The sequence below is a fragment of the Mycena indigotica genome, assembly GCF_014461135.1.
Source record: "Mycena indigotica strain 171206Taipei chromosome Unknown Mind.scaff0005, whole genome shotgun sequence".
Taxonomy (NCBI): Eukaryota; Fungi; Basidiomycota; class Agaricomycetes; order Agaricales; family Mycenaceae; genus Mycena; species Mycena indigotica.
Window position 1 is genome coordinate 27,524 of NW_023503004.1, and position 141,437 is coordinate 168,960.

Sequence of the window (141,437 nt, forward strand, 5' to 3'; positions counted from 1 at the left end):
TGCCGGCTGCTTGAGCAGCGGAATTGCGTTCCGGAGTTCTTGCTTTCGAAGGTCTGGCGCGAACGTCAACAGGGTCCCCAGGCAGTGGAGAAACCCGATGGAAACAGCAACGCACTTCCTTTGCCCATATGTTGTCGCCTCCAGCACGCCATTTACCTTCTTCTTCTAATGCGCCAACCACGAACAGCTTTTCTCTCTCAGCTTGCTCCTTCAAGTGGGCCGGGGCAACGGCGATGCAGGCTGGAATCGCCACTGGGAGAAGCGGAAGCAATGTTGCCCTGGATCCCATACAGTTGTTGGTCCGTCAGCGTGCTGTGCATTCTGCATCACTACCGGGAAGTCGCACCGCGGTTGAGCGCCTTCCACGCAGATACTCGTCTCCTCGAACATGATTTTCCACTCTTCAAATTTCCTACCAGTACAGCGGCAAACAGAGACGACTTGGCAGGTGGCAAGCGCGAGAGGTAGGATGGGTAACAGACGGAGGCTGAGCGCGTGCGGGAGAGCGAGAAGACAACTTGAGAGGGTGAGGCAGCCAAGGTAAGTGGGAGAAAGGAGAGCGGTGACGTGGAGGCGGGAGATGGCGAGGAGTAGGCCGATTCCTGGTGCGTGCGTTTGTTGGACAGCACGCGCGCGTGTGTGCTACAGGCCAGGAAGACATTGACGCCTGCCAACCCTTTCGCCGTCTTGCCTAGCAAGCCTACCACGGGCCGTGGCCGTTTCGTTCTGCGGGTGACGATTAGTGGAAAGGCTGCGGTGAAGAGGCTCTAGCACGGTGCGCACCTCGAGCCACCCCAATTCCCGTTCGTGACCCTCCCGCCGCGTCCTGCGCGATCTCTCCTCCCCACCCCATCCCGCGTCGGTAATCGCAATGACGGCAAAGAGAGTCAGGCTAGACGGCAACGCAGACCGCACGTGCTTGTATCCGGATCCCGAGCGCAAAAGCGGGGAGGAACATGGAGGGAGAAGACAAGCTGCATGTGCTTACGTGGCACCGGCGATCGGTACCCGGCGGCCGGGGAGTGACATCAATCTCTGCTGTCACCGCCCTTCTCTCTTCTGCTCCACGATGACGACGCACTTGCCAACGCGGTGTCCGCGACGTTGACGCTTGCTATAGCACGGATGGCGGGTGGAGAGTAACCCAGTGGGGGACATGGGCATTCTCGGTGCGCCTTGACATGCCGCGTCTCACATACCGGACAGGGACGCGCGGTCTTACTGTCATGCTGACGACGTATGTGGCTGCCTGAGGCTGTCTGGCTAGTCCTTAACGAGTTGCGGATCTACATGTGCCACCCGACATGTGCAGCTACGGGGGCGGTTGCGGGCACGGGGTGGGCTCATCGAAGGTTCTGGACGTTGGGGAGGAGGCAGAAGAACTCCGCTCGACAAGTCCGCCTTTACTGGCCATCCAACAACGCTCCTTCCGAGGCTCAACACGGCTCCCTCTGGCAAATCCCGATGCGCGCTTGAGCCCTACGGCATCGGTTGGCCGTCTAGGTCTTCGACCACTCGCCAGACATGCAAAACCAAAGGCAGCCGCAATATTCTATCATGATGCCGTCTGTGGCTCATCATCGAACTCCACGGCTACCTATCTTGGCGTCTGGTGGCTCCGCGTTCGACACGCATACCAGCGATATTGTCATGCGCAATTTTGCTGCCATCACCGCACCGCCGAAAGCCCGAGCACCTCCCCCATGAAGCGCTGCCCCTTACGCATTATCAAGCTCCGTCACCGCCTTTTCTTCAACCACAGTGAAGAGGGGTGCCAAGACGGCGCACCGCACACCTCAACGAGCACAGCCATGGAGCTATTCAACACGAGCCGGACACGAGGAGAATGTGCCCACTTCCCGTTGGAACAACTCCGTGGGTTTGGCCTAAGGTCTGGAGCACGAGCCAACGGTCAGCAGAGCAGACGAACAGTGAAGGACAACCACCAGCTTGGTTACCCTTACCAACGCCCGTCCAACCCTTCCACGTCTCCAGCGACAACGGCGGGCGCTTTCATATTCATACGCCACTGCTCTTCCTGCTTTTCCGACCATATGACGCCTCCTGCGCGGCTGACGTGCGCCTAACGACTCGAACTTGTGGGGCACGGCACCTGTCACGGTTCCGGGTTCATTGGCATGGGTGCGGATTTTCCGTGAGATGCCGCCTGACTGGTTCTAATATTTGGCAGGAACCGGACAAGCGGAGGTCCTCCTCAGATAAATTTTTGGGGATGTCCACATCTCGGTCGTCTACCGACGCCACACCCGTTTGCCATATCGTCGCCTCGCTGCTTTATAGCCATTACATGGTCAACAATCCCCCCTTCAAACCTTCAGTGAAGCGCTGTGCGTGCAGCATATACGTCTTGATATAGGCTGCTAAACCTTGCTGTCCTAATCATTAGGCCACAAGCAACAGTGCGATGGGTGCACGTCCTGCGCGTGAATGCCAGCCACGACGACGCCCTCGTGAGCTTTATTGTGAAGAATGACATGGTCCTGACTGGGTTGGTTTCAGCTTGAGTGAACGGGACACATGTGTACTGTGCAGCTCCTGTCACGCGTTTTCATTCAGCGACTAATCCTCTCCCTGGAACAATTAACTCTTGGGCATGCGCGTGTGGCGATTTTAGATGCTTCGGTACTAGTAGTTCACGTCGCTACCGCGTCGAGCTGCATGGCCAATAATCTCCCGCTGGCTCTGTGGCTCTCAGGCGCAGCATACGGCGGGAGATGGAAAGAGTTTGGGGTGGCCCGCTGGGTCGCGCAACACATCCGGTGCGTGGCCACAGTCGTCCTTCCTGCACTGCCACTGACGTCCAGTTTTGCAGGCACACCATTATTAACATCCAGAGAGGGAGGGACTCTAGGCCGGCTGCCGCTGTCATGCCCGCCAACCGCCATCCGGTTGCGTAGACGAAACAGAACTATCCGTCACAAGGGGTGGACGGGAAGGTTGGAAGGAGAATGTCGATGTGCCCGTTCGATTTGCGCGTGAGACAGATACTGGACTCGGTGCGTGACGTCTATCTTCAGCTCATCGCCGCTAACTTTTCAACGCACTTAGGATCCCCCAGTAACCCGACGCTGTTTGGAAGAAACCGAGACGCCAGGCAAGGGATCGCGCACACACACGGCTCTACATCCTGCAGCTTCAGAACAACTCCATCGCGCCTGCAAGCCACACTATCTCGCTATTCCACACGCCGGCGAAACTGAGGAGGTTATACCACAATAGTCGAAGGATTACTGTGCGATTCAGGATGGCTCGCGCCTGGGTTTCAATGGGCCAAACGAAGTGTGTTCCTCCTCTTCCGTGCCGCTAACCTTCGACCAAAGGCCTGCTGATGTGATAGCAAGGCAGCGTGGTGTAGTAGGACAATAAAGTGCGTGTGCCTTTCTGTTACTCGCTGTCCCTCCTGCTAACCCGCGCCCAGAAACACCGATCTTTACGCTGGATCGGTCTGTCAGATGAGATGTCCCCCGGTGAATGTTTGAGTTCCTGTCATTTAGGTTGCGGCCCGTTCAGTCTAAAAGACGCCCCAGAGTGAATTCACCAGACTGAAATGGCCTTCACAAGGATTCGTCTGTCGCTAATGGCAAGACCTATCTTATCTGTGAACTTGCAATATGTATGTACATAGTCTCCAAATACTTTTATTACCGCGTTCTGAACATCGTCATTCCCCTCATTGCTCAATTCTTTCTCCACTCAACCCTCCAGCTCTGCAGTGCATCAAGTGACATTGTCTCCATACCCGAACAACGCTCAAGCAGCTGGGCTTGCAGCACGGCTGGCTGAGGCAAAGAAGACCGATACTCGTCGGTGATCTGCAAAGATCCAGCAGCAAGACAGTTAATCTTGATTGCGACCAGACCAGAGGGTAGTGTAGTTGGAAGCTCAGTGAGGAATGCACCAATCTGCAAATGTTATCAGTGACCCAAGCGCAGACAGAGAGAGGGGGATAACTCAACCTCCAATAAGGGAATGTCTTCCAACCACGCTCTCCAATGGAGCCCCCGCAAAGTGGGAAAGTGGGATAAGATCATGGCCCATGTCTGATGATTGCCGTCATCAATGCTTAGGGAGACTGTAGTGATCGCGCGGGAAATGTTGATGCGTTGGAATGTGGAAAGCAGGGTATTGGCAGCGCAGTGATGGACATGTAATGTGTCGATTGTTGGCAGTGCTGGGAGGAGTGCAATCAAGCTCTCGCAGTATGTTTCTAGTGCGTGAAGTTGAGGGTATCCAACTGCCAATGGTATGCTTTCCTCCGCCGATCGCACAAACAGCCTCTTCACTTCGGGAAATGCTCGTTGGAGATCCACCCAGGTGGCGGAAGTGAAGGCCGGGATCGATACAAAGTTCAGGCGGAGACTGTGCACATTTGGCAGCACAGTTTGGTAATTGTCTGCTGAATCGAATATTTCCAGCCGAGATCGGGAGAAATCTGGGTGCAAATTCACGTCATTGAGGGTAGATGGATTGCAGAGGTACAACCAGCACCAGAGACGAGCTGCTTCGGAGTCCTTCACCTGGGATATTTTCAACATGCCGACACATAAGCGAATATCCAATGCTCGGATGGCGTCGATGAGCACATCTGTGCTCATGTTCCAGTCAAATCGGCATGCAAGGAGATCGAGATTAAGTGGGCCGCGCAACCGTGACAGATTGACGAGTGCAGCAAGGGTGAACATGGTGCCTTGACAGATGACTGTGCGGATGTTCGTGAGTTTGTCGATACGGGCGAAAAGCATATTTGAGAGCTCGTGAGTGTCCGATGCATTGTTGAAGTCGATTCTTTGCATATAACCTGCGTGAATAAGCGCCTGCGGCATCACAAGTTTCAGCACTCGGACATGCGGCGCAATCGCGGTTGACAAAAAGAAGCTAATTTTGACGACAAAAGCTTCCACACGATCTTGCGAGGGGAGGGAGAGTTGTTCCTCGTCATCGTCGTCCTCATCTTCATCATCAGTGTCGTTATCTAGATCGCCATCGATCTCTTCATGTACACGTGTGACGTCGTAGGGCTGCAAGCAAAGCTCGCTGAAGAGGAATGGGCGGACGAGGAGTCGCAGGCGACGCGAGGCAAGAGCGACATTCTTCTGGTCTGTCGCCTGGAGATCTTTGAGGATCTCACTGATAAGCTCGTTGGGAAGCATGGGGTGTGCTGGCGACTGGTCCTTGTGGAGCAAAGTCAAGAAGGGCGATGACGGCATCGACAGAGATTGATGTCACGGCTCCGGTGCCGATCGCCGTGGACACGTAAGCACTCAAGACTTGTCGTTTCCTCTCATGTCCGCGCCGACGCTATCGCGAAGGAGCTTTCTTTTGCTGGCTCGCCGCAGAGCAAGGACGGCTTGAGCCTTGAGGACTCGGACACGAAACAGGTGTGTACCACCCTCCGAGGTATCACGATGTGTTTTGTCTGAAATTCACCAGATATACTTAGCGGCGGACGGCAAGAGATGGGGAAAGTTTGGGGCTGGCGACTGGGTTCCGCAATACATGAGGTGCATGGCCACAGTCTTCCTTTCCGCGCCGTCGCTGACATTTATTTGTAGTATTGTACCGGCGCACCATTTTCAATTGAGGGGGGACTCTCCGGACTCTCAGTGTGTATAGCGCTACGAGCCTACGACCATGTATTTCGCCGTGTTCAAGCCATGACTTTCCCTGTTCTCCCCCCTCTCAGCGTTGCCAATGCCACGGATCCCAGCCCAAATTTGAACATGCCGTACTAGATTTGGACGCAAAACTTCTCCTAGTAATAATACCTCGAACCTTTGGCGTTTCTTGTTATCCCCGATCACCGTTGTCCGGAGGCAAGCGCGGCTGCGCATGCCGCGGACACCTTCTCTCTTCCGCTCCACGACGACGCGTTGGCGCCTGCGCTGGACACCCAGAGAATGGACAGTCCGACGAAAGTCACGACTTACCGCCCCATCTCGTTGTCACCGAATGGTCACTGTAGGGCGGAATCCATCTGGGGATTTCTCAGGGAAGTACAGCCAGTGAATCTGTCGTCCTGTGTGAGGCCGATTTTATTATGTATAGTGAAAAATTGGACGCACCTCTGTTGCAGAATGCGTCTCCTTTCTCCGGATAGCCTTCTCGTCGGCCCTTCCTAGCATGGTTCCTCATCGCCCTCTGCACTCTCCATCCTTCCAGCGCGTCGCGTCTTCAGATTCCAGGCAGAGCACTGGCGGCGTCACGCCCAGGACAATAGCCTCAGTCAGGTACCCCCAGTCTTGGGGATGCCATGTTGTCCCAGCGTGTGTCGCCGCAGAGAGAAGGGCAGCGAGACGGAAAGAAGATGGAAGTCAAGACCAAGAAGCGATTGACGTGGCACGTGCAACACGGCATGGTCCGTGCGCGCCACGTCAATCACGGGCAGATCCCCGTTTCTCTTCCTTCCTTCCGCCCTATCTCCCTTTTGCGGTCTCCTCTGCTCATCGTCTACGATGCCACGCGTGTGCGTCCCCGTCGCCATTGTCGACTATTCCTTGCTGATGACTACTCCCAGGCTCCGACTTGTCGTCCCTCTGGACGGCCCGCTTCGTTTGTTCGATGTTATTGGTTGGCTGGGAGCCTGAGGAGTCCAAAGCAGGGGGAAACGGCTTTGAGATGATGTAGGCGTCCAAACAGGTGCGCTACAGTTTTCCGTTCCGTGCTGTCGCTGATGCTTCGCCAAAGGTTCACGTCGCCACCGCGAGCTGCATGGCCAGTGCTCTCCCGCTTGCTCAGTGGCTCTCAGGCGCAGCATACGGCGAGAGATGGAAAGAGTTTGGGGCCGCCCACTGGGTTGCGCAATACATCCAGTGCGTGGCCACAGTCGCCCTTCCTGCACTGCTGACGTCCAGTTTTGCAGGCGCACCATTACTAACATGCAGAGAGGGAGTCTCGGCCGCGGGTTACACGAGCTGGAACGGCGTGTGGCGCTACCACTCTGTATTTCGCGAATCGCCGCGTTGAATCTATCGTTATTCCCCCCCTGTCCTTTCAGCGTTGTCTCGCTCAACCCAATGCCGATGAACCCGGCCCAATCAGGCTGAGGTATTGCACATGGATTGGCAGCGACCATTCTGCCGTGAAAACATTTGGACACCAGCCATAACTCGAATCGTTCGCATTTGTTCTCATTTCCGACCCCCCGAATCTCGCCGAACGCCTCGTCCTTCAGCAACTTCCGCGCGAAATCAGGATTGCGCATCCGTGCCGTCCGCTATCGACTCTCTCAACTTTCGTCGATTTCCCCTGGCTCAAGACTTGAGCCGCGCCTCGCCCTCTTCGCTGCCCGCTCACCTTCCGGCGGAGGCCGAGTCATAACGCGCGGACCGATCCGGCTGAGTAGAACAGGAGGCTGCGGCCAGTCGCGCCAGTCCCGATCGCGCCGGTTCCGATCGCGCTGCACACGGAGCACGTCCAGCTGCCGCTTGAACACCGGGTTATCGTCCAACTCGCGCGGGGGCGGCCCCAACACAGCATCTTCAGAATTAGATGGCCGGCACCGCCGCACGGGCCTGGCCACACGGTCAGCACGCCTCCGTATCCCTTTGGATCGTTCCTCCGATGCTTCACGCACGCCGGGCCGCGCCCGCACGCTCTTCTGCTATAACCCGTCCTCAGTCAGCAACGGCATTGAAGTCCCTGGATCGACACACCGAAGTCTTTTCATTGGCCAACCGCCGGTGGCGCAGGTACGCATCAGGAAGGGGTACCAGCTGAAGCTTGCCGTCAACAAATTGATACCACAGCCCCTCATCCGAGAGAGTCTTTGACTGGGCTGGGTTTGGATTCACGTTCGCTGGCGCAGCGTTCGGCGCCGCGGAGGCCGGAGCGACAGGATGGATTTTCCGGAACCGGAGGGTGCGCAGGGGCGATACTGGGGTAGCCGGGGCCCCCACGGGTGTTGTCGGAACCACCGCACTGGGATTCGCAGCCGGAGACCGGAGAGGTGGCTCGCCAGGCCGGGGAATAGTCTGAACCGTGGCCTTCATTTCGATGGTTGTTGGCGGTGTCTCCCGCATGCCGGGCGTCGCCTGCTCTTCGTTCGCGCAGGGTTCGTCCAGCCAAGCGAAATGCGCTGCGTGGATGACCGCTTCGATGGGTGGACGCACTGCTGCTGGGGCAATGCGCTGCGGTGCGGGCGCGATGTTGGACGGAGGGCGGGGTGGCTACAGCAATGAGAATACATCGAGTTTCAAGAGCCGCAACGTGCCTCCAGCTGTGCCCCGCGTAACGGTTTTTCGGTGGGGCTTCTGCTTTGAGTCGGCGGGGCAGACTTGACGACGCGCTGGAGTGCCGTTGAATGGATACTGGCAGCACAGCTACTGACCACGGGCATCGTGGTCACCTTCTTCGCTTTCCGCGGCGTTTGAGGAGTTCCAGAACTCCCCATCACGGCGACTGCCGCGGGACTCGCGGCAAGACCAGACGTTTCGGACGCAGCTGAAGGCGGATCGGGACGACGAGACGAGTTTGGTCGCTGAACCTGCAAAGGTAAATAGGTCTATGGATTCGACAGTATTGAAGACGCACTGGAGTATCGCGTCTTGTCGTTTGAGTCCGCACTGTAAGACTCGGAGAGACAGCGCCTGGAAAGTTTCCTCGGGTCGGCGTAGATTTCGCCTTCTTTTTCTTTGTTGCCTCTGCCAATGCTGCCTCCCGTGAGCCCATTACCAGCTATGAGAGTCGGAAATGAGGGCAAGAAGCAAGACAACGGCGGCATACACACCGGCAGCACCTCGCTCCAAACCTCCCGCTCAATCACCAGCCTCTTCTCCCACTCCCCCAGCTCCCCCAGCCGCGCATCCACGTCTACGGCAGAGCACGGGTGCTCCAAGCGACCCTGCAGCTCGTAGTGCTCCTAATCCACAATGTCAGTACAAGTTTTCTTTCAAAAAACAACGCACTGTCTGCAGCTCAGCCTGCTCCGCCAACTGGGCCTGTATTCCCTCAATCGCCTTCAGCGGGTGCGCGCTGAATGAGTCCAGCGTCTTAAAGCATTATAAGAACAGCTCCGAGTCCCAGAGAGTGGACTTACATATCCAATCGCGCGTACATCCGCCTTTGTCGCGTCGATCTCGATCCGCAGGCGCGCCAGCTCAGCGATGATCTTGCCGCTCGCGCTCAGCCTTTGTCATGCGTAGAAGCAGCCCAGAACTCACCTCCGCATCGCCCATCATCGTTATCGAAGGAGTCCACCGTCCACGACGGCGCGTGTCTAGATGCACAAAGAGGGATAAAAGAAGGAGGGATAAGTCATCTGTCACACCATGACACGCTTGATGGCCGCCTCGAAACTTGGCGTAATTGATGTGGAATCAAGCACGTGCAGTGATGGTGGTCCGTGCGCAGATGCCAAGCCGGAGCATCTTCTTCCCCTTCCCCTCACTTCCCCTTCCCCTTCCCTCCGGGCGCCCTGTAGCGCGGCCATGCACGTCGCTCTCGCAACGCCAGAGCTCTTCAACCTTGTCTGTACAACCAGTAACCACCTCCCCAACCTCGCCCGCCTCCCTTACTGCTGGACAGCGCTAACGCTGGAGACGCTCAAGATCCAGGTCAACTCAGCACCGACGTATGATCCCTTCTTGCACCATGTCATTGATGCCTTCTCTGAGCGGTGCAGCGGCCCTCATCTCCGCAACTTCTTGTTCTCCATCAACTACCCCCCCCGAAAGTCAGTGGGAACCGCATCCAGCTGCGCTCATAGACCCACTCCTTCGCTATACTGCGCTGCAGGAAGTGGATATTCGGCTCTCTTGCAACATTGACATCGATGACAACCGGCTTCGGCAGCTTGCCCAGGCATGGCCGTAGATTGCCCGACTGCATCTCGCGACTAACAAGGCACGTGTTGGGCGCCGCCACCGCCAACCGACCCGAGCAACGCTGCGGGGTTTGCTGGCCCTCGCGCAACACTGTGCATTTCTGGAAGAGCTCACGCTGAATATTGACGCGACGGTGCCCGATACTGCGACATTGGGTCTGATAGCGCGGCCCACGGACTGCCCCTGAGGACGCTCAACACCGCCGACTCGCCGATTCCCAAGGGGCGCCTCGCCGTGCCCGTTGTGTGCTTGCTCGTAGTCACCTTTCCTCGTCTGTCGCTCATCACCACCCCCTACCCCGATCCGACCCACAGCGCCAGGAAGTCTGCGGAGGACGGAAGGGCCTGCACGGCGCTCAACTTGGCATTGGCAAGGCTGGCCGCTGAATAAGCTCGTGGGCAGGGCCGGCGGCGAGTTGGAACCGTTTGCGGAGCTTGTGCAGCAGGCCGAAGGCATTGTGGTACCTTAGTAAAGTGGTTTATCATATGAAGAGCAGCCAAAAATAGATCAACCATAGGGCAAACAGCGTAATGTCAGAATATGTATTGAACAATCAAATCGGAAGCTGATAGAAACTATCACTCCCCTCCGGGAGGACGTTCCTGTCCTTCGACAACCTTTCAAAGTCCTGCAAATCGATAACACGCTCGCCACCAGGAGCCAGGAGGTTTCTTGCAACATCACGGATAAGCATGGGTGGCTCATTCCAGCGCAGCGGAAGGATGATAGATTGTAATTCCGCACCAACGGAGAGTTGCACGATGTGTATGTCCATCATACCTTGGCTTCTGCGTGCGCGATCGAGCCACTCCTTCAGCATCGCCGCAGTTTGCGGGTGTTTGTTGAGAGTAGTCATCTGGTCGGAGTCATTGGTAGCGAAAGCCATCACTATTGGCCCCCAGTTGGCCCATTGAGTATAATCAACGATGACAGCATACGATCCGGGCGCCGTGCAGTGGCCGGCGAGAGACGCAATGGCGTAGTGATACTGGTTAGCATTGTGCTTGTAGTGCTCGTACGCAATGACGGCTATATCCCGTAGGTCGCGCGAAGAAAAGACATCATAGATTTCTGGCAAGGTGTGAACTTCTCGGAAATACACACACTGGGGCTTGACCTTGAGCGGTAGAATGCAGGGTTGAACACTGCATTCGATGGTTCCCTGCCCTCCAATCCGCCCGTTGGCAGCGGACAGAGCAATAGAATCGCACTCTACAGCCGGCGCATTTTTTGAATGACATTAGCACTCCAATCATTTAGTTTTCATTTGTCACAATCCCAAATCAAATGAAAACTATTAATAAACGTTTAAAAATGATTTAAATCATTTATAAATAATTCTTTGGAAGGAAATTTTCTGAGCAGATACAAAGGACAAATAATTTGAGTAATTCTTCCAAAGCCACACCACATTGCCAAACAATATTCATTCTTAATATAATATCCTCTAAAATAGCTACATTACTAACAGTAGGCAATAATATTATCTTGGAATTCAAAATATTCTGATAGTGAGTTTGCTATCTATATAAAACCGTCATATACATGTTGTTGCAATAACAACTCAGATGTTATAATGAGATATTGGCCACTTTGTTTCACAACAGGGTTATATCACTAATGACTGATATCCACCTGCTAGAGTCTTCTTAGCGAATACAGGCATTGTACAGAGTTTAATGAGCAAGATACTGACTGCGTAGAGTTACTAGAAGTCTCAGAGTTTTACATTTAGACTGTTAGGGAGCCCCAACCCGAGCAAAGAAACTCAAAGTCAGTACACTCACACTGACTCACAGAGTTAATGTTTGAATCATTTATTTTCATTTGTTTATTGTTTGCCAGTCAGCCAAACAAAATGATTATTTAAACATTTATTATCGTTTACAAACAATTTCAAACTAAAATGATTGGAGTCCTAAATGACATCTTTAAGCCAACCTGGCCGCACTAGCAGGTACGATGCGATAAGTATAGACTATAAAGCCATGCCAAAAACCGGCACAAACCTGCGTCGAATCACAAGATAGCCGCATGGAGTCGATAGTTCTCGCCTTCTTGTGAATATCCCTGTGAACTTTGACCATTTCGAGCAAGTTTGCCATAGGTTGACGACACGGAGATTGGCGGAACGCGGGAGAGATCAGAACCTTGCCAGCCATCTCGATGCTGCGGAAAATGAGGTGATTAATGGAAGAAAGTAGGGTCGCCGGCATGAGTATCTCGCGGATGATGGCAAAAACCCTCTCGGAGACAATCTTCCTTTGTACATAACGTTCCTTGGTAACCGCAATAAGTAACGGGGTCAATGTACCCTGCCGAAGGAGGGAACACATATCGGCCCGCTTGCGTATCATGGCGAGAGCCACGGTCGTGATGAGGCCGCCGAGAGCGATTTCCCATTGGCCAAAGCGTTCGACAGTGAAAGCAGCGGTGTCGACGAGGCATAAATGGGTGACCAGCTTGACGATGGTTTCAATGCTGAGGTGGCGGAGAAACGCGCTGAAGAGTGGGCCCGGGTGAGCCAAACTGGACCGCCGTTGATATGTGTGTCTGAGAGCATCGCTGATTCTGCCAAGAGATTCGACAATCCACACGAACAACTAGGGCTCCAACTATTTTATTTCTGTTTGTGAAATTTTCAAATAAAATAGAAACACAAATACAAACAGTAATAAATGTTTAAAACTATTTGTAAATGGTTTCTTCCCATCAAGTAAAATTGAGCTGTCTGTTTACAAATTTTGCCATATATCATGTCAATTTTCATGTCCTATATGCATCTACCAATGAGAAATATGTTCATTCAAGCTGCAATAGTCCCTTTCAATGCAAAGTATATTTCCTATTGATTATATCACCAAATTATCAAAGATCAAATGCAGCTCAGTGCTAAGGAGGAGTTGTAATATAAACTTCGTAGTGATGGAATGTTGGTTCTAAAATGAGTGTAAATGTTTCTAAGGTTCAAAGATACTTAAACCACACTATTGAGATCGATTTGGGTGTGTTTGGAGTGAAAACCATTTGAACTATTTATTTGTATTTAATTTATGTTTGCCCATGTTCACAAATAAATGGGTGTTTAAATGTTTATTACCATTTGTAAATATTTACAAATGGAAATGGTTGGAGCCCTACGAACAACGAGAGACCGACGACCGTGCCGACGGCCTCGATGGGAGGTCCTGAGTTGAGGTAATCGGCATATGCTCGAAGATGAGCGGCATAGAGAGCAGCCACATCGTCTAGACCACCCCCGGCACCCTCGAGGCTCTCCTCAATTTGAGCAGCAGAGATTTCACGGGGTAAGAAGGAGTAGATACTCCAGACGGCATCAGGAAGGCCAATGGCAGTCTTTAACGTCGAATTTCCGGACAGCACGATGACCCATACGCGGTAAAGCAGCCGTACAAAACCGGGTACCACAGCGAGGTCTTTAGAACTTGGGTGTTCGGAGAACGCGGTACTGGTATACCGAAGGAAAGCATGGAGCGCGGTTGTCTCGTTGAGTTTGTGAATGTGTCGATATATTGGGAGGATAGCATCGAAGGTCATTTGAAGGAACGAGACCCAGGGCATGATGCGGTACCACGCTTCTCGGAACGGAGCACCGTCCGCGCCGAGTTGGGCTTCTATGCGCGTTCCTCTGGTCTCATCTAGCGCTGCTAACAAGCCACGAATGGACATCATGGCAGTGTGCAGCGTGTAGTCGACGCGGGGCGAGGGATTGTCAAGGGCAGTTGGAGGTGGGATTCGTTCTGAGTCAAGAAGCACCCAGTATAAAGGCAGCAGGAAAGGCGTCCATCGCCTTTCGACGTTCACTAGATCGGCGAAGTGTGAAAGGTCCCGAGGCTCAGTTGCCCGAGCAAGGGCCACGGCAACGGCGGTCTAGATACTTTCTGTAACAGAATGGACGGCGAAGCAGTGGAACTCACGCCGAAGTCGAAGTGGCAGACGTTCAAGCACCCGCAGATCGAATGCAGGGTGCATGATGGGCGGAGGCAACCTGTCGTCAGAGTGTCACGAATCATGACGTGGCGTCACTGCGTCACATCGGATCACCGATAATTTCCTCTCTTCTTCTCCGTCGACCACGACGCGTGTCGCGCAGTGTCTAGCGCGTAGAAACATCTCAAAACACTGTGAAAATGCTCAGCGCAACTCGTGTACGAGCGCCACATTGCCCTGCGCATGGGGGGTGGAGCGCCGTGCGAAAGACTTTGTCAGGCGAGGACCACAGAGGCGGTCCCTGTGGGTTGCGGAATCAGCTCTAGGTCTGGCGCGGGGACCGGCAAGGTGCGTGGTCCGCAGTTTTCTGGACATCGCCGCTGAGACAGGTCCACGGACTATCGCGGTGGCCGATTTAGAGTTTAGACACAAAAAACACCTACGAAGTGGAGAAGATAGTTGGATGAGGTGCGTGCCACGCGTGTCGCGCAGAACCGGGGATCTGACCTTTGAAAGTTGAATGTAGTCATTGCAACCTCATGGCCCCGACACATATCGGCTTGGATGACACACGCAGCGTCGGCTCGCCGGGCTCGAGCGTCAGCAGTTGCCTTCCCACTCCGTTATCAAACAGCACTCACCCACTGCAAACACTCCTTCCGCACACTGCCCCCGCCTAATGCATTCCAAGCTCCGCAATCCTCTGTGGCCTCCCGGCCAGACAACCTGTTCCTCTGAGAGTCTCCCGCCTCCGACTCCTTCTGCTCAGGATACCCGGCCCATCTGGCTGCCAATGCTGAGCATAACATCGAGCTCCTGGCACCATCTTCCTCCGCTGTCCGACTCCTTACGCTCGAATTCTCAGCGTTTTTCTGGAGCGACGAGCAACTCTTTCACGACGTCGCCCTACCTGACGCTCGGCTCCCGGCTGGTGAGCGTTGTTGAAAAAGGGTGTGAATTTTAAACGCATATACACTGGGGACGTTATGTGTGCTATACACCAGCACACGAACATGCTAGTCCTGCAACATTGTGAATTGGGGAAGATGAGAAAAGCAGACCAAACACGCACTGATTTGTTCTTCCCCTCACCCGCACTAGCTTCTCCCAGTCCCACACCTAACAGAAACGCCATCCGCGTAGATGCCCGCATACACGAACCCAACACTCCCCCAGCACATCGCGTTCCACTCCCACGCGCGCCAGAAAACATCTGTCCCGAGCGGCGCCATGCTGACAAGGTGGCCAAAGTCGGCCACGAGAAGGACGAAGAGCAGCCGGCGCCACGTCTTGAGCGACAATGTTGAAGAGAGCACGAGATGCTCGTTGAGCGCGAATAGGAGGTACAAGTTGGCCAGCTGAAGCAGCACCATCGTGGACTGCGTGCTCAGCGGCGTTGCCAGCGGGCGGGGAGAGGGGGAGGGAGAGGTCGTGAATGTAGGCGGCGGGTTGGAAGGCTGCGTAGTAGGCTCCCGCAAGTGCCGAGATGGGTTCGATGTAGAGAAAGAAGAGGCGGTAGGGCAGCGGGATGCTCGTCGTCATGGTCGAGAGGAAGCTGCGGCAGTGTGGGAAGATTTTTCGCTCGGATCACACCGCCATCGTAAGCGGGTGACCTGTGACCGTGACGCGACGTCACACGTCTATCTTCTCGACAACCATGACGGACGACCACGCCGTGGCGCACGCTCGCCGAGCTACGCATCCGCATTGACGCGATGGCATCAGATACGCAGGCTATCCAGCACGTACGTATCCTGCTCTTCCGCGGCTCCCTGGCGCTGAGTCAGCGCCGCTGACCTCATTTTTTCTTTTCGTTTTTTTCTCATCATGTAGACCCTCGACAATGCGATGACCGTCAAAAACCGGTACCCCCTTCCGCTGATCAACCCCTCATCAACCGGCTCAAAGGCGCTCGTTACTTTACCAAACTCGATGTCCGTTGGGGCTTCAACAACGTCCGGATCAAGGAAGGTGATGAGTGGAAGTCGATTCTGACAACTCCGATGTTGTCCTTGTGCGGCCTGAACTCCTCCATGTCCGCGCACTCGAGGGCATTTCCGTTTCCGGTCCTGGCTCTGAACTCCTCCACGATATCCGCGATGCCCTCTCCGGTGAGCCTGACCTGGAGGAGCCCGTCGCACTAGCGGCCCGGCAACTTCTTAAGGTTCAAGGTCAAGCTCGAGGCCCCCGCTCCTCACGGTCTGACGAGTGGGCCGTCTCCGGCGGTCTTCTCCATTTCCGAGGAAAGATCGTTGTACCAAAGGACAAGGACCTTCGGAGACGCATCATTGAGCTCTGCCATGACACTCGAGTCGCCGGACACGCAGGTCGCTTCAAGACCTTGGAGTTGGTCTCCCGGAATTACTGGTGGCCCCAAATGTCTTGCCATATTGGCAGGTATGTTGCAACCTGTCACTTGTGCTGTCGCACCAAGGGACTCTGGAGACTGCCCCACGGAGAGCTGCACCCCACGGAGAGCTGCACCCCACGGAAACACCCCCGGAACGCTGGCATACCATTTCCATTTACTTCATCGTAGAGCTCCCCGAAGCCCATGGGTACGATGCGATCATGGTCATCGTTGACACCCTCGGAAAGCACGCCCACTTCTCAGAGTGTCATACGACGGTCGATGCCGTAGGGGCAGCCCGCCTCTACTACCAGAACGTCTGGCAGCACCATGGGACTCCGGAAAAGTACGTCTCCGACCGCGGCTCGCAGTTCATCGCGGACTTCACCCAAGAACTCTGGCGCCTAATCGGCATCAAGCCTGCCACGTCCACCGCGTACCACCCGCAGACAGACGGTCAGACAGAGCGCGTCAACCAGGAGTTGGAGCAGTACTTGCGGATCTTTACCAACTATCAGCAGGACGACTGGGATGAGCTGATTCCGGCCGCGGAGTTCGCCTACAACAACCATGTTCACTCCTCCACGCAGCAGGTCCCCTTTATGACGGACACGGGACGGCTCCCGCGCATGGGCTTTGAACCCGGAGTCCGCTCCGCTATGAAGTCGGTGAACGAGTTCCGCGACCGGATCGCCACCGGTGTTGCTGAAGCCAAGGCTGCGCTCACAAAGGCCAAAGAGGAGTACAAACGCTACTACGACCGGAGACAGAGTGCGTCTCCGGAGTTTAAGGTTGGCGACCGTGTTGGGCTGGATGCCTCTGACATCAAGACAACTCGCCCCTCGGAAAAGTTCTCCTACCACTGCCTCGGACCGTTCAAGATAGTTGCGGAGATTAGCAAAGGTGCCTACAAGCTCAACCTCCCTCCGCACTACTCAAAGCTCCACCCAGTCTTCCCCGTCGTCAAGCTCGAGCTTGCCCAGGACGACCCCCTTCGATGGACGCCCCGGCTACGACCAGCCCCCTCCAGACCTCGAGGACAGAGTCCCGGAGTGGCAAGTAGAGGAAATCTTGGACGCAAGGGTGAGGTGTAAACGGCTGAACTACTTCATCAGATGGAAAGGCTACGACGCATCGCACGACCAGTGGGTCCGCTTCGACCGCGTCTTCGCCCCGGAGAAAATTGCGGAGTTCTATCGTAAGTACCCTGGCAAGCCACGACACATCGCCTCCGCGACCTTCGACTCGATTCCGTTCTGGTCTATGCGTCGAGACGCCGCATTCAAAGGGGGGGGTGATGTCAGGGGAACCTCCCTTTCGGCCCCGAGACGCGCCCGATTCCGGTCCGATTCCTGTTCCGACTCCGGTCCGGCCCTCCATCTCGCCCGCACAATCACCAATCCGTCAACGCCCTCCCGACAGTCGCCCTGGGACCTCGCCTGTGACGCCGCCCAAGCCTTCTGTGCCCGACAGCAGCAGCTACGGACAAGCAGTATATAGTCAGCTACCTAGCAGGCGGACCCTTGCAGTTTCTTCTCTTTGGATCCCCCCCTGCTAGGACCTTGATCTCAGTCCTCTGGGGTTGCCCTTACACTTTCCCTCATCTTGTGCCTTTCCCTCCCTGTGAGTACCGCTTTCTCTCGAGAGGGAGAAGAGCTAAGGTCTCAACAGCTTCTCCCTCATTCACCACAGCCCTACAGCCCCTGGCCATTTAGCTGCTGGTCCTTGGAACTGCCACGCATGAGTCCACCATAGAGCTGAAGGTGTGTGATCGCTTCTGTTTAATTTCCTGGCCGCTAACTCATTTTAGGACTCCCCCCCCCACACCTGCCCGCCGCTAACACACTGGGAAAGTGAACTAATAGAGGAGTTCAATCAAGACCTCAACCCTATTAATCTACTAATCCACTAATTGTTTGTGTGTGTGTGTGTGTGTGTGTTCGGGGGTTCGAGTTGCAGGAAACAACTAACAGATTCAGAATATCCAAATATAGCAATAGAATCTGCTTATTAACAACTTCCTACAGATCACTTTGTACTGTTGTTATGAAACACAGAGGAAGGAACAATTAAGCTCAACCTTCAAGGTGATTCACAAAATGAACAAGAGAATATATCTGTTCTTGTCACAAGATACTAACTCAAATATGCAAACAAACTTGCTTCCTGGCCACTTGTTTCCTAAGAGGAAGGAACAGTTAAGCTCAACCTTCAAAGTGCTTCACAAAATGAACAAGAGAATATATCTATTCTTGTCACAAGATACTAACTCAAATATGCAAACAAACTTGCTTCCTGGCCACTTGTTTCCTATAAACAAGATCCCTTGCTTCCCTGTTCTTGCAATTGCACTTAACCTGACCTAACTTGAACTGCTACCTTGCTACCTGTGAATGGGTATGCCTCGATACACCGTAGTTTCCATACATAGTAATTTGACTGCTTGCTTTCCGCGTCCATCTGTGTCCGTGTCCGTGTCTGAGTCGAGCCGACATATCGGTCTCTCCGCGTTCCCCTCCTTCCTCCTTTAACAGGTTATGGGCCCCGCGTAACCCTTGCCTCATTCCCTTCCCTTTCGGCGCATCACATTCGAAAATTTTCATTCACATTCACCATCACCCTTTGCTCTTCGCCATCTTCCCTATGCCCATTTCTGCTGCACACCTCTCTGGCCTCGCCAAGCTTGCAGACCTTGATGACACCAACTGGGGTCAATGGAGCAAGACAATGGTCATGTTCTTCCGGGGTACCGGTGCAACGTGGATTGCAAACAATTCGGCGGCTGTGCCAGCTGAAGGAGCAGCTGCGCTCGATGGAGAGATTGTCTGGACAATCTATTCCCATGTCCATGACGACTACAAGACCCTCATCGAGGACGAAAAATCTGGGCTTAGTGCCTGGAAAATCCTCAAGGAACGCTTCGAGAAGTCCAGCATGGCACGCCGACTCAAAGCTCGTACCGAGTTCTACCAGGCGGTCCACGACCCTTCCCTACCTGTCGACATCTTCATTCGTAAAATCACAGATGCCCGCAAATTACTCAAGGGCTTGAACTGCGAACCCGGCGATCTCGAAACAGCTGATATAATACTGCTTAACCTTCATCGCTCTTGGTCCACCGTCCGCACCGCCATCACGACACAAAAGGACGAACCCACCCTGGAAGCTGTCATCTCAACACTCAACGGATCGACTGTTGATATCCCTGTCAAACAAGAGGACGACATACCGACTTTTGCAATGGCTGCGTTTAACGGACATCATCCGAGTATGGGTTCGGGTGGGAGACGTGGTGGTTCTGGCGCTGGTGGTTATAGCCGCTCGACTGTCTTACCTGCGAACCGTGATGCTGGCAATTCAAGCAACACAAGCACGACAAGTCATTCACCCATTGACGACAAGGGCTTCCGATGGTGTGACCCCTCCAACGAGAATCATTGCCATAGATGTGGACGACCTGGGCATATTGCTGCGCGCTGCATTCACGACATGCCCCAACACATCAAGGACTTCGTCATGAACGGCGCCCCTTGTCATCACTCAGCCAAATTTGCATTCAGTTACGAAAGTTATCCTAACGACGAGGCTTTCAGACATGCTGTACATACAGAAATGGATGCTCCTCCTGATTCCGATGTATACAGGGCGCAACTTGCTGCAATGAGGGCCTCTTTTGACAATGACATCGATGAAGAAGGACAATACACTGGCAGTGGGGCAGTCCAAGCACCTCTTCGCATTTAGCTGGCATTTGGGTGGGAGTTTTGTTTATCTTTTTGTTTGCGGTGCATCTCATCAGGTGGGAGTGTGAATGGGTATGCCTCGATACACCGTAGTTTCCATACATAGTAATTTGACTGCTTGCTTTCCGCGTCCATCTGTGTCCGTGTCCGTGTCTGAGTCGAGCCGACATATCGGTCTCTCCGCGTTCCCCCTCCTTCCTCCTTTAACACTACCTTCTTACCTGGTTGTCACACTTGTGACCTAGCTACCTTACTTCCTTGCCAAATATGGTAATAGTATAAGGCTGGCTTATATCATGGGCTTATAGATCACATGTTCTCCAGAGTCTTTACCTTGTACCATCGCTATCGTCTTCGAATACAGCACACTCTTGCTGTATTTCGGCCGTCTCCTCAGTGTTTCCTGGCTGGGCCGCCAGGTTTCCAAATAGGTGGGGTGGGATTCTCCTTTTTTATCCACTATAATCGAGCTCCTTATATATACTACTCAGAAATTAATTACAGCATGTTATACACAAACCCGACAATGAGGGATCTTATTACTTATAATGTTGATTAAATTTAATATTGTTGTATGCTTGCTTTGCCCTTTCAAATGCTCTGTGAATGCAACTTAAGGCAATGTAACTTAGATTAGTAGAAGGGTATTTTCGGAAATTTCGGAAAATTTTGACAAATGTCATAATGATAGAAAATTTAGCAAAACCTTGGAATATTAAGCTGATTTAGAGGGAAGTTTGGGTGAGTGATTTTCATTGATGTAGGGAGAAAACTGACAATTAAAAATGGCCCAGCAGAGCATACACTAACGGCTAAGCGAGAGGGTCTGCCAACAATTGGCAGAGCATTAACTACAATCTTAAACTAGTAATTAGGATCCAGGCTATTAGGGGAGTTCACGCTAGGCTGGGCAAGCTGTTGGGCAAGAAATAAGAAATTAAATGGATATAGTTTTTGAGACTTGCCCAACCTGAACACCGAAATTCGGTGTGCAGCTTTTTATTCGGGTTTTGGGCAAGAATTATATTAAATGCTTGCCCAACATCCAAAATACTAATAACCACTGATTTCTTCGGTGGGGCCACCGTGAACACCCTGGGCAAGATTTTGGGCAAGAAATAAAATATTATTTACTCAAAAACTTGCCCAGCATCTTGCCCAGAGTTTTGCCCGCCTACCGTGAACTCCCCTATTGATTTGCCTTCAGCACATCTAAAAATTCAATCTATATGGAACTATGGTTTGTAGATACCACAAAGGAAGGCAATGTAATACTATAAAGATGTTAACACATATATTTATGTAAGCACCACATATTACTCTTTTTCACCTCAATGGCAGCTAGCAATCCTTACTACTTTTCCTCAGCCTACTATGGCCAATCCTACCTTTCTATCTGGGTTGGTGAGGCCTTCTCAGCAAGAAAGTTGAAGATGTTGCTGGAAAAGTTGTCTGCTCCTTATAAGTTGTCAACAGTCAGGAAAGTTGCACTTGCAGAAGTTGAACATGTCTCTAGGAAAGTTGTCATCAAGTATAACCATGTTATGGAAGGTATATTGTATCAAAAGTTTTACAACAACTTGCTGTAAAAACAGTCAAAATTTAGGTACAACTTTGGTTTTACCTGAATTTAATAATACAATTTGTTTTTTTGGTGCAACTTGCAACTTTTCATGCACAACTTCATGGCTAACAACTATTCCTCTCTCATCAGCAAGCTTACAGGAACATGCTGCAACCTGGACATACTTATTGCAACTTTTAACATGCAACTTGCAATGTGTAACTTAGCATATACAACTTGTAACTTGACATCTGCAACTTGTAACTTTCTTTTAGTAACTTATGATCTTGTAGTCAACATATTCGAAGTTGTAGTTACAGTAGACAAAAGTTGCTAGCCAAGAAAAGTTGAAGTTGCAGTGATAAAAATAAAAGATGCAGCTAACAACTCACAAAAATCGGTAGGTTGCAAGTGTACTAAGAAAGTTGTTTTCATTACTCTGGAAGTTGTTCTTTATTGAAACATGTTGAGAGTGATAAATCAAAGTTGTATTCAAAAAAGGGCAGAAAAAAAGTTGAAAGTTGTGAAATACTTATGATACAGTATACTGCCCATACCATGTCACCAGTGACGAGCCTCGTCACGGTTCTCACGTGATCGTGGCGCTTAGTCAGCATCCATATCCGGTAGTGGGCTTAGTTGAGTATTTCATTGTGATCTCTCTCCCTGTGTTCCTGCTCCTTTCTGTACATCAGGAAGCACGGATTTGGCAACAGAAACACATGCCAATGATATGTCCTGTTTCATAGCTCTCGTAGCACACCCATAACCATGACATATGATCTCATAGTATTTCATAGCACTACGACTGTCGCAGTAAGAAATATGTGTTGGTACATACCGGAATACTTAGCTATCCTTACTATCATTCCAGTTAGAGCAATCAGAGATGAAATGGATGAAAGGGTATTAAAGATTAATAATTGATTCGGTTGGCCCCCCGTGCAAGCGTAGCAGCAAGCTCTGCATCCTTGCGCTTGTGATACTCAGATATAAGGTACATGCTGTAGCGAAAGAAGAAAAAGTCACGGTGCCGCAAGTAAGGATTGAGATAAAAGACAGTGGCTTGATTCAGAATGTCGGATGAGTTCCAGTCTGGATTGGTAGCATTGGAGAACCGCGGGAATAAATGGCATGTCTGAACAACGTCTGCCAGAGAGATGATGGATGCGCGACGTTGACCAACGGTGGTAGAGTGGGAGATGCGAGAAAGGCCCGATGCTGTGTCAAAGTCGTTTAGAGGGTTACGGAATTGAGTGAACCAGTGGACATAAACCAGCGGATGCTCGTATTTTGAAATGCTTGGGGGAAGACGGAATATAAGCTTCACCTGAGCTGCCTGGAGACCTGGATGTAGGAAAACTTAGTTTAGTAACTTAATATTTTCCCGGACAACTTGGACGCACCGCTCAAAGGACCCTCTGTCCAGTCCCTGGGCTTCACACGCACAAGGAAAGTGCTGAACTTGGCTGCACTGCCACGCTTAATGCCCTTGTTCGATATTGAGCCTTGGACTGGGAGGATTGCCTGCACGACATCGGGATTCTCGCAATCTGTCTCCGCCCGCACGAATGAGCGGCAGCTGGAGAGCAACTCTCTTGAATGCACCAAAGCGAGTTGCAGAGGTGATAGGACCCTCAACGATGATGTTCTCGTCACCGAGAAACTTCTGGAGATAAAACACGAAGTCGCGGACATGAAAACGTGTCTCGACTTCGGCAGCGGACAGATTCGGATAGCCGGGCCGAGCAGCAATGTTGTAAGTAATAGTTTCCGGACTGTCTTCCTCATCTCCGTCATCAGCATCGCGATCTATTTCATCGGCTTTTTCCAGGTCATCCTAGTCTACATCTGTCGGCGGTCCGTAGCCATGTCCCGGAGTATAGCCAGGACAAGCCCACTGTAGATACAGCGAGAAACGGTGCGCCGCCTCTTGTCGCGTGAGCCAGCGCGTCATTTGCTGGATGTAATCCCATCGATTTGATGCGCGGTAGCCATTCTTTGCAAGATCGATATGGAGGCGCTCGGTATTTTCCGTGTTGTAGCCGTCTGCCATTCCAAGCAAGCGAATAGAGTCCACATAATGACGAATGTTGTGCAATTTCGGGATGTTGAAGTCGTTGCGCTCCGGTCCGAGCTCGCGAAAGACTGGGAGATTGTGGTGCATCTTCTCCCATGCCGCTTGCATAGCGACAAGCGATTCATCCGTGTGGACCTGGAAATGTGCATATCCCATGAAATCAAGAAGGTGCCGCGTGACGGAAGTCACTCTATCGTCGACCGCCTCATGGACAGCACCCAGAAACGTCTTTGCCAACCCTCGATACTCGGATCCCGTCCACTGCTTGATCACGGAGGTGCCGTTAGCAAAGTGACGGAGCGTGGGATGCCGCGGCATCGCCTTGAAACGCGCGTCCAGCTTCTTCTTCCTCTCTTCCTCCGTCACCTCCATCGACTCTGCTGCCCAACTTGAGACATGGTCCGCAAACACACCCTTGTGAAGCTGGTGGAGAAGGTCCGGGGTTATGCATGAGTGAATGTCGCAGTGGGGTAAGTCAGCCCAAAACGGATCGATTGGTCGTAAATTCAAGTCGCTGAACTCCTTGGGCTTCAGACCTGTCGCCTGTTCCTCCAGAACCTTCAAGGTCTCGACCTGACTTCGCATGGGGAAGTTCGTTGTTGATCCACGCTCCTTTGGAGGGCAGGAGCAGCGTGGGCACGAGTTCTCCTGGCAGCAGACAACCAGACACTGCTCCGGGTAGTCTGCGATGTATGCGGCAGGGAGCGGGAAACACCAACGAGCCCAGCCATCTGCACAGACAATATCGACGCCATCTCGACCCGCCTCCACCAGCTTATCAAGCATCTTGCACATGCAATCATGGAAGACCTGATATGCGGCCATCTTGCGAGCGCCTTTGGAGTAGCAATCGAGTTTTGGCACTGGTATGTACCCCAGAAGCACTGTCGCTCGCGAATTAGGCTGACGACGAATAGATTTGCTGATGTTCCCAATCGAAATGTACACCGGCCATGCTTGCTTGTCGCCCGCGAAGGACGAAAGCTGGGTCTTGTCTGAAGAGAGGATTACGGGCACAATAGTTGCGCCATCATCGAGAAGATCCTATATCCCGGGTGAGTCTCGTCGTCTTTCTTGTGGGTTGTTACTCACCTGTGTATCCCACCACCAAGTTCCCGTCCACATTTCGTCATACTCCCGATTGCCCAACTCTCCCGTCGACTGGTCCCGCGTCCGAAATAGACGCATGGGCTTGAATGTCTGCTCCTTTTTGAAATTTGGGTTCCCCAGCAATTCTGCGATACATTCTAGCGGGTCCCGATGCCAAAGCTCTAACACCTCAACCTTCGCTCTTCCATCGCCATCCAACTCGTCTCCCTTGACTGTCATTGGCGTACACATTCAAGCTGGGCCCACGGGCAGCGAATCAACATGTTTCAAGAATGCTCGACTCGTCCCAAAAGGCAGGGCAAGCTTGTCGCGGACCTGACACGGTCAGAATCTTTATATTCCATTGGGACGATTATTCACTTGCTTTTTTCAAGTGCAGAAACTCGTCAATACTGCCTTGCGATAGGCCGGACCGAATCAGCCAACGACCAATGTCCCAATCTTCAAGAGATGGAAATGGTGAGCAGGCCTGCTCACCAGAACTCAGCTTCCCCTCATACCATTCTTCAAACGGTGTCCCCTCGTACCATTGACCTCTGCCTGCCTTGTGCTCGGATGGGTACTGTTGGCGGTGAAGATATCGTGGGTCGTAACTCGATATTGGATCATTTGTAGTGTCATCTGGCACGTCTTCCATTCGAGGACGGCGTAGTGGAGGCTCCTCCCTGTCGGAAAGGGACTCCTGCTCCGGGATGGAGTCGACATCCATCGGTTCCTCGATATTGGGATCCAGCCCAGGTAAGTCGTCAAAACCATGGTTTTTGTCCTGCTGAAAATGTCGTTCTTGAATCGACAGACATCGCTTGTTTTGCGTCTGGTGCAAAGCCAGGCCGGGCTTCGTTGCAATTTGTGCCTTGCAGAAACCACACCTGGGCATCGCTGGGGGGAAGGAATGGACAACGGGACGATACACCGAAGTCTTGGCCACATCCATATGAAGATCGTCATCGCATCCATGGCGACTGGATGATTCACATGGTACGGTCACAGCCTTCCTCTTTTTTTCCCTTACCCCACGATGTCGACGCAGGCTCCCCGAACCCAACGCCCAACGAAGGTGACGGCCAAGCGCGCTCAGCAAAGTAGGTTTGTTTTTCGCCGGGCTCGATGCGCATCTCGTTGATCGGCGCGCCGAACGCGTCGCGCGCTGGGCACGCGTACGAGCAGCTGCCGTCAGGCCCGTGCTCCCCGGGAGGCGGGCCGGGGCGCGCCGCCGGGTAGTCCCGGGCGCAGGAGGCGGTGGAGTCTTCTGCGATGAGCGCACCGCCGGCCTGGGAAAGAAATAAGTGGGCAGTTCAAGCGCAGGGAGGGACGTATGAGCTCGTACACGCACTGCGGCGTGCCGTCGGGGTGCGTGCAGTACAGCGTGCCAGCGGTTCTGTCGTCTGGGACGATGTTTGCCCAGAGGTGGAACTCGACCTGGGCTGGGCAGTGGAAGCGCGGGGTGTATGCCGGGACTGGGTCGGCCGGGCCAGGAGAGGCGCGCGGGGCGAACGCGCGGGCAGCAGCGCTGCGCTCGGAGCAAGACAGAGCGAGGAGGACGAGGGAGACACGCATCGCGGCAAGGGCTCGGGCGACAGGCACCAGCGTTATTAGTAGTTTGGAGGCGTCGATCGCGAAGATTAGGCCCCGCTTTGACGGACCTCGAGGAGGAGGAGTCGTGTCTCCCCTGAAGGAGAATTGAGATGGTGGGAGTGACTGCAGGCGAATCAGGAGAGACGTGGATCAGCCCGAGGGGCCGGAATATACCGGGACCTACCACCTTGAAGTTTGAACACGACACACACAATATCAGATTGAACACATTGTCATAACATGAACACAATCCCCAAACCTTGAACACAAAGCTGCATAGATTGAACACAACTAAGTACACCTTAGACACTACTTTGTGTAACCATTGAATCAAGTGCGACACATTTGATCGCAGATCACTCCATCAAAATGAGACCATTGCGTGTATTTCTTCTAAGTACCTATGTATCTATCGGGATTTTCTCGTGGCTGCCTTACCCTTCTTTGACTTGGGCTTTGGAGAAGCCCAGTCAGCATCCGCGCGGGCCGGAGCATTCCGTGTCCGGTCTGGCCGCACTCGCTTCCCCGTCGGCATCTCTTCAGTGCTCGGCGCCTCTTGCCCATCGTCCACCGAGTCCTTAAGAGCCTTGCGCTTCTGGCCGTGCGTCGGAGAGTCGGGATCACCCATGACAGGGGGGCTTGGACTGGGGTAGCTGGGTAGACGATAGTCGACAGGCTGTGGGTGTGGTTGATAGAAGTCAAGCGGAGCGTATTGGGGTTGGTTAAAATTGGCGTTAGAGTAACCCGCGGTGAATGTTTCCGTTGCAGTAGGCATAGGTACGTTATCTTCTGCTGCCGATGATGATTGTAGGCCGATATTGCCAAGGAACGCGTCCCACTCAGCATCGCTCAGTGGAGCAACAGAGCGAGGCTGGAATACGTTGGTGGTAGATTCGGATTGGGGAATGAAATAGTCTTGCTGAAACAGTGTTGGGCTTTCGACGAAAGGGAGAAAATGGGGCCCGGGAGACAGTGTCGCTGGCATCATGGGCCCAGAGTACACGTCTGGAAACATGTCGGCAGATGGGAACGGCTCTGTCGAGGGACTTGAGAAGCCAGCGAATGACGAGTGTGTGTGTCAGGGGAACCTCCCTTTCGAGCCTGGGACCACGCCATTGAACTCGTCCCCGACGCTAAGCCCACCAACTGCAAGGTGTACCCCATCTCGCCCCTCGAGCAACGCGAGCTCGACGCGTTCATCGAGGAAGGGCTTTCGACGGGCCGGATTCGCCCCTCCAAGTCTCCGATGGCGTCTCCGGTCTTCTTCGTCAAGAAGAAGGACGGCGGACTCCGCTTCGTCCAGGACTACCGTGCTCTCAATGCGATGACTGTCAAAAACCGGTACCCCCTTCCGCTGATCAACGACCTCATCAACCGGCTCAAAGGCGCTCGTTACTTCACCAAACTCGACGTCCGTTGGGGCTTCAACAACGTCCGGATCAAGGAAGGTGACGAGTGGAAAGCGGCTTTCCGGACTAACCGAGGCCTGTTTGAGCCCTTGGTGATGTATTTCGGCCTGACAAACTCTCCCGCGACGTTCCAAACGATGATGAATGACATTTTCCAGGACCTCATCCTCTCCGGAGACGTCATGATCTACCTTGACGACATCCTGATCGCCCATTCCGACCTCCGGAAACACCGGCAGATCGTTCAGGAGGTCTTGCGGCGACTCCGAGAGCACAAGTTGTACCTCCGAGCGGAGAAGTGCGACTTTGAAAAATCGTCAATCGAGTACCTCGGAGTCATCATCTCCCACAACCACGTCGAAATGGACCCCGTCAAAGTCGCAGGCGTCTCCGCTTGGCCGACTCCGGAAAACAAGAAGGACATTCAGCAGTTCCTTGGGTTCGCTAATTTCTACCGCAGGTTCATTCGGGACTTCTCGACCCTCGCGCGCCCTCTCTTCGTGCTCACTAAGAAGGACCAGCAGTGGACTTGGGGCGACGCGGAGGCCTCCGCGTTCCAAGCGATCAAGGACGCAGTCACCTCGGAACCGGTCCTGGCGATTCCGAACGACGCACGGCCTTTCCGACTTGAGGCGGACAGCTCTGATTATGCGACGGGGCGGTTCTTTCACAATCCGCCCCGGACGGGAAGTGGCACCCTGTAGCATTCTATTCCAAAAGCTTAAATGATGTCCAGCGCAACTACGAAATCCACGACAAGGGAGATGCTCGCGATCATCCGCGCACTCGAGGAGTATAGACACTTCCTCGGGGCGCCGCGCATCCCGTCGAGATTTGGACTGACCATAAGAATCTGGAGTACTTCAGGAAGACGCAGCACCTCAACCGGAGACAGGCCCGCTGGTCCCTCTACCTCTCCCGGTTCGACTTCACGCTGCACCACAAGCCCGGCCGCGACATGGGCCGACCTGACGCCCTCTCTCGGAGACCAGACCACGGAATCGATTCCGACAGCTCCGACGTCGTCCTTCTGCGGCCCGAACTCTTCCATGTCCGCGCCTCGAAGGCGTTTCCGTTTCCGGCCCTGGTTCTGAACTCCTTCGCGACATCCGCGATGCCCTCTCCGGTGAGCCTGACCTGGAGGAGCCCGTCGCACTAGCGGCCCGGCAACTCCTAAAGGTCCAAGGTCAAGCTCGAGGCCCCCGCTCCTCGCGCTCCGACGAGTGGGCTGTCTCCGGTGGTCTTCTTCACTTTCGTGGGAAGATTGTCGTACCTAAGGATAAGGACCTCCGGAGACGCATCATCGAGCTCTGCCACGACACTCGAGTTGCCGGACACGCTGGTCGCTTCAAGACCTTGGAGTTGGTCTCCCGGAACTACTGGTGGCCTCAGATGTCTCGCCATATTGGCCGGTACGTCGCGACCTGTGACTTGTGCTGTCGCACCAAAGCACTCCGGAGACTGCCCCACGGAGAGCTGCACCCGACGGAAACCGCCCCAGAGCGTTGGCATACCGTCTCCGTCGACTTCATCGTCGAGCTTCCGGAGGCCCATGGGTACGACGCGATCATGGTCGTCGTCGACACCCTTGGGAAGCGTGCCCACTTCTCGGAGTGTCACACCACGGTCGACGCAGTAGGGGCGGCTCGCCTCTACTACCGGAATGTCTGGCGCCATCACGGGATTCCGGAGAAGTACGTCTCCGACCGCGGCTCGCAGTTCATCGCGGACTTCACCCGAGAACTCTGGCGTCTAATCGGCATCAAGCCTGCCACGTCCACCGCGTACCACCCGGCAGACAGACGGTCAAACAGAGCGCGTCAACCAGGAGCTGGAGCAGTACCTGCGGATCTTTACCAACTATCAGCAGGACGACTGGGATGAGCTGATTCCGGCCGCGGAGTTCGCCGTACAACAACCATGTTCACTCCTCCATGCAGCAGGTCCCCTTTATGACGGACACGGGATGGCTCCCGCGCATGGGCTTTGAACCCGGAGTCCGCTCCGCTATGAAGTCGGTGAACGAGTTCCGCGACCGGATCGCCACTGGTGTTGCCGAAGCCAAGGCCGTGCTCACTAAGGCCAAAGAGGAGTACAAGCGCTACTACGACCGGAGACACACTCCGTCTCCGGAGTTTAAGGTTGGCAACCGTGTTTGGCTGGATGCCTCTGACATCAGGACGACTCGCCCCTCGGAGAAGTTCTCCCACCGCCGCCTCGGACCGTTCAAGATAGTCGCGGAGATCAGCAAAGGTGCCTACAAGCTCGACCTCCCTCCGCGCTACTCGAAGCTCCACCCGGTCTTCCCCGTCGTCAAGCTCGAGCTCGCCCAAGACGACCCCCTTCGACGGACGCCCCGGCTACGACCAGCCCCTCCGGACCTCGAGGACGGAGTCCCGGAGTGGGAAGTAGAGGAAATCCTGGACGCAAGGGTGAGGTATAAACGGCTGAATTACTTCGTCAGATGGAAAGGCTACGACGCGTCGCATGACCAGTGGGTCCGCTTCGACCGCGTCTTCGCCCCGGAGAAAATCGTGGAGTTCTATCGTAAGTACCCTGGCAAACCACGGCACATCGCCTCTGCAACCTTCGACTCGATTCCATTCCGGTCTCTGCGTCGGGACGCCGCATTCAAAGGGGGGGGTGATGTCAGGGGAACCTCCCTTTCGGCCCCTCGGAGACGATTCCGATTCCGGTCCGACTCCGGCTCCGACTCCGGTGATCGCATCACCGCCTCCGTCAGGCGCATCGCCGTCCCCGCCTGGCGATCCCCCTGGGACCTGGCCTGCGACATGGCGCAGGCATACTGCACGGAGCAACGATCAACCTTGGCGCGTCAAGAGCGCAGTATATAGTTCCGCTACCTAGCAGGCGGACCCTTAGAGTTTCTTCTCTTTGGATCCTCCCCTGCTAGGTCAGCCTCACTTGTATTTGCTTACTTCTATTCTCTTTGGATCCTCCCCTGCTAGGTCAGCCTCACTTGTATTTGCTTACTTCTATTCACTCTTTGGATCCTCCCCTGCTAGGACCTTGATCTCAGGCCTCCGGGGTTGCCCTTACAGTGTGTGTGAGCGATTCCAGCTCATAGTTGACCTCTTCCCGTAATGGCGAGCTCGAAATACTGTACTATTTCAATCAATTAGTCCTGTCACGGTCACATTGACTTTTTTGGCCGAAAATTTTCTGCCTGTCACAGGTCACAGCGAGTTTCTTTGGCCCTAAACCGTCCCAAAATGGTAATTTCTTAAAAATTTCCGCACCTACGGGCGCGCAGAACTTCCGTATAAGGCAGGAGGTCACACCGAATTCACCCCTTGGCTGAATTGCACATTTCTGCCTCATGTATCACAGGTCACAGGCCCGCAGAATTGAATGAAATAGTACAGTAGCTGGTTTATTGCGTCGTCAGCGGTGTCAGTGGACAAGATAATGAGACATACCTGCGCGACGAGCTTTGACACGGCCGCAAGAGCTGTCGTTTGCAGCTCCGTGCTTGGTCCGGCTTACTCGGCTACCCTTTACTTCCTTCTTCTGCGCTTTCAACTCCTTCGCTTGTTCAGCAAGCTCCTTTTGCTGTCTCTTCAGCTCAGCCAGCTCGTCCTCCAGACGACCCGCCTCAGGCGACCCGCCTCAGCCTCCCGCTCTCGGGTCTCTCGTCGTCTCGTCGTTTTTGCGGTATCTCGCTAGAGAGCACAAGATTTTCGGTGGAAAGAAGTGTTATTAGGGTTTGAAAGAGCACCAGTGGTGTTCGCAACTTGTACATCCGCCCAAACACGGAGATCTAGAATCTTTGCGCTAATGGAAGTAGGAAAATAAGGTCATTGCGGGTAGGGAGGAGCACATGAACTGACCGATGTATCGCCTCAACGGGTGATAACTTGATTCCCGTGTGGGTATTTGTCCAGTGGTGCTGGGATTCGCCAGCGTTTGTGGTGTCTGGAGTCGACTTCCATTCGTCTGAGGTCAGCGGCGACAAGGACTCGACGAGACATGGTAAAATCCACGCGCTCATCTCCTTGTGGTCCCACCAGTCTGCGCGGCATAAGCATTGAATGATTCGAGCAACAGACAAGCGAACCTTGGATTTTCTCTACCCCGAGCTCCTGTACAAAGTTGGTGAAGTCGCAAGTAGTCGTGCTCCGATACGAGCTTTCAATAGTCTATAAATCGTTATCGATACAATAGACTTGAGTTATACTTGACGACTCACCTTCCGAAAGCTCCATTAGATATCGAGAATCCAATGGAAGCGTCGCTTGACGGTTCTCATCTTCGTCGTCGTCTATTTCCATCACTGTTGGGCGGGGGCGAAGGTGTAGACCGAGTGCTTTTGGGCAAGGGAGCAGTGTCTGAGGCAACAAGAATGAGCATGGACTCCAACGGAGAACTGAGCAAGACTCACCGTCATCCGAGTCCGACTCAATCTCAAGAACCTCCTTATCTCCTTCTCTCGTCACCCGAAACAGCGAGCGCGGCTGCTGAAGACAATCCTCCATCTGATTCTCGACAGGCTCGGTCTTGACCTGGTGCTCGGAAGCCGGTCCGGGCAGAGTCGAATCTGGCTTTTCGAGCCAAGCGCGAAGGTGGGAAGGGTTTATCCAGTCGTTGTTTGCGTCAAAGAGAGCTGTATTTGTCGAAATATACTCGTCTTGGTAGACCTGACTTTATATTGAGTCTTAAGCAAATGAAATAAGGACAACGACGCACACTAGCACGAAACAGCTCCAATGTGCGCTTTGGCAAGTATTTGATGAGGAGATCATCCTCCGTGGACCGTATGAGTGGTGTTTGGATGCATGGAGCACTGCTTGCTGGCCCGCGGTCCTCAAGGCGAGCGCGAAGAGCTTCCGGGGAGACCCAGTCTCGGTTGGCATGGAAGTCGCCGGTGTGAGCGAGTACGTATGCTTCTCGATAGATCTGTCCAATGTCATTAGCATGAGCCACTAAAAACGCGTCGAAGCCACGGCGAAGACGCGTCGCGGTCCGAGGTGGGAGAAAACTCACGCTGTCGCGAAGATGGTCGAGTGTTACGGCTGGCAGATATGCGATGAGCGCGTTGTCTTCTGGGGATCGCGTTGGCGGCATTGAGCCGGGGGACGAGTGAGGCGGGTGCATCGACGGCGCGTCGTGGTGGGGGTTTGCGGAAAAGAAAAGCGCAGCCGAGGGTGGTGACGGCAGCCTCACATTCCGTCACCTTCATCCCAATATGGTAACTCCGTTGTCGCACACATTGGACACAAATGTTGGCAGCCCCGCACAACTGTTGTGCTTGATGCCAAGCTTGTGTTCAGCTTGTAAAGGTGTGTTCAATTTGTTTTTGTGTGTGTTGTGTTCAATATACATAGTACTCGGAATATACTACGTCAGCTGTAAACAACCGTCCGTGTCAATAGACCTTAAGTGATTCAGACGCACCTCCAATCCTCTGGCCCGACCAAGCGCCCGACCACCTGCGCTGTCCAACGTGCAGTGCTCCCACAGCGTTTCGACGCTCTGCATCAAGTTGCAGGGTTATTCCCAGACCACAGGACCACTGGTCGAAGGGGCACCGGCATATCGTCATGTCGTCATCAACGGCCTCGACGCTATGGAAATGAGCGGCACAAAGGGCTGAAGTGGCCACGTCTTTGGGAGCATCATCGGGGTGCGGACAAGACCAGATCAGTATGTGGGCTCCCACGAATACTACTGATAACAACCCACCTGCATCGCCAAGTCGGTATACGTCGCCGCCGCCGTGGCGGCTTTCACCGCACCATAACGCTGCTTCAGCCCGAGATCAACCCAGTCAATGCTGCTGCCCCTCCCCCGCACCAAGCACCGAGTAGACATGCGCTGGCTCGCCGGCCACAGCAGCATTGTTATCGATGCCCTCGGCCGTGGGGTCGCGGCTGCCGAACACGGTAAAAAAATCCCGGGGAGAGCACGAGGAAGTTCAGGCGGGGGAGGTGTGCTGCCGCGCAAGCAGTGTAGAGCACGCGTGACGAACGTTGCCCATGAGCAACAAGTCGTAGGGGAGGAACTCGTGATGGTGGTTGGCGACTTTGGGGAACGAGTCGATAGTGACTCGCGCAGCGTCAGCGTTGCGCCTGCGAGGAGGATATGGGCATTGCACTGAGTATGGTGGGCAAGCCGCTCGGCCAGCGCTTGGCCGATGGCAGAGGTGCCCCCGACAAAGAGCGCGCTGGGTTTGAGGCGAGCGGGCTTGGATGCAAATGCAGCGTTGAGTTTGAGCGCTTGTGCGAGAGTGGGCATGACGGGAGGAGCCAAATGTAGCACCTGTTGAGTAAGCGAGACAGGTGCGCTGTCTTGGGCGGAGTGGAGTGATGTGGCTGTGCGACACGACTTGTCTCTTGCCAGCCACATCACCTCCCACGACACGACTTGGAGACGCTCAGCAGAGACGCTCAGTTGCAATGGCGATCATTCCAACCTTCGACAAAACCTTGAAGTCACTTGATAAACCTCAGCTTCTCGTCGCTGCTCAATATTTCGACCTAAATCCTCCGCCAAATGCCTCTCGAGACATCCTCCGTCGCCTCTTTGGGGATTTCATCGACTCTAACGAAGACCTCATTCTCTCTCGTCCCCAATGGGCCCGACTCATCCCTCAGAGAGAGCGAGAGGCAATGTTCGCTGCACTGCTTGAAGAAAACAGCCCGGATTCTGACTCAGATGAGGAATTGGAGTCCCCGCCTCCGCCTCCGCGACGACGAGCACCAAACCATCGCACAGCAACCCCAGAAGACGACGAACAGGATGGCACAATAGCTCTCCTAGCAAGTTTGCCCAAGGCCAGTACCCAACCTGGGGTTTCGATGCATCAATGGCTGTCACCAGAGACATGGAATGATGAATGAAGGCCTCTAGCTCTGACCTGGCTTTTATGCATCAATGTGTCTCTGCCTCCGTCGGTGAGTCCAATCACATCAGCATGTCATGATAGCGTGACGTGCTGGTTGCCGCTTCACTGACGACGTCCATCACAGCAATCAATGCTTCTTGTCGTCATCCTCGACAGCGAGCAGAGGCATTCTCAAATAATTCCCAAGAAATCTGAAAATATTAGGGTACGTCGGGCCAATGGCGCTGATGAACGAATGCCACTTATTTTTTCAAAACATGTGCTCAAAACCGTGTCTTCTGGCATTTTTTCGACTTGTAGCATAGCTAAAGCAACCCACAGGCAACCATCCAGCAGGCGAATTGATGCTGAATTGGACATACAAGACGTCCTCAATTATATGGGTGGGACCTCCGACTTTCACAGCAATCGGGCAGCTGGATTCCAGCCAGTATATCCAGCAGTCTCCCGGGTTCTGCTCCAAAATGGCGCCGGGCTGCCCTCGGTGCTCCCACCTGTAAGCCCCTGCATACTCGTCAGCGGGCGCTTCAGGCTGCTCGGAGAGAAGCTGCAGCTCCGTTTCCCTTCCTGGGGCTCAGGCTTCCATAACCCGCCGTTATATATATCCAACCCCCCCGGCTCGGGCGCCCGCTGCTCAGCGTCCGTGGCCCAGCGGATCAACTGCAGGTCTATCCTCCTCACCCGCATACCCCACAGCCAATTGCGTGCCACCCCAGCGTTTCTGCGCACCTTCGGGGACCATCCGGCGTGCTCCGGCGAGCTGCCGGCGTGCTCCCGGGCCCTCCGCCTTGCGTCTTGCCTCAATGTAGACCTGTACCGTCCTGTGGCTCGCCCCCCCGCTCGTCCCAGCCTCTCAATCTTGTCCACCACTCATATACCTGCTACACACTTGCCGCCGGGCCGGAACGCCGGTCGCCTGGCAAATCAGCGAGAGGGTCGCGCAGAGCCAGCCGCTGGCCCATTCCGCCTGGGAATTTTAAGGAGGGGAGCGGCACACGTCCCGTTGTATCCCTGGAAATCCCAGGCGAAACGGGCAAGGATTCAGCCTCGTGGCCCCGGGCCTCGCCGACACCTGCCCTGGCAGTTTCCGTTGCGCGCAGGGGCAACCCCTGGCTCGTTTCTCGGGAGCTCGAGCGCTATGTCAACGCTACCTGCGCTCGAAGTTTCAGCCAGAAAGATCGAGAAATGGGCCCGGCGCTCACCGATTTCGTGGAGAACGCCGTCAACGGTGAGGACGGCCGTTTTGGCCCGCTGCAGAGCGCCGGGAGGCCCCGAGTAGGTTGGTTTACGTCCCCAGAGGTTGTGCAGACGTGGCCGGAGCACGATTAGTGGTAATTGGCAATAATACCATAAAGTTCTAGGATAGTAGTGGAAATTTAGTATAGGTACACACCTATACTTCCGCAATATACAAGTTTTAACAAAACTGTAAGATTTTTCTTCAGAAACTTGTACATAGGCGGGGGCTGACTACGAGACACTGATAGTATAAATATCCTCACACATTTGGGTCACTAGAAGTCATTATTGGCGGTTTGTCGTGCCCCGATATTCTGGTCCCACAATCGATCGACGTCATATACACGCCGATCAACCCCAAGCAGAATAGCCGTTGGCACATTGACAAGCGGCTATGCCCCCGCATCCCGCCCCGCATGTCCGCCCGCATCCCACCCTGCGTCCCACCCCGACCCATGCAATATTGTGCCTAATCAGCTACTGATAAACTGTTAGCCACGAAGAATCATGGTTGGGAGCACACAGCCGAAACAGGCGGCATGAGCGACACGCGGGGCAAATCGTATGAGCGCCGAGCGGGAGGCGGGAAGCAAAGGGCAAGGCGGCGGCGGGCAAGGCGGCGGGCCGCGGGAAGCCTGAGTGCTGAGCCTAGCCGGGCAAAGTGCCAAGCGATCGGGCTGGCGGTCCGATGTGTCACACATAGATGGTCACCAGGGCCACAAGTAATGACGTACGCCTAGTGTAGGGGCGGGAAGCGGGGGCGGGCAGGCGGTAAGGCGGCGGCGTGCGGCTGCAAGAAGACAGTGTGGGGGGCTGCCCCGCTTGCCTGAGAGACTTGTCATGATGCATCTCAGCCGGTCTCTGGTAGAGAGCTTGATTCATCATGGCATGTCTCTCTTGACAACCATTTGATGCATGGGATCCCCAGGTACGCCTGAAGGCCAAGCTCAATTCGCTACTTGGTCAGATGTACAGCAAAGGTGTGTTCTCCCGCTTCTTCTCAAATCTCACTCTCCTCCGCGACCTCATTCGCTTGTCACCGTCCTCCACGATACTCCTCTGCAATCGCATGAGTTCTACACAACCGCGATACCCCTTTGCATTCGCACGGGTCCCTGTCCGAAATCGAGACAGATCGCTCCTCTATCTTGTCGCTCCTCCTCTCCCTTCTCTATCATCTGATTGCGATACCCAGATTGGGGTTCTACTCTCTCTGCGCCACAAGACAAGCCGGAATCCACCACGCTGCCTGTCGAATTCGAAATTGGGACGCAAGTGGGGTCTGTTTCATACCCACCCCCTCCGGCGCTCGTCAAGCGCATCAAGCGCGGTGAAATTCCGCCCCTCTGCTACCTAACGGACGACTATTGTCTGCGCGGCGCTAGTCACGCGGCAAACGACTTGGATCGTCGGCTCATTGTGGAGGGCGACAGTCTCGTCAGTATCAACCGAGAGCTGTCCTTTGAGGCCGACAAACAATTGTCACTCTCGCGCTGGCATCAGGCATACCGTCGTTTGTTTGCACTCATGGCTACCATTCCCATTTGGAGTGAAGTCCTTCCGCGGCTGCGCATCCACTACAACGCTATTCTCGACTACCAGAACCACGAGGAAAATTGGCCCATCCTCGTCGCGTACGATGCCGAGCTTCGCCGGTTGTGGGCAACGGCAAAATTCGACTTTGGCACCTGGCAACGGAAGGTCTGGGACAGCGAGACCGTCAAACACACGGCAAAGGAGGCAAAGAACAGCGTCAAAGGCGAATTTCAAAAGCTCTATGGCGGGGTCCCTGATCGCCGCGGCAGTGCCTTCTCCTCGCAGGGACCTTCGAACGAGTTTCGTTCGTCTGTCGGACGTCCCAGTCGATCTATACGAGGGACAGAGCGTCGCTCGTCCTCTCCGCCTCCCTCATCTTCCTTTCGCCCTCGATTTCGTTGCTTCAAATGCGGATCTCGCGAGCCCGGTCACCGTACAAGTGAATGTACTCAAACGAGAACGCAGCGGGGTGGAGAAACCTTTCTCGGATTCGACCGCCGCTCCGGTAACCGCCTCGACAAGCATGGCCAACGCTATTGCTTCAATTTCAATGGCCAGAAAGGCTGCTCCCCCGGAGTCCAGTCGTGCAATCTCGGTAAACACGCGTGTTCGCTCTGCGGGTCCGAAGACCATTGCGCCCAGAGCTGCCGGGTCGTCTGACTTCCTACCAGTGGTCACGCCTCTGATACCTCATCACTGGGAGGCGGCGCTGCGCGCCGCTAATCTTCTCGATCGTTTCTTCGACATCCCTATCTGCCTGCAAGACGGGTTTCATTTCGGTATTCACACTTCCATTTCCGAATCTTTCTTGCCTCCTAATCGACGCTCCGCTAATGAACATCCCTCTGTAATCGATGAATACATTCATACCGAGCTTTCAGCTCGACGCTACTCTGGCCCATTCGACGCAGGACGTCTTGAGCGCATCATTGGACCGTTTCAATCCTCCCCGCTGGGGGTGGTTCCCAAAGCTGGTGAGACAGATATATGAAAAGTCTTGGACCATCCGCCACTACGATGACGATGATCGCCCTTCGATTAACTCCGGTATCGACTCCGACGATTTTCCGTGCGAATGGGGAACGTTCTCCGAGATGCTGTTGATGGTGATGAACGCCCCGCCCGGTACACAAGCGGCAACACTGGATGTTGATGCCGCGTTCCGCAGAGTGCCCATTCATCCAACTCAGCAGCCATTCTTCGTAATATGGTGGAGAAATAAGGTTTATATTGACCATTGCGCGCCGTTCGGACCTTCAAGTTCCCCGGGCATCTTTGGCCATCTTGCAGATGCTATGGCAGCGCTCCTAGTGCATAACGCATTAGGACCCGTAAAAAAGTGGGTTGATGACTTCTGTTTCTTTCGATACTCCTCTGAGGCTGCACCGCCATACTCCTATTCATACGACATTGCCGACATCTATGCATTTACCGAGCCTTTCGGATGGCCCTGGAAGTTGTCCAAGACTGTCCCTTTTGATGCAACCTTCAAATACATTGGCTTCAGATGGGACTTAATGGCGAAGACGGTCGAAATCCCAGAGTCGAAGAAGTTGCGCTATCTGAACAAACTCACGCCATGGGTTAAAGGTGCAAAGTTCTCGAGGACAGAGGTTGACTCCGTTCATGGAACGCTCGTGCACTGCACCATGGCGGTGCCTGATGGTCGATCCCGACTTCCGGCAATTTCGGCATTCGCCTCATCCTTCTCACATTCGTCATCTGCATTTTCCAGGCGAACACCCAACGCCACAGTTCTAGCCGACATCGAATGGTGGCGAGAGACTCTGCGCCGACAGTTCTCTGGATTGAAACTCATTCGCCCACCTCGGCTGTCAGCGATCCCTTTTTGGGTGGATGCTTCGACGTCTTGGGGCATCGGAGTCGTGTTTGACACTGTTTGGCTCTCTTGGCGATTGCAACGCGGCTGGGACGACAACAACCGGAAGATCGGCTGGGCAGAAATGGTCGCTATCGAGTTCGGGCTACTCCTGGCAATCCATCGAGGGCACCACACTACTCATTTCCTTGTTCGGTCAGATAACGAAGGTGTGATCGGTGCTCTTGACGCCGGTAAGTCTAGGAATTCAGAGCAAAATCGCGTCCTGAGACGGATCGTCTCCCTTCTTCGGACACATTCGATTTGGATGACGACGACTTATGTGCCGTCGGCCGAAAACCTGGCAGATGGCCCCTTCGCGCGGATTACCTCTATCACTACAGGGCTTCACCCGAGCCCGCTCTTCTTTCAAAATTCCTTATTGTCTTTCATCACTTGTTGCTCTGGATTGAATATTACTTATTTGCATAAATTTGTCATTGTTTGCCAATTAGGCTCGGCTCGGAGCATTCCTGCCACCGACACTGATGACTCCACCACGCCGCTCACACAAGATTCCCTCCGCGCTGCGCGAAACACATGCTCTTGTACAACTACTTCTCGCGCAGTCGAAACAGAACACAACGAAACATCAGAGAGGCACAAAACTGCCACCCAAATTGAATTCCGAAGCAGTAGCGGCCTCAGGGAAGGAGGTACCAGAGATCTTCCGTGTGGTACCGGGTGCTCCAATGCAAGCCGATCCGATTCTACTGTCGGGGAAAACTCGAAAAAAGTTGGATCTGGCATTCCAAAGCGGCTGGCAGAGCAAGACACTGGCAAACTATGGCTCAGCTATGAAGAGATTTCTAAAATTTTGTGACACAGAGGCTATCCCACAGCAGCTGCGCCTCCCGACACATGAATTTGTGCTATCGGCTTACGCGGCGTCACATGCTGGGCTCCACGCAGGCTCAACTGCGCGGAATGACATAGCGGCATTAAAGGCTTGGCATGTCGCACAGCAACAACCCTGGAAAGGAGGGTCTCGACTTCACTATGTCCTGTCGGGAGTCGATGCACTCTCCCCCAATACGTCAAACAAGCCTCCAAGGCCGCCAATTACAGCAGACATGCTCTTGGTCTTGCGAAGCGGGCTTGATTTCTCATCGGGCTTCGATGTCGCAGTGTTTGCGGTCGCTTGCACAGCCTTCTGGGGGCAGTGTCGCCTTGGCGAACTCCTCCCTAATTCGCGAAAATCCGCTGATTTGCAATTCAAACCGAAAAGAAAAGATTTCTCTTACTCAGGAATACGGCAGTCGGCAAAGCTTCATTTGCCACGAACCAAAACGAAACGACACGGAGAAGATGTCATATTGACGGATCAGCAAGCGCAGATCAATCCGATTCGCGCAGTCCAGATGCACTTGATTGCAAATTCATTGCCATCCGAATGCCACATCTTTGCTTATGGCACCGCAATTTCCCACTCCCCGTTGACGCGAAATGCCTTCTTGGCTCGATGCAATGAAATCTGGGGCGAAGCGGGCTACCCAAGGCTTACAGGGCACAGCTTTAGGATTGGAGGTACTACAGAGCTTTTGCTTCGAGGAGTACCTCCGCACGTTGTGAAGGCAACAGGTCGGTGGTCTTCAGATGCATTCCTGAAATATTGGCGCTCCTTGGACTTCCTGGCGCCACAGTATACCAAGAATTTACATAAACGGAAATGATAGGCTGCCATTTCTCGGGCTAGCCGCTTCATTTTCGGCTGGGCATCCTGCTTGGGTTCATCCGAAAGCCTAAGCGTCGTGCCCCGGAGCAGGCTGTGCCTGGTCTTTCCTAGCCCACAAGTAGCAAATGTCTATCTTCTCTTTTATGTGACTACTGAGCAGAATGAAATGAAGTGCCCAAGAATGTAGCACCTGTTGAGTAAGCGAGACAGGTGCGCTGTCTTAAGCGTCGTGCCCCGGAGCAGGCTGTGCCTGGTCTTTCCTAGCCCACAAGTAGCAAATGTCTATCTTCTCTTTTATGTGACTACTGAGCAGAATGAAATGAAGTGCCCAAGAAAAAAAGATGACGTGGAACCACGTCATCTCGGATCAATACTACGTTTTTGTGTGATCACGTATCCTGCATTACTCGCAGTCACCGGGCTCCCACGGCGTGACACACCCACGCTTGACCGTCATGTCCACCGCCACGTTTTTCACCGACAACGTGCCCGACGAGCTGTGGCTCGAAATCGCCGCCCATCTTCCGTGTGCACACCTCCAAACACTTCACCAGCTAGACAAGCGGTTGAGCCGGCTCACTCGCCCCTTGCTCTTCGCCGAGCTCACCTTTTCGCGGATGTTTTGCGCGTCGCCGACGCCGCCGATCCTGCCTGCGCGCCCGGCGTTCGAGAGCGGGCAGCAGCGGCTGGGCTTCTGGCTCTCCGATCATATCGCGCCGCTGGTCCAATCGTGCGAGCTGGCCTTCAGTGTGCTGAGCCCGGAGGAGCTTGCGACGCAGATGCCGATCGGTGCGGACTTTGTGCTCCCCACGGCAACCGAACTCCGTATCCTCTCCCTCCGACTCGTCGAAAGCCTTTCGCACTTTACCCGACTGCGGCGGCTGACGGTTGACGATGAAACTCTATCGATGGCCGCGATTATTGGCATACATGGGTTGCCACTGCTGGAGCGCTTGGACCTTACGGGCTGCCGTATTGAAGACGACGCAACTGATCTATCCCTGGCTGTGACACACGCGCCGCGTTCCGTCGTGCAGTTGTCCGCGTTCCAGTCCGTTGCCCCAGAGAAAGAGCGGTTCTGGAGCGCGTTTTTTAACGCCGATAGCCTGCGTGCTGTCACTCTGAACATCCAACTTGCTTTCTGGCTCCAGGATTCGCAAATGGCACCAGTATCCCGGCGCACGACTAAACTCACATTGCTCTATCTTGCGACCGCCCCCGCTGCATCGCTGCCCCACGTTCTCGCGAAATCGTTCCCCGCCCTGCAAGACCTCGGCCTCTTCCCTGCATCCCCCTTGCCTGAAAACGAACTCGACCAGTGGACACGGAATCCCCATGAATCCTTGTGTCCCATTCTACGCACTGCGCTCCTTCCAATTGCTGGCCAACTGGTGCGCCTCCGTGGGTACTACAGCATCCTGCGCCATTTTTCCACGGAACCGTGGCGGGTGAGCCACCTCGGCTTGTCGCCAAACCTATTTCGCGCGCTTTCCGACCTCATCGAGGACCTCGACCCCTGCCCAACGCTCACGCATCTCTCGCTGAGCATATTCGACGTCGACACGCGGAGTCTGAATGTGGTCCTACAGCTATACCCGCGGCTCGAGGTGCTTTACCTGCATGGCCTGAATCTTCCAATGGTACGTAAATCCTCGTCCAAACATGCCCTGCTGATGTTGCCCGACTTCTAGCAAATGTCGATTTGGACAGCACTGTCCTCGGACCTCACTCTGCCGCCGACGCTGCGCTCACTGCTCATCAATACGAAGCGCTGGCGGTCCAACCGTGACCTGCCTGGAGACGTAACAGAGGCCGTTGCCCCGCCGACCGGCGCCGACGCGCTTGTGCTGCTGCGTGCATTTGTCGAGCGCTACCCGCAGCTCCCGCTCCTTTGGATCCGTGGATGGGACTTCTTCATCATGCGCAACTGCGCGGAGCAGGGGGTTGTGGCCGTAGGCGACGATGTTGATGCGGTTAGCGACAAGTACATCGACTTGTGGAATCGGCAGGCCGATTTCATTTAGAGTCCGAAGCAATAGTTCATATGAATACGGAGTACTAGTATCAGAGGGGGCGGACGAGCGCGTCATGGCCGTGGGCGATGATGTTGATGCTGTGAGAGACAGGTACATCGACTTACGGCACACAATAATATATTAGCCGTCTCCGGCGTCTGACCTTGCTTTCTGCCCTAGCAGGGTCTATATAACTACTTTACTTATTAAGCATCACCTAACTCAAATTAAATAAAGTGTTCTATGCAAATGGTCATCCTTTCAATCCTGATACATTCAAGATATCTTGTACAAAATTCCAGGTCACAAACAACAGATGAAGATTTCCATGTTAGAAATTTTGATAGGCATAGTGTAATAGTTGTATGATTTGCTCAATTCTGGTGCTAATCCTTACATGTTTATCAATACTTTTTGAAATAGGCTGAAATGGAATGTAACTGAATTAATTACTGCCTTTGATAATTGTTCTCAAGTCCCATAATGTTAGTGAATTCATTCTCAAATAGCAGTACTATAACAGTCTAACTAGGCAAATGTCCGGCAATTTGCAAAATCAGAATTCAAGTTTAAGTACTGGTATTGCAACTATATTTGAGAGTTGATGAGAAACTATCAAGAAAAGCTGGTGTGAGTAGACTTGAAATATCAAGACGCCAAAAGTTATCTCTCTAATGTCTTAAATGATCATAGCTTCAGATTATTTTGGTTTTTTTTTTGGTGATTGCTTGTTAATCAGTGGAATACACATTAATTAAGGTTAAAACATTCCCTATGTCAATAAATTTAGCAGACGCCTAAACCAACCCCCATTGCAGAGTGCAATCCAAGAGCATATTTCAGGCTAAACATGTAGCAATTTAGTATAGAATCAGAAATGTGACATGATGTCATGAAGAGTTTTGGAGTGCGCTCTGCAAGAGGGCTGGCCCAACTAGCCCGGACCCACCACCGAAGTGGTACACTTAACTCCGGTTGGCGTTACCACTGCTATGTTGAAGATATGAACGCGAGCCTTTACTGAGACAACGATGTCAGCGCCGGCCCAGGCTCCGCCACCATCACCAACATGTGATGCGTCGGGAACTTTCTCCACTGTTCTTTTGACTCACTCAATAGAATTTGCTAGAATATTTGTCATGGTGGTCACTTTGAGGAAATATAATCATATTACCCCCACATATGTCTCCACATTTTTCGTGCTTTGTTTTGTAGTACATGACCACATGTACTACCTTCATAAGATATTTCTAATTTAAAAAGGTTACATGCCTGTAGGCAATGGCCTCATTTAGGTAGTGCCAATAGTTAGGTACTTACTGTCATAGTCTGCTACAGCTTAACCTATACAAAGATACAGAATACAGTGACTATTGTTTTTTTAACTGCTCTTCTAAAAAAGGCAATCACTAATAAATGCCACATAAGGCCTAGTATGTAAGTTTTTTTAGATTGGGAATACCTTATGAAGGTAACATATATAATTTTATGCTATCATAAGGCAAATCCACCGAGGAATACAGTGTAAATATCAATAAAGGTTTGTGAATACCTTGATCAACAGAAATTGGTCATTGGTAGATCTGTTGTAGCTTATATACTTGAGTCCTAGGGTTCCAACAATCAACTATCTATATACACTGAATGGCTATATGATATTGCATAGATAGTGTTGAATTCACCTACTTACTATACTGGAGTATTGTGAATGTGATGCTAAGTTGGCAAGTATAAGATAGATGATCTATTGTTGCATATTATGATTCGATATATTCACATGGCTACTACAGCTCTGTCATATGAGGACAACATTGATGATCTCAGTTAAAGTTATTGAAAAAGATTCACATCGGTGAAGAAGTGGCAATGGGTCCAAGCGGGGACCCTGAGTTCGTCAGAATATTGGTGACAGGTCGTCCAGCCGTGGGGATGATTGGAAAAGAGCAGAGGGAGGAAGTAGGAGTAGGCGAGGAGTAAGAATGTAGTCGAAATGTCGAGTAGGAATGGAAACAGGTACACTGGCACTTGTCCTCGTTGGGACACTCGAAAGCACTGGCGCGGACGCGATGGGGCTCTGGGTAAGGAAGCGTAATTTATTCCTGATTGACAGGCCAACTAAATACTGGGAAGAATAGGAGAGTAAGTGAGTAATCGTGTATTTGTAAGTAACTATGAGCGGGACATTCCACCCTTCCACATCGGGGTTTTAGTGAAAAAAAAGCGGCCGATACAGGCCCCCCGATTTCCTTTCATCCTCATGCACACTCAAGTACAGCATGCATGCAGGCCATTCTCACTATCCCTAATACTTTTCTGTATAAAAGCTGTATGTACCTACGGGATGTAGTCATTGGGCTAATATTGTCTATTCTCTGGGCTAACCACTCATCTCTTCATGCTCCTCAGACCCCCCGTAGTCTTTGAAAACCTTTCCATCTCAGGCCAGTTCGCGACCTCAGAAACTGTGACTGGCACAAAAATTTCAGGCAAAAATGTTAATATAACCATAACAGGATCAATTGATCAAAATAGTACAGTAGATGTTTTACTAAAACCAGGAATGGTCAAATATTTGAGCATAATTGGATATTCTTATAATATATCCATATAATATGCAGGTATATTAATGTTCAAAGTCTGCACTGAGATCATATTATATTCATAATATTTAGAATATATTTAGAAATATATTTATTCATAGCCAGCACTAATATTAGTCACAAGTCCAACAGTCAAATATTGACTAAGATAAAGATTATTTACTCTAGACTACTTATTTTATATATATCAGTGTTTTTTATATGTGCCCAATTAGTCCGAAACAGCAATACTTGAATAATTTGTTTACTGTCTTTAGGGTGTTAGATAATAGAAGGTCATAACAGTTTGGACAAATGTTGATACAAGGAGCCCTAGTGTTCAGTACAGTGCACTGTCGGAAGTCCATGCATGATCAAGGATCCCAAAGTTAAGTTGACACGAAATGATCTATCAATCAAATATAGCAGCTATGGATATCATGATCATACACTTGCATAATAAACATCGATTCAAGTTGTCCTTGTCAGCCTAGATAAGATCTGCACGTCGATTCCAGAAGTGCATGTATTCCTTCCCGACAGATTTGGCAGAGTCCCCAACAGCCGCCATGCGCTTTTCCACGCCCGGTGCCTCGCAACTACGCATGATGAAGAAATCGATACCGCGGATCCAGAGGAGATGCAGCTGCGGGTACCGGGCGATAAAGGCTTCAAGCAAGGCATGCGCGGCGCTGGCTGTGGCCTCAACATGCATAACAATTTCGTGGCCCCACGCGACCGACCATCGCGACGTGCTGATAAGCAGCGAGGAAAGGTTCGGCGGGAGGCGGATGATGTTGTCAGACAATTTCTCCCAGATCACCATATGTTAGCAACGTGGTCAGGCTTAAACTGATGAGCACATCTAATTGAAAAGCTACGAGTGAAGCGTTCAGGCCATGCATGTACAGCACCTCCAGACTCGGGAAGAGCTGCAATGTTGCAGCGAAACTATGTTGCTCCAGGTCGAATACGGTCAGCGCTAGATGGGTGAGGCTGGCACAGCGCGGCAGCTCCCGCCAGAGGAAAGTCAGGTCACAGAAGGCAAACGGCGACAGGCCAAGGTGAGTTATCCGCCACGGGGGTGCCGAGAAGCTGCGCAAGATGTGCTGAAATCCGCGCAACCGGACCAGCTGGCTCGCATGAGGACGGATTACAGTTTCAAGAGCGGCGCATAACGACTCGTGAGGCGCGCGGAGCCACGAATCACTGGCCCGAGGCGCAGGAGACGAAGGAAATAGGCCCAGATCCTGTATGGCGGGGAAGGCTTTTGCAAATACGGCGGAGAACGTAGATGTTGGCGGGGCCGCACTGTGAAAAAGTGTGACCTTCTGTGTGTGCGGGAAAACAGGAGCTACGCTTAGGTCTTGTTGCCAAAATGCCAGGCTGGTGTTCAATGAGAGGGCGACCAGGTGATTGGGATTGATAAAAGAGCTCCAGAACTGCTCTTTCACTGGGTCTGGAGGCTCAAACCATGAGAGAGCGAGATGGGATAGTGGTGCTTGCGTAGGGAACAGCGATAGATCGGCAACTCCGGCCTCAATCTCGCAGCTTTGGATGTTCAGCTGCTCCAAGAGCGGCAGCCCGTGTAGCGCCGCGATCACCGCTTTCGAAAGGTTTTCGTCATCGATCTTGAGATGGCGTATGTGTGAAAAGCGCGCAATATTTCCGATTAGACGACCGGAAAGCAGGCGGAGCTCTGCCGATGTGGGCAGAATGAAGTCCGGGCCAACTGGGAGCCGCACCGCCAGGTCCTCCGCGGTAAGGCTTCTCCTGCCGATGTGACACGATTTGACCAGCGGCGCAATCGTATCCGACAGCCAAAAGTCGACCCGGGACTGCCCAATGTGGAATGCAGGACGCGATGGTATATCCGGTCGTATGGAAAACGTGCGGGAAAATGCGAGGTGGGCAAAGAGCAGAGGGCGGATAAGCTGGTTGAGCCGACAGTCCAGGCGAAGAAGCTTTTGGAGGTGTTCAGGCGGGAGATGAGAGGCGATTTCGAGCCATAGCTCGTCCGAATGTGGTGGTCGACATGATGGTTGTTAAGTGGAAGAGTCACGGACTGTGACTACAAGATTGATCCGAAATGACGTGGTCCCACGTCACGTCATTTTTTTTGCCTTCAGCCGTCATGCCCACTCTCGCACAAGCTCTCAAACTCAACGCTGCATTTGCATCCAAGCACGCTCGCCTCAAACCCAGCGCGCTCTTTGTCGGGGGCACCTCTGGCATCGGACAAGCGCTGGCCCAGCGGCTCGCCCACCACACTCAGGGCAACGCCCATATCCTCCTCGCAGGGCGCAACGCTGACGCTGCGCGAGTCAGCATCGATTCGTTCCCCAAAGTCGCCAACCACCATCACGAGTTCCTCCCCTGCGACGTGTCGCTCATGGGCAACGTTCGCTATGTGTGCTCCACACTGCTTGCGCGGCAGCACACGGACCTTCCCCGCCTCAACTTCCTCGTGCTCTCCCCGGGATTCTTCACTGTGTTCAGCAACTGTGACCCCACGGACGAGGGCATCGACAAGAAACTCGCTGTGCTCTACTATGCACGCTGGCTGTTCATCCATTCGCTCCTCCCTCTCCTACAGAATGCGGCTGCGGCGGGCGAGCCAGCGCATGTCTACTCGGTGCTTGGTGCGGGGACGGGCAGCAGCATTGACTGGGACGATCTCGGGCTGAAGAAGCGCTATGGGGCGGTGAAAGCCGCCACGGTGGCGGCGACGTATACGGATTTAGCGATGCAGGTGAGCTGTCATGGTACTTTTGCGAGCTCGCACACTTATTTGGTCTGCGACAGAGGTTTGCTGCACATAATCGTACCGTTCAGTTCACGCATGCCTTCCCCGGCCTTGTCCGCACCCCGATGATGCTCCCGAAGTCGTGGCCGCTTAAGCCGTTCGGGCCACTCATTTCCATGGCGTCGATGCCGTTCACGGTGGCTCCAGAGGTGAAATATTGCACTTCAGTGACCGCTTATCGGGGGGGGCTTATCTCATATCAACAGACATGCGCTGAATACCACCTTTCTGCGCTCTTCTCTCCAACGGACACGACCGCCAATTTCGTTCGACGCGGCGCAAAAGGAGACGATATTGGGTACTGGCCTGCGGATGAAGAGCACGTGGAGATGTTGTGGGAGCACACTGTACGCGAAACTGGGGCCATTTGAGTGTACCCAAACCGCGTGTGGCTGATTGCTCGTTTCTCAATTTCGAGTTCTTCTCAGAGGATTCTATTATCAGTACGTGTTGTTACTCTTGTAATGCATGGTTATTCATAATCCATTGAGAGATTTCCTCGCCGCATGGTCCTGTCAATGAAAACGATCATGGGACATTTACCGCCGCCTTTACTCCACCGTCCTGCTCCTGCTTACGTCCCGGAGCCTGCGATGACGTGTCGCCCCACCTTCCCAGCGCCGGCTCTTGCTCCTCCTTCATCCTCCCACCGTACACTACCCTTTACAATGGCAGCCCAGCACCAGCACCCACTCAAGTTCAACCTCACCATCGACGACTTCGACTCGCTGATCACATATCCCAACCAGTCGCACTGGGCGACGCCGGACCCGTCTGCGGGCCCGAACGCCACGCTGGCCGGGTGGTTTGACGAGACGTACCACCGCACGAACATTACTGGGGCAGTGTTCGAGTTCAAATTCAAAGGTGTGTGCTGAAAACGCTGGCGGAGCCCATGGACAAACTTGCCAGGGTCCGAGTTCTTCATCTTTGGGGCGGCGGGCCCGAAATATGGCGCGTATGAGGTGGATATCGATGCATCCAAACATGTCCGGAGCGCCCACGCATTGCGAAACATCGGACAATATCTGCTGTTCCACCAACGGGGGCTTGAGTATAAGGAGCATTTGGTCAAGGTCACGAATCTGGGGCGAAGGCCCAAATGGGACGGGACAGATCTGTTGGTCGATTTCGTGAAGACGACGGTGGATGTTGCGCCAGCCGGGTACGCGCCAGCCTGCGACCGTCTTCTCATCTCATGCTCATATTATCTTCGTAGTGCGATCCTGACAAACACGACGCTGGAGGAAACGGATGCGCGCCTTGTTTACACCGGAGATTGGACCGAGAACGTGTACAACCCGCTGTTCTCGGGCGGGTACTCCCCGCTATACGAACGGCGATGGCGCCTCTGTGTCCCTGACGTTCAACGGTGAGTCGTTTGCCGGTTTCGGTGGACTACGCATGGGGCTGACGCACGACAGCGACGGCGATCTTCATTTTCGGCGATAAGACGGACCGGCATGGGCTCTATAGCGTTTCTCTCGATGGTGGCCCACCTACTCTGTACAACGGGGTGTCCGGCTGCGGCGGGGCGTTTGCGCATGCATGCGAAAAGGACAACACGTTGGCGTATTTCGCAGCAAATCTGGACGACCGCGAACACACCGTTACGGTAACCAACATTCCGGGCGAGCTCGGCGCGTATTTTGGTTTGTGATCTTCTTCTCAGTATAGCTGCTATAGTGCTAACGGTGCATCAGACTTAGATGCGATCGTTCTGACTTCCGCATCCGTCAACAAGCCCATGCATTCCTTTGAGATGCGTGAATCTAACGGCACTCAGGTCCAGCTCACTGCCAACATCTTCTGCATCTTTGTACTGTGGCTCATCCTGTTCGTTTTGCGCCCGTCGATCTGTGCATAAACACTGAGGACCGAAATCATGTATATTGCTCCCCGTCCGCCCTAAGACAAACAGGCAACCAGTTCCAAGTCTTGACTGCGAAAAGAGTCTGTATCGATCGTCGCTTACCATGTCCTTTAAATGAAATCTTCTCGCCGATTCCAAAGGTCGATGTACTTCTTGCTAACAGCATCAACATCGTATCCCACGGCTGCAACACGCTCGTCCATGCCTTCGGCCGTGCAGCTGCGCATGAGGAAGAAGTCCCGGCCGTGAATCCAGAGGATCGTGAGCTGCGGATATGCGTCAGCGAGATCGTTCAACAAGAGGCGTGCATCGGCGTCAGCAGCTGGTGCGCTGGCCTGCGTCTCCAGCCGGTCGGTGGAGTATATACAAGAATAGTAGGACTGGGACTCGCACAGTAGGACTCAGTCCTACTTTGATGGTCCCAGTCCTACTCCGGGCTAAGACAGTGGGACTCACGGTGATCAACACAACCGCCAATTTGTTGGACTGTGATAATGTTTACTTGTTCACTCGCTCATTAATATACATTGCATAGCCCGGAAATGCCTCCCCGAATCTCTCCGGGATCTGCCTCGCCGCCTCACGAGCCGATGGGTATGTGACTCCGTCGATCTCACAGCCCCAGTTGATCAATGGATCCTTCGTGCCGGTCTTGGCTCGCTTGGGTACAGCCACACTCGGGGGCAAATCATCGTCAGCCCTGCGTTTGGCTCGGGGATTTGCCCTTGTACGTCGACTGTCAGACTGGATCACTGTCTGGACTCTATGAATATACACGTATAGTGGAGAGGGGTTTGCATACAGGGTTAATCGGTGCGCTGACCGCGGCCGGCCCGGCGCCCGGCTGGGCGGGAACCACAGGTAACTGAGAAATAGTGTTGCTTCCGGACAGCGGAGTAGCCTGAGGTGGAGCAACGGCCTAGGTTGACATGAGTCAAGCTGCACTGAAGCATACAATCCACGTACCATGGCATCTAATGCAGACGGCCCGTTGGCCACTAAATCTGGTCGGATCATCGGCGGATCGAATGGTGCCATTGCTAGGTCAATCTCCGCGCTGCTGAAGTCGAATATATCAGCGCCATTCAGAACTAAAACAGGTGAGATAGAAAAAACAGATGACACAAGCTTACCTCCGGGCGGAGGTGGCTCGAGCGCAGGGTCGAGAGGAACCGGCGCCGGCAGCGTTGACACAAAGTCTTCGGGCATATTTAGCCGGGGCATAAAGTCGGCGTTGAAGTCATGTCCGTCGTCAGTATCAGGCGCCGGGCCAGCCATCTCGGAAAGGAATTCTGCTCCAATAGAATCACTCGGAGTGGCTATCACGATGAGGGTGTCAGCGACCACTCAGACACAAGGTTTCAAAACGAGACACACCACTGGAGTTGCTTGTGACCGCCCGACGACCACCAATTTGAACTCCTTTGAGTGGCACTGCCCGGAGATCCTTCAATTCCGCGTCGATAACAAGCCTACGCGCCGTCCAATCCCGTCGGGCCTGCTTCTCGGCCGCAATTTCGCTCCGCAGAACCTTGATCTCATGTTTCAAATCGTCTCGCCGCTTGTCCACCGCAATCTGCTCCTGAAGCTCTGCAATATCCTGCTGCAGCTGCCGCTCCCGTGCTATCGATAGCTTCGACTCCTCCTGCCCATCCTTGCGCTCTTCCGTTAAGTCGTCAAAAGCACGGAGGTGCTCGTTTCGGTCGTACGCTTGATGTGCTCCCCATTCGCGCCTCTGAGCAGCCAACTTCTCGCGCTCCGCGGGGCCATTCCAGCGTTTGCGCATGACACCATCCCGAGCAATTTGTCGGAGCCGATCGACTTGCGCGTTGTCGCGAGCCTTCTTCCTGGTCAAATATTAGCATTGCTTCAATGTTAAATCATAATCACATACTTTAGGATGCCTGGTAAGAGCGCTAAGCGAATTGACGTCTCAGCGTTCATGCCCGCATGCACACTTTCTGCCAGATTGGTTGTACTCGGAGTGATGCGGTGGTCATCTAGCGATATCTTCGACAGAAAAGAGTTGATCGAAGGCAGATACCATGGGTTTGCCACTTTTTGTGCATACCAGTCTTTGAATTTGTGAGTACCCTATCTGTTAGTTGACATAGAACACAATATCACATACTTTTCACCGCTGGAATCGTTTGCGCACGACAAAACTGATGCCATTCATCAATTTCATCGTCCGAGGCAAGACCAAGGATGGACTTGAGCCGAGAAATGATATCATGCGGGACATTTGCACGCGAAAGCTCGTTGATATGGCTGATTGGGGCCATTTGAGCATGAAAGTGTCAATAGTAGAATGATACGCACTGCTGAAAATGTATTGTACACGTCTTGAGGCAGTAAAGAATGAGTTTAAGTGGATCTGCCTCGTTGATACCACTAATGGAGGGTGCGTTGTACCGAGTTAAGAAGTCGCCAAGGCCCTGTGCTTGAGCCACCTCACCGTCCATGATGATCACTCGACACGCAGCATCGGGAAAAAATGGACGTGAGACGAAAAGGCCGGGCCGTGACACGAGAGATTGTGTCGAAGAACTCGGAGAAAAGTTGGGCATATGAAGGGCGGGTCTTGCGGTCACAGTAGAGAGTCGCAAAGACGATGCCTTGGTACCAGTCAGACCTTGTGACGAAACCCAAGGGACTTGATGCACTCACGGCACTTGTACCGATCGGAAAATCCAACAACCTCCCATTCGTCGAAGCCTCCACGCGCTTGAATGTATAATCGATGGCAATGGCCAAAACACTATGGATATAGTGGGCGAGCTGGGGATGCATTGTTACCACAATATTGTAGTCGGCCCTTGAAATCGCCGCATGAACGTAGCGCTCTGAAATGGGGACCTCGCGTTCTTTTGTAGATATATAATGAAGCACGCCTGAATACAATCAGAGGCAGTTGAGCGAGATCAACAAAGAACCGCCTACCTTCCCACCCAGTTCCACGCGGAAACTCCTCTTTACGGCGCTCCGCAATTCGATCCCGGACTTTCCGGACATCGGCAAATGCCGGACTAACCTCGCTGACTTGCTTTCCCCCATACAATGCGACGGTCGATTGTGCTTTCACGAAGATCAATGATTGTAAACTGAAGGGCCGAAGTGACAAACCATTCAGCAATGTTTGAACTGTTAGATTCTCGACACCGATTTGCGTCGATTGCGGCGTCAAGCCGTCGAGTGTCGTCAGCACTTGGTTTCGTCTCGGGGTGCACTGGATGGCTATGCGCGATTTTGACCTGCACAATAGCCATGTATTCGTATTCATCTCGCCATTCGTACCAGTCCCGATGGCGGCGGTCGAGGGGCGGACGAACAGGGACAAAGACAAGCATTGTGGTGTCACACTTATGGGGAACCATCCGTGCGTCATGGATCTGCCCATTAAGAACATGGCTAAATACTGTGCTAGATTAGCTATGACAAAACATCAGGCTTTGAACGTACCACAATGAGCTAAGCCGACACGTGGGTGCACCGAAAGCACACAGTGACGGTTGAAGTCGGATGTAGCTGGGCCGGGTAGACGGCCTTCATTTTCCAGCACATATCTGAACACATCCTCATCAACATTGGATGGCACCGCAAAATAGCGATGCAGCCACCGCTCGCTCGGATGCCAGCATGAACAACCAATAAAGTAAATCTTCCCATATTGATTTGGGCCCTATTGGGTTTGTGAGTGCGGGAGAGCTCGTCATTGACTACCCACATTTCGCAGTGGAATAAGGATAGGAATGCCCGGGCATCCCGCCTTTTTACATTTCGAGCGACTAACCCGTATATAGAAACTGAAATACAAGTTAGAAGTAAGAGGCGCGCGGAAAACGGAAATGCATACCGCGAGATAATAGCGGACACTGAGCCGGCTTCTCTCTCGTTGGCGTCAAGCTCGTGACTCCAGAGTTCCTGCATGTCAGAGTCATCCCGTTCGTACCGCTCGCAGTCTCGGAACAGCTCATCGGATGCATGCTCGCATGTCAAAACCCCTTTACAACCTAGTTGCACTCGACGTGCACGTACCCTACTGCCACCGAACGCATAGACCCATACATCACCCTCCTTTCGACCCGTGGAGCCATCCCACGCGTCTTGGTCCTGTAGACACGATAAGCACTGAATATATAGCTATGTAGCGGTCCGCTGACCTCTGCCCGTAGATAAGCGTCGACTGTACGCTTCTTCCTGTGTTTGTCGAGGAGGACATGCGGAGTCGCCGACAGGTCAAGAATGTACGCACTCCCGTCACGTGGAATATCCCAAGATTTCGGAGCCGCAGTCAGTGGGATGAGATTGTCGACAGAGAGCTCCCGGGTGATCTTCACCCCTGCCTTCCCTTTCCCCTTGCCACGAGCTAAAACAAGTCAGAACACAAGATAGTATGAAATCAGGACATACGAACACTTAACGGGCTTTACAGCCTGGTGAGGCGATGGAGAACGCGACGACGGTAGCGAGATAGCGCCCCGCTCAACGCGCTGGTGCGAGAGGCCGCGTGTCGCCTGAGGCGATGGAGAGCGCGACACGGGGAGTGACAAAGCGCCACGAGAAGAAATTGATTGTGAGCGATGCACGGAAATGCTGGGGGAAAAGGGTGCGGTTTCAGGTGTTGGAGAACGTGATGTGGGCCGTGAAAAGGCACCGCGTGACGAAACAGAGCGCGAACGAAAGTCAGACATCGCAGCAATCGACTGAGCGCGACTGCTCGACGAGAACGGTGGGCTGGTGCCTCGAGACGAAGGGAAACGGGCCGAAGATGGGCTGGAACGAGACAATGACCGTCCTCTGTCTTTGGGCTGCGGTTGGAGTCGCATCCAAGCATCGAAAGGGGCTTGCGCAACCCACTCCCGTGTACGGCCAAGATCAAAGAACGGGTTCTTGATGTACAGCGGAGAAATCACCTACATTGGACAAATATTAGTCAGGGTTCCTAGGCAGTATAATCGGCACATACAGCTTCTCGGTATGCCTGCAAGTGCTTCAACTTCGCATTCTCGGGCAGGAAGTAGGCAGGTCTGCTGGCGTCGCAGTCTTGCCAGAGAACGAAGCCCTGGCCGGTCATCCATTCGGCTGCTGACTCCACGGAGAAGTAGGGTATGTGGTGCGGATCGGCCAGTGCAGCAGGGAACATCTTCACCAACATGAGAGCAAGAAGAAATAAAGAGATAGAGCACCCACCTCGCTTGGTAGGCTTCAATGTCTGAGACCGTGAGGTCGCCGGCCCCTTCGAATAGACTGTCGACATCTAGGACAAATGCTTGAGTACAGCCGACATAGGAAGGAGGCAACCAACCGTCAGCAAAAGTGGACATTGATGTGCGGCGCCTGCTCCGAGTCCACAAGAACTTAGAAGACTACAAACGAGTGAGTTTCCGAGAAAATGGACAGATTTTATACCTGTTAGAGCGGTGTTCCGCGAAGATGACGAGTTGCAAGCCAGTCCAATATATGGCCAGCTGAGCATGCCTCATTGTCGGAAAGAGAGCACAAGTAGCGCCGCAGTGCTGGTGAATGCCTTAATGGGAGCCATTCGGCGCCGTTTTAGGCATGGCTTGCCGACAAGATCACGCCAAGATGTGGTGAGACAATCAGCAGCTCGGTGGTGGTGCTGCATGTTGCGTCTAGAACAAGCGATAAGAGGAAGATGGTGGTCTGGATAAGAGATGCGGCGATGCGCTGGCAGGCTGATGGCTGATCGGACTTGACAGGTGATCTATTGAATTACGGCTATCGATGCACATGACAACACAGATCCGGCACGTTGCGATGCCACGAAAGTAGGACTGAGCCCAGCGATGAAATGTAGGACTCGGGGACATCAAAGTGGGACTCAGTCCTACTTTGGGAGCCCCACTCCTACTATTTTCGTTACTCCTCCGGTCGGTGGCCTGTGTCGCCCGCCAGTCGGGTGTATTGAAGAGCAGGCCCCGGAGGGTGGAAGGTATTTCGATACCGAGCGCAAGTTCAGCCCAGAGGGGAGCTTGCTACCACTAGTTAGGCCTTTGCAAAGATTCTGCGAGGGAGATAGCTTACCATTGTGAAATCCAGTCCATACACGTACAGAACCTCGAGCCGGGGGTACAGGCGCAGCATGTCAGCCAAGTCCTCTCCATCAGCGTCATAGACCGTCAACGACAGATGCGTAAGGGTAGGACATGAGGTTAATTCAGAGACTGTGAGTGAGAAGTGACAAGCTTTCTCACAACAGTGAGAAAAGACAAGAAAATGCTAGAGTCCTTCAAAGGGCTCCAACAGCAAGCAGAGCTAACAGCTCAAGAGAAAGAGAAGCAGAAGGAATGTGATAATCAAAACTACTCTACTACATGCCTTTTATACTAAAGCATACAGGAGACGCGGTGGGCTCCAAAATGACAAGCTTTCTCACAACAGTGAGAAAAGACAAGAAAATGCTAGAGTCCTTCAAAGGGCTCCAACAGCAAGCAGAGCTAACAGCTCAAGAGAAAGAGAAGCAGAAGGAATGTGATAATCAAAACTACTCTACTACATGCCTTTTATACTAAAGCATACAGGAGACAACTCAATAAGAGGAACAGGAACCAGGAACTGAGGAACATAACTGCAAGAGGAGTCCGGAAAGACGGCATATCCGGATCAATGCTGACTAAGCACAGCTGATGAGCCTCGGCGGCTGGTCAGAAGTCGAGATCGATGAAGATCTTAGTGTCCAGACCGCAGTGAGTTATGCGCCAAGGGTCTGCAGCAAAGATACCGAGGATGCTTTGGACTCCACGCAGGCGTACCAGTGTCCCCTGGCCAGCGAGCGGAGACATGGCACTTCGGAGTGCATCAATCAAGGATGCATCGTACCACCTCGCTGAGTCGGGAGTACTAGTCTCTTCGGGCCGCGACACGGCGTGAAGTGCAGCAAATAAGCCGAAATCTTGAACGGCGGGGAACGCCTTCGCAAGTACGCCGGCAAAGGATCTAGGGACTTCCCACTCGGCATACAGCACTGTGAGCTTTGTTGTATAGGCGAAAACTGGCACATATTGCGCTTCTTGCCGCCAAAACGCGAGGGTCGTGTTCAAAGAAATAGTGTGCAGGCATCTGGGATTGAAGAACGAGCTCCAGAACCGCTCCTTCTGTGGGTTGGGAGAGAGGAGGGACGGTAAGTGGATGTAGGAGAGCGGAGCACAGGTTGACGGCAGGAAAAGATCAACAGCATCGTGATGTAGCCTACAGCCGTCTATGTCGAGCCGCTCCAGGCGCGGCAGGCCGTGGATCGCCGCGATCGCGGCTGAAAAAAGAATTTCATCAGCGATTAGGAGGTCCTGCAACCCAGTGAAGCATCCGATGCCTTCAACCAGACGTGCTGAGACGACACGAAGCTCTTCCTCGGTGGGCAGGACAAACTCCGGACCGACGGGCATCTGCGTTTCGAGCTGCTCCGCGGTGAGGACCCGCCTGGAGACCCGCCAAGAGCGAGCGAGCGGCGCGACAGGATCCGAGAGCAAGAAATCGACCCGTTGCCGTCCATTGTAGAGTGCCGGCCGCGAAGGCACAGGGAGCAGTGCCGTTGACGATGAGCAATATGTGCGCGAAAACGTGAGGTCGGTGAAGAGCAATGGGCGGATGAGTTGACTGAGGCGCCGGTCTGTCTGAAAGAGGGCGGATAGGTGCTCTCGAGGGAGGTGGGAGGCGACTTCGAGCCACAGCTCGTCCGGCACATCGTCCGTAAAAAACGTGGCTGTCATGATGACGGTCGAGTGTGGGAGAGTCACGGGCGTGATGATTGATGAATATGATGAATTACCTTGGCGTCACACGTCACCGACTGACTCAGCACGTCAAAATTTTTTCTTCACGACATCGACGATGAGCCCATCCTGTACTATGATAGGCGTTGTAATGAAAAATGGCACCTGTAATGAAAAATCCGCGATAAACTTCGCGTCCAGCCTGGAAACACAACTATTACATGCCTATGCTAGAGCCGGGAAGATTTTGTGGCGAATCTGGGCCGCGATAGTTGTGTTTCCAGGCTGGACAGCTGGTGTGATGGAGCGGATACCAGAGCTCAACGAGTTCTGAACCAAAATTAAATATTTTTTTTGCACAATACGATGCCGCATGCGCAATAGCGGGAGCCGTAGGTGGAGTTTTTTGACAAGTGTAGCTAGCTATTGCTAGTGAACAACTTGTCAAATCTGGTAGCTTTGCTCAGAGGCTGAAAGTGTCACTTTTGTGACTATATTTTTAATACTTTATTTAATTACTATTGACCTTGTTAGGTAGCTTATCATGATGTAATTGATGGCAGTAAGGCAAAGTCATCCATGTGGAACGATTTTTGATTGCCATCAATGAGTTCAATCACTACATCAAGTTACATCATTTTAGTCCTAATTGGGTTTTAGCCTTATTCACTATATACCGGGTCATCGGCTTGAAGAAAAGGAGTTAAAAGTATCATATATAGTGCCTATTAGTTACATTATTAATATTAATATTCAGTTAAGTCATTATTTCAAAATTAAGTGCTAGCATTTGTCAAATGTCACTAACTATTGCTATCCTGCTTATAGCTGGCTTTTTTGACAAGTTTTCTGCTAGCTTTAGCTAGACATTTGTCAAATTGCCCCCTCTACGGGTGATAGCGGTCGGTACAGAATCCGCCACCTCTGACTCTTATCCATTGAGAAATGCGAATTTTATCGCGGATTTTTCATTACAGGTGCCATTTTTCATTACAACGCCTATCATAGTATGGGATTATCCACAATCGTCGCCTTCTTCTGGTCCTCTCTCGGGCCAACACCTTTCAAGGTGACGTCTGCCGATCGATGCATCCATGACGCTGTGCTCTTTGTAGTAGTGCTGGCCAAATATGATTATATTATTTTATGGGCATAATATATTATAATCATATCATATTCAGAGCTCCAACCCAATAATATATTTGTAGTATAATATAATCATATTCAGCTGCAAAATATGAATATGTTATGAATATATTCAACTATAATCTAGTATGCATATATGCTGCTAGAAAAAAATACATAAGATACATGCTGGATTGTCAGGGCAAATTCCTTTTGGGCCTCTCTAATCCCGGCATTGGATACATGGGACTCTGTCAGGGGAACCCCCGCTTCGGCCTCCTTCGGACCCTCCGAACACATCCGAGGCACATCCGACCGGCGCCCCCTCGGACGCTCCGACCCACCCCGACCATCGTCCACAGCCTCCTTCGCCCGCACAATCACCGATCCGTCAAGACCCTCCCAACGATCACCTTGGGACAGAGCCTGCGACGCCGCTCAGGCCTTCTGCACTCTACGTCGGCAGTTACGGACGACCAGTATATAGTTGGCGCCCTAGCAGGCAGACCCTTAGAGTTTCTTCTCTTTGGATCCTCCCCTGCTAGGTCAGTCCCTCCGTGTATTTCCCGTAGCTTTTATTCACGCTTTGGATCCTCCCCTGCTAGGCTTTCGTCGGAGTCTCCAGGGTTGCCCTTACAGCAGAAGAAACTCTCTACGGGATTAACCGGTCAAGATTGCCAGGTTTGGCGCTGATTCAGGCTCGGAGTACGAGTCCGTACCCCCCTCGTCACCACCCCTGCCACTTGACCCCTCCTCCTCTGCTCTTGTCGTCTTTACGCCGGCTATGTCTACCGGAGCTGCTCCGGACGCTGACGCGCGCATAAACGCACTTGAGGCGAAACTAGACAACCTCACCAATATCCTCACCCACCTTGCTTCCCAGGCTTCCGCTGCCGCACCACCTTCGGCAGCTCCCGAACCGCCTTCGGCATCTCCGAATGCCCCCGACGCGGATGCGTTATTTGGTGACATTACTGTCGCCTCAAAACTGGTCCTACGGCCAAACCCCCCGTTTGCGTTTAACGGAGATCGCAAACGTGGCCGCGCCTTCCTATACGCGATCAAGACTTACGCCCGGCTTGCCCCGGAGGCCTTCGTGGTCAACGGAGAGCCGAGCGAAGAAAAGGCCGTCCGCTACGCCATGTCCTATATGGCGGAGGGACCTGCCCAGCAGTGGGCAGAGCGTCATGGAAGTAAAACCCCGTTCCCCTTCCCTCGGTGGAACCTATTCCTCTCCGAGTTTCGCCTTCGGTTCGTTGAGGAGAACGAGCAAGACCTCGCGCTCGCCAAGTTGGAAAGTGCGGGTTATCACATGGGAACGCGGGACGTCTACGGATACACCGACGACTTCGAGGACCTAATGGACCTCACCGGATTCGAAGACGCGTTGGTTACATCACGTCCTCGAACGACCCCCCAGACCTCCGTGACTACCTGGGCTGGCGCACTCGGGCTTTCCGCCAATACGAAGCCTTGGTACGGGCGAAGCTCATCAAAGGGACCACCCCGCAGACGCCTTCGGGGGCTCCGCGTGGCGCATTCCATATCGCCCGTTCGGCAACTCCGTTCCCCATCCGCCCGGTGGCCGCACCTGCGCCACCCGCGGCCTGCGCCCCCGTCTCGGTACCTCCGGCTCCCGTCCCTATGAAGTTGGATCGTGCTAGGGCTCGGGGCGCCCCTCGTCGAGCCTGCTTCAGATGTGGCGACCCCAACCACTTGGCTCGGGATTGTCCGCTCCCCGCCAATGTTCGCCATGTGGACATCCTTGACGAGGTAATCCAGCAACTTGGCGACGAGATGCTGGGAGAGCTGCTGGCGCGGCTGTCCGACACCGCGGCCTTAGCGGAGGCGCATTCGGAGGCTCCGGCAGAGGATTTTGTCCCCCGCGACGAGTGACTGGTGTGCCCTTGTTCGCGTCCATAAATCGTTTCACTTGTTTGTATGATGAATCAACTCCCTTGCCTTACAACGAGCCTGAAACGAAAGACGCACCCCCTGCCCCCTCCGAAGCCCCCCGTTCGGATTCGCCGACTTGCCTGGGAGAAAAAGTTACCTGGCAGCTATACCATCTCTGCCGCTCCTGGGGTTAACTTGCTCCACCTTCCTCTCGAACTTGAGTCCACTGCGAACGCGCTCAAGCTCTCCCTGTCAGGTCTGGTCGACTGCGGAGCCACTTCGGACTTTATCGACACAGAATACGTCAACCGAAACAACGTGCCAGTCCGAAATCTCTCAGTACCCATACCAATCTACAATGTCGACGGTACTCCCAATGATGCTGGATCTATTCGCCAAATCACGGACCTCGTTCTACGGTACAACGGACACTCCGAACGCGTTCAGCTGGCTGTAACCCACCTTGGGAAACAGGACTTGATACTCGAATACTCCTGGCTCAAGAAACACAACCCTAAGATCAACTGGGAAACGAAAGAGGTGAAAATGAGTCGATGCCCCCGAAGTTGCTCCACTTGCCGCGACGAGGAACGGACCGAACGCGCTGAGGTTCAGCGCCTCCGACTCCTCAAATCGTGTTTGCTCTCGGGGCGCCTTCCCCACCGTTTGCGCTATCGATATTGCCGGTCCAGACGATGCTGACGACGAACTCGGAGATACTTCGGACCCTCCGAGTCCCTCGCCAGACCTCGACGACGACGAGCATCTTGAAGACGGCGACCACATCTTCTACACCTCCTTAGGCAATGGCACGGGTAGGCCATACCCGCGCGGGTACGCGGGTTACCCGTGCGGGTACGGGTACAGGTCAGTGCAGCCCCTACCCGTTGCTTCCTGACTCAGCTGGTTCCCCTCGCGGTTGGTGGTCAAGAGGTTCTCCATTTGATTCTGGATTTGTGTTCCATTTTTACCGGACATTTCTGGCGTACTTTGGACACTAATCACAGTCTCATCACCATGCCTTCTTGACTCCCTGCGCCACCCGTGGGTAAACCCATACCCGTACCCGCGGGTATGGGTACTGTGGCTGTGCGGGTAAGGGTACGGGTAGGCCCTCGGATACCCGTGGGTATACCCGTGCCATTCCCTACACCTCCTTTCGCCCAATCGAGGAGATTCGCGCTGGGAGCACCATATCCCAACGCCTTGCAGAGGCCTTCGCTCGTAACTCGGCCCCCCCGCCTTCGGAAATTCCGGACTGGGCCAAGGAGTTCCAAGACGTCTTTAACAAGGAGTCCTTCGACACGTTACCAGAGCGGAGGGCTTGGGACCACGCTATCGAACTTGTTCCCGACGCGAAGCCCGCTAATTGCAAGGTGTATCCGATCTTCCCCCTTGAACAGCGCGAACTTGACGAGTTCATCGAGGAGGGACTTGCTACCGGCCGTATCCGCCCTTCGAAATCTCCGATGGCTTCCCCCGTCTTCTTCGTTAAGAAAAAGGACGGAGGACTTCGGTTTGTCCAGGACTACCGCGCCCTCAACGCAATGACGATTAAGAACCAGTACCTCCTCCCGTTGATTAATGACCTTATCAACAGGCTCAAGGGTGCCCGTTATTTCACTAAACTCGATGTTCGTTGGGGCTTCAATAACGTCCGGATTAAAGAAGGAGACGAGTGGAAGGCGGCCTTTCGGACTAACCGAGGGTTGTTCGAACCTTTGGTGATGTATTTTGGCCTGACGAACTCCCCCGCGACTTTCCAAACGATGATGAATGACATTTTCCAGGATCTCATTCTTTCAGGAGACGTTATGATCTACCTCGACGATATCCTTATCGCACATTCGGACCTCCGTAAGCACCGCGAGATCGTCCGCGAAGTCCTTCGGAGACTCCGAATGCACAAGCTGTACCTTCGCAAGGAGAAGTGCGACTTCGAGAAATCGTCGATCGAGTACCTGGGGGTTATCATCTCTCACAACCACGTCGAAATGGATCCCGTTAAGGTCGCCGGAGTCTCCGCATGGCCTCCGCCCGAAAACAAGAAGGACGTCCAGCAGTTTCTGGGGTTTGCTAATTTCTACCGCAGGTTCATTCGGGATTTCTCGGCCCTCGCGCAGCCTCTCTTTGCGCTCACCAAGAAAGACCAGAAATGGACCTGGGGAGACGCCGAAGCCGCCGCCTTTCAAGCTATCACAGACGCGGTCGTCTCAGAGCCCGTCTTAGCGATCCCGGACGACTCCCGGCCTTTCCGACTTGAAGCAGACAGCTCAGATTATGCGACGGGGGCGGTTCTTTCACAACAATCCGAGCCATAGGCGTTATATTTTTACAAATGCAACTAGCTGCAGCTAGCATAACAGTTGTCAAATACACTGAGCAGGGCTTTTTGTCACATATGTCACATTCCTTTAAAGGCTTATTCTATTTATTTAAGACTACTATTATGGTAATTGATGATGTAACTGATGGCATATATATAATGTCATCAATGTGGAAACATTTTTGATGGCCATCACAAGTTTTGATGATTGTAACCAGCTACATCATTTCTGTCCAAATTGGGACTATTAATTATTTTCTATATATATAGTCTTCCAAATTATATAACGGGTCTTCGGCCTGAAGAAAAGGAACTTAACATTCATTTATTAAGTATAATAATTATTAATACTGATGTTATATCAAAGTTTGATCAGTCTTATAGGGGAACAGAAGACAAATGCACTAACTGCACTCAGGCCTCAGTGGAGCGAGTGGATTTGACACCAGGTTGACTCAGTGCACTCAGTGCAGTTGTCAAATGTGCACAACTACAGGTGACAATCCGCCCCGAACGGGAAGTGGCACCCTGTAGCGTTCGATTCCAAAAGCTTAAATGATGTCCAGCACAACTACGAGATTCACGACAAGGAGATGCTCGCGATCATCCGCGCACTCGAGGAGTATCGGCATTTCCTCGAGGGCGCCGCGCATCCGGTCGAGATCTGGACGGACCATAAGAATTTGGAGTATTTCCGAAAGGCACAGCACCTTAACCGTCGGCAAGCCCGATGGTCGTTGTACCTCTCTAGGTTTGACTTCACGCTGCACCATGTCCCAGGTCGCCAGATGGGCCGCCCAGATGCTCTCTCCTGCCGGCCTGACCACGGCATCTCCGAAGACAACTCGGACGTCACCCTCTTGCGCCCCGAGCTTTTCCACGTTCGCGCGCTCGAGGCCGTCACTGTCTCTGGGCCGGGGTCCGAACTCGTCCGCAATATCAAGGAAGCGCTATCCGGTGAGCCTGACCTAGAGGAGCCCGTCGCGCTTGCGGCCCGGCAACTCTTGAAGGTCCGAGGTCAAGTTCGGGGCCCCCGCTAATCACGTTCGGACGAGTGGGCCGTCTCGGGCAATCTCTTGTACTTCTGCGGCAAGGTCGTAGTCCCCAAAGACAAGGACCTAAGGAGGCGCATCATCGAGCTCTGCCACGACATGCGGGTTGCCGGACATGCCGGTCGGTTCAAAACCCTAGAGCTGGTTTCGCGCAACTACTGGTGGCCACAGATGTCCCGCCATATCGGACGCTACGTCGCGACCTGCGACTTGTGCTGCCGCACGAAGGCCCTCCGAAGGCTCCCGCACGGAGAGCTACACCCGACCAAAGTCCCCCCCGAACGCTGGCACACCGTCACGGTGGACTTCATTGTCGAGCTCCCCGAAGCTCATGGGTACGACGCGGTCATGGTAGTCGTCGACGCTCTTGGCAAACGCGCCCACTTCACCGAGTGCCATACGACAATAGACGCGGTCGGAGCCGCCCGGTTGTACTATCGGAATGTCTGGAGGCACCACGGAACCCCCGAGAAGTACATTTCGGACCGTGGTTCGCAGTTCATCGCTGACTTCACGCGCGAACTCTGGCGCTTAATTGGCGTCAAACCGGCCACCTCTACAGCTTACCACCCGCAAACCGACGGACAAACCGAACGCGTTAACCAAGAGCTCGAGCAGTACATCCGGATCTTCACCAACTACCAACAAGACGACTGGGACGAGCTTATCCCTGCCGCTGAGTTCGCCTATAACAACCACGTTCACTCCTCCACTCAACAGGTACCCTTTATGACGGACACTGGTCGGCTCCCCCGAATGGGTTTAGAGCCAGGCGCCCGCTCAGAGTTGGAGTCGGTGAACGAGTTTCACGATCGGATAGCTAACGGCGTCTCCGAGGCAAAGGCCGCGCTCGTTAAAGCCAAAGACGAGTATAAACGGTACTACGATCGGAAACGTTCGGACGCTCCGAACATTCAAGTTGGTGATAAGGTTTGGTTGGACGCCTCTGACATTAGAACGACTCGGCCCTCCGAGAAGTTCTCCCACAAGCGCCTCGGACCGTTCAAGGTGCTCGCAGAGGTTAGCAAAGGTGCCTACAAGCTCGACCTCCCCCCGCGTTACTCCAAGCTCCACCCCGTCTTCCCCGTTGTTAAGCTCGAGCCCGCTCAGGACGACCCCCTTCAATGGACGACCCGGCCTACGACGAACCGCCCCCGAGCTAGAGGACGGAGTCCCCGAATGGGAAGTCGAGGAAATCTTGGATGCCAGGATAAGGTATAAGCGTCTTAACTATTTCGTCAGGTGGAAAGGCTACGACGCTTCACACGACTTGTGGGTTCGGTTCGACCGTGTCTTTGCGCCAGACAAGATTGCGGACTTCTATCGGAGGTACCCGGGTAAACCACGGCACATCGCCTCAGCGACCTTCGACTCCTTGCCCTTTCGAACTATGTGTCGGGACGCCGCATTCAAAGGGGGGGTGATGTCAGGGAACCCCCGCCGGCCTCCTTCGGACCCTCCGAACACATCCGAGGCGCATCCGACCGGCACCCCCTCGGACGCTCCGACCCACCCCGACCATCGTCCACGGCCTCCTTCGCCCGCACAATCACCGATCCGTCAAGACCCTCCCAACGATCACCTTGGGACAGAGCCTGCGACGCCTCTCAGGCCTTCTGCGCTCTACGTCGGCAGTTACGGACGACCAGTATATAGTTGGCGCCCTAGCAGGCAGACCCTTAGAGTTTCTTCTCTTTGGATCCTCCCCTGCTAGGTCGGTCCCTCCGTGTATTTCCGTAGCTTTTATTCACGCTTTCGATCCTCCCCTGCTAGGCTTTCGTCGGAGTAATAAAATGCATAATAATTATTTTCTCCTAAACCCAGATTTTTGACCAGGCGGTCCAACAGAGCGGGCATCATGAGACAAGTATCAATATCACAGGAGCATAAATTTCCTTTTGGGGGACGCGTGACCCTGTGGAAAAAATCCTGCCTTGCACTGGCACCCTAGGCCATTTCTTTATGAAAAAAAGGATTAATATTCCACATGGCACACAAGGAAAGAGAAAAAACATTCTACAGCACTATGCCCTGCTGTGAGCATGGCAAAGCAGCAAGAACTCAGAGGCTGGCACGGACTACCGTCCATATGCATAAGAAAAAGGTTAATCCTTTTGTTTCACCCAAGATGCCTGCACAGTTCGACCGAGGACCCTGAACAGTGAAGATGGGTTGCACCAGAAGGCTAGAGGCTGGGACAACTCTAAAAGTGGATGCAGGATGTATGGATCTAGGCTATACTTTACTGACGAGTGTATCTGTGGTGGGGACCCAGCAACCCATGGGCATACTTATCATTCTATTGGGGGGGAAGCAGCAAGGACTCAGAGGCAGGCACGGACTACCGTCCATATGCATGAAAAAATTAATCCTTGGTTCCGCCCAAGATGCTTGCCCCGGTCAACCGGGGACCCTTCGCACTATAACCCTAAAACAGTGAGGATAGGCTGGTCCTGGCTGGACCAGAAGGCCAGGATGTTTGGATCTGGGACATACTTCAGTGACGAGTATATCTGTTAAAGTATGGCACAGCGAGCCATATAGCTGATGTGTCTCTATCAAGATGCGTGCAGACACCGTTAATCCCCCTTTTCAGTTGCTCTTGCTAGCCAAGTTCGCTCTGGGGTAAGACAGCAGCAGTGCATAAGATTTTGGGTGAGAGGTCTGAAGGCTCGCCGTCGGCGATGCTTTGAGACTCTGTGAGTGAACCATTTGGATGCCGACTCTCCCAAGAAAGTGAGCATCAGAAAGGTAAGGCGAGATGATGATGTAATCATCTCGATCGATCACACAGTCCCGGACTCGTTGGCTAGCCCTCACACTTGCAAGCTCGCTTTGAGCTCAAGCAAATAACAATCAACCTATATCTACTTGCACTACTCAGGAACATGCCTCAGTCATCTCACTATTGTGCCTGACTGAGGTATGTCTCCTTATATCCTTCTCTTCTATCTTACTTACAACACTGCCGTAGCTATATTCTCTATAGGGACAATATATCAGTCATCTCAACATCATGCCCGACTGAGCTATATTCTCTGCAATATATGTAGTGGCAACCCGGCAACCCAGGAGCATACTTATTGTTCTGCTGCCTCTACAGTAGGCACACCCATTCTACCCTCCTCTGAGTTCTATTGTCATGCCTGCCTGCCACTATGTTGATGGCAAGGAGGGCACATTTGATTTTTACTGGAATCCCCTTGCACCGGCACGGGATGTTGGTTTAAGCCTCCCAAAACAGTGCAAAAATATCTCAATTATGTTTCTGATTATGCAATCCATTATAGCGCGGGTCGACCGTGCGCCTGGCCCCAGGATCACAGCCACAATGCATGGAGGCATGAGTAGAATGGCACAGCCGCCTGTCACATCAATGACCACACAACATTTACATCAAATATGATCTTATTATTGGAACTCATTACTGACTATCAGTGGAGGGCCTGGGGGGTAGGGTTGGTTCCCTAGTTGGATTGGTCCTCAGATTTAGAAAAGGATGGACAATGGAACACAAACCAAAAGGAAAAACTTCTGCATTCCAAATCCATACTCCCTGGCCCGGTGCGACCAGGCATCCTCAACGCTTGCAATCGCTAACTGTTTGCCAGTGGGTGTGCTTGCATGCATGCATGAGTACCTCTGAACATTTAAATTTGCATGTTTGGTTAGTTTTCACCCATGAGTTTTCACTCATGTTATCCTGTTATGAATGATATACTGTAGCATTTTATTCAATTCGGCGGTCACGCGTCACACCGGCCTTAAAATGCCGAAATTTTTTTCGGCGGTCACACTCGACAGCCTAGACGCCGAATTTCCTCGGCTGATGTACCATTTTTGGCTGGCGCGGCCCTGCCCAAAATTTTCGGCAGTCACACTTGGAGCTGCCGGACGCCGAAAATTTCATTTCGGCGCCGAATTGAATAAGATGCTACAGTATTTCCCCTTTTGAAAATCTGCCCCCTGACTTTTCCCACACACCCTTGCTGTTTCAAAACAGGTGTGTTTGCCTCTAGAAACCAAAGCAGTGTTTTGAAACAGCGGTTTTGAAATGGGGATTCGATCCAGAGTTAAATCCTGCACCCTAGTCGGCTGGAGGTCAGCCGAGTTCCCAGGTTACTGTTGTATTTTATTCAATTCAACTGCCAAAAGTAGTGTGATATTCCATACTAAAGATATGAATTCAAATTATTTTCTAATGAGGAAATGCACCACCGGAAATGTCAACAATTGCTTTTTTGGGAGAGGATTTTGAGGAAAATGGTGTGACATGAAAAAAAAAAAAATCCGATTTTTATCACTGGTGTGACATGTGGGTATACGAACTGGATAAAAAATGCTACAGTATGGTCCTTCTGGACCCTCCCTGGACTTTCCCTGGCACAAGGCCCAAAAGTCAAATTTCCACTTGATGTAAAAACCAAAAAAACCTGACCCACAAAAACAATACCATCCACGTGCATCATCTCAGGATATGGCCCTGCCCCGGGCCGACCGGGCGTGCGCAGGGCGCAGGGCGCACGACAACCAGCTGTGCTGCGTTCCATCTCAGCTGCAGGCTGGGACACCTAGCAGACCGTGACGTTTGCCAAGTACATGCGGCCACGGCGGATCCCCGGGCCCGGGCCGCCGTCTCGCAAAAATATCAAAATGCCAGCACCAATACGACGCGGGCGCGGGTCGACCGACGACCGCGCGGGGCGACATGGGCTCCCAAACAGCACACATACGAATGAAAAATGCTTCGCTCCCACACAGCACACCATACCACACGGGTTAGCGCGGCTGGCGCGGCGAGGACAGGCAACGAGAGAAAAACGTCACAAACAAAGTATCCCACAGACCAGTCCGGTGCCGGCGCGGAGCGACTTCCTTTTCCTTTGCCCCGCACTGAGCGGAACACGACGCATCGACAAACGCTCACGACACCAAACATGAGAACTAAGTATAACAGTCAACTAAAAATCTACACACGCAACACCTCATCACCATCAAACATAATAAAGGAAAGCAAAACCAATTAAATCCAGCGCAGCCTACATCCCGCCATACGCATCATCGTTCTCGGCCCCATACCCGGCATACTGGCGGTGAGGACTCTGCTGCGCGGGCGGGTATTGTTGCTGCTGCGCCTGCGCCTGGGGGGTATACGCGCGCGTCACCGGGACATACTGCACGGGATGCTGCATCTGGGGCGCATACGTCGGCGTCTGCCCCGGCGACGGCACCCCGGCCCCGCCATAGCCATAGTACTCTTGGGGCGGGGGCGGGGGCGCGCCGATGTAGCTCCCGTGCGAGCCGGCGTGGGTATCGAGGGTATACGGCGCGACGGCCACGGGCGCCGTCACAGGCGGCGCCGCGGCGTACGCGTACGGGGCCGGGGACGCATATCGGGGCACCGCTGCAGACGCGGCGCCGTAGTTCGCCGGCGGGCCGCCGACGCTGGGCACGCTCCGCACACTGCCCGCACTCCCAAACTCCGGCGGGAGCGCGCGCTCGTGGACGACGGCGGAGCGGCGGTGCGCGTCGAAGTGGGCCGCCATGGACTCGCGCACGCGGCTCCCGCGGCGGCGGTTGAAGCGGCGGAGCACGAACGCCACCAACAAGCCCGCGAGCGCGAGCCCGACGATGGAGGCCACGATCGCGGCCGCGATGGTGGACACGCTCGCGGCGCCGGACGGCGCGGGGGTGCCCGACGGCGACGGGGAGGCGGACGCGGGGTGCGAGGCGGCGGCCTTGGGCGTGCTCGGCGGGCGCGGGGCAGTGCTGGAGGGCGATGCCGACGGGGACGGGGTTGGGGAGGGCGACGGGGACAGGGTCGGGGACGCGGTCGGGGGCGTGCTGCTGGTGGGCAGTATCTGTGCCTTGCTCAGCTTCTGTACGCAGGAAAGGGAAGACCGGCACGCACGGAGGGCAACGAGCTGGCGGGCGGCGCGATGGGCGGGATGACAGGCGGCACGACGGGCGGGACGACGGGCTTGGTGGGGAGCACGGGCGTCTTCGGCGTCGTCGTCGGCTTCACGGGCGCCTTCGGCGTCGTCTTCACGGGCGTCACTGGCTCTGTCGTCGTCGTCAGCGTCAGCCGCCACGGCGCTGTCTGGGCGGGTATGGTAACGCACTCTTCGTGTCCTCGTCCTTCTCCTTCTCCGCTGCAGCGGGTATCCGGGCGCGCAAGCGCTTGTGCTGCTCTATCTGCCCCGCCATATCCATCTCTTCTTCTTCTCTTCTCTTCTCTCCTTTCTTCCTTTCGTGGGTGGGGTAACGAGTGTGCAAACGAGCGTGGGCCGCAGCCGTCGGGGCTGGTCGCGGGGGACGGGAAGCGGACGAGGGGGACGGACGGGGGAGGGGGCGATGTGAGAGGAGGGAGGAAAGAAGGGGGAAACGAAAGAAGGGTTCCCAGGGGCCAAATGAAAAAACGCCACGCACGTCGCGACCGTCACCGCCTGACGTGATGCATGATCTGATCCCTGTCGCCACGGCACGCGGTCATCTCCATCGCCCTGTGCCCTGTGCGCCTGCGGTCCACCGCCCCGGGCGAGCGTGAGCACTCGGCGCAGGGAGCCAGCGGCGGGGCCCCGTTAAACGCCGCACACCCGTGTGGCGCCCTGCGTGCGAACGCCCAGGATCCGCACCGCACCGCACCGCACCGTGACACGCTCCACCACCCGAGGACCCGAAACACTCCCACGCCTGACATCTCTGCCGACGCCAAGCCTTCTCGCCTCCGCCAAAAACGATCGTCGTCCTGCGCCGCGCGGGGTCGAACCCGCGTCTCGCGCAGACCAGCGTCCTGCGGTGCGGCGCGCAGGTCCGTTGCACGCCGCGGTAGTGGCACAGGCCTCAGCCAAATGGACCCCAGCCGCGCCAAAAATACTTATGTGTCTTTATCGTACGCCGTGCGCGCCGGGGGTCGAACTGGCGCCGCGGCCTGCGGCTTCGATCGTGGTCGCGAGAAGTACTGTGTCCGGGGCCGCTCTGCCGCCGGCGCACAATCCCCCGCCGGCCTCCCACGCGCCCGACCTCCCGCGCGTGCGACCTGCACAATGCACCGCACCCTGACACGCACGCGCGGCCCGAGCACCCGCATGCCCACGCCTGCCCAAAAAAGCCTTGTATTCGTAGATCACATCGCGCCGCGCGGGGTCGAACCCGCGTCTCGCGCAGACCCGCGCCGTGCGGTGCGGTGCGGTGCGCAGGCCCCCCGCCAGTGGCCGGCCGACATACATGCGCACCGGCCCTCCGACTATTTCAATGAGCAGTTCTCATCGGTGCGAATTCAGCCGAGATGGCAGGGCGGATCTCTATATCGTCCCCTGGCCAGACCGCGGGAAATGCCAGCTAGAATTCCGAGGAACTCGACTGACAGAATAGGAGTCAACTGCCGGAGAGTAACTCGAAAGCGGCGGGGGCACTGACTCAGCGAGATGATCACGATGTTACGGCAGAAGCTTGGTCGACGGGGAGCAGTCAAACGACCGCAAAAGAGTGCAGCGTCACAGATCCATCGATCGGCAGACGTCACCTAGGTGATAGCCAGAAGAAGGTGACGATTGTGCATAAGCTGCGGCCCCCGCAGGGCCGCAAAGGACTGGCGAAGCTGTTGAAGATGCGTCCAGGACTGCTTGGCCCAGCATCGGGTCGACGCTCATCGTCGATGTCGTGGGGAAGAAGAAAAATTTTTGACGTGCTGAGTCAGTGTGAAGTCGCCAAGGTATCCATCAAGTGATAGTCACGCCAGTGACTCTCCCACACTCGACGGCCATCATGTCGACCGCGACGTTTTTCACCGACGACGTGCCCGACGAGCTGTGGCTCGAAGTTGCCTCCCATCTCGCCCCAGAGCACCTGTCCGCCCTCTTCCAGACAGACCGGCGCCTCAGTCAACTTACCCGGCCCTTTCTCTTCGCCGACCTGACGTTTTCTCGCACGTATTGCTCGTCGCCCACGGCTCCTTTGCGTGTGCCGGCGCGTCCGGCGTTCTCTGATGGACAAGAACGGGTGGAATTCTGGCTCTCCGATTCGATCGCGCCGCTGGTTCGCTCTTGCGGCGTCGTCAGGCGGGTGCTCACTGCGGAGGAGGTCGCCACCCAAATGCCCGTTGGTCCGGGGTTCGTCCTGCCCACCGCACAAGAGCTTCGGGTCGTTTCAGCACGTGTGGTTGGACACATTGGATGCTTCACTGGCTTGCAGGACCTCCGAATCGCTGACGAAACTCTGTATACAGCCGCGATCGCGGCGATCCACGGCCTGCCGCGCTTGGAGCGGCTTGATATAAACGGCTGCAGGCTCCCTCCCTCCAACCTCTGCTCCCCTGTCCTACATCAAATTACCCTCCTTCCTCTCTCCCAACCCAGAGAAGGAGCGGTTCTGGAGCGCGTTCTTCGATCCCAGATGCCTGCACACTTTGTCTTTGAACACAATCCTTGCATTTTGGCGGCGAGAGGCGCAAGACGTACCCGTTTTCGCATATACCACGAAGCTCACACTGCTGTATGAGGAGGGGGAACCGCCGGCATCCTTTGCCGACGTGCTTGCGAAGGCGTTCCCGGCCGTTCAAGATTTCGGCTTATTTGCTGCACTCCGCCTGGCGCCGCGCCCCGAAGAGCCGCCCGAATCAGCCAGCCCTCATGATGTATCCTTAGCTGATGCGCTCCGGACCGCAATGTCTCCGCTCGCTGGGCGACTGGTCCGGCTGCGTGGCTTCCGGGGCGTCCTCCGCATCTTCGCTGCAGGTCCTTGGTGCATAACTCACTGTGGTCTGGACACCAACAACTTCAGCGACCTCCGCTTCCTGCTTGCCCTGCTCCCCCCATGTGCCACCCTCACTCATCTGTCGCTGACGCTCTATCATGCTGACGGGTTGGATTTGGCTTCCACCCTGAGTCAATACCCACGGCTTGAGGCTCTGTACGTGTATGGACTGGATTTCACCATGGTAAGCAACTTGAATCTCCCGCACCGTACCTTCGCAAAGGCCTGACGTCAACTCCAGAAAGTGCCCTTCTGGGACGAAATTTCGTCCGGCATCGATATGCCATCCACCCTCCGCGAACTGTTATTTCATACACCCAAGTGGCCACAGCCAGCTCGCCATGGCGCGACACAGGCTCGCGCCCCGCCCGCCGATGCCGATGCGCGTGCCCTGCTGGACGCGTTCGTTGACCACTATGCGCAGCTCACGCTTCTCTGGATCCAGGGCAGGGACTTCTTCCTCATGCGCAACTGCACGGCAGAAGGGGTGGACGAGCGCGTTGCAGCCGTGGGAGACGATCTGAATGCGATGAGCGAAAAGCATATCGAGTTTTGGAATCGGCGCGAAGAGTTCATTTAAAGGCCATAGTAAGCACCGATTAATACAGACTGTTAAGAAACGGTTGCCTGTTTGTCTTACTGCCGAGGAGCAATGTACATGATTTCAGCCATCGGTGTCTACGCGCGGACCGATGGGCGCAAGACGAACAGGGCGAGCCAGAGCACAAACATGCAGAGGACGTTGGCAGCCAGTTGGACCTGCGTGCCGCTCGATTCCCGGATCTCCACGGAACGCACGTGCACGGGCGCCGAGTCGTTAACGACCGCGGACTCGGACGTCAGGACGATTGCATCCAAGTCTGACGCGCCATGAGCACTACCGGCCGCTATACCGATCTTATCACACACCGAAATACGCGCCAAGCTCGCCCGGGATGTTGGTTACTGTAACGGTGTGCTCGCGGTTGTCCAGATTTGCTGCGAAATACGCCAGTGTGTTGTCTTTTTCGCAGGCATGCGCAAATGCTCCGCCGCAACCTGACACCCCGTTGTACAGCGTGGGCGGGCCGCCGTCGAGGGAGACGCTATAGAGCCCATGCCGGTCCGTCTTGTCGCCGAAGATGAAGATCGCCGTCGCTGTAATGCGTAAGCTTGAGTCCACCGCCACCTGCAAACGACTCACCGTTGAACGTCAGGGACACGGAGGCGCCATCGCCGTTCGTATAGCGGGAGTATCCGCCCGAGAACAGCGGGTTGTACACGTTCTCGGTCCAATCTCCGGTGTAAACCAGGCGCGAGTCCGTTTCTTCCAGCGTCGTGTTTGTCAGGAGCGCACTGTAAAGACAAGGTCATTTGGGATGAGAGGATCGTCTTGGAATTGCGCGTACCCCTGTGGTGCAACATCCACCGTTGTCTTCACAAAATCGAGCAACAGATCTGTCCCATCCCATTTGCGCCTTCGTCCCAGATTCGTGACCTTGACCAGATGCTCCTTATACTCAAGCCCCCGTTGGTGGAACAGCAGATATTGTTCGATGTTTCGCCATGCGTGGGCGCTCCGGACATGTTTGGATGCATCGATATCCACCTCATATGCGCCATATTTCGGGCCCGCCGCCCCAAAGATGAAGAACTCGGACCCTGGCAAGTTTGTCCATGGGCTCCGCCAGCGTTTTCAGCACACACCTTTGAATTTGAACTCGAACACTGCCCCAGTAATGTTCGTGCGGTGGTACGTCTCGTCAAACCACCCGGCCAGCGTGGCGTTCGGGCCCGCAGATGGATCCGGCGTCGCCCAGTGCGACTGGTTGGGATACGTGACGAGCGAGTCGAAGTCGTCGATGGTAAGGTTGAACTTGAGCGGGCGCTGGTGCAGGGCTGTCGGCATTGTACGCGGTACTAGTAGTGTACGAGGGGAAGATGAAGGAGGGGCACAAGGTGGGGCGACGCGTCATCGCAGGCCGCCGGGACGTAAGCAGGCTGCCAGGAAGCAGGACAGTGGAGCAAAGGCGGCGGTAAACGTCCCATGATCGTTTTCGTTGACAGGACCATGCGGTGAGGAATGAATAAGTATTAACCATGCATTACTTGTACAAGAGTAGACAACACGTACTGAAGAAGGAGAACTCGGACCCGTGGTTTACGGAGACTCCACGGCCCCAATTTCACGGACAGTGTGCTCCCACAAAGTCTCCACGTGGTCTTCATCCGCAGGCCCGTACCCGATATCGTCTCCTTTTGCGCCGCGTCGAACGAAATTGGCGGTCGTGTCCGTTGGAGAGAAGAGCGCAGAAAGGTGGTATTCAGCGCATGTCTGTTGTTATGAGATAAGCCCCCATGATAAGCAGTCCCTGAAGTGTAATATTTCACCTCTGGAGCCACCGTGAACGGTCTCGACGCCATGGAAATGAGCGGCCCGAACTGCTTAAGTGGCCACGTCTTCGGGAGCATCATCGGGGTGCGGACAAGGCCGGGGAAGGCATGCGTGAACTGAACGGTACGATTATGTGCAGCAAACCTCTGTCACAGACGAAATAAGTATGCGAGCTCGCAAAAGTACCATGACAGCTCACCTGCATCGCCAAATCTGTATACGTCGCCGCCACCATTGCAGCTTTCACCGCCCCATAGCGCTTCTTCAGCCCGAGATCGTCCCAGTCAATGCTGCTGCCCGTTCCCGCCCCAAGCACCGAGTAGACATGCGCTGGCTCGCCCGCCGCAGCCGCATTCTGCAGGAGAGGGAGGAGCGAATGGATGAACAGCCAGCGTGCATAGTAGAGCACAGCGAGTTTCTTGTCGATGCCCTCGTCCGTGGGGTCACGGTTGCTGAACACAGTGAAGAATCCCGGGGAGAGCACGAGGAAGTTGAGGCGGGGAAGGTCCGTGTGCTGCCGCGCAAGCAGTGTGGAGCACGCATAGCGAACGTTGCCCATGAGCGACACGTCGCAGGGGAGGAACTCGTGATGGTGGTTGGCGACTTTGGGGAACGAATCGATGCTGACTCGCGCAGCGTCAGCGTTGCGCCCTGCGAGGAGGATATGGGTGTTTCCCTGAGTGTGGTGGGCGAGCCGCTGGGCCAGCGCTTGTCCGATGCCAGAGGTGCCCCCGACAAAGAGCGCGGTGGGTTTGAGGCGAGCGTGCTTGGATGCAAATGCAGCGTTGAGTTTGAGAGCTTGTGCGAGAGTGGGCATGACGGCTGAAGGCAAAAAAAAAATGACGTGACGTGGGACCACGTCATTTCGGATCAATCTTGTAGTCACAGTCCGTGACTCTTCCACTTAACAACCATCATGTCGACCACCACATTTTTCACCAAGAACGTGCCGGACGAGCTATGGCTCGAAATCGCCTCTCATCTCCCGCCTGAACACCTCCAAAAGCTTCTCCGCCTGGACTGGCGGCTCAACCAGCTTACCCGCCCTCTGCTCTTTGCCCACCTCGCATTTTCCCGCACGTTTTCCATACGACCGGATATACCATCGCGTCCTGCATTCCACATTGGGCAGTCCCGGGTCGACTTTTGGCTGTCGGATACGATTGCGCCGTTGGTCAAATCGTGTCACATCGGCAGGAGAAACCTTACCGCGAAAGACCTAGCGGTGCGGCTCCCAGTTGGCCCGGACTTCATTCTGCCCACATCGGCAGAGCTCCACGTGCTTTCCGGTCGTCTAATCCCAAATATTTCGCGCTTTTCGCGCATACGCCATCTCAAGATCGATGACGAACAGCTTTCAGCAGCGGCGATTGCGGCGATACACGCTCTGCCGCTCCTGGAGCAGCTGAACATCCAAAGCAGCGAAATCCAGAGCGGAGTTACCAATATTTTGCTGCCCCCCTACACAAGCGCCACTGTCTCATCTCGCTCTCTCATGGTTCGAGCCTCCAGACCCGGTGAAAGAGCAGTTCTGGAGCTCGTTTATTAACCCCAATCACCTGTGCGCCCTCTCATTAAACACCAGCCTGGTATTTTGGCAGCAAGACCCAAGCATAGTTCCTGTCTTCCTGCATACGCAGAAGGTCACACTTTTTCACAGCACGGCGCCGCCAACATCTACGTTCTCTGCCGTATTTGCAAAAGCCTTCCCGATCTGGGCCTATTTCCTTCGTCTCCTGCGCCTCGGCCCAGTGGTTCATGGGTGGGCGCCCCTCACGAGTCGTTATGCGCCGCTCTTTAAACTGTAATCCGTCCTCATGCGAGCCAGCTGGTCCGGTTGCGCGGATTCCAGCACATCTTGCACAGCTTCTCGGCACCCCCGTGGCGGATAACTCACCTTGGCCTGTCGCCGTTTGCCTTCTGTGACCTGACTTTCCTCTGGCGGGAGCTGCATCGCTGTGCCAGCCTCACCCATCTAGCGCTGACCGTATTCGACCTGGAGCAACATAGTTTCGCTGCAACATTGCAGCTCTTCCCGAGTCTGGAGGTGCTGTACATGCATGGCCTGAACGCTTCACTGGTAGCTTTTCAATTAGATGTGCTCATCAGTTTAAGCCTGACCACGTTGCTAGCATATGGCGATCTGGGAAAAATTGTCTGACAACATCATCCGCCTCCCGCCGAACCTTTCCTCGCTGCTTATCAGCACGTCGCGATGGTCGGTCGCGTGGGGCGACGAAATTGTTATGCATGTTGAGGCCACGGCCAGCGCCGCGCATGCCTTGCTTGAAGCCTTTATCGCCCGGTACCCGCAGCTGCATCTCCTCTGGATCCGCGGTATTGATTTCTTCATCATGCGTAGTTGCGAGGTACCGGGCATGGAAAAGCGCATGGCGGCTGTTGGGGACTCTGCCATATCTGTCGGGAAGGAATACATGCACTTCTGGAATCGACGTGCAGACATTATCTAGGCTGAGAAGTTGAATCCAAAGTCTGCGTTAATTATGCACATGTTAAAGAGTAGACTCGTGATAAAAAATTAAATATGTTGTCACAAAGTCCTGCATATTATGCAGAAAGTTAATTGAGGTACAAAGCTTCATTATTCAGAGAATTGCATCTTCTAACATCTTTTCCTTACATTTATACATTGTACAGTATTTGACTACAAAGCTTGGAGGTGGACTATAAAGGCTGCAAAGATATCCTATCTGCGACAGATAGTACAAAAGTTACTAATTTTACAATTGGCTATTCTATGGAAGTATTGGTACCAGTAACATGTCTACTACATACTTCTTATGAAAATAAAGGCTTTGTCATCCAAAGTTAAATTCCCAGTTTTTGTCTCTGTTAGCTACAAATGCTATATATCACTACATTTTGCTACGCAGATCTTATATTGAATACAAATCCTCCCACCTAGCCCCTGTGGGAAAACTTTTTCCCTGAAGTATCATACTTTGTTTTAGAGTATTATTTCATATATTATAATGCTGATCATTATTAACTATCTAGTATAGTTCTGCCATATGCTGAGGACAATGTTAACATCTTAGTTATAGGTTCTGAGAGTCTGAGAGCTGCAAAACGATGATATTGAGGTTACCCAAGGCTTTGAATAGTCAAATATAAATCATAATAATAGTAAAACAGTAAATACACAGATATCAGATCAAGAGGAAACTATGAATGTCTTGCTCATAGTTAACTATAATACTTACAGTATTTTGATTGTGATCAAATTTCCTTATATGGACATTTGGAAGTTTAACCTAGACTTATGATTGATATATGAGATATTCTACTTTGACTGGCTGTACTATAAATTTCTATCAACAGTAATGTAACTGAAGATTCAATATAACAATCAGATTGGCTATATCGGTCCATTTGTAAGTCAGTTTGAAGCTGTGCTTAAAGCAGCATCTGAACTTTTAGTTAGATATCAGATATAGTCCCAGAAAGTATAGTAATACAGACTCTCTGAGAGAATGTAACATCATAACACTTTAGATGAGCCACGGATACTGCCTCTATATGCCTCTGAGAAACTCAATAGTATACAGTATATACTCTGTACTATAAAAATTTTACGACCCTGTATATATATTGGGTTATAACCCAATATATTGAGTATTTTATTGTATTTGGTTGGAGTGTTAAACCATATGATCATGATATCCATAGCTGCTATATTGATTGGTATGTCATTTACTTGTGATTTAATTTTGTGATCCTTTATCATGCATGGAATTCAGTACACTATACCGGACACTAGGGCTCCAACCATTTCCTTGTACGAACATTTGTCCACACTTGATTGGGCCTCAACAGAAACAAGGAGAAAAAGGTAGAAGATTCCTGACGCGTCGCATGTTGGTAACAGCGTGTTTGGCGCTGACATCATTGTCTTGGCAATAGCTTGTGTTTGTCATTTTCCACCTCAACAAAAAGGCCATTGTCATAGAGTCTCAAAGCATTAATGGATAAATAATGAATATGACCATGGCATAATATATTTATATTTATATTTATATTTATTCATATTCAAGCTTTTTCCAGTGAATATACAGAAGACATATTATAATCATATTTATTTTGATATATATTTTGAATTGTGGACAGCACTACCAGGCTGGTTACTTAATTATCATCTATCATATTAGCGGTATCGGGAAGGACGGACGCACAGTGATGCGTGGTCCCGCATGTGATTGCGGCCGGCCGGAGCCCGGGTTAGGGCAGTGCCGGAGAAGCGCTATAAGTAGCGGCATCCACGTGCCTGTAGGGCACGCTTTTATCTCCTCCTATGTTTGCTTTGTACCCTCGGGTAGTGGTCAAGCTATTCGTCTGTTGGCACTCGATCGGGAGCGTGCGGCGTGGTCTACAAGCGCCGATTTCTGATATATTATATAGTTATTCTATCAAACAATACATTACTCCTGGTCATTTAAAAGGGATCACTCCACTGATCGTAGTGTAGAACCTCTGACCATATGTCTAATAGCCAACCTAATGCCAGCAGTGATGCTCCTGATTGTATTTTGAGTGTCCCATAGGTGCAATTCCAGAGGGAGCAACCCCTCGAAGGAAGGTATCCTGACAGTCTAGCATGTATCTTATGATTTTATTTTCTGGAAATTTCTTCAGCAAATATGACAAATATCTCCAGGGATATGTATGCCCAACTATAGTTGAATATATTGATGACATATTCATATTTTGAATATGATTACTCTATATTCAAGATATACAGCTCCAAACACCCCAAGGATTCCAAAGAAAACTGGACCATTTTTAAAAATTTTAAGAAAGTAATAATATGCCAAAAAGACTATCTTTATTGAGTAGAAAAAATGTTGAGAAAGATCAAGTGGATAGCACATAAATCTATAGGGGAAAAAAAGCTTCCCAGAATGTGGCAAAAAAAGCTTGCCTGTAGGGTGGAAAAATAGAACTTTCTCGGTCACAAGGAGCCTTTTTGTATGATAATATTGACTGTTTCTTTTCTGACAAGATTGATATTCTATTGATTGGGTCTTTTTGAATCTTTTTACCCAACAAATAAAGATGTCCCTTTTTTGGCCAATTATTACCCTCATTAAAATTCTTAAAAATCCTCCAGTTTTCTTCTGAATCCTCAGGGTGATTGTCGTCAGAATAGTATAATCATATGTGGCTAGCACTACTACTACTATTACTACTGCTAGGCTGCTTGCTCATGGAAGGGATACTCAGTATTCATATGGAGCATATTGCTTTCTACTCTAGACGAACTCTGCCCGCCGATTCCACAAGTCGATGTACCTGTCGCTAACCGCATCAACATCGTCGCCCACGGCCACGACGCGCTCGTCCGCCCCCTGCTCCGCGCAGCTGCGCATGATGAAGAAGTCCCGTCCGCGGATCAAGAGCAGCGTGAGCTGCGGGTAGCGCTCAACAAATGCCTGGAGGAGCGCAAGCGCGCCCACGTCGTTCGCCGGGGCGACGGCATGTGTTTCGTCTCCGGGCAGGTCACCGTTGAAGACGCTGACTATGACTCAAACTATGAAAAACTTAAAACAGAACTTTAGCTTTAACACTAAAACTCTACTCTAAACTCCTCACAACTCAAAATCCTAGATTTAATAGCGCGCGCAAGTTCGGGGTGATTCAACGCAGGAAACGCTGTTGCACTTTCAAACTTAAATATACTCAAGTCAAACAAACCAGATCAAAAGATCAGATCAAGAGATTCAATAAATCCAATAGATAAAAAAATCAAACAACTAAACAATTCTAAATTGCTCAGAAGAAAGGTTGGTTTGTACACCTCCAAGTCTAGCCAGTCCTGACAAACAGATTTCTGTCCCAATAGCCGATCGAATTGGTTTGCACTTCGTTGGTTGCCTTTCCTCTGGCTACAAGCCTCTATATATACTAATTTCCAGTCCAAAAGGCTGTACAGTAACAACGTAATTATAAATAATATCCTAGCAACAACACAGGAAAGCACTGCTTGTATCCAGACAACTGTGCTATACAAGGCTGTGAAAGCTATGCAAGCTATGCAAGGCTATGAAACCTGTGTTCCAAGGCTGTTCCAAGGCTGTGAAGGCTATGTTTAGCACAACTGCTCCACTGTTGCCTAGCAAAACACATAGCATTGCTATGCCACAGGTTATCACTATGGTAAACCACAGTTCTATTCTTATTCTCCTAGTAACAAAACATCTGGACGCCTGGACATTGGTGCATTCAAGATTTAATTATTCCTTCATGTCCTTGGTGTTAAATCCATTATTATTTGGATTGACTGACAGTTTTGGACATAACTTCAGCCCTCTGAGATGTGAACATAGTTTATCTTGGGTGTCCTGTGTATTAACCAGGAATACCATGAAAGTATTAAAATCAAAAATTTCACAGTATGCTCATTTTGCCATCCCATCACCGTAGGCCCGCCAGTGCTTCCTATTGACGAGCAGTGAGCGCAGTGTCGGCGGCAGAGTAAGGTCCGAGGACAGTGCTGTCCAAATCAACGTTTGCTAGCAAGTTGGTCAGCATCATCAGTGCATGTCTGGACGAGGATTTATGTACCATTGGAGGATTCAGGCCATGCAGGTAAAGCGCCTCGAGCCGCGGGTACAGCTGCAGGACGGCATTCAGACTCCGCGTGTCGACATCGAATATGCTCAGCGAGAGATGCGTGAGCGTCGCGCAGGGGTCGAGGTCCTCGATGAGGTCGGAAAGCGCGCGCGAAATTGGTTTGGCGACAAGCCGAGGTGGCTCCATCAGTAAAAGTGCTCAAAAGTCTTTTAGATCTTTCTGGTCTTGCCCCAAGACCAGAAAGATCTAAAAGATTTGAAAGACCCAAAAGACCATAGGTCTTATTCCAGCAGCGTCCTGGTCTTGAAAAAGACCAAGTGTCTTCTACAAGACCTACTCATCTTTCCCAAAGACAGTGTTAAGATACTCAAAGACCAAGTTTAAGACCCAAAAAGCTTTTCTTATATAATTATAAAGACTTCCCAAAATAGTAATATATTTCCAAATGCGTATATTTTACTACTCATCCTCATCCTCGCTGACAATGAACTCAGGAATAGAGATATGCTCGCCTTCTGACTCAGCTGCACTCGAAGCCGAGCTAGCACAACCACGCCGCCTCCGAGGCTCCTCCTTCCATTCAGCTGCATCCTTGATCAAGGTTGCCCACGCCTCGTCAGACCAGTCCCGGATCGTAGGAAGGAATTTTGAAGCTCGGTTGGCATGCTCGGTGTTCGGGATATCACCCCAGTTGTCGTATGAGAAGGCTTCTGGCTTGTCGGGGGTAACAAACTCGCCGGTAGACCAGGCCCGGAGGACACACTCGACCTGTCGGTATCATCAGTTTTGGCTCCTAAGAAAGCGGGACTTACAGCTTGTACCGAAAGGAGCATGGCCCCATAAGGACGTTTTGTTGACCGCGCATATTGGCTCGGAATGGCGTCTAGGGTGGTAAGATGGTAAGAGGATGTCGACATAATGAGGCTGGAGCGGAGGAAGCCCTGGAATGCCATGAGAGAAAGTTAATAGAAAGGATAAACTCACCGATTTCCGAATGCCATCCTCGGTTTCTTGATACTTGTTCCAGTGAAATCGTTTTGTGCGCTGCTTCGTGTCCGCATCTGAGAGCCATAGCTTGACAAAGCCTGCCATACCCTCCTTGGTCGACAAGTCGAATTCTAATTGGGGTCTTCGATGAAGTTGCCCTCGTCCTCGTCACCCTCAAATGGGGGTTCGCCTGCGATCGAAGTGAGTTACTGCATGCAAGAATAGGTACCATACCATTTGCTTGACGCAAATCTCTTGCAGCCCTTGCAGCGCGAATTTCCGCGTTAGATTCCTTGATGCTCGTATTTATGCCAACGAGATAGTCGATGATGCTCAAAACAGCCTTCTTGGCTTGGTCCATAAAGCCACGGCGCCAGTCGCTCGCCCTATATCCCATCTCGACTCCAATGTCAGCATTTGGCCGAAAATAACTGAAGAAACACATACCAAGCCATACCAAACCTCGCCTTGGACAGCCTTATGAACCCCGCGACCAAAGACGGCATCAAGAGCATGCTGCACGTCTGAGAGGGACAGGTTATCCCAGGGATGAAGCTCCCCCAATCGCTCCTTGATGAGCGGCACGAGCTCGTTCTTGATTGCGCGCTCATCAGCATGGGTGTCAGCATTAACCCACTTCTTCGTTCCCCCGCGACGAGCTTTCTGAGTTATTTCGCGGCCTACTCATAGCGTACATGAGTGGACAATGACGGCGATGATCACGTACAATGACACGCGGCACGCCTCTCTTTACAACGCCGCCAGCAGGCTGCTCGACGACCTCATTTTCGTCGTCGTCTAGCGCGGGGCCGCCCGGACGACTACCCGGCTCGGGGACAGCAAGCGCGGGGACCTTTTTCGGTGCAGTAGCAAGCCCACTGAGCTTTGCTTTGGTCTTCTTGCGGGGTTGCTCGCTGTATGGTATTCAGGTGCGTAATTGGGCGACGACAGAGGTAATGCGACTCACTCTGCAGTACTAGCTTTGCGCTTTGCGCTGCCAGCAACGATGGGTGTGCCGCTTGCGTCCGAAACGCGACGCGCTGTGTTGACGTCCGTGCGGCGGGCCTTGGAGAGTTTTTTCTTGGGTTTGCGCGCAGGTAAGTCGCGAGGCAGCTCTTCCTCGGATTCCGGCTGACTCTCCTCTGTGTAGACATCCTCTTCGTCGCTGGGTAGTCCGTCTGACAGCATATCGACATCTACGCTGAAGTCAGGCAGTGCTCCGTAAAAACAGCATTCGCACCTTGATTCTCAACCAGAAACTCCGTCGTTTCAATCGCAGGAGACGGGGGAATAGATTCGACAGAAGAAGTGGTCGTCTTGGGTTTTCGTGGACCGGCAGGGTTTCTCGCAGCAGTACGGCGGGCCTTCATATGGTAAGTGGTCTGGTTCCATATATCATGCTGCTTACTGTGTCTTCTAGCCGGATGCTGTCCTCCAAGGCTGCAACCCGGTCGACGTTGGCCTGTTGCTCTCGCTCCTTTGCCTCTTGCTGCGCGTCGGCGGCGGCCTCCGCCGCATCGATCTCCTCCCTTGTACGACGAGGGGTCGGATTTTCGCGAACGAGCCCGGCCTTGATAGCTGGGCGGGTTTCCTGGTTGGTTGTGCGCGTGCCATAGCGCCGTCCAGGCGGTGGGACGTTCAGCATGGAGGAGAGGAAGAAAGTGGCGGCAAAAGGGCGAAGGGATGAGCATTCTAACAAGTCTGCAGGGGCCCATCAGCATGGTGCTGGCGATCATCCGCAGTCGTGCGCAGGCTCACCCGTTTGCTCGCTCGTTCAGCCATGAAGCGTTCATTGTGCCGTGTCCTGTGTCTTCACAGTGAGCGCTACTATGAACGCTTAACGTTGTTGACGGCGCGGCGGCGGCAGCTGGCTAGACATCGACCTCCGAATGACGCATTCTGCTTGCGGTGATTGGAGGCCGTGGCTCAAGCTTGGCGAGTGCACAGCTCATCCGTGAAGTTACGGAGACCGGGCATTCGGGGCGACTATCCCCGGATTGACTTGGACGAAATTGTCTCTTCGCTCACTCAGCACCGTCATCTCCTCCGATGCTTCGGTGCCCTTACTGGCAGCAAGGCTGCAAGCAGCTCTTCAAAAAATCATCTGGGCGAACCAACCATGTTAACGCAATCCATCTGGGTGTCCGCAAGCCTCGATCGCCTTCTCCGCCTACGCCTCTACGCTTTGGCTCCGAGCTACCAGAAGGAGGAGTGCCATTCGAATCGCTAGACGACGCCCAGCTCAACGCGAATGCCGATGCGAGTCACAAGCCTGGTGTACGCGTCGATTATCATCCTCATCTCAATGGTATGTGAATCATATTCCCCCCTTCATTTCCCTGCCGTCGTTGACTCGATGTCTGCAGGACGTCCATGCGATAAGGAGGGGAACTTCGTTGATCCCACCACCAAGCCGCACAAACAGTTCCCTCCGAGGAATAACACATCACCGTATGAGACAGTCGGCGCATTTCGAATGGCGGACTTCGTCTATCGCAAGGTCCAAATGTCCGCAGGCGAGATTGACGAGCTCATGGAGATTTCTCGCGAGGATGGGGGATTCTCGCATTTCCGTGACCACGATGATTTGTACGACACAATCGACGCGACAGAGACCGGCCACATTCCGTGGCTCGCCTTCGACGTCTCTTACGATGGACCTGATGCAAACGAACCCGGCGCGCCATCATGGAAGCGAAAGTCATATCGAGTTTACCACCATGATGCCCGCAAGATTATGCATCGTCAACTGGGGAATCCCGACTTCAAAAACGAGTTAGACTACGCGCCGAAACAGGTCTACGATGCGGATGGAGGGCGGGTATATCAAGACTTTATGTCGGGGCAGTGGGCATGGCGGCAGGCGGTTCGTTGGTCCTTATCTTCCTATCTTGCTCTTCTGATTCTTTGCGTTTAGGACGAATTGGCCAAAGATCCTCAAAACCATGGCGCTGTGATCGTACCCGTCATTGGGGGGAGTGACAAGACAACGACCTCGGTCGCAACGGGCCAGAACGACTTCTATCCGCTCTATGAGGGTAATGGCCTGACCCCGAACACAGTGAGACGAGCCCATCGGAATGCGATGTCGCTTCTGGGATTCTTGGCTATTCCGAAAAGTAAGACTGACTTCATAACTCGTCTTCTCAGTTCTCATCGTCTGGCAGCCGACCGCGAGCATGACCAGAGCAAAGAGTTTCGGACGTTCCGGACGGCAGTTGTTTCATGCGTCGCTGAACCATATATTCAGCTCGCTAAAGCCAGCTATGATATCGCCCGAACTCGTGCTCTTCGGTGATGGTCACTATCGATGGGTTATTTACTGTCTTGGTCCGTATATTGCAGACTATCCTGAGCAAGTTTTGCTGGCGTGTGTTGTCCAGGGGTGGTGTGCTCGGTGTGTCTCGCAGTTTACAGCCAATCTAGATACCAAGATATTTGCAGATGTACCGCGTCAAATAAGAATCTTGACGGTATTGGTGGAAGACGAACACAGGCACATACGGAAGCGCTTTTCGACGCTTTTGACCACAAAACACTTTGGAATGACTACGGAATCATTCCGGATGTGCTGGTATGCCCTCTCCCTTCCCATTCATTTACTCGCTTATGATTAGCCATATACGTGGGACTTTCCACGTGCAGACATCTATGAACTGCTCTCACCGGACCTTCTTCACCAAGTCATCAAGGGGACATTTAAGGACCATCTCGTGACATGGGTCGGCGAATATCTGGATGCTCAACATGGCAAAGCATATGCAAGTAAAATTATGGCTGATATTGACCGGCGGTCTGTGTTCTTTTTGCAGAATTTATTTTTGAAATTAAGTAAATAAAATTATAGAATCGCAGCAGTGCCACCATTCCCTGGACTTCGTCGTTTTCCCGAGGGACGGGGATTCAAGCAGTGGACTGGAGATGACTCAAAGGCTCTAATGAAGGTAATTTGCAGTATTGATCCAGCTTAGTTACTGAATGAGATTAGGTCTACCTGCCTGCTGTCGAGGGGTATGTCCCTGCGCAGATGCTTCGAGCGCTGAGCGCGTTCCTTGACTTTTGCTATCTTGTCCGTCGCAACACTATTACCACAAAAACGCCGCCGAAATCGAGGCAGCCCTGGCCCGGTATCATCAGGAGCGCACTATTTTCGAGGAAAGTGGTGTTTGTCCCAATGGATTCTCACTTCCACGCCAGCACTCGCTTAGTCACTATCCCTATTTGATCACCGAGTTTGCGGCCCCAAATGGACTGTGCTCTTCAACCACGGAGTCGAAACATATCAAGGCAGTCAAGGAGCCCTGGCGCCGGTCGAGCAAGTTCAAGCAATCGAGCAAATCCTCACCATTAATAATCGCCTTGACGCTCTTGCCGCAACCCGAGTCAATTTCGAGGAACGTGGACTTCTCCGACCGACCGATCCCGATCCAGTTCTTCCTACCCTTAACCCCACTCGCCCTGATCTTCTAGCAGAAGATGATGACGATAATCCGGAGATGGAAAATACTGTCGAGGCGACTGTTGTATTGGCTAAGCGTCATTGTGCGTACCATTTTGGTAATATACACTCAACTGACATCTGGGCAGTCCGAACATATCCCAAGGACCCGTTTCACCTTTCCGAATTCCTTGGCTTTCCCGCGCTCCCATCCCTTATCCGTCGTTTTCTGCATGGCCAGACATTTCCGGATGACGACCTTGATCTTGTTGATCCCCTTTCATATCCAGACGTCCCGGCTCGCATCAAAGTCTTTCCCTCAGCAATTGCCGCATTCCATGCACCCAGTGATGTCTGTAACTCGGCAGGCCTTCTCCGGGAACGTATCCGGGCGGGTGCGGTCATGGCGTGGTGCCGAACCCCGATTTGACTGTGTTTATGCCTCTGGTAGCGATGAGGAGGGCTTCCGTGGTCTGCTTGCTGCCCGGGTGCTACTTTTCATGTCCTTCACCCACCGCCATGTCGAATACCCCTGCGCTCTAGTCACTTGGTTCTCACCAACGGATGATATGCCTTGTCCAGATGTGGGTATGTGGATGGTTCAACCTGACCTTGATGATGCTGGGGACCGCATCATGGACATCATCCATCTTGACACCATTGTGCGTGCAGCACATCTCATTCCAATATTTGGTCAAGATCCTCTACCTACTGATTTTCATTTTTCTCTGTCACTTGACAGTTTCAATGCTTATTATGTAAATAAGTATGCAGATCATCACTCACATGAAATTGCATACTAGCTTATTTTCTATACTCAAGTTCCTTTTCATATTTAATTTATCACCCTGTTTTTCCAAATTACTAAGACAATTTATAAATAAGATCCAAGACCAGCTGGAAAGACCAAAGATTGACCAGGAAAGCTCAAAGATCATCTACCAAAGACCTAAGATCAGAAAGACCCTGCCATAAAGATCAAAGACCCTCCCCAAAGACTAAAGATCTGAAAGACTTTTGTGCACTTTTACTGATGTCACCCTCCACGGTTCCGTAGAAAAGTCATGCAGGATGCTGTAGTGCCCGCGGAGGCGCACGAGTTGGCCAGCAATGGGAAGGAGCGCGGTGCGTAGAATGGGACACAAGGAATCATGGGGATTCCGTGTCCACTGGTCGGGTTCGTTTTCAGGCCGGGGCAAGGGGGATGCAGAGAAGAGGCCAAGGTCTTGCAGGGCGGGGAATGATTTTGTGAGAACGTGGGGCAGCGATACAGCGGGGGCGGTCGCGAGGTAGAACAATGTGAGTTTAGTCGTGCATCGGAATATTGGCGCCGCCTGCGGATCTTGGAGCCAAAAAGCAAGGTCGATGTTAAGACATACAGCACGGAGGCTGTCAGCGTTGAGAAGAACGCGCTCCAGAACCGCTCCTTCTCAGGGGCAAAGGACTGGAACGCGGACAGCTGCACGACGAAAAGCGGCGCGCGTGTCACGTCCAGGGATAGATCAATTGTGTCGTCTTCAACCTGGCAGCCCGTAAGGTCCAGCCGCTCAAGCAGTGGCAACCCATGTATGCCAATAATTGCGGCCATCGACAGAGTTTCGTCGTCAACTTCCAGGCGCCGCAGTCCGGTGAAGTGGGAAAGGCTTTCGACTAGGCGGCGAGATAGGAAGTCGAGTTCGTCTGCCGTGGGGAGGACAACGTCCACACCGATCGGTATCTGCGTGGCAAGCTCTTGCTCGCTCAGCGCCCTGAATCTTAGGGCTCCAACCATTTCCGTGTACAAACGTTTGTACACGGTTATAACCGTTTTTATTTTCATTTAGTTTACCATGGCATGTAAATGGTAAACAAATGAAAACAAATAGTTTAAATGGTTATTCCCTAATAACAATATTAGAAAAGCTTATGACTATGTTACTACTAGGAATATGTCTGGCTACCAAATGCATACTAGTGTAGGACATATATTCCACATGAATATGGATAGTGGTTGCATTTGTAGGCTTCCTCTGGAAGGAATCCATCACATGATCTGACATCAAATAAGTCAAAGGCAGTGAATCTTGACCTACCTGCTCATCTAAAACAGTGTTGCAAGTGATAAAATAACATCTTTCAGTTAAATCAACCTTCTAAACTCAAGTATGTGCCATGAAATTGTTGATCATTTTATATTATTATATTACCATTTTTAACCGTTTTTAAATGGTAATAAATCTTTACTAAACATTTTCTTACCATTTCCATTTAGCTTACCTGGAGGTGTAAATGAAAACTAAATAGTTGGAGCCCTAGCCCTGATGGTCAGGTGGCACGATCGCACTAGCTGGGCCACATCTTCCGACAGCCAGAAGCCCAGCCGCTTCTGCCCGCTCTCGAACGCCGGGCGCGCGGGCAGGATCGGCGGGGTCGGCGACGCGCAAAACGTCCGCGAAAAGGTGAGCTCGGCGAAGAGCAAGGGGCGGGTAAGCCGGCTCAACCGCTTGTCTAGCTGGTGAAGTGTTTGGAAGTGTGCGCACGGAAGATGGGATGCGATTTCGAGCCACAGCTCGTCGGGCACGTCGTCGGTGAAAAACGTGGCGGTGGACATGACGGTCAAGCGTGGGTGTGTCACGCCGTGAGAGCCCGGCGAATACGAGTAATGCAGGATACGTGATCACGTATTGATCCGAAATGACGAGGTCCCACGTCACGTCATTTTTTTTTGCCTTCAGCCGTCATGCCCACTCTCGCACAAGCTCTCAAACTCAACGCTGCATTTGCATCCAAGCACGCTCGCCTCAAACCCAGGCCCAGCTGCTCGCCCACCACACTCAGGGCAACGCCCATATCCTCCTCGCAGGGCGTAACGCTGACGCTGCGATCGATTCGTTCCCCAAAGTCGCCAACCACCATCACGAGTTCCTCCCCTGCGACGTGTCGCTCATGGGCAACGTTCACGATGCGTGCGCTACGCTGCTTGTGCGGCAACACACGGACCTCCCCCGCCTGAACTTCCTTGTCCTCTCCCCGGGCTTCTTCCCCGTGTTCGGCAGCCGCGAACCCACGGCCGAAGGCATCGATAACAATGCTGCTGCGGGCCGGCGAGCCGGCGCATGTCTACTCGGTGCTTGGTGCGGGGACGGGCAGCAGCATTGACTGGGTTGATCTCGGGCTGAAGCAGTGTTATGGTGCGGTGAAAGCCGCCACGGTGGCGGCGACGTATACCGACTTGGCGATGCCGGTGAGTTGTTATCAGTAGTATTCGTGGGAGCCCGCATACTGATCTGGTCGGTTTGCCGCACAGAATCCCACCGTGCAGTTCACGCATGCCTTCCCCGGCCTTGTCCGCACCCCGATGATACTCCCAAAGACGTGGCCACTTCAGCCCTTTGTGCCGCTCATTTCCATGGCGTCGAGGCCGTTGATGACGACATGACGACATGACGATATGCCGGTGCCCCTTCGACCCGTGGTCCTGTGGTCTGGGAATAACCCTGCGATGATGCAGAGCGTCGAAACGCTGTGGGAGCACTGCACGTCGGGCCAGAGGCTTCAAGAGGTGCGTCTGAATCACTTAAGGTAAGGTCTATTGACACGGACGGTTGTTTACAGCTGACGTAGTATATTCCGGCCCCTCGGGCTGATCCACATCTCTCCTGATTCGCCTGGAGTCACTCCCACCATCTCAATTCTCCTTCAAGGGAGACACGACTCCTCCTCCTCGAGGTCCGTCAAAGCGGGGCCTAATCTTGGCGATCAACGCCTCCAAACTACTAATAACGCTGGTGCCTGTCGCCCGAGCCCTTGCCGCGATGCGTGTCTCCCTCGTCCTCCTCGCTCTGTCTTGCTCCGAGCGCGGCGCTGCTGCCCGCGCGTTCGCCCCGCGCGCCTCTCCCGGCCCGGCCGACCCAGTCCCGGCATACACCCCGCGCTTCCACTGCCCAGCCCAGGTCGAGCTCCACCTCTGGGCGAACATCGTCCCAGACGACAGAACCGCTGGCACGCTGTACTGCACGCACCCCGACGGCACGCCGCAGTGCGTGTACGAGCTCGTACGTCCCTCCCTGCGCTTGAACTGCCCACTTATTTCTTTCCCAGGCCGGCGGTGCGCTCATCGCAGAAGACTCCACCGCCTCCTGCGCCCGGGACTACCCGGCGGCGCGCCCCGGCCCGCCTCCCGGGGAGCACGGGCCTGACGGCAGCTGCTCGTACGCGTGCCCAGCGCGCGACGCGTTCGGCGCGCCGATCAACGAGATGCGCATCGAGCCCGGCGCGGAGGGGAGCACCATCTGCACGTATGACTCGTTCTGCTACTACGACGTGCGTCCCCATACTAATCCGGAGGTTTTGACGCTTATCTTCGTATAGAAAGATGGGCTGCTGATGGACGCGGGCTCGGCCGGCGCGGAGGGCTGCCCGCCGACGGTGGCCGCAGAATGCGTTGCGGCGCTGCCCCGAAGAAGGTATAGGGGGATAGATAACTTTACGGCAATGCTTAAACGCAAGGCGCAGGAGGGCCGTGCCCGGATCTCCAGGTAGTAGAGGTGAATGCCTAGGGACTTTCCCATGGCACAGCAGGACTCTATCGGATGAACTATCCACGGACCACAATCATGAAACCACACAGTTGGGCCCATTTCGCACGACACCTATGAGTGTGATATGCAATTCAAGTTTGCTGACGGCAATTGAGAAGCTCCCCTTCAGGCTTTGCATTTGGACGTTAGAGTTTCTAGATACAACTTTGCAACTCAGATACAACTTCTCACCCTGTGTACATGTACAAGTCAATAAACACAACTTTTCTGAGTGACATCCTTGACTGGTGACATGGTTATACTTGATGACAACTTTCCTAGAGACATGCAGTTCAACTTCTGCAAGTGCAACTTTCCTGACTGTTGACAACTTATAAGGAGCAGACAACTTTTCCAGCAACATCTTCAACTTTCTTGCTGAGAAGGCCTCACCAACCCAGATAGAAAGGTAGGATTGGCCATAGTAGCCTGAGGAAAAGTAGTAAGGATTGCTAGCTGCCATTGAGGTGAAAAAGAGTAATATGTGGTGCTTACATAAATATATGTGTTAACATCTTTATAGTATTACATTGCCTTTCTTTGTGGTATCTACAAAACTATAGTTCCATATAGATTGAATTTTTAGATGTGCTGAAGGCAAATCAATAGCCTGAATCCTAATTACTAGTTTAAGATTGTAGTTAATGCTCTGCCAATTGTTGGCAGACCCTCTCGCTTAGCCGTTAGTGTATGCTCTGCTGGGCCATTTTAAATTGTCAGTTTTCTCCCTACATCAATGAAAATCACTCACCCAAACTTCCCTCTAAATCAGCTTAATATTCCAAAGTTTTGCTAAATTTTCTATCATTATGACATTTGTCAAAACTTTCCGAAATTTCCGAAAATAACCTTCTACTAATCTAAGTTACATTGCCTTAAGTTGCATTCACAGAGCATTTGAAAGGGCAAAGCAAGCATACAACAATATTAATTTTAATCAACATTATAAGTAATAAGATCCCTCATTGTCGGGTTTGTGTATAACATGCTGTAATTAATTTCTGAGTAGTATATATAAGGAGCTCGATGATAGTGGATAAAAAAGGAGAATCCCACCCCACCTATTTGGAAACCTGGCGGCCCAGCCAAGAAACACTGAGGAGACGGCCGAAATACAGCAAGAGCGTGCTGTATTCGAAGACGATAGCAATGGTACAAGGTAAAGACTCTGGAGAACATGTGATCTATAAGTCCATGATATAAGCCAGCCTTATACTATTACCATATTTGGCAAGGAAGTAAGGTAGTGTAAACCTGGCCTTATGCCAGTTCACAGGTAGTCATGTGATCATCTTTTTCTCTCTCTTACGCTACATCACTTGTACGCGTAGTCTGTGGAATCCCCCTCATACAAGGGTCTTATTGCATCTGGCCCTTGGCTGAGTTGTCTTCTAGTGTTTCTGGGCTGAGGTACGCCCAGTTTCCACTTTTTTTGCAATATCAACCCTTGATACAACCAAACGACACTCTTCCCTCCCTTCATACCTCCAAATTCCGTCCCAAAATCTCCTCCCAACCCAATATCTCCCTCTTCGTTCTCGCCCGGCAAGCCGCACGCTTGGCGAGATTAAGCGAGATCGACCGTAATCTCCGCGACGCTTAACTTTGGCGGTAACTGGTTCCACTGTGAACAGCCGCCAGATCAACGCCCGACAAAGGCACTACCTCCTGCGAGACCACGCATTTCGGCCACCGTGCCATCACTGCACCCCACAGAGCCATCGTGCATCTACTGTCCCGACCGGACAACCCCAATATCATCATTTCCAAATCGGGAATCCCCAAAGTTTTGACCCCAACGCGTTTTCCCCAACGTGACAGACCGTTACCGCCTATCCGCGGCATCCTTCTTCCCCCCATCTTCACGCTTTACAATCACTCGCGTTACCCTTCCCCCTTCCGAACTCCACATGGCTGCAGCTCCCAAAGCCAGTCTCATCAACGAATCTTCCAAACGCTGCCCTACTCTCACGGTCAGTGTCGTTGACGCCCCGCTGTTACGCGAATTCTTCGAAGCCATCGAAGACCATGGCGACGCGGCTGGGCTCACCGCAAAGTCTCTTGTGGGGCGCGCTATCAAGGCCATCAAAGATCATAACTGGGTCCGGCTCGTCCGCCATGACAAGGAGTGCCTGTCCAAACTCACGCTCGAAGCCCTGAAGGCCGAAATCCGCGACTACCTGCTGGGCGCCGACTGGGAGTCGCGCGCGCTCCGTGACCTCCGCCACTGCATACAGAAGACCAATGAGCCCTTCATCACCTACTTCAACCGCGTTTTGGAGCAGAACGAACTTCTCTACGGCACAGCTTCCTATCTCGACGACTCTGCCCTCCGGGCCCATATCATGGCCCACTGCTTGATCGGTCTCAGCAACCTGATGGACGATGATGCCGCTCGCCTGTCCGCGATTGTGGAGCTTCGTGATTGGGCTACCAGCGTCGAAACTATCGATTTCCGCCGCCGTCGGGACGAATTGGATCGCAAAAATGAAATTGCGGCGGCCTTGGCGGAACAGCAACGTGCTTTCGCGCGCAACAACGCAAAGCGTGCTCGCAACTTCGACAGAGGATGACAATGATCGTAACGCCAAGCGCCAACGTAACGACGTGCCACGTATGGGCCTTCCGCGTGCAAAGTTCCTCGGCGAAGACGAGCGCAAGCTCATCGACGAGAACCACGGCTGTCGGAAGTGCCGCAAATTGTTCGTGTTCCACCGTGCTTCCGACAACGTTTGCGATTTCCCACCCGCCGATGTGGAGAAGGTGACAAAGAAAACTGTGGAAGCGGCGAAGGCTGGCCTCAACCCAGAGCAACGCGCTAAACTGGCAGATGTGACGAAGAGTGTGGGCAATGGGACTCGTACATCGACTCGCCCTGCCCGCTCAGCGCCGGTGGCAGCTTTGATCAACGACTACCATGACGAAGGCGACGACACCCCCTCCTCGGACTCTGACCTCTCAGCCCGTGGAGTACGTCCTGCTGTTTCCTTGTCTGCGGACCCTGACATTGTTGCAGACGAGATTCGAGACCCCAGCCCCATTCGGTGCCCGCAGCCCGCGCAAGCCCATTTCTATTTCAACTGTATGATCGAAGGCTCCCGAACGAACTTGCCCTTGCATGTACGTGCCTTAATTGACAACGGATCAGGGTACGTACTGATCAAGGAGGACCTTGTAGACCTCGCGGGCCTCCGACGCTTCCCTTTGCACAAGCCTGTTTCCTTTTCTCTCGCAGTATCGTCAGACAACTGTCATGTACCCCAGTATACCGAATGTGTTAAGCTACGTGTAATATCCCGAGACCACAAATATGAATCGAAAACTGTTCGCGCTATCATCGTTCCGGAATTGTGTGCCCCCCATCCTATTGGGCATTCCGTTCCTGGTGAAGAACAATATTGTGATGGACCATAAGCTGCGTACAGCGGTTGACCAAAATAAGAACTATGACTTGCTTAACCCCCCACCGTTGCAGCCCCCCTAGAAGCCACGCAAGAAGTTGCGTGAGCTTATGACCGAACTGAAAGCCCAGCGTGCATTACTCGCGGAGCAATTGAGAGGTGTATGCAAAGCGCGGCGAGATAAGATGGAAGCGGCAGGGCTTTTCGAATACGGAAAGCCTATAGATGTGGTGGCAGCGGTGCGGGAACGTATAGTCGTCCTTGCAGAGTGGGAACGTCTCCGCCAGAAGGGCGATGACCTGAAATCTGAATTCAGACCCATTTTTGATACTGTCCCACATGTTGATGCCCTCCCGACGGACGTATGCTGTGAGATAAGAATGAAAGAGGCGTCAAAGTGCTTAACCCGCCGATCTTACACAAGCCCTCGCAAATACAGAGAAGCTTGGAGCACCTTGATACAGAAACACCTTGACGCCGGGCGTATCAGGCCTTCCAATTCGCCTTTTGCCTCACCGGCTATGCTGATCCCGAAGGCCGACAAGCAGGTTCTCCCCCGCTGGGTGAACGATTTCAGAATGATTAACGAAAACACTGTGCACGACATTTTCCCTCTCCCGAGGGTTGACGATATCCTGGCAGATTGCGCCAGGGGCAAAATTTGGTCTAAGATTGATTTCACCGACGCGTTCTTCCAAACGCGCATGCACCCTGATTCAATAAAGTATACAGCAGTTACTACCCCTCTGGGCTTGTATGAGTGGTTGGTAATGCCGCAAGGCTTGCGGAACGCGCCCTCTATCCAACAGCGCAGGGTTACGGCGGCCCATCGAGACTATATTGGCCGAATCTGCCATGTGTATCTTGACGATGTGATAATCTGGTCTCAGTCCGAAGAAGAGCACACGGAACACATACGACTGATCTTCGCAGCCTTGCAGAAGGCTAATTTATATTGTAATGAAAAGAAAATGCAGCTATTCTGCTATGAAATCGATTTCCTAGGCCATCACATTTCGCAACGAGGAATCGAAGCTGACAAGAACAAAGTGGAACGTATTGTTAATTGGCCGCGCCCAAAGAGCCCTACGCATGTCCGCGCTTTCCTGGGTTTGGTGCGTTTTGTCGCACAATTTCTGCTGAGGCTTGCAGAGCAGACGGAGATACTGGCGCAGCTAACGACAAAAGCAGCGGAGTTGTGCTGGCCAGGTTGGCAGACCCACCACCAGGCTGCGTTTGATGCGATTAAACAGTCTGTTGCGAGCGCCGAATGTCTAGTGTCTATCGACCATCAAAACATGGGCGATAACCAGATTTTCGTTACCACTGATGCCAGCGACACCCGCTCGGGCGCTATCCTCTCGTATGGGCCGACATGGGAGTCAGCGCGACCGGTGGCTTTCGACTCTATGACCTTCAAAGGGGCAGAACTGAACTACCCTGTGCACGAGAAAGAGCTCCTCGCAATTATACGAGCCTTTCGAAAATGGCGGTCTGACTTGATTGGCTCAAGAATTCAAGTATTCACCGATCACCGCACCTTGGAAAAATTTTCCACACAACACGATCTCTCCCGCCGCCAGGCGCGATGGATGGAGTTCTTGTCGCAGTTTGAAATGAAAATCATTTATGTGCCCGGGAAAGATAATGAGGGTGCCGACACACTGTCCAGGACAGACTTTATCGAGAACGACCCACATGATGTGGATGGGCCAGAGGTCGAGGAGCTGCCCGTGGCGGCCTGCTTGCCTGCACAGATTGGGGCAACAATTGCCATGACACTGACGAGAGAGCCGCGGCTCGTGAATTCCGAGTCGTTGGCGCTGAGTGCGAGCATCCTTGACATAACCGCAGATGACTCCTTGCTGGAGTCGATCAGAAAAAGCTACGAGCTGGACAAATGGACAGCTAAGCTACCAAGCCTTCTTGGATCGCTGCCCGGTTTGCGTTCAGAAAATGGGCTGTGGTTTATAAAGGACCGGTTGATAATCCCTCGCGTGAACAACTTACGAGAATTATTCTTTCAAATGGCCCATGATGCACTGGGCCACTTTGGCTTCGATAAGTCGTACGCCTCGCTACGAGACGGATACTACTGGCCGAATATGCGCAAAGAATTGGAATCCTGTTATATTCCCGCCTGTGCCGATTGCCAACGGAACAAGTCCCGTACCACGCGTAAGACGGGGCCTTTGTACCCACTGCCCATCCCGGACGGGCGTTGTGACTCTGTTGCTATGGATTTCGTGGGTCCGTTGCCAGAGGACGAAGGGTACAACTGCCTAGCGACGCTGACTGACCGACTTGGGTCAGACATTCAGCTTGTCCCGACGCGGACTAACATTTCCGCAGAGGATTTTGCACTTCTGTTCTTTGATAGATGGTACTGCGAAAACGGACTTCCCCTGGAATTGATTACAGACCGCAATAAACTTTTCGTATCCAAGTTCTGGAAGGCGCTTCACAAGTTGACCGGGGTGAAGCTTAAGATGTCGACGGCATATCATCCGCAGACAGATGGATCGAGTGAACGAACAAATAAAACTGTCATACAATGCATCCGTTACCACGTGGAAGCTAATCAGCGTGGTTGGGTGCGTGCACTACCACGGATTCGTTTCGCTCGACCCCCGGTGTTAACTCCTGAGGGTCAAGAGGAGTTCCTCGTCGACCGCATCGTGGATGAACGTGTCTATCGTGGCAGACGGCAGTTCAAAGTCCGGTGGTATGGTTACGGCAATGAGGACGACGAGTGGGTGGACGAGTCTGAGGTGCAGGACCTTGAGCACTTGGATGCATGGGAAGCAGGCCTTTCACAGGACGGTATCACAGAGCGAGGCTTAGCAGACGCTACAGCCACTGATGATGAAATCGTTCCGCCTACTGCCGTTGCAACAAAGAATACAGTGGTGGACAGTTACGGCAATGAGGACGACGAGTGGGTGGACGAGTCTGAGGTGCAGGACCTTGAGCACTTGGATGCATGGGAAGCAGGCCTTTCACAGGACGGTATCACAGAGCGAGGCTTAGCAGACGCTACAGCCACTGATGATGAAATCGTTCCGCCTACTGCCGTTGCAACAAAGAATACAGTGGTGGACACGACTAATGACATTCGTTCTCGTCTTCGGACTAGAAATGAATTGGGTAGAGCAATAACATTGTCTGTGTAACCCAGTGGATACTGGTATGTGAAGCGCTGACTGTGTTGTGGGAGGGTAGTTTTTTCTCTGAGAAGGGGAGGGTGTAAACCTGGCCTTATGCCAGTTCACAGGTAGTCATGTGATCATCTTTTTCTCTCTCTTACGCTACATCACTTGTACGCATAGTCTGTGGAATCCCCCTCATACAAGGGTCTTATTGCATCTGGCCCTTGGCTGAGTTGTCTTCTAGTGTTTCTGGGCTGAGGTACGCCCAGTTTCCAGGTAGCTAGGTCATAAGTGTGACAACCAGGTAAGAAGGTAGCAAGGTAGCAGTTCAAGTTAGGTCAGGTTAAGTGCAATTGCAAGAACAGGGAAGCAAGGGATCTTGTTTATAGGAAACAAGTGGCCAGGAAGCAAGTTTGTTTGCATATTTGAGTTAGTATCTTGTGACAAGAACAGATACATTCTCTTGTTCATTTTGTGAAGCACTTTGAAGGTTGAGCTTAACTTTTCCTTCCTCTTAGGAAACAAGTGGCCAGGAAGCAAGTTTGTTTGCATATTTGAGTTAGTATCTTGTGACAAGAACAGATATATTCTCTTGTTCATTTTGTGAATCACCTTGAAGGTTGAGCTTAATTGTTCTTTCCTCTGTGTTTCATAACAACAGTACAAAGTGATCTGTAGGAAGTTGTTAATAAGCAGATTCTATTGCTATATTTGGATATTCTGAATCTGTTAGTTGTTTCCTGCAACTTGAACCCCCGAACACACACACACACACACACACACACACACACAAAATTAGTGAAGGGGTCGTCCTGGGCAAGCTCGAGCTTGACGACGGGGAAGACTGGGTGGAGCTTTGAGTAGTGCGGAGGGAGGTTGAGCTTGTAGGCACCTTTGCTAATCTCCGCGACTATCTTGAACGGTCCGAGGCAGTGGTGGGAGAACTTTTCCAAGGGGCGAGTCGTCTTGATGTCAGAGGCATCCAGCCCAACACGGTCGCCAACCTTAAACTCCGGAGACGCACTCCGTCTCCGGTCATAGTAGCGTTTGTACTCCTCTTTGGCCTTTGTGAGCGCAGCCTTGGCTTCAGCAACACCGGTGGCGATCCGGTCGCGGAACTCGTTCACCGACTTCATAGCGGAGCGGACTCCGGGTTCAAAGCCCATGCGCGGGAGCCGGCCCGAGTCCGTTATGAACGGGACTTGTTGCGTGGAGGAGTGAACATGGTTGTTGTAAGCAAACTCCGCGGCTGGAATCAGCTCATCCCAGTCGTCCTGCTGATAGTTGGTGAAGATCCACAGGTATTGCTCCAACTCCTGGTTGACTCGTTCTGTCTGCCCGTCCATCTGCGGGTGGTACGTGGTGGACGTGGCAGGCTTGATACCGATTAGGCGCCAGAGTTCTCGGGTGAAGTCTGCGATGAACTGCGAGCCGCGGTCGGAGACGTACTTCTCCGGAGTCCCATGGTGCCGCCAAACGTTCCGGTAGTAGAGGCGGGCTGCCCCTACTGCATCGACCGTCGTATGACACTCCGAGAAGTGGGTGTGCTTTCCGAGGGTGTCAACGACGATCATGATCACGTCGTACCCATGGGCTTCGGGAAGCTCTACGATGAAGTCGACGGAGATGGTATGCCAGCGTTCCGGGGCGTTTCCGTGGGGTGCAGCTCTCCGTGGGGCAGTCTCCGGAGTGCCTTGGTGCGACAGCACAAGTCACAGGTCGCAACATACCGGCCGATATGGCGAGACATCTGAGGCCACCAGTAGTTCCGGGAGACCAACTCCAAGGTCTTGAAACGACCTGCGTGTCCGGCGACTCGGGTGTCATGGCAGAGCTCGATGATGCGTCTCCGGAGGTTATTGTCCTTTGGTACAACGATCTTCCCTCGGAAATGGCCCACTTATCAGACCATGAGGAGCGGGGGCCTCGAGCTTGACCTTGGACCTTAAGGAGTTGCCGGGCCGCTAGTGCGACGGGCTCCTCCAAGTCAGGCTCACCGGAGAGGGCATCGCAGATATCATGGAGGAGTTCAGAGCCAGGACCGGAAACGGAAATGCCCTCGAGTGCGCGGACATGGAAGAGTTCAGGCCGCAGAAGGACAACATCGGAGTTGTCGGAATCGACTTCCACTCATCACCTTCCTTGATCCGGACGTTGTTGAAGCCCCAACGGACATCGAGTTTGGTAAAGTAACGAGCGCCTTTGAGCCGGTTGATGAGGGGTTGATCAGCGGAAGGGGGTACCGGTTTTTGACGGTCATCGCATTGAGAGCACAGTAGTCCTGGACGAAGCGGAGTCCGCCATCCTTCTTCTTGACGAAGAAGACCGGAGACGCCATTGGAGACTTAGAGGGCGAATCCGACCCATCGACAGCCCTTCCTTGCGTTGCTCGAGAGGTGAGATGGGATACACCTTGCAGTTGGTGGGCTTAGTGTCGGGGACAAGTTCAATGGTGTGGTCCCAGGCTCTCCGCTCCGGTAGCGTATCGAAGGACTCCTTGTTGAAGACGTCCTGGAACTCCTTAGCCCAGTCCGGAATCTCGGAGGGCGGAGCGGCGGAGTTCCTGGCAAAGGCTTCGGCCAGGCGCTGTGAGACGGTGCTACCTGCACGTATCTCCTCTGAGGGACAGAACAAGGTGTAGAAGATGTGGTCACCATCTTCGAGCTGGTCATCTTCGTCGTCCGAGTCCGAGTCCGGTGTCAGATCAGACAGGTCGGAATTGAGGAGGTCCATAGTGCAAACCGAGGGGAACAGGCCGGAGCGGAGACGTTTCTGGAGCGACCGGAGTCGCCGCAGCTCAGTCCGCTCGACGCGCTCTTCCTCACGGCATCTTGACCTCCTTGGTCTCCCAATTGATCTCTGGGTTATGTTTCCGCAACCAGGAGTACCCCAGGATAAGGTCTTGCTTGCCAAGGTGAGTGACGGCCAGTTGAACTCGTTCGGCATGGCCTTTGTAGCGCAGGACCAAGTCCGCGATCTGTTTGATGGAGCCAGCGTCATTGGGGGTGCCATCGACATTGAAGACCAGAATCGGCTGATCAAGAGTTCGGACCGGAATGCCATTCCGAGTGACGTAGTTCGTGTCAATGAAGTCGGAGGTGGCAGGTCGGAATCGAGACCGAAGTCGGAATCGTCTCCGTCCTCAGGGCCAGAGAGGTCCATAGTGCAAACCGAGGGGAACGGGCCGGAGCGGAGACGTTTCTGGAGCGACCGGAGTTGGCACAGCTTGTCAGGGGAAACCCTGATGCCGTCACTTGATCCCATCAAGCGCCGCGTCTCCGCTCGCGTCTCCGCGTCTCCGCTCGTGTCTCCGCGTCTCCGCACCCTGATGCTCTCCCTCCACTGCCCGCACCACATCCCACATCCAGTGATCCCCAGTCTTCGACTTCCCTGGCCACCCCTTTCCGGGAGTCTCTCCGCCGGCGGAGTCACCATCAGGGATCACTAATGCCATCGGAGACCCTCCGGATGTGGACGCACCACTTCCCTCCGAGACCTTGAGCCTATGGCCTTCTAGCCTCTCTGGGCTGTCACTTATCAAGGTCTCCCTACGATCTCTACCTGCTGGACCTCTTGGGTGTCCCCAACCCATGTCAGCGTTCAGGCTTATGTTCGGATGGCTGAGCCTTGCCATGGCTCCGCTCTCCACTCCGCCACCACGGCCCCCGTCATCGGGCCTTCCCCTGGGTGAGGCCTACTGCCGTTAAGGCTCGTGCCTACTGCAGCGCCCCAGGCTGCACGCCCTCACACCTCCACCTCTCTGGAGACGTCCGGGGACGTCTCCGAGTGACCCCTGTCGCTACCCTCCAGTGGTCATGGCTGGCCGCCATTCCCATTGGTCCTCTTCGACACTCCCCGGCCCTTGGGCTAGACCAGACTCCTTCCCTTTCCGCTCCACGCCTTCCCTCTCCGTTTCCGGCCGTCACGTCACGGTCACACACCCGGAGTCGATTCCGATTCCGATTCCGATTCCGGTTGTCACGGTCACGGTCACAAGCGGAGACGCCCAGAGGCAGCCTGGACCTCCCGAAGCCCTTCTTAGGCCTTCTAGGGATGCCTGGGCCCCTCCCTTGGCATCACGGTCCCAAACCTGCCTCTCCGGAGCTTCAAGGGCTACTCGACACTCACCTAGGGTCCATTAGCGATGCCTGACTTCTCCCATCCGTCATCCGTCACTATGCAGTCACTCTATCATTACTCCGGTCACTGGTATATAGTAGTGCACCTGGGCAGAGGGCTCCTTGGCTTGTTCTCTAAGGATTCCCCCTCTGCTCAGGTGAGTCTGTAGCGTCCCTTCCTGTTGTAGTAGTTCACTAAGGATTCCCCCTCTGCTCAGGACTCTGATTTCGAGCCTCGCGAGGTTGCCCTTACACAGCTCAGTCCGCTCGACGCTCTTCCTCACGGCAGGTCGAGCAATTGCGGGGACACCGTGTCATCTTGACCTCCTTGGTTTCCCAATTGATCTCTGGGTTGTGTTTCCGCAACCAGGAGTACCCCAGGATGAGGTCTTGCTTGCCAAGATGGGGGACGGCCAGTTGAGCTCGTTCGGCATGGCCTCTCTAGCGCAGGACCAAGTCTGCGATCTGTTTGATGGAGCCGGCATCATTAGGGGTGCCATCAACATTGAAGACCGGGATCGGCTGATCAAGAGTGCGGACCGGAATGCCATTCCGGCGACATAGTTCGTGTCAATGAAGTCAGAGGTGGCACCACAGTCGACAAGCCCAGAGAGCAAGAGCTTCAACGCACTGGTGGTGGACTCTAGCTCCAACGGGAGGTGGAGGGAGTTTGCCCCAGGGGCAGCGGCAACAGTGTACTGCTTGGGCAGTTTCTTTTCCCAGGCAGTGAGGCAGCGAAGGACGATGACCGGAGTTGCGGGCGGAGTCGGAGACGGAGTCGGAGTCGAGGTGGGGGCAGGAGAGGGTGTGTCTTCCATTTCGGGCTCATTGTAGGGCAAGGAACTGCATTCATCATACAAAGAGGCAAAACGATTGATAGACGCGAACAGAGGGCACACCAGTCACTCGTCGCGGGGACAAAATCCTCTCCAGCCATCGACTCCGCTGCCGTCTCCGGCAGGGCAGCTGTGTCCGTGTAGCAGGCGATCAACTCTGCTAACATCTCGTCACCGAGTTGTTGGATCACCTCGTCGAGGATGTCCATCGACCGGACATCGGCGGGGAGGGGGCAATCCCGGGCGAGATGGTTTGGGTCGGCACACCTGAAGCAGGCATGACGAGGGGCACCCCGAGCCCTGGTGCGGTCCAACTCCATAGGGACGGGAGCTGGAGGTGCCGGAGCAGGGGCGCGGGCCGCGGGTGGGATCGCCGGCTTCCGATCGTGGGCTGTCGCCAAGGCTGTCGCGAAGGCCATGTCTACACTGTGAGTGCACAGAATGCAATGGCCAGGGTGAGAGCTGCAGTAGGCCTGAGGTGCTTGCGCGCCAGGTATTCAACTATATCGCCGGCTGTTCTTTCAAATCTTTAACAATTCCCTGACTGCCACCAGACCGCCGTCAGTCCGCTGCATGTTTGCCTCATGACATGCCATAGCCTGTCAGCCGCGGTAATTGCCCCCAGTGTCCTGCATTTACTGTATCAGTTTATTCAATTTGGTGTCAGGAAGTGGTAGCCAAAATTGAAATTTTGGTGCTGCCTAAATTTTTGATGCTTCAATGACTGTCTAACATTTGGCATTTAAATGATAAGTTGTGACGTACTGTAATATTTTGGTGCTGGAGGTCTAGTGTGACCTGTGTGACCTGTGTAACCTGTGACTGCCAAATCGAATAAATTGATATAGTATTCACCAATTTAAGCTGTGATTTCCACAAAGGCAGCAACTAGAGATAATTGTTGAGGATATCAATAAGCTTGTGTTAATCGGCATATTGTCCTGTGGCTTTATCAAGCCAAAAAACATGTCCAGACAGTCCAGATACTGTACTAATCTGACCCTAAGTTCATGTTACGTGTTACATAGCTAAAGAAACTCATCGTTAACATTCAGCTAAATTCAAAAGAAAAAATTTTCAGCCATCTCGGAGGTCAAAAAATTCAAAATCACTGAACTTAAGGTCGGATTAGTACAGTATGTTGCAATAAGGGAAGTGAGTATGCAGTTACATGCACCAGCCCTGATCATAATGTAAGAATAGTCAAATTATTAGTGCCTTTCTATATGAGATATTTATACATCATTTGCAACATGGGACTACAAATCAGCAGGATCACATACTTCAGGCTCCAACAATTTCTGTTTGACAAACTATAAAAAGGGGTTTTAACCCCTTTTTATTTTATTTATGAAATAAAAGAAAATAAAAGTTATACCAGGTTGCTTGATAACAATGATAATAACAATAAATGTAAAAGACAAATATAATGTATATATATATATATATTCTTATAGCTTGTTGAGCCCACAAGCTAATGTTGGCGCTAAGATCATAATAACATATTAGATGAATGTTTCCATATATTTTTGATCATCGATCGATAATTGTAGTATTGCAAGAATAGTCAGAATTTAATAACAATAACTATCTTACATCATAACTTTTAGCTCTCTGTTTCTGTGCACTCGTTAAATTAAACCTGCATCCAGCACTCTAAATACTTTGCTATTTTAAGACTTAGAATTGAAAGTCCGCGAAGGGGTTGACAAACTTCAGTTCAAAACTGTCCATGGTGGCCGGCGCATACTCACGGCGATATCGAGTTCCTGGGACTGGCGAATGATAGCTTTCGCAAAGGACAGTCACGGTGAGTCACTGCGTGTCGACGAGCGCTTCGCAGAGCTGTTCCGATCATGTTCTGTATCTGAGCGGGGCCCGTGAGGGAAATTCCGCGGCAACAGCTCGGCGTTTGACGCGCGTTTGGCGACTCTTTTTCCATTCTCCGTGAGTCAAAGCCCACCGGCGACAGTACGTTCCTGCGGGGTATTTATAATGCTCCAGGAATAGTAGATAAGTAACCTTCGTCGTGCAGGCGACATCGACCCTGAATTGATATCGAAGTCAACGTCCCGGGGGCTTTCTGTCATGCATGGCTGCGATAACGGGCTCTTCGCGAATGGAGTCGCCGTTTGGATTTGATCTGCAAATAGGCATATAAGCACCGTGGGGGCGTAGCTGTGCGATAAAGGCTATTGACGCCGGCGGCAATCGAGAAGCACAAGGGATGTGGGCCGACATCTGCGGGCGTTGACAGCACACACGGAGAGATTAGAATGGAGCGTGTGTAACGGTGTGTTGTTGTGCCACAAAAGAAGGCGCGGAGGTTGCGACAGAGGAAATGGAAATGGACTCTGGAGGGCGAGCGCTGTTGAAAGACAGGCTGACCTAGGCGATTTCGGACGAGTTGTGGAAGCGGTGCAACTGCACGCGTGCCAGCAGCAAATCACGCTCGTATAGACCGCCGTCTTACAGGAATCACGAGATACCGCGAATAGTGTGGCTGAAAGAAGGGTTAGAGGGCTCGGATGCCGTATCGCCTTTTCATCCATGGGGAATATAACAGGCAGGTGCGGAGATAGCTTTGGGTCAGGCTCTTCGTGCGAGCGCCAGCACGAAATGAATGTCGATGGCCATAGCTTCAGGCTCAACCCCGACATTACTGCGCGACATATCCTGCCCCGGATAGCCCTACCGCCATCCCTACCGATTGGGTCAGCGCCATATACTAGGGCAAACGTTACCCACCCGAGACTCCGTGAGTTGTCAATTTTGTTCTCCGCTCATGACAAGTCGTCTTACTAGTATCCCTATGCAGACATCCGCAATATGGCTGACGCGCTGGTCGTGCTCGAGGCCGTCCGTCGCAGGCTACTGCGCCTTATAACCGTACGCCTAAGCGGGAGCGAACGCGACGAGCTGCAAGCCGGTAATGTCTTCGTCTGGGAGGAGTCTGATGAAGACGGGGGTCTGGTGCGGTGGACCGATGGCCGACGTTGGTATGTAGCCAGCATGTGACTGGGAATGCAGAGAAGCTCAGCCAGTGCAGGTCCCAGAGCAGAGTCGTCGGCGATTCATTGTTCTACCAGGAGAAGATCGAGATGACAGATGCAGAGAAGGACGCGAAGGCGCTTCGACGGTAAAGCGTGTCCTGCCATGACCATTTCCTCGCTGACGATCTACCGTTGCAGAGCACAGAGAGTGGTCAATCCTAGCCTGAATCTTGCTCCTCCTCCGCGGAATAAACGGCCAGGAAAGTCGGACGGCCTCACAAAACAGACGTACAGCTTCCAGGTGGTAAAGCAGCAGGGGCGACGGTCGTGTAAATGGCATCTGGTCGCCTACACCCGCGTAAGTCGCTTCACTGAGTGCTGGCTATGCTCACCGAAATGTACTCCAGTGGATGGACCGCAGCCAGCTGCCAGTTCTTGAGGACTACGATGTATTCGCGGACATTCGCGCTCCGGAGGGAGTTTTCTCGAAGAGTAGAACCGCAGAAATTCCTCCTGACGCGCGATCTGAACCGCGGACGCCGCCCACGCCATATTCAAGCCGCCCGCTCGGCCATAGGTGGAGCCAACAAATAAACGGGTACAGACGGGATGAGCCCGTTGCCGCGCCGCAACTACCCTCGTCGATCATTTTCGATGGGGAGGCAACAGGACAGATGGAACTTGAAAGCTCGGTAGAGAATTTGAATGCAACGCCACGGGCAACAGTGGCGTTAGAACCCCACGCCCAGCCGGTCGATGTGGTTTCCCAGGAGGGCCGGCGGATCCTAGATGCGTTGCGAATACGGATATAGAGAGGACTCGTTGGATGCAGTCATTGAACAGGAAGTAGGCACGGAATCTGTCGAATAAGCCGCCATCTCACCGGAAATGAATCGGCGACATACGGTTGCGAGAGCCACTGAGATACCTGTGCAGATGGTGGAGTCGAGATGAATGTGTCGTTTGATAGGTGTTAGATATAACCCCGAAACCCCCGAATGGACAGACCTCAGGCGTCGATGTTTTTGTCAGCTTGTCCAAATCAGAGTATAAGTACTTGCCAGCCATTGAAAACAAGGTCGCGAAGACGGTAGTATCGTCATCCGTGAAGCCATATAAGATCTTGAGGGTATCTGAAGTGGCTGACATGACCTGGAAGTGTACCCATGGTGGCGGGATCAGAAAAAAGAGTCGTCCCAAAAAGGAAATCGCTCCTTCTCTTTTCTCCGCCACCTCCCATGCGGGCATACTACTTCGACAACGTCCCTGGCGACCAGCGGCTCGCGCACGAGCCCGTCCCCAGCCGTCCCGTGGCCCCCGACACCCTGGCGCAGATGGGCGTGCTGACGTGGCAGATACCCGTGGCCGGCTACGAAGAGAAGCTCGATGGGATTGCGCGGGAGAGGGGGTACAAGAACAGTGACACTATTGACGTGTCGAGGGAGGGCATGGGCGAGGTCTACGAGGCGAAGATCAAGGGCTTCTTCCAAGAGTGCGTGGCGACCTTCTCATTGCTTTGACTGTCGCTGACCAGAGCTTTCCTACCGCCAGACACATGCACGAAGACGAGGAAATCCGCTACATACTGAGTGGGAGCGGCTTCTTTGATGTCCGCGGTGCGTCGCTGTAGCATTTTCGCTCCCTTACTCCGCTGACAATGCTTCACAGAAACACCGTCAGACGCTTGGATTCGCGTGGCCGCCGAGCCCGGAGACTTTCTTATCCTGCCCGCTGGCATCTACCACCGCTTCACCCTCGACGAACGGGACAACATCAAGGCCCTGCGGCTCTTCCAAGACGAGCCGAAGTGGATTCCCCATGCGCGTAGCGCTGCGACGGATGTCAACAACCATCGTGTGGGCTACCTTCGTGCCATCGGAGTTGGAGCTTAAGCATAGCGAGGCGGGAAAAGACAGACTAGCCGTGTAAAATGGTGTACAACAGCAACACATACGATGAATCTATGCTCCCTCCACATCCCTGTTCTTTCGCAAAGGGTCTCCCGTCCGACCCTAACCACCATCTCTTGGGTTGTTCTCGCGCCATTTGACGCCATCTTGCGAGTGCCTTCGCTCAGAGCTCCCACGACCAAAGCTCCGACGTTGTCCTGAGCCACCTTCTCTTGTCCCCCCTTCCAAAATGCGTAAATCAGGATCTAACTTGTGCAATATTCCAATGGGTCGATGGAAAGCAGCCCAGCCACAAGTCCCAAGTTGATTCAATTGCCAAATATCTAGCGCAACACGGATGAAAACTACCAATTACTCGATCAAGGTGAGATTCTATGCATTATCAGTCAACGCTCATGCCTTTACCTAGTCTGCGGAGAAGCTTACCACCCATTGCACTCCCTGATGCGCCGACTGGAATGCCGTCTTGTCTCCAACCAAGACAAATGAGTCCTGATAGAGCCCCACACTCGCAGCTGTCGTCGTACCGTCTTCGTTCACCCACTTGGGAACCAAACGACCGAGCCCGACGCTTGGGTCGATGGTCCACTATCACAGGTCGTCAGCGGGTATGTGGTGGAGCACATAAACAAACCAACAATCGCGCTGGCCGAAAGACTGGCCTTCCCTGTCGCGTCGGTGAGAGTGTTGGGCCCGCTGGACGGCTTGGCTCCGATCGTGGTCGGACCCGTGCCACCGAGGGGTATGGAGCTACAACGGATAATTATAGAGGGCGGCGAGCAGCTTAATAAGGGCGTACGATCCAGGAGTGTTGATGGAGCCCCCGATCCCGCCGATGAACGGGTGCGTGCTCGCGTTTAGAGTGGTGTCCTGTCAACAGCCTGAGTGAATCCATTCCAGCGCTTCCTCGACTTAGGACCAACCTCGATTGCGAAGCGCTGTGGCGTCGCGTTGGCGGCGTCGGGCGTGTCGCTGTGGACGTGGATGCGGAGCGGGATGTTCTCGTTGGTCGGGTTGAGCGAGACTGTGTTGAAGCCGCCCGCCGGATTGAGCGTGTTGCCGACGTAACCCCCCACGTTGGTCCCGAGGTACACAAGGTAGTGGCTTAGCGCCGGCTGAGCGAGCACAAGAAGGAGGGCCGGTGAGAGGAACTGCATCGAAGTAGTCACCGAGAATACCCTCCACTTATATAGGGTAGGCTATGGTCTCCGACTCGACGAGCATATGCTTCCATCCCATTGCTTGATACCCCAAGAGGCTTCTTGTAGGTGTTTGTGAAGATCACCGTCCGGGGCACAAAAGTTCCGACCATTATGCATACCTTCAATGAATTGCGCATCTTATTCACGCTGCATGTCCGTGTGATGCAAAGCCTTGCCAACAAAGATCAGCCCGGTCTCGAAGTGAACAAGCAAGTTGTTTCCCCGGTCTTTTTCCACGATCCGGACTGCCGTCAGATGGGCGGCTACTTATGGGACACATACGCATTCAGGTTTCCAGCGAGTATCCATTTCCATAGAAGCTATCTCGGAGAGTCGGCTCAAATTCACTGTTCAGTACATAGGTGTACTTCCCTTGCAATTCGCAACACATGTTCCCTGAAAGGTGCACGATCAATCCACTTTTTGGGCACCCACACCTGTCCTCGGGGGTTCGGACTTGTGCGGATCCCGAAGACATTGTCGGGCTGCCGCACGCCGTCGACGACGGCCTTAATGTCGTAGGTAAGCACCTGATGCGCCAGCATTACTTTCAGCTCGGTCGCAGCGAAAAAACGGCCCTAATGATATCATTACCAGCTTCATATTCAAAAGGAAGAGGCACTTACTAGATAGGCGTGTTTCCCGGTGCCGAAGGGCATGATCAGCAGCCCCATGGAGATCCCGAAGAAGCATGCGTCCTTGTACGTTTGGTACAGGAAGTTTCCGAAGCGCGCGTACCATTATCGCAGTGTGCGCTCGACGAAGGACTCGGAGTGCACCACAATGGCGCTGCCTGTGGTTAAGCTTTCAGCCGGAACGAGCACGAACTCAGCCCAGCGCTTACCCGTCTTGCCCACAACGCCGCCAACAGCGACGATGGTCGATGCGGCCCGCCGACAAGCGCCGAGACGCGCCGAACTAGTTGGGACATGGTCTTCGAGCCTCCCCGGACATGCCCGAGGAACACCGGCGCCAATCCCGGCCGAAACGGGAGCACGAGTCTTGGCCGATAATGGTGGATGCGGCGCGCCGCAGACGCCTGCGACGCGTCCAGCGTATTGGGATGAGTCCCCTACGTCTTCCTCCACGTGGCCGAGGGCCTGTTCGGGGCGAAACGGGCGATTTTCGGGCAAACCCGGGCGCGTTGCCGGCCAGCATCCAGCCGGTAGATCGCCACAAAGGTCCAGTTTCGTGACGAGGACGTCGGCCGCTCGTCTCGAGCCCATTTTGAATTTTCGCGTCGATCTGTGGTCGCCATCGCGCGCAACGGCGAGTTCTTGCTAGATTTGAGCCCAGAATGGGCAGAAGTGGCGCATACGATGGCGGAGGCGGGAATGCAGATGGCGGGATGCCAGGCGCAACGCGCCAGAAACGCACCCAGCGCTGGCGAGTCTCGGGAACACACGGCCAAGTCCGAGTCTGGCGGATGCAGCCCGTCGATAGGCCTTAAAAAGCGCTCAACATGAGGGGACAAGTCCCCTCCATCTTCCTCGAGATGGCTGGATGTGGCCGAGGGCCTGTTTGGCGCGAAACGGGCGGTTTACGGCCACACTCGGCGCGGCCGTTGGATCGCCTCCAAACGTCCAGAATATTGAAGAGAACATCGGCGGCCCTTCTCGAATGCGTTTCCGCGTGGATCCGCGGCCGCGATCGCGCGAGGTGTGAATTTGGGCCATGAACAGCTGCCTCGGCTTTGGGCCTCATAGGACTGACTGTCTGAGGCTGCGCAGACTGGCGCTTTCCCGAAATTCCGCCCCAGAAGTCCCAGGAGTGAGTTGTTGCCTAGAGTCTTGTTCCGGGCTGAAAGCAAGGCCTGGGAGCCCTCTGAGTTCCCAGTTGTGAGTTATTGCCACCTAGTAGTCCTGAGAGGCGCGGAGAGGCGGGTAGGAGCTTATGTCGCCATAGATGGTGGTGGTACAGAGAGAGAGAGTCACGCGCGTGACTGTAGTCGACTTTGAATCTTGCGCTGATCATTGAATCAATTTTGTATGTGGCAGTTATTTACTGCCCTGCCAAAAAGTAATTTCAGTTGTGGGAAAGCTGAACTGTATGAGTGAAAGATATTGACCCGGAGATTTCAAAAAGATGAGAAGCAGGAGAATAAGAACTGAGAGTTGTGGAGGGCTAATGAAATTTCCCAAAAAGGAAATAATTTCGAGTGCGAAATTGTGGACACCTGGTTTCACGCTTTTTCAAAATTTGTTCCTGGGGTTGTCTGAGGATACCCATTTCTTATTCTCTGGGTGCTGAGCATTCTTTTGTCTAGCAGTACATTACTACTGTTTAAAGATCGATTAACATAGGACCACATTTTCAACTCATCTTCAATTGATCACAAATCTAATAACTTTTGTTAGTACTTCAGTACTGTGGAAGTTATATTAACTCAAATTAACTTGTGCATATTTTTGGTGCCAGTCTATGCCAGGACCTGTTGAGGACCTGACTGCCCAGTTGACACTTTGGCTTCAAGTCCATCCTTGACTCACAAAATGTGATATATTTCCCCTTTCCCAATCCAGAGTCTTTTAAAACAGTAATAGAGCTGTATCTTGGTGAGTTTTGACCCGTTTGAGATAATCTATATATGGTTGGAAAGAGAATTCCAGGCATTCCTCTACTTAAGACCTTGCAAGCAATGGACTCGGGGTGACGCACGGCCTTTCCGACTTGAGGCGGACAGCTCTGATCATGCGACGGGGGTGGTTCTTTCATAATCTGCCCCGGACGGGAAGTGGCGCCCTGTAGTGTTCTATTCCAAAAGCTTAAATGATGTCCAGCGCAACTACGAAATCCACGACAAGGAGATGCTCATGATCATCCGCACACTCGAGGAGTATAGACACTTCCTTGAGGGCGCTGCAGATCCTGTCGAGATTTGGACTGACCATAAGAATTTGGAGTACTTCAGGAAGACGCAGCACCTCAACCGGAGACAGGCCTGCTGGTCACTCTACCTCTCCCACTTCGACTTCATGCTGCACCAGGCCGATTATCGAGCACCCTGTATAGTATCTTTCTATGGAAAAGATGTGGGCTGAGACCCAGGACACTATTGCAAAGATGTGAGCACCAGCCTAAGCATAATATACTTCTTGAATTAAAGAGTCAATTTAAGAGATATGAATAATCTTACATAATATATGAGAAGCTGAGTCACCTTTTCTTCAGGCCGATAATTCCTTATATAGTACTAGTGATTAAATAACACAGGGAAAAGGAATTGATGATTAGTAATATTCCATTGGTGCCAGATCGAAAATACTGTACTATTTCAATCAATTAGTCCTGTCATGGTCACATTGACTTTTTTGGCCGAAAATTTTCTGCCTGTCACAGGTCACAGCGAGTTTCTTTGGCCCTAAACCGTCCCAAAATGGTAATTTTTAAAAATTTCCATGCCTATGGCGCGCAGAACTTCCATATAAGGCAGGAGGTCACACCAAATTCACCCCTTGGCTGAATTGCACATTTCTGCCACATGTGTCACAGGTCACAGGCCCGCAGAATTGAACGAAATAGTACAGTAGTTCCACATTGGTTCTTATATTTATAGCACTCACCCTGAAGTCAAGGCCGCGCTCACACTGGGGTTTCCCACAAAAACAGTGCCCCAAAGCAGGATTTATTTGTGAGAAAGTTGCTGCCAAAAATGGTCGCCCGATTGGACTCAAATCCAAGTCCCTGATGTGACTTGCAAATTACCAAATAAGGTAATTTCCGGTAATCGGCTCCATTGTTTTATACCTACATTTGTTACAAATAAGTCCTCCTTTAGGGGCTGTTTTTTTTGAAAACGCCGGAGTGGCTCATTAAGGCCAAACCCATTTCCACAATTTTTCCCAGTGAAAAGTTAGGTGAAAAATTTCAAAAAATTTGAATCAATTCAAAATTTAATTTTTCTTTGGCAAATTTTGCCTGAGAAATATCAGATCAAAAACTTGAAGTTTTATCATTTGTGCAGCAATTTTTGCTGATGAAAATAAACAGCCTAGTGTGTGCTCTTCTTGGGGTCCTTGCTGAGCTGAGTGATGACGCAGCAGCCCCGCGGAACTATGACCTCTGCATTAGCATACTTAGCGCTTCGTTTGATGTGCTTGAGCTGCTCAGTGGAGAAAACAACAGGATCACAGAAGAGCACCCCAAGATCTGGCAGCGCGACAGCATGTCTGCATGGCCTTGCATGATTGTTGTGTCTGCGCAATGGGTCCAGCCCGATATTTGCTTCTTCGACTGTCTCCGCACGGACTCAGGCTCGTGGTTCCAGAGCGACCCGCAGCAGAAGCCGATGAGTGACCTGATAGCACAGTGGATATTCCGCAACCGGAGGGAGTTCGATTTGCTGTACGTGAAGCGGATGTATGTGACAAACTCGACGAGCCTTATGAGGGATGGCTGGGTGGACTGGGTGGTAGAGCAGATGGGGCCCGGTGGACAACGGCCAGTGGCTCTCCTCCCAGTTCCCGCACTTTGGCGGGGAGCACTCAATGTTCTCCCACAACAGAGACAACACGACGGCGTTCAGCGTGAGCCAGACTGCATGTAATGAGTTACCACCCACTGACGATTTCAACAGCCTGTGGCGCGACACCACAATTTGTATGACGCTCCACAATTTCCACAGGCCCGAGAAGAAAGCGGCCGCCGAGGCCTGGGCTGCGCACAATGACGCCGAGACTATCGGCCCCAAGGGCGTATTCAGCAAGACCAATCCCTGGGTTCTGTGGGGGACAGTGTTGCCTCTAATGATAAGGGTTAGCTTGAAATTCAGAGTTATTTTCATTCTAAGTTAAGGCCTTACATTGGGCTGGGAACTCTTCTAAGACCTTATTTACCCTTAGCTACCTGTGTGACCTGGTGTGACCCGTGTGATGGAGGCAGATATCAACCGTTATCAGGCTGCACCAACAGAGGAAATGTGTCCAATGGAGCTTCTGCAGGATAAGCATAACAATGAGGAGCCAGATTCTGGTGTTCTTGACAACTCTGGTGATAATTTTAACAGATAAATAGTTGAAAATAAATTTTCTTTTTTGGGAAATAACCCTTAAAAAAAACCCTTAGAATGACACCCTAAATAAGGGTAAATAAGTATCTAAGACCCTTTAATTCAAAAGTGACCCTTATTTTGGGTCTTATAAACAACACTGGTGGGGGAGCGTTCGATCTCGACTCTGTTTTGCGAGCATGTTTTGAGGACCAGCAGAAATACGAGCGATTGCGAAGGATACGCAGGATGGTGGACCCGAATAAGAAGTTCACACCCAATGCATTCTCCGTGAAGCGGGCCCTATAAGGGGGAGAGGGAGTGATGACTCAAGTAGTACCTCTATTAATGTGTTTGAATCCTATTGAAATATTGATGCGTACTCGTAGGGACGTCCCGCCTCGTTGCTTATAAAAGCCAGAGATACCGCCACCACCGCCCCGCACATAGGCGTCAATGCTGGCCCAGACGGTGGCTAAACAGTGCCTCAAGTATGTGAACGCGGCATACCGTCTTTAAACGGCGCGGGGTACCCATCATGATCGCACTGAGGGAGCGCGCTAGCTAAACAAGGACGGGCGGTTAGAAAGCCGGGTCGGGACGGACAACGCCCACGGCACAGCCAGGTAGCGGTCTGTATTGAATCTGCACGCAGTTAGCTCTCGCTATCCGTCACGGTTCGGGAAAAGAACCAGTGCATTACCTGCACGCAGTTAGCTCTCGCTATCCTGCAGTGCAGTCAGTATCTACAGTACAGTCGTAGTCGCGTTGCACGTACCGTCACGGTTCGGGAAAAGAACCAGTGAGGCAGTGCAACGGATCAAATAATTATTTATGCTGCGATTGACGTCGCCGCGGATCGCAGGATTGACACACCCCCCGACGGATGAGCAGCTTTCCCAACACCACCCCCCATGCTTGCACCCCCAACCGGTTGTTCCATCACTCCCAGCGAGGTACGGTGGCGGTCAAAGTCGGGCTTGGCCAGCGACTTTGTCAGAGTGTCGGCAACGTTGTTGTACGATGATACGCGGGGGAGGGAGATCTTGCCCTTCTCGACTATGTCGTTGATGAATTTGTAGCGTACGTCGATAGCTTTCGCGCGGCTGTGGAAGCGTTGATCGAGTGCAATTTTCCTGGCTGCATCGTTGTCGCCCCGGATGGGAGTCGGCCCGGTCGGTTTCTCGTTGACTCCGCTCAGTAAGCTCCGTAACCAGCATGCCTCGTTGCCAGCTTCTGCTGAGGAGACGTATTCGGACTCCATTGACGAGCCAGCGACTACTTTCTGCTTCCTTGATGACCAAGATATCATGCCCGAGCCGAGGGAGAACGCGTAGCCCATGACGGACTTCCGAGTTTCGGGTTCGTTCGCGTAGTCTGCGTCAGAGTATCCGGAGAGGCGAACGTCATCACCCCCCAATTCCAAACGGTGAGAACGGGTGGTCTTGAGGTACTTGACGACGCGAATGGCAGCAAGCCAGTGTGTCTCCCGGTAGCAATCCAGGAAGCGCGCAAGGTGGCATACAGCGAATGCGATATCGGGCCGTGTGCCCATGGCGATTGTAACAATTCCAACAGCCAATGAAAATGGAACATGCGGGAGTCGCACCCGCTACCGGTCCGCTAGTCTGTCCCATCATTGCTGCGATTTTACTCTGTCATCATGCTGTAAGCAGTCACACGACCCTTACATCCGCCCTCCTGATGAGGTAATCGGACCTCAGCAAACTCTGCTAAGTGCGGGGTTCGAACTCTCGACCCTCTGATGTTCCACCAGATGTAACAATTCCAACAGCCAATGAAAATGGAACATGCGGGAGTCGCACCCGCTACCGGTCCGCTAGTCTGTCCCATCATTGCTGCGATTTTACTCTGTCATCATGCTGTAAGCAGTCACACGACCCTTACATCTATGTGGCGGGGAGCTGTCTTGCTAGTCCCGACACACGATGTCGATTGTCGAGGGAAGTGACAGGCGTAGATGATAGTATTGACCAAAACACGAAGTGTTACATCAAAGGTATATATACTGTGATGTCGCTTATGTAATGAGTGTGATGTAAGCGCGGCCACGGGCCGCGCAAAGTAAAATGAAGAAATGTCTAAAGAGATAAATATTCGTCACATACGCCCTCCAGGTCCTCGCCGCGAGGGCCTCAACCTGCCGAAGTGTCCATTTCTTGGTTCACAGTTGCGTCTGGTTCGCCGACAGCATCCACCGAAGCACCCTCGAGCTCCAGGTTCTCCGTATATTGGCGAGTTGATGGCGACATGCCCTCACAGACATCCACAGCTTCCGTGAGAGAGACGGTGGAGCCAGCAGTGATGGCCTTCGCCGCCGCAGCTGGGGTGACAGCTGGGGTGACAGTGGACGGGCCGGCCACACCGGCGGCGGGGCCGATGTTGTCGTAGCGGAAGAAAGGCTTGGGCAAGGAAGGGTTTCGACCCTGCCCAAGGGGGCGCCGCCGACGCGCGCTCGTGATAGCCAGTGTATTTGTGGGAGTGGGTTGCGGCAGAGCTGGCGGTGTATGGTGAGCCGGAGCGAGGCCGCTTGGCCGACACATTGTGGGGGACGGCGGGAAGCTGGAGGCGCGTCCGACAGGCGGTCGGGGGATGAGGGAGTAGGAGAGTGAATTGCGCGGCGCTTGTTTTTGGCCCGTTGTTTGGTTCTGCCTCTCGGATTGTTCCCGCCCGGACCCTGGCGTCGTTGCGTGTCGTAAGGAGCCGGCGCCGGCGCTGCGTCGAATGCGTCGAACAGCGATGGGAACATGGAGCGGACAACGCCATTTCCTTGGACGTCAACATCGGGGAAAGAGCGTTGCACCATGTAGGTGAGTTTGTCCTCCACAGCAGCTCTCACCGACATCAGCTCGCTAGCCTTCACCTGAACAAAGCCTGGCTGGAGGCGCTCGCTTTCGTCAGCGACGAGAGGGACACGGATGTCCTCCGGCCGGACACGGAACTCTTCCAGCGTTGGGAGGCGAGAGTTGGGGGGAGGAGGTATGATGACGCCGAACTGAGAGGAACTCAGGCGAGGAAAGCCGATCTTGGTTCGTGCGCTGACTGCGTTGAGACGCTCGATAACCTCTCGATATCCGATTGGATCGACGTCCACTACAGACTCCTTGCTCTGCAAGGCATCCACGAGGAGATGGGCGCGATTGATAACGATTTGGAGCAGGTCAGCAGCAAGAATGGTGCGACGGTCGTCTTCCAGAATGAAGGCCAGCGTGAGGCGATCCAAGCGCGCAAGAACACCGTTGTATAGCTCGTTGAAACGCCTATAGCGCTTGCGCACGCGAGTTTCGGGGAGTCGGCCAGTATGCATTGAGTTATGCGAAGCGGGGTGGAGCAAATGTTGCCTGCACTGTCCAAGGGCTCCAGTTATAGTGCCCGAAGACATCCAAATCGAACCAGCGAAGAGCTGCGCGTCATCCGCGGGAGGTGCACCAGAGCCGTAACCGAGTTGGGCGATGTCAGTCAAGCCCAGGGCCTCCAGATATTCATTCATCGCAGCCAGATGACTCGCCTGTGAGTACGGCATCCATGTCGTGTCTCCCGACTTCCAGAGGATCTCGAATAGGGCCTCTGAGCGACGGCCATAGTGGCTGGTAATCTGTTCCACTGCCCACTCGTTGCTGGCCGTGTCTGTTGAGACGCCCAATTGCGAGTCCAGGCGACCAGGAAATCGGCGGTCATCGTTCGGAATATGAACCCGAAGAAGTGAGGCATGAAATACATCATGGATCCCTCGTTGCTTCAAGTTTGAAGGCAAGTCCAGCTGAAACGAGGAATTACCAAAGTCCCGAGTGATTCGATAGGGTCCAACGAACTTTGGGATCAGCTTCCGAGCCAGACCCTTTTCGAATTTCAGGTTCTTTGTCGACAAGTATACCAAATCGTCCAGCGCAAACGGTGCAGGCTGTCGCTTGCGATTCGCAGACCGAGTTTGCTTGACCCGTGCGGCCAGCATAGAGTCATGCGCAGCCATTACTGCCAGTCGTCGCTGTAGAGCGAAGGAGGCAATGCCAGGGTATTGTCGTGAACGATCCGAGTTCCACAGAAGCGAGCGCGGCATGCGCCCAGTGTTCAGAAAGAACGGCGCATAACCTGTGCTTTCCGAGCGAGCCGAGTTCATGGCGAATTCAATAGCAGGGAGTTTCGCCACCCAGTCGCGTTGGCTTGGACTAATGCACTGCCGCAGCATCTGCGTAACGGTGCGATTTGCGCGCTCAGTGCCCCCATCCGACTCGGGGTGGTAAGCGCTCGACATGTGAAGTTTTGTCCCAATAAGCTCGTGAAGCCGCTTCCAGAACGTACTAGTGAAGAGCACATCCCGGTCACTGACAATTGACCTTGGGAGTCCATGGAGCTTGTAGATCTCTTCGAACATCAGCTCCGCCAGCTGTCGTGCCGTGTAATTGATGCGGCTGGGGATAAGATGAACCATCCCGGTCAGCAAGTCGATTACGACAGTAATGGAGTTGAACGTGCCATCACGGTTCTTTGACTCAGGCAGCGGCCCAACGAAGTCCATGCCAATAGAGTCCCACGGAGCGATTGGCGGCGAAAGTGAGTGCAGAAGTCCGTAGGGCTTCTGGTTGCTCGGCTTGCTTCGTTTGCAGGTGGCGCACGTTTCGCAGAAGCTATATGCGTGTCATCGACCATCTCTTTCCACCAGACATGGTCCCTGAGATAGTCGAGGGTCTTTCGCGTTCCGAGATGCGCAAGGATGGAATGAGCCTCGGAAATCACGATTTCGCGGAGGTTACGACCATGGTAGGTAAGCCGCGGGATGCAAAGCACCCGTCGATCGACTTCCTTGAGGTAAATCAAGCCATCTTGCGCCTCAAAGTTCTTAAAGGCCTTCGGGGTGGCCAAGATTTGCTTGAAGAAAGGGTCCTGCTCATACTTGTTAACAACGAACTTTGCAAGGTCGAAGCCATGCCAGCCAGAGTTAACCACTATGAGAAGGGAGTCATCCATCTTCTCAAGCTCGGTCTCCAGGTCCGCGGGCATTCTGTCCGTTGATTCGCCCGCAGGAGTGTCGTCGTCAGAGGCAAGAAGCACCGGACCCGGGCGTTTGTCATCCGGATCAGCGGGCTCTTCGGGAGGCTGTGCCCTTGACGTGGCTTTCCCTTCCACCTCTACCACTTTCCTTGGCTTTCCTCTCGGCTGTCGCGTTGCGGGGGCTTCAGCAGGCGATGGATTCGCGATCAGGGGTACCCTCCCGCCCTCCTTTGGGGCCGTAGGGCGCCTGGACCCAAACCCACTGCCTGCCGACGCGTCAGCACGCTCAGCGCTGCCCGGTTCCCGCGCGGCGGCTGCTCGGGCCTCGCGAGCCATAGAACGAGTGATTCTATCACTGGTAAGTGCATTAGCCTCCATTCCGGTCAACACCGGCGTACTAATTGCGCCCAGCTCAAGGTTCATCTCGTCATTGTCCAAGACATCGAAGTATGTGTACTCCGACCGTGCGCGGACGGTTCCCGGCGATTCGTTGGAGTAGAGACGAGAGAGAGCGTCTGCCAGCACGTTTTCGGTGCCAGGTACGTATTTTACTTCAAAATCAAACCCAGAAATCTTCTCTATCCACCGAGCTTGACGTCCAGACAGATTCCTTTGCTTCACCAGGTGCGTTAGGCCCTTGTGGTCGGTTACCCAAGTAAAACGGCACCCCTGCAAGATGTCTCGGTGCCTCAGCATCGACTCTACCCCTGCCAGCATCTCGATTTCGTGCACGGGGTAGTTCTGCTGGGCCGGATTGAGCTTGGCAGAAAAGAATGCGGCAACCTTCGCGTTTTTCCAGTCGTCTCCTTGGCAGACAACCCCAGCGACGCCGGAGCTGCACCCGTCAGTGACGAGCCAAATCGGCGGCGCCTCGGGGCCATAAACCAGTGGTTTGCGACGGTGCTCGCGGCCATTTCCTGCTATTCGTTTGATATCTTCAAACGCTCGCTGGTGAGTGAATTCCCAGCGGAACGCGACCGAGTCGCTGGTTAATGTGTGCAGAACGCCCATAGGTATCCGAATTCCCGCCAGGTCGTCAGCGAGGTAGCCCACTGACCCTAGAAACCCGCGCAGCAAGTCCCGGTTGGTCGGCGTTTTCCAGTTTAGCACTGAATCGACCTTGTCGGGGTCCATACGAATGCCCCGATCATCGACGACCCTTCCTAGGACCTTCAACTCGGGCTTGAGCAGCTGGAGTTTGCCCGCGCTAAGGTACAGTGTTTGCTCTTTCAGTACGTCAATGATTTTCTTCACATGCTCGATATGCTCATGTAGTGTGTTCGAATAGATGATAATATCATCCAGATACACGTCCATGAACTGACCGATGAAGTCCGAAAAAAGGTAGTTCATCAGCGACTGGTAAGTCGCCGGCGCATTGCAGTCTCCCTGTTGCAGAACAAGACTGACCATATTCCCGTCAGGTGTGCTTACAGCCGTTCGCTCTACGTGCTCTGGCACGACGCGAATCTGCTCGTATGCGTCTTGGCCGTCGATCAGCGAGCGAAACGGGCATCGAGCGACACGACGCAGGATGCCGTCCATATCCGGAAGCGGCGACGTCATCTTGCGTGTGTTCGCGTTTCGCGCGCGCAAGTCCACCACCACCCTCAGCTTTGGTGGGTTCGACTTGGCCTTGGGAATCAGAAGCATGGGAGCAGTGTTGCCCGAGTTGGTAATTTTCCAACGCCCAGTACTCAGGTAAGCCTTCCGCTTCTCGTTCCACAAGTGCCGAAGCGCCTCAGGACAACGTGATGGCCGCCAGGGCAGAATCTTCGACTCGTCGATCAAAGGTATGGTGTGGTTAATCGCTCGCAGTGGAGGTAACGGTGTTTCAGATGCAATTTTACATATTGGCTTAGCATACTCAAGCAGTTCATGTCGAGCTGTTTCAATCGCATCCGTCTCCACATCCGTCGCATTAGCGAATATCTTCGCTGTCGCTACTCCATCTAGAGGGAGCGAGTCAGCGCTGCCAACCAAAACGCGAGATGGGTTGAGCCCAATGCTCACCTTGTGTTGGAACATCCATGATGTGCCCAAAATCATGTCGTACCCGCCAAGATTAGCAACCAAGAAGGTGCGTCTCTCGTGAATGTCCTGGTAATCAAACTTCACGTTCACAGAGTGGTTGATCTTGGACCGGGAACCCTGGACGGCGAGTTGCAGAGGTATGGCGTTCTTGAGCTCTGTTTTCCGAATGCGAAGCTGATCGACAACAGTGGTCGATATCAGATCTCCAACGGATCCGGAGTCGATAAGAGCACGGACAGGCTCGTTATTGATCCGAACGACTACGACGAGCGGCTTGGCGACGATCTGGTCCGGTATGCGGGGTGTCGCGGCAGCGCGGGCTATTCCGCGAACGCTGCCCGGTGGTATTTGCACGCCCACCGCAATAGAAGCACGACCCGCCCTCCAGATGGGGGTCTTGGAACAGCGAAGCGAGGTAATCTTGCCGTTCGGTGGTTTTCCAACCATGCCGGGAGCCATGTTGGAGTAAGTCGTCCTTCTCCTGCTGTCGCAGCATCCAGTTAACGATGTCCAGCTTGGGATTCATCAGCAGGGGTTCGGAGATAAGTGCATGGTGTCGAAGCTCCGGAACAAAGAACAGGTAAGACTTGGGGCCGGTAGACCACCGCAGCATTCCGTCCTCAACCAGTGATAGCGAGGAGTTTCAGAATTGGGGTAGTGCCTCGCTGACACGGTCGAGGTACTGCTCGACTGATGAGCCAAGCAAATCGTTGATGACCATGCGATAGATCTGGTGCGCCTCGTAATCAAGCAGCCTCGAGGCCTAAGATGCGGGCCTTGTGGCGAGCATACCAGCCAGCAAGAGCGAAGTCTTCTGCACGCAAGTACTCGACAGGTAGTAGAACATCCTCGCCAAAATATTGGTCGCGAATGATGTACGCTTCGTCAGAGCAGCGCCGGGCCCGAAAGCGAAGCTTGTTCCGCTTCGCGTTGGTTGGTGAAAGTCGTTCGTCACCAGGGTATGGCTGACAGAACTCAAGGAACTTGACAACACCGTCACCCAACGCATCGCCAAGATGTTGCAGACTGAAGAGCGTGTGGGCATGCATATGCTCTACATCATGCACGATCTTGTTCCGAATTTCAACGCGGGCGTGGAAGTGATCGGTGAACCAATCCGGCACTCCAGCTTCCCAGGTATTATCCCCGAAATCATCGGAGTCGCTGGTGGAGCGGGAGCGACGGCATATCCGGATCGGTATGTGGATCGTCATTGTCGATGTCGTAGGGCTCACAGTCCTCTGCGTCTTCATCAGATGAGTCATCGACTGTCTTGGCGGAGGCCGCAAACCAAGCGCAGAGGTCGAACGATGCGTTGCACAACTGTTCCTTCAAGAGCGGGGCAGCCATGAGCCAGCCTCGGTCAAGGACAGTAAGTGTTTCGTCATCCTGTTCAGTAACTCTGAAGCGACCTTCAGCCTCATGGGCGTTATCCAGCAAGATGCCAATGGTATTCATAAGCGCGTCGAGCATTTCAATACAGAAGCGCTCCTCTGTCGCCGCTGCTGACACATCCAGCCCGAGCGCTTCACAGCGCTGTGTCGCGTACCAGTACCCGAGCATGAAAGTTGGGTCAGCCAAGTCTGCGGCGCAGACCTCCACATCGAGCAAGGTAACGCTGTCGCAGATGCAGTACAGCGTGTCTGACGTGCGGTAAACCAGGAAGCGATTGTCTTCCACCTCGGATTCGCCCGGGAAAGGCTGTGCGAGCTCCAACGCAAGCTTGGCGTAGAGCGAAATTATGTCACCAATCGGGCAATGTGTGTTATTCTTTGTAGCGGAGTCGAAATGACTCTCCAAAGGTGCAGGGGATTCCCCGCCCCCCTCGGCTCCACTTTCAAAGGTAATAACAGCGGCGTGCATCGATTCCATCACGTCTGACGGGCCATACAGGTCGGGCGATGTGGCTGAGACAAAACGCGCGGCCCGGACTCCAATTCCTGGGGGTTTGCCCTTTTTCTTGGAAGTCATGGTCGTGATCTTCGGGCAGTTTCGTCCGAGATGACCAGCTTCTTCGCAATTGAAGCACAGACCCTTTGCGAGAAGCTCTTGGCGCTTCTGCGGCGAGAGCTTTCTTTCCCTGGAGGGTCCCGCAGGAACATCTACAGCGGCAGCGCGCATCGACGTAGAGCGTGATGACGTCGGCTGGCGCCCTCCAGCCGACCGCTTCCGGAAGCGAAAGCCTGTGCTGCCCGTGCGAGGGGCCTGACGCTGCCGTTGAAGCCACATGGTACTGAGATGTACTGGCTTGGTTGGATTTGGGGTTTCCCCCATGAGCGCGCTTGCGACGCCCGAGATTAACGACAATCTCGGCATCCATTGCGCCCTTCACAATTTCATCCCAAGACGACGTCTCGGGGTCCAGCTTCTCGCGGTGCATTTCCTGTTGAACCTCTTCGTCAAAACTGTTCCACAGTTTGACGATCTTCTCTTGTGTATCTACAATCCCAATGGTATTGTAGATTTCAGAAAAGTGGGCTATGTGCGCTGCGACCGTGCGACTGCCTTGATAGCATCGATCCAACAGGCGGCGCTGCTTGTTCCGATAGTCTACCGGGAAGCAGAACTCAAACAAGTCCTCGAAAAATCGAGTCAGGGTGTATTCGCGTTCCTTCGGAACAACCACTTGGTTATAGAAATCCGCCGCAGATCCTTTCAAGAAGTATGAAATATAGAAGACCTGTCTCTTTGGCGGTATACAGCCCAGCTCGACGTATGCGGATGACTCCCGAATAAGACGGAAAAAGGAAGTAGCGTTTGGGCTACCATCATACGAGTTCGGCTCCTTCGGTTTAATCCGCATTTTCCCGGTGGGGCGGCCTCGGCTCTCGGACCGTGAGGGCGCTCCGTCCTGAGGAGTAGCTGCCGGGCTGCGTCTGCCGTTCCTCCGATCACCGCTGCCTCCGCGGCCAGACTCACCAGAGTCCGAGCTGCTGGAGCCGTCTGACGGATCCGGGGTTGACAGGTCTGCAGTCGCTTTCGGGAGCTCTCCGATAGCCTTCGCGATAAAGCCGCGGACGGCCATGCGACGCGGAGTCGCACGAACACGGCGAGGGTTATCGCTGCTAGTATTTTCCAGATGCTCATCCAGAGCTTTGCGCGCCTTGGCACGCTCCGAAGCCCTTGCTGGTTTCTGCGCCGAGATCAGCTGCTCTAAGCGAGCGAACTGTGCATTCATCTCGTTACGCACTGCCGCAATGTCTTCGCTTGCGGCCTGGCCGGACGATTCTCGCCTAGCAGCAGCCCGCGAGTCAGCCTTGCCTTTCCCTTCCTGGGTGGGGGGCGACTCAACCCGAGTGAGCACGATGGCGGGCTGCGCAGGAGCCCTGGGCTCATCTACGGTTGCTGTAGGCGATGCAGGGACGTTGAAGAGTCCTGGGGGCGTCGAGATGGGCTCCTGTTTGATGATGCGATTGATTTCCTCAAAATTCGCGAATGCATTCCGCTGGGCCTCAATTTCGGCCGCCAGCTCTACATCATCATAATCCTTGAGTGAGGTATTACCCCAGTTGCCGGGGTCAATGCCCTTCCCTTTATCGCGGGAAGGCCCAGCACTGACTGGTTCTACTAACCCAGTGTCAGTCTGGTGGTAGCGGCTAGCGCTGCTATGACCCGAGAGAGCAGTCTCTGCTGATTTAGTCGGCGCATTGCCAACCTGGGTGCTAACGAGGGACTTCACACTTGTCTCGCGGTCTTCTTCTTCGCCATCCGACTCATCAGACAACTGATTGGCAAGAAGGGCGTAGCGCTGAGACAGCATCAGGAATCCGAACGCTGCTCTGAAGAGCTACACAGCTCCTTCACAGCTCGAAACAGCCATAGCGACTTCCTCGCTACAGAGAACTCCATAGGCGTGGCATAGCTGTCGATGTACTATAGAGTACTATGAAGCTATGAGTGGGATCCGCTATGAGCTCGCTATGAGCCTGCTATGAGCTCGCTAAGGAGATCTGCATCTGACTATTTTCGGTCATCACGGCGTCGGGCGGGGCGTCCAAATTTGTAGAAACGGGCCATTGCGGCCTATTGATTGTATTCGAATGTCCAGTAATGACTAAGGCTTTCTCCACATTTGCCCTTACCCCGCTGCGTGCCCATACCCCGGCCCATGTCCACTAACCCAAGCGCGCGTCATCCCCATTTGCTGCTCGTTGCCTAAGTTTCGCTGCCCATTGCCCAAGTTTCCTTGATGGAATCCACCCGAAGACGACGCGGCGTTGGAAGCTGCGTAGTTCGCTGCAGCTCGCAGCATATTCGCTCCCAGTGGTTTCCTCTTTTTCAGCGTGAACGGCGACTTCGACACTGCCCCCCATCTCCTGTAACGCGGTCAGTGACAAAATGGAATGATGAAAAGACACACTTTTCTCGCAACCATTGCGCCAAGGATGTATCAATGCAGTGCTTCGTCTCAGGGACCTCGAGGCTTTGGGCGAGATTGTCTTCAACCGAGTCAAAGTAGTCTTCGTAATTGTCGGACGATATCTCCAGGGCGCGGTAAACACCGCTGGCATGCTCATCCAGACAATGCCGCATCTAAGCAAAATCATTCAGCAACACAGTCGACAAGTGAGGAAATGACGCACAAGAACAGCGACAAATACAAGGCAGCCATAGATTATTCTCCCGTCGACTAACCCAGGAACTCTTTCAGCATATGATTTCTGAGTGCTGCTTGTGGGTTCGAACAGCAACGCTTTGAGAACGGCTGCGAGTTCGGGGCTTGTGTACGCTTCGTCCGGGTTCTGCAAGCAAATCAATGAACACACTGGAAGTTGAATGATACTTGCTGGATCGTCAGTATGATTCTTGTGGCAGAATCGATCCGATGTCTCTTGATCACGCAAATGGTAAGCAACCCTTTCTTTCACGTGCTGAGCAATTTCTTCCGCCGTCCATTCGGCATTCGTTGCTGGATTGGGACGAGCGGTGTCAGGGTAGAGTGCCAATTGTTGGATCAGCAAAGTGTGCAATCGGTCTCGACAAGCTTTTCGCATGGAGCTTCCCATTTGTTGTATCTAGTGAACGATTAACATATGGCTGAGTGATAGACACAACATACAATCTTGAGCATCGCTGCTGTGGGCGTATTATACTCTGTCGACAATTTTAGCGTCGGTTGACTGATACAACAGACTCATACTTACCGGGCTCAATAGTCTCGCCAGTCTCATATTCAATTTGACTCTTGGCCTCGTTGAACGAGAGGCCGGCCTGTGCCAGGTTGTCTTCCTGGCTGGGGTACATCCTCCCGATAAGGTAGTAACGTATTTGAATCAGTTTCGCCCTCACAAGAACTTTGTGTGCGACTGTCCCGGAATAATATGCAAGATTCGCCTTGTTGGAGGGGTCATGTTTTCGAACGGAGTTTCGGGGTCGACGTTGACGCTGAGATGATTCGGTACCGGTATCGCTCGCACTTGACCTGGAGCTGCTTGCAATTGATGGAGTGCGACGAGTATCAAGATAGTCCGGGTTGGGTGGTCGAGGGTTTCCATTTTTTTGCCAGTGTTGATTGACGACGTCCTGTTGTGACCCATTCTATTTGAAAGTCAGTAATCGAAAGCCCTTGAGATGGTGTTTACCGTGAATCCGGAAACAGAATGCTGCGAGCTCTGATAGATAGATAGACATGAGTACAGATTTTAGTCTGAGATCAATCGCACTAACGGGGGAGTAGTCACTCTGACTCGAAGCGCCTTGCGAGTGGGGTATGTGTGATTGACCATTCTGAGAATTTGTTGGTTAGCAACTTATCTTGATATGCAGTGGAGTGCATCTACGAGCATAATAACCGGAATACCCGGTGTCGACTGCTGTATTTGTTGTTCCTGCTGCACGCTGGGTTAGTTAACAGTTCAGAGCTTGTGATAACCCTCTTACATCAGAAGATAGACCGCTCCGACGCTCGTTCAGGCCGCTGGTTGATAATCCTCCATTGATTCGACTCGGACCATCGCGTTCAAGTTGATTTACATCAATTTGCTGTTGAGCTTGGTGACGGTTCGAGTTGAGCTGAGGCGATGTTATAGCAGTTGAAGGAAGAAATGTTGGTTCGGGGGATCGGAGGCCAATACTTCTCGGCGCGTTTGGGTTGAGACCGGCGTCGACAGAACGAGACGGGGAAATCGGAGTTTGCCACCGAGTAGGACCAGCGGCGTCGAGCATTTGCGAGGAACTGGTGGTGCCAAGCATTTGGGGGTCTGTATGGCCCAACAGTTCCGACGTAGGCATAGCCTACCGATTTGATTAGTACAATAGATAAGACAAGAAAAAACTGCAAACCGCATTTGAGCTCGAAGGCGTTGAAAGTTGCGACTCGAGTGGTGAGCCGAATATATCGTCATATGTGATATTTCGTAGCTGCAATGGATGAGAAGTCGGGGTCATTGGAGAGGAGGACAAACCGGGTTGGATAAATCAGTCGAGTCTTCGGTTGTCGTGTATGGATAATGCTCTGAAGGAAAGGAATTAAGCCGTGTTCCAAACTCAAGTGGAAAGCGCACCTGGTTGAGCTCCATATTGTGGGTAAAGGGTGGGTCCCCGGGGCGCGTCGTCTTCATCACTCTCTCCAGAAGAACCAGCGGGAGGATTATCGGACTCGTTATCGTCGTCATCGCTTTGGGGATGCAATTCTTGATAGAACCCCTGTAGAACGCTCAGCGACGATTGCCATACAATGAGAAGAGTATTGAAACATACGGGATTCCGACTTTCGGAGTTTGGCGGCCAACTCGAGGGATTGACAGTTTGGGATTGGATTGGGGCACTACGAAGATCGACCATAGTGGCAAGTGACATTCTGGTGTCGGCAGGGTTCGCCACACGCTCTGACGTTGACATTGCAGGTTGACTTGGGTGCGGACTTGGCCGTATGCTCGATTGAGCATTACGCTTTCGCTGAATCAAAGAATTAGACGGAAATATTGGCGCTGAATGACGGAGACTGACCGACACTGCGATTGGTGGAGCCATAGGGTCGCGGTCCACGTCCAAGGGTCCGGAATAAGTAGATGGTTGACGTCGTGAGGTAGGGTTGCTTAGAATGTCGGAGTCGCGTTGTAAGCGGTCGAGTGTCGATATTCGTATTCGCTTTTCTGGATTCTGCTGGGACGACGGCTCATAAGAATGAGTGTCTTTGGACTTGCGTTTTGAAGGCACTATATGAGTATTTCAGAATTTGGTGTAGTATGGGCAAAACAATGAAAAAAAACATACCAGTGGTGTGGAAGCTCCCATTTGACGCATTGTCCATCGTCCTCGTTGCCTGGAATTGTCCGTACAAGCCACTTGGGGTGGGATAAGCTCCTCGTTGATACACTGGCTCCAGACCCCCGGCCATCCCAGCCTGAGGAACTTGAATCGTTGCTAGTTGAGTGGGCAAAGAAGTATCGTGTCGTTGGCGGGCATTTTTCTTGGTAGGCTGTTTCTTCCCCCTCGCTGCTGCTGCTTGCTTTGCAGGCCCAGTCATGGTACGTTAAACGTACGGCCAGCTGGGCCGCTTCAAGTTGGAAGCAAGGGACCCTGGCATCACATGATTGATGGTGATTGCAGATAATTTTAGATTTCAAGTAGTGTCTATTAGACCTTGTTTAGGCGTTCTCGAGTACAAAAGTAAACGGAATGCACTCCTCCGAGTAAGTAAATGTTAATTCTAGGTATGACTCAAGTATGACTACAACTCCATCTTGTCCTACCCTGGATTTTTTTGGAGGATCACAATACCTTCGAGCACCGGCGCAAATGAGATGTACTCCTCTGTTGCCAACTCCGCACGATCCTTGGTAGCAAACCTCACAGGTGTCTGGTGTGTTTGGAAACCAGATATCGTTCGAGGTTTGCCGCTTGGCCAACGACATCTAGAGCCTGCGAAACAAAATATCAATGTCCTTTCCAGACACAAAAAAGAGCCACGAACCTGTCCAACCCGAACCGTTACCGGCTTGGGGTTGAGCTCCTCGTCGACGGTAATCAGGAACCTCGGATACATCGCAGGCACAGGGAAGTAAGTTGTCGTGGTAGCAGCGTCCTCTTTCTTGTCGTCCTTCTTCTCCTCTTTCTTCTCCACGATATGCTCGTCGCAGTGGTGCAGCATGGCTTGGATCTTCAGTACATTCCCTGCGCCAGCGAAGGCACACCCTTCCACAATAACCTGCGTAGTCTTGGCGATTGGGTGTTCTATCGCCTTCAACGTTTCGATGGTGTCGACATTGGCAAGCGCGTTTGGCCCTGGTTTCATATCAGCAAAAATTATAGTGAAGCGAGTGATGCATACTTGTGTTTTCAAGATGCGTCTTGTTAACTTCTTCGAGGCTCTTCGCGTCTGTCACACCGAGTTCTTTGCCGAATTCACGCAAATGAGTAGAAAGGCGCGTGTTGCTGAGACATTCTCGGATGCCTTCCGGAAACTCGTCCTCTATGTCGATGTCGTCGTCTGGGTTGGCACGCAGCCACTCGATAGGTATTTGCGCTCGTGCAAGGATAAAAGCGAGTTGTCTCTTCATTTGTCTGGAGTTGTGGATCAGCATAGCAAGCTACGTGATAGAGCATACGTACGGGTTGGAGGGAGTATTGAAGTCCTCTCGAATGAGGTCTTGATCTCCCAGAGCTTCCGGAAACTTGTTTAGTCGCGCATAGATCGCGTGAGCGGTCCGAAGGAAAGCAATGTCATCTGGGGGTGGAAGCAAATTGACACAACTAGACCGAGATTAGCACTATAAATGAGCCAAATAGAGGAGACAACAAACCCAATGAGGTATTGGCAAACGCGCGTATATGTATTCTTGTCGACAAGAGTGATTGATTCCTCCACCATTTCCAACTCTTGAAGAAGATCGATAGCGTCCGGTTCGGCGTTATGGTCGAGAAGGAATACGGCACATTCTTTCGCCAAGGCACGGAGGTCGTCAAATGTACCAGGAACTTTGAGCACTGGTGATGAATCCTTGACTGGTTCAACCTCGTCATCTTCTTGTTCGCGAATATTGTATTCGTCACCCAGTTCAGCAGCAAGATGTCGAACGTATTCGTGCCCCCATGATCCAGGGTCGGAAAGCGGCGAGCCTGCTGGCCGCATTTCTGCTGCCAGTAAACGAAGAGTGCCTCGTGGTTGGGTGTCCGAATAAGTCATGGCCAAGACCGATAAGATGTATGCAAATAAAGACTGCGTAATGGTTTAGATTCAAAACGTGAAAAGACCGCGAAATCTACCTTGTTTTCGGATGGCTCCCATGTTTCATAGGGTGCTTGAAGGCCGGGGTACAACGGGTGCAGAAACTTGAGTGGTTTTGGAATCGAGGAGGTGAATGTGCGAATGGGAGCCCAAGGAGCTTTCAGCGCCGGTTTATAGAGGTCAGCATTGATTTCCTGGACTGTGTTAGCCAGTGGTGGATTGAATGACGAGATCGCACACACCTTCAGCTGCTCTGCTAGCATTTCAAGCTCACTCTTGAGCTGCTGGTCTTCAGGCTGAGTAGAAGTTAGTTTCGCATCATGATGTCTGCAATTACGCACTAATTCTTCGCCTTTGGTCTCTTCATCTTGCTTCTTGTCCTTGATGGGAGCTTTTGGAGCATAGGAAATTGGGGGTGCAGGATTTCGAAGGGGGGTTTGGGGGCGAGTCGGCGTTTCTGACACCCATTTGTCGAATAGGTCTAGATTGGATTCCGTGTTCTAACACTTTGTCAGACTCGGACTATGGATGCTATACAAGGATTGCACATACATCGAGCCCATCCGAGAGTGTTTCGAGAGCGAAACACTGACTGAGAAGTGGGTTTTTTGCGCGCCGGGACTGAGCTTTGGCACCACGACACACTCCGCTTCAAACTCGAGTTCATTCCTCTTATCTTGCACCTTGTGCTTGCTGAGCGTTTTCTTCTCCTCCTTCGTTTGAGCATCGTGCGAGTTGGCGAAGATGAGACGGGCGAGTGGTGGTAGAAGAAGAAAGCTGATTGATGGTCGATGGATGATGGTCGAGTTGATGGTCAATTTCGAGTGCACTCTTCAACTTCAAGTTGCTTCAGATTAAAAGCATTACAAACAAGTTTTATTTCAGGTATAATACACTGGCATTTTCAGCATCATCGATAACTATGAAGGAAGTGAGATGGAATTGAGGACCCAAAACAATTCTTTGCTGGAATGATCATTGAAACGCAATTCGGTGCAGTGCTCCACACTTGTGTACGGTGTCAAACGGCCATCTGCCTTTGCACCAAAACGAGGGATTAACTCGATTGGTGCTCGGATATGTCTCATATCAACAACCCCACCCATCCGATTTGAGTCAGCCCTCAACGCTCGTCGTAGTATGAATTGACCCGTTGTTGCTTCTCTCTTATCCGGAGTAGGCTGTGGTACGACATCAAATCGTTGGGCGTAGATTAGAAATGGATTGACGCCAGTATGGCCTTCGTCTGGCCAGTGTGGTCGCATTATTAGTCGAATCTGCGCGGCTGTATGGTCTATGCTCATGAGAAGATGGAATGAAAATGCAGATGGATAGTCCTACCTCGGAGCCCGTCCCGAAATCCTTTCCCCGGCCAGCAAGCATCAAGAGAATTCGATAGTAGCACTGAATCATATCGCCCGACGGACCACGTTGAATCCACATGAGATGGTTGACCAAACAGCAGCTGAGATGGAAGGGGTTGACCAGTGTGCGGTGCCTTGCCCTGGAAACAAAGCGAATACCAGACCTCAAGATGTGTAAATGGTAGTTCGCAGTTGGCAGGCTGTCGACGTCGACCACCCAGAAAAGGGTTGTGAGCTGTGCTCCGAATCTGTCCATAAAAATCGCCGAGTGCGACGCGAAGATCATTCAGCTGATACATTTGGGCAACATCCTCAATGGAAATCTTGGAAAAGGCAGGACGACGATTGAGAAGGAAGGCGGCTGAGGCGGTAGTTGTGAACCGACTCTCTGTCTGTGGATAGAGGAGAGGATAGAGATCGGCTGCCTTGAACAAGTTTCGCGCTGGACGCGAGGATTCGCCGATAAGTGAAGGCCCTTCGATCTGTGTCGCACTTTCTTCTTCATCCTCGTCTTCACAATTGTCGTCCTCCATCATCTCGAGCTTGAGTTTTTCAGATTTGATCCCAGTGTAAAGGCCAAATAGACGAAGCTTTTCTGCTCGATCGAGATGTCGAACAATTTGAGGGTCGTAGTCGCGATGATTGGTCTCCGTTCGAGCGGGGACTTTAATCTGAGTGCTATGTGCCTTCTCGGTAATATCCGCCGTATATTGCATGGGAGTCCCCGCCCATCGAATACTAGGGACGATACTGTGAAGAAATTCGAGTTTCGGTATCGCAAAATGGGCTTGTTCCCGGCCACCGCTGTCGATGATATGTTGCTTGTGCTCATGAAAAGTTGCAAGGCATTGATTCATGCGAGCGATAGTTGTTTCGCTAATCTGCGGTGATTGGGCAATAAATCGAAAGTCCATCAATGCACGAAGGCTAAGGAGAACCTCTCGTGGGACAGCACCAGCGATGATAGAAATGAAAGAGCGTTCAAGCTCTCGATGCTCACGACCACCAAGCTGTTTGAGCCGGGTAACCCCCTCCTTGAAATGTCGTACACCAGAACGGGGGTGGATGAGCGAGGAGGCGGAAATCGAGTTCTGCATCGCCTATGATATTGCGTCCCCAATGGAAGTCATGGTCGTAAAAGGCTTTATGGACGTGATGGAGAACTTCGGGCGTCAAGAATCTCGCAGGGTTTGTGGAAAGAGGCCAGTTTCGCCAGAATGGGAGGTGGACACCGTTGAGTCTGTATGAGTGGGCTTTGGAAGCCTTCTGATATGCGGCAACATCATGCGGAGCAACTGTTGCAGAGATGGAGGATATGGCTACCCAGGTATTCTCACCGGTTCGTTCTGGATGGCGGAAATTGTCTCCAAATGTATGATGCGATGCGGTCGTCAAATGGGAGGTTTTCGCTTTAACACAGGCAATATCGGCGGCTTCGGGGGTGTCGACGATGTAAGAAACTAGTGGCGTATGCGCATAGATGAGTGAGCCATCCGATTTCGACAAGAGAGCCCCATCTCGAGCCGCGATTTTGAGAGGGTCGCAAATAACGTCCAGGCAATGATGGAGGAGCCGGCTTTCCATCACGCTCCGTAAATTCTTTGCGCAGAGGAATTTGGGTACTGGAAGAAGTGCAGCCATGAGAAATGCGTGGTTGGATGCTTTCCTCGCTATGTCACTGTGCAAGTTGGCCAAAGAGAGTAAAAATGGGTGAGCGACACGGTCGCCATTCATGACGGAGATGTTCGTTTTGTCAGAGCTTGCGATGACCCCAAGGACAGTATGGCCAGGGGGAACCGCTTCCTTTAAGTCATTATGAGCGAGTGGAAGTAGTCCGGTGGAGATAACAAACCTGCATCTTCCAGGCACTGTCACTATTTATCCACTCTTTATGAATGCGCTCGCCGGACTGGAACAACTGAGTGGGCACGAAGTCAATGTTGTTCTTGAAGAGCGGGTTGCGAAGAAGGAGTTGAATGCATTCCAACGAGTTACGGTAGAATAGAACGATTGGCTTTTTTGTTGGGAAACCCGGATATGAGATTGTTCGCGAGTGCCACCTTGGTCCTGTCGGCAATAATTCGATGCGATGACGCAGCTCTTTGGCGGTCTTGTAGGAAAGATGAGGCGCAAGGTATTGGCGAACCTATTCTGGGTAGTGAGACTTGGGTTACCATGGAATATAAGGAGCACAAACAAGTTTGAGATTCAACAACTCGTTAATCTCTTTCATTGTGAGGCTTGAATGAGCGAGAAAGTCGGAAAATTCCCACTCCAAGTCTCCAACGAATGGATAGAACAGGTTGTCCGTCCGCAAGCCGTTGAATTGATCCTCCTCCACCCAGTCCGTGAAGCCCTTGCCGCCCTCCCTTGTTTGAGATGCACCAACATACTGATATTCCGATGTTTGTGGACATTCTTCGAGTTGGATATCATAGTCGCCTTCTGGAGCTGTACTCGTATTCGGCATTTGCAATGTGTCCGCTCCCGCCTGACGATTGCCGCCTTCCAACTCGGAGACAACTTGAAGCGTTGTCGAGCGGGTCCGAGTCCCAAAGGATTGCTCGAAACGGTTGCGGTATGAGTCAGCATTGGGCCCCCCAGAGGCAATTGCAGATGTTGCTTCGCGAGACCAAGCAACACAGGAGGACCGCGGGTGATTAAGATGTTGCAAGACTTTCGTTTTTGTGTCGAATACCCGGCTACAACGTGGGCCGGGACATGGAAATGTTGTTCGACGTTGGTATGCGCGATGATACGAGAAGCAAGAAGGCATAAAGATGCCCGATAGTACTAGTAGCCTCAGATAGTTTTGCACACAGTTGGCTGAACGTGAAGACTTGAATCAACAAACGTGAAAACGTGACTCCACGGCATCATGCATCTTACACCCATCCATCCACCTTCAAGTTCCAGTCTTTCCACCACTACCGCGAGCCGGTCGCGACTCCTCCGACTCCTACCTCACCATGCTTCGCCCACCAAGCTTTAAGGACGTCGTTGGAGAGAGTACTCAGCCTGGTCGACGCACAGAGCGCGTGGTAAGATCCTAATTCCATGTCCCATGAAGTTATGACGACCAACCCCCCATAACAGGTCTTCCCTGGCCTCCTTCGCAAAGCAATTTTTGCAGCACCCGAGAACCCCGCCAGTGCAGAATTATTCTTGCACACCATCCGCACGCACAAGAATGTCTGCGCGCTCGAGCTCGATGCTGTTTCAATGAAACTCCATGAAGCTACTCTCTATCGACAAGTGCTTCAGCAGCTAGTCCAGCAGTCGGAGAAAAAGTTGTCGGATGCAGATGAGCGCATCTCCCAATCTCCGCTGCAAGATGAGAATGTGCGTGGATTCAAATTTTACAGACATTTGTGCTAATACACATTCAGCCTCCCTCGACAACTAGTGACTCCGAGATACGAGGGGTAGAGGGATTGATGGTGGCCGCCTTGCATACCGACAAGGGTGCTTGCGAAATGGAGCTGCGTGCGACACTTGGGAAACTTCACGAAACCAATCTCTACTGCGAATTGCTCGAGAATTCTGTTCAAGAGGCCACTATCGAGCTCGAGACGGCGACAGAAAACATACGCATTGCGCGTGGCATAGTCCGCAGCATGGGGATGAGCGCTCTACTCTGGGAGCGATGCGAGACATGCAAGGAGATGTTTTACTCCGAGCGCTAGGTAATAAATATCTTTCCTTCACTCCTTAAAACCTCTGTACGATCCGATCCTGTACCACATACCAGCCCTAATGGCTGTCCTTTCTTTTTATTTGCATTTGCAGTTCACAAGTACTGTATACTACGCGTCGCAGACTCCAAAATATGCAAGATAGTCAGAACGAAGTGTGATTGAGTACTACTTGAATGATGACATTGTCCGAGTCTGCACTGAAATTAAGCGAAAAAAAAGCGTTGCTCGCGAGCGTTATCCCGAGTGATATCCCTTCGCAGCTTCATCAATGCCTTCAAATTGACTTCCGCGTCCTGTTGCGCAAAGGCAAGATCTTCCTTCAAGCCCTCCTTCTCCTCCTGCAACATGTGGATATGCGCCTTGAGTCGTTCGATCTCTTGGCGGAGCTGCTGGTTCTTTTCGTTGGCCTGTTCACTCAGCGCGAGAAGTTGTTTGATCGAGCGAGAGGACTGATTGTTTTCGTAAATGAAACTGGCGCTGATTATACATGAGACTGAGTGTGAGAAAAGACAAAGAAACTGACCGCGTATATGCCAGCAAGCTGGGCAAAGGCTTATCGTTGTCTACGGCAGAGTCGGAGACCGGGGTATTGTAACCGTGGGTGGGGCTGTCGACCAAAGCGGTACGAGTCTTCGGATAGACAATACCTAAGCAGCCGGCGATGATGCTTTCGGCCGGGGGAAGCTCGTCGTCTGAATCGATACCAGCATCGAATGCGCCGAGCGGAGTACTGCCTTGGTTGAGAGAAGGTCCATTCTCTGGGCTGTGCGCGTTCTCCAAGTGGTGTTGGTCTCCCAAACGATCATCATCCTCGTTCTGAGCCACGACCGCATCCTGGTTGCGGCTCTCTTGCTCGTTTGCAGCGAGTTGGCGCTGATGACGTCGGACGAAGATGCGCTGAGCGAGCCCGCGCTGAGACTGAGCGTAGTTGTCGTCGGAAGAAGGCGCAGTGGGGGAGCCAACTAATAAGTCGACGCCGCTGGCACTGGCAAATGCGACTTCAAAGGCAGCGCGTGTTCGGGCATCCATGAAGTGCGGTGGGTAGGTGCCAGTGTAGTGGTGGTGGGAGTAAAGCAAGAAGACTGCGAGTGGGAATGGAGCCCAAGTCCATCGATTATGAACGAGGCAGCGACTGGGAATAGGGCGGCCATCGAGCAATACCGCACGCGGCGGCGCATAGCGAGCAGGAGGATGGGAGAAACCCATAGACAAGTCTTAGCACTGATGGCATCTGTCATGTCAAACGTCATCTATGGGAGAGCTACAATTGAGCTATGGAAGGTTCTACTCTACAGGTCTCTACGCTCGCTTGCAGGTTTCCTGATGAGGGTTCGAAGCTCCTGCTTTCGCAAGGAGCGGGTTGCTTCAGCCAGGGTGGAACGTGATTCAGAAGAAGGTACATCAGCATTAATCACAATTCCATCAGTTAATCTAGGCGACAATGTAGATCTCGGGCTGCTCGGCCGCGAGTTACGACGAGAGACGGTAGTCCAGCCACCGCCATCGTGGGATGCCCCCAGAATGACATTGCTCGTCAGAGACGGCAAGTCGCCAACCAAGGCCGAGCCAGTAGTGGTACCACCACTAGTGTCCGATGGACCTTCCGAGTGCTCCAAGGGAGCCTCGGGGGAACCAGCCGGGGTGTGCAAGCTGTCAGAAGCTTCACTTGCCTCAGGACTCGACGAGACCGTCAAGTCCGTTGGCACCGTGGCCGAGGGGCCGAAAATTGCGGGCGGGGGAGGTGCGAGACCAGCCTGGGTCCGCCCGCGGGTATGGGGAGGGGAGTTGGGAGTGTCGAAGGTCGACATTTTGGTGTTTTGGTGAATGGGGGGGTGTCGACAGGGAGGCGGGGCTCGGGTTGATCAGACCAGAGGGGACCAGCGAAGGTGTCGACGGAGCGGACTGTCAAAAATATGTGGCGGGGAGCTGTCTTGCTAGTCCCGACACACGATGTCGATTGTCGAGGGAAGTGACAGGCGTAGATGATAGTATTGACCAAAACACGAAGTGTTACATCAAAGGTATATATACTGTGATGTCGCTTATGTAATGAGTGTGATGTAAGCGCGGCCACGGGCCGCGCAAAGTAAAATGAAGAAATGTCTAAAGAGATAAATATTCGTCACAGCGATGTACATCAGACTGCCCACGAGCGATCGATAAGGTAGTTTTGCAAGCCGAGCAGACTCTTCGGGTGATGGGGGTAGCTCCGGACGTGTCAAGCACAACTTCGGTTCCATTGGTGTCAATATTGGATGGGCGTCAGACTGCCCGAACTGGGCGACAACACGGTCAATTAGTGCTGTCTGGGATAGGCTAATCATCTTGCGTTCTGGGTCACGCACTATGGCGATCCCCAAGCAAAAAGACGCCGACCCCAAGTCAGAAATAGACCATCGGGACCGAAGTTGAGACTTGAAGAAGTCGTTCGCCGCCGTGTTGGTTGCCGCAGACAGCATGTCGTCGACATGTACCACCACGATCACCGTGTCGTTGCCTTGCTTGCGGTAATAGACACACCATTCGCATCGTAGTCGCGTGAAACCCCAGGAGAGCATGGCTTCGTTGAAGGTCCGATTCCACCAACGACCCGCTTGGTGGAGCCCGTAGACGCTCTTCTTCAGACACATCAGCCAGTTCTCCTTCCCTTCTTGCTCGTGGCCCTTGGGTTGGCGGCAGTACTGTCGTTCGTCTTCAGGAAGCGGCGCGTTCAGGAACGCGGTCTTCACATCAATCTGCTGAAGGTCCATTCCTCGGGCTGCTGCAATGTGGAGTATGGCGCGAAAGGATTCTAGGCGCGCAGTCGGCGATGTCGTGTCGGTGTAGTCTCGGCCATAGATTTGGCGATCTCCGAGGATGCAGTAGCGCACCTTGTGTCGGACCACCACATTCTCCATGTTCCGTTTGCGCGAGTATCTTGGCCATAGGCTGAGTACTGTCTTGCCGGGAGGAGCAGATCCTGGCGGAATGAGGTCGTAGACGTCGAGCTCTTTCCAGGACTGCAGCTCCTCCTCCTCCCCCTTCAGCCAGAGGGGTGCGTCCACATCCGCAAGAGCCTCCTTGCGTGACTTGGGATCGTTGGGGAACTCGAGATTCAAAGGTCCTTGCTCCATCGCCGAGTTGATCTCTGCTATCAGTGCGGTCTCCACTCCGTCGTCGTCCTCTGGCGTCTCGCTGACGATGGCAGCACGTTCTTGAACTAGCTCTAGGTCCTCATCGTCGTTGGGCGTCGTCTCTTCAGCCGCGTGTGCTTGATCACCCACTGGTAGTTTAGCGAGCCGCGCGGGAGCGACGGGGTCGTGGTTCGTCCGCGCCAGGAGGAGGAGGTGTCCCAACCGCGTCAGCCGCTACCGATGACGTAGGCAGGGGAGCACGGGTGCTCGCTTCATCGTCGGGCACTCCTGGTGTCCCAGGTTCCTCGTTTGATAGTGTCGCAAGTCGGCAGCGTAGTAGATCTCTGTTGATCCGAATGGGCGTAGTCTGAGCCGATTCAATGAAACGGACATGAATCGAGTCGTAAACCTTCCCGGATGATCGCTCCCAGCATCGGTACGACTTTGAGCGTGGTGTATAGCCAATAAGCACGCACTCCAACGACCGAGCAAACAGTTTGGGGTTATGCCCAGGAATAAGCACAAAAGCGCGGCAGCCTATTTCGAAGGTGGCTGAGGTCGGGCTTCCGCAGGTGGTAGCATTCGTAAGGCGTCCTTCCGCCCTGAGACCTGGACGGGGTGCGAGCATGAAGGTAAGCTGCGGTGACATAGAACTCGTCCCACATGTTCGGGGGAGCGCCGCAGGCGATCCGCATTGTCCGGGCCTTGTTGTGTATCGTCTCGTGGTAACGCTCAACCTTGCCGTTTTGCGCCGGACGTCTCCCGCGACGTAAAACGCAACTGCGTGCCCCCGAGACGCGCACCAAGAGTCGAACTCTGCGCTCTTAAGCTCTCCGTTGTCCATGTTAATCTCCACCACCTTCTCTCCGGACTCGGCCTCAACTGCTAAGATCCAAAATTGCATATATTTGCAGGCGCTCGCCTTCGATGGGAGGGGGATGCACCACCCATGGGACGACGCGTCATCTACGACATCCATCACATATTCGTTCCCGCTGCGCGAGCGTACACTGAATGGCCCACTGAGATCGACAAACACTTTCCTAAGCCTCTTGACCGATTTCTCCCCCTCCCTCTCCCTTGGTATTGCTGCCCGGACCTGTTTGCCAAGGATGCAAGCGTCACATGGGGTAGCAACGGTAGAGGGAAGGAGAGTCATACCGGTAGCGCCACCGGACTGGAAGAGGTCTAGGCAGGCCTGAGGGTGCGCATGTCCGAGACGTCGATGCCAGGTGTCGATGCCCGAGGAGTCCGCTACTGCACAAGTCGGCGACGATGGCAACACCAGCTCGCAGTCCAGGCGGTAAAGGTTTCGAGACTTGTCGATCTTCCCAGTGCACACCAGAGACTCGTCAGCGTCGGATACCCAGACACGCTCCGCATCGAAATGGCACGACAGTCTGAGGTCCTTGCAGAGGCGGCTGACCGAGATGAGGCGTACCGAGGCCTCCGGCACGTACAGGACATTTGCGATCGTGAAGCGGTTGGTGGCAATCGTGCCCAACCCAAGAGCGTTGATGGAAGAGCCCTGGAAGCCCCTCACTGCGTGCGGCTGTATGGGCGTGAGATCGATGAAATCCGCTTTGAATGGCGATATGTGCACATTCGTGCCAGTATCGGGGAAAATGACAAAGGCGTCAGCAGCGGCGGTGTTTGCTTGCGCCGTAGACCAGTCGAAGGGGCGCGAACGCGTCTGTAAGCACCGCGTGGGTCTCGGCAATGTAGTGAGGGTCGATCTTCGCAGGCAGCACGTCGGTCTGGAGGTTAATGTAGTTCGCCGTTGTGTCGACATGCGCAGAAGGGGTTGGCGTAACGTAGTAGTCGTTCCCGGCCACAGTCAGGTACGCCTTCCCATTAGAGTCCTGCTTGAAGAGCCCCGCCGGAGTCGTGGGCTTGGCCGCCGGCCGGCGGCCATTACCAGGCAGTCTCTTCCTCGAGGCCTCTCTCGCTGCCCTAGCCTCCGCCACCGTCTTGCCGGCCATCCCGCCACCCTCTGCGACACAGTATTCTGAAGAATGTGTCTCGCGACTAGTGCAGGCACGCACAGTGCACAACTCTCGACGTCTGCCTCCCCCATCGCCGCAAACGCTACAGTGGTGGACTTTGGCGCTGATGCCTTATCCACTATAGCCTTCTCCACCTCCTCCGCTGTGAGCGACGGTCGCGCGAGCAGGCCATCGACGAGCCCACCGTGGTTCGCTGACAGCGCACCTATCATAAGCGCTGCCAGGAAACTGTCCGGTGTGGGCGCTCCACCCGCCCATATGACCTTGTTCCATGCCTTAATTTGCTCGGTAGTCTTCTCGAAAGAGGCTACGTCCGGCGGGTAAGACAGCTCGAAGGCGGCTTTCAGGGCCTTGACTTGGTTGAGTGGACCGCGGTGTACGTGGCGCTCACGCAGTGCCTCCCATACCGCCGCCGCCGACCCGTGTTTCTCCATGGCATCGCGTTCTGTAGAAGAGAGCACGGACAGCAGGAATGAGCGGACGACAGTGTTGTTGTCGTCCCACACGGCCGCCGCCGGGGG

General features: G+C 53.1%; 15 protein-coding genes across 15 annotated transcripts; 7 read left to right on the plus strand and 8 right to left on the minus strand.

Moving 5' to 3' along the window:
* Nucleotides 1-7,246: 7,246 nt before the first annotated feature.
* On the minus strand, nt 7,247-9,254 carry MIND_00561700 (uncharacterized protein; the record flags this gene model as incomplete). The annotated part of the gene is made up of 9 exons (XM_037362391.1): nt 9,180-9,254; nt 9,056-9,127; nt 8,925-9,008; nt 8,747-8,878; nt 8,551-8,694; nt 8,231-8,503; nt 7,674-8,186; nt 7,315-7,618; nt 7,247-7,266 (listed from the first exon to the last, which is right to left on the minus strand). The coding sequence occupies exons 1-9, from the start codon at nt 9,195-9,197 to the stop codon at nt 7,247-7,249; spliced, it is 1,560 nt and encodes a 519-aa protein (XP_037220312.1). The 5' UTR covers nt 9,198-9,254.
* A 13,112-nt stretch (nt 9,255-22,366) lies between these two features.
* On the minus strand, nt 22,367-27,203 carry MIND_00561800 (uncharacterized protein; the record flags this gene model as incomplete). The annotated part of the gene is made up of 9 exons (XM_037362392.1): nt 22,367-22,797; nt 22,857-22,964; nt 23,020-23,236; nt 23,300-24,574; nt 24,623-24,852; nt 24,902-24,955; nt 25,001-25,911; nt 25,974-26,309; nt 26,665-27,203. 9 exons carry the CDS (start codon nt 27,201-27,203, stop codon nt 22,367-22,369), a joined length of 4,101 nt encoding a protein of 1,366 aa, XP_037220313.1.
* A 9,492-nt stretch (nt 27,204-36,695) lies between these two features.
* Nucleotides 36,696-40,816, plus strand: MIND_00561900 (uncharacterized protein; the record flags this gene model as incomplete). The annotated part of the gene is made up of 5 exons (XM_037362393.1): nt 36,696-36,708; nt 36,924-37,532; nt 37,591-38,111; nt 38,146-39,337; nt 39,780-40,816. 5 exons carry the CDS (start codon nt 36,696-36,698, stop codon nt 40,814-40,816), a joined length of 3,372 nt encoding a protein of 1,123 aa, XP_037220314.1.
* Nucleotides 40,817-41,273: 457 nt separating this feature from the next.
* On the plus strand, nt 41,274-42,842 carry MIND_00562000 (uncharacterized protein; the record flags this gene model as incomplete). Its single annotated transcript, XM_037362394.1, has 2 exons — nt 41,274-42,458; nt 42,510-42,842. 2 exons carry the CDS (start codon nt 41,274-41,276, stop codon nt 42,840-42,842), a joined length of 1,518 nt encoding a protein of 505 aa, XP_037220315.1.
* Nucleotides 42,843-47,546: 4,704 nt separating this feature from the next.
* MIND_00562100 (uncharacterized protein) lies at nt 47,547-48,589 on the plus strand (the record flags this gene model as incomplete). Its single annotated transcript, XM_037362395.1, has 3 exons — nt 47,547-48,164; nt 48,218-48,367; nt 48,425-48,589. The coding sequence occupies 3 exons, from the start codon at nt 47,547-47,549 to the stop codon at nt 48,587-48,589; spliced, it is 933 nt and encodes a 310-aa protein (XP_037220316.1).
* Nucleotides 48,590-48,748: 159 nt separating this feature from the next.
* MIND_00562200 (uncharacterized protein) lies at nt 48,749-50,085 on the plus strand (the record flags this gene model as incomplete). The annotated part of the gene is made up of 5 exons (XM_037362396.1): nt 48,749-49,085; nt 49,131-49,383; nt 49,466-49,590; nt 49,643-49,870; nt 49,922-50,085. 5 exons carry the CDS (start codon nt 48,749-48,751, stop codon nt 50,083-50,085), a joined length of 1,107 nt encoding a protein of 368 aa, XP_037220317.1.
* A 19,177-nt stretch (nt 50,086-69,262) lies between these two features.
* Nucleotides 69,263-70,523, minus strand: MIND_00562300 (uncharacterized protein; the record flags this gene model as incomplete). The annotated part of the gene is made up of 3 exons (XM_037362397.1): nt 70,346-70,523; nt 70,135-70,286; nt 69,263-70,084 (listed from the first exon to the last, which is right to left on the minus strand). Exons 1-3 carry the CDS (start codon nt 70,434-70,436, stop codon nt 69,263-69,265), a joined length of 1,065 nt encoding a protein of 354 aa, XP_037220318.1. The 5' UTR covers nt 70,437-70,523.
* A 3,132-nt stretch (nt 70,524-73,655) lies between these two features.
* Nucleotides 73,656-74,865, minus strand: MIND_00562400 (uncharacterized protein; the record flags this gene model as incomplete). Its single annotated transcript, XM_037362398.1, has 5 exons — nt 73,656-73,837; nt 73,887-74,114; nt 74,161-74,312; nt 74,366-74,618; nt 74,664-74,865. The coding sequence occupies 5 exons, from the start codon at nt 74,863-74,865 to the stop codon at nt 73,656-73,658; spliced, it is 1,017 nt and encodes a 338-aa protein (XP_037220319.1).
* Nucleotides 74,866-75,117: 252 nt separating this feature from the next.
* MIND_00562500 (uncharacterized protein) lies at nt 75,118-76,168 on the minus strand (the record flags this gene model as incomplete). The annotated part of the gene is made up of 3 exons (XM_037362399.1): nt 75,118-75,291; nt 75,348-75,497; nt 75,551-76,168. 3 exons carry the CDS (start codon nt 76,166-76,168, stop codon nt 75,118-75,120), a joined length of 942 nt encoding a protein of 313 aa, XP_037220320.1.
* A 9,117-nt stretch (nt 76,169-85,285) lies between these two features.
* MIND_00562600 (uncharacterized protein) lies at nt 85,286-87,797 on the plus strand (the record flags this gene model as incomplete). The annotated part of the gene is made up of 9 exons (XM_037362400.1): nt 85,286-85,795; nt 85,847-86,048; nt 86,080-86,326; nt 86,374-86,503; nt 86,547-86,722; nt 86,777-86,873; nt 86,918-86,940; nt 87,221-87,471; nt 87,517-87,797. 9 exons carry the CDS (start codon nt 85,286-85,288, stop codon nt 87,795-87,797), a joined length of 1,917 nt encoding a protein of 638 aa, XP_037220321.1.
* A 2,243-nt stretch (nt 87,798-90,040) lies between these two features.
* MIND_00562700 (NAD(P)-binding protein) lies at nt 90,041-90,505 on the plus strand (the record flags this gene model as incomplete). Its single annotated transcript, XM_037362401.1, has 1 exon — nt 90,041-90,505. One exon carries the CDS (start codon nt 90,041-90,043, stop codon nt 90,503-90,505), a length of 465 nt encoding a protein of 154 aa, XP_037220322.1.
* Nucleotides 90,506-107,661: 17,156 nt separating this feature from the next.
* On the plus strand, nt 107,662-108,315 carry MIND_00562900 (1,2-dihydroxy-3-keto-5-methylthiopentene dioxygenase; the record flags this gene model as incomplete). Its single annotated transcript, XM_037362402.1, has 3 exons — nt 107,662-107,915; nt 107,975-108,039; nt 108,092-108,315. The coding sequence occupies 3 exons, from the start codon at nt 107,662-107,664 to the stop codon at nt 108,313-108,315; spliced, it is 543 nt and encodes a 180-aa protein (XP_037220323.1).
* A 369-nt stretch (nt 108,316-108,684) lies between these two features.
* Nucleotides 108,685-109,490, minus strand: MIND_00563000 (uncharacterized protein; the record flags this gene model as incomplete). The annotated part of the gene is made up of 5 exons (XM_037362403.1): nt 108,685-108,705; nt 108,760-108,921; nt 108,972-109,083; nt 109,133-109,203; nt 109,257-109,490. 5 exons carry the CDS (start codon nt 109,488-109,490, stop codon nt 108,685-108,687), a joined length of 600 nt encoding a protein of 199 aa, XP_037220324.1.
* Nucleotides 109,491-116,678: 7,188 nt separating this feature from the next.
* On the minus strand, nt 116,679-118,066 carry MIND_00563100 (Gag-pol polyprotein; the record flags this gene model as incomplete). Its single annotated transcript, XM_037362404.1, has 2 exons — nt 116,679-117,166; nt 117,220-118,066. 2 exons carry the CDS (start codon nt 118,064-118,066, stop codon nt 116,679-116,681), a joined length of 1,335 nt encoding a protein of 444 aa, XP_037220325.1.
* An 11,291-nt stretch (nt 118,067-129,357) lies between these two features.
* Nucleotides 129,358-134,569, minus strand: MIND_00563200 (RPN1-RPN2-N domain-containing protein; the record flags this gene model as incomplete). Its single annotated transcript, XM_037362405.1, has 15 exons — nt 129,358-129,429; nt 129,482-129,792; nt 129,839-130,071; nt 130,120-130,260; nt 130,311-130,726; nt 130,774-130,929; nt 130,978-131,031; nt 131,077-131,235; nt 131,288-131,327; nt 131,381-131,512; nt 131,753-132,029; nt 132,077-133,199; nt 133,252-133,902; nt 133,952-134,245; nt 134,297-134,569. The coding sequence occupies 15 exons, from the start codon at nt 134,567-134,569 to the stop codon at nt 129,358-129,360; spliced, it is 4,332 nt and encodes a 1,443-aa protein (XP_037220326.1).
* Between the last annotated feature and the right edge of the window lie 6,868 nt (nt 134,570-141,437).